Source organism: Myotis yumanensis, unplaced genomic scaffold, assembly GCF_028538775.1.
Source record: "Myotis yumanensis isolate MYYU_CA2020_CCGP unplaced genomic scaffold, mMyoYum1.0.hap1 SCAF_13, whole genome shotgun sequence".
NCBI lineage: Eukaryota > Metazoa > Chordata > Mammalia > Chiroptera > Vespertilionidae > Myotis > Myotis yumanensis.
Window position 1 is genome coordinate 9,476,952 of NW_027223764.1, and position 144,179 is coordinate 9,621,130.

Genomic DNA, 144,179 nt, shown 5'->3' on the forward strand with positions numbered 1-144,179 from the left:
ATTGCTCCGACTCAGGCGAAAATGTTGCCTTTGGCATCGTTTCTGTTTGCCATGGCTATCGCCGTTTGTTTACCTGGCTGTCCAATCATTGGAATTGCGCTGTAATAAGTGGGCCTTTTAGTCAATATCCCTGCTTAAGTCTAGAAGGTGGCTGATTTTTAAAGTTTAAACGCCACAAAGCAAAATCGCACGGTGCCTGGCACAATGCCTCGTCAATAGAAGCACTCGTAAACGGTGGCTACCACTGTGTAGTCTATAGATTTCATACTCGCCCAAAAAGCCTCATTGCATAATGCGTGTTCGTTGCACAGGAGAAAATGCGAGTAAGCAAGTTGAAAAAACACACCTATTCCACCACCCAGCGACGATCACTGTTAATACTGTGGTGTGTATTCTTCCGGTGTCTTTCTACCGATACAAAATCTTGAACAACTTTCTATGTTTTGTACACCCTATTTTATGTCCTAATGTGCTTAACCTATCTGCTATTGTTGGACATTAACTTTTAATTTGAATCATGCAACTGGATATGTGTGCTTACTCAGTTACTCAAAAGGCAAGAAGGTAAATTTGTAGGCTATGTGCAATTTCTTGGGTATGTGGAATTAAAGGCTTTTGATGTGTATTATTAAATACCCTCCAGGAAGATGGACCTGTCTCCTTTTTCTCATGCCCTTCCCATTATTCTTGTAAATGTCAATCGGGTAGACTAGTACTTTGTCTTGTTTTACACCTTGCCTTAAAAATTTTTTTTTCTAAAAACGTTTCGTTTCTGAGTACAACCCTCCCAACATTGCCAGAGCAGTGTGATACATGCGCATGCGCACCTATGCAGGGGAGCCTGCCTGCAGGGCTCAGTGCTGGGGGAGGGGCGGCCTCTGCCTCAGATGGACAGGTCCCATAGGATTGTAATGCAAGCCACATGGGTGAGTTTAAACGTTCTAGTAGCCACATTTGAAAAGAAGTGAAAAGAAACAGGTGAATTTAATTTTAATAATATTTACCCAGTTGATCCCTAGTATCTCAACATGTAAATAGATATAGGGTGTCCCCCCCAAAAAGTATACACACTGTAACAGCTGATGGCTTCGTCTTGGAAAGGAAATGTATTTTGATAAACATTGCCTTTGTAATTATTCAAAGTGTGTGTAATACATTTGTGGGACACCTTATAGAGGTATTTTATAGTCTTTAAAATTCTGCTGTCATTTACGTTTACTGCACATCTCAATTTAGATTCGCCACATGTTAAGTGCTCAGTAGCCACATGAGTCGAGTGGCCTATGCTGCTCTGGACAGAGCGGGTTTGAGACGGACAGCCCTTAAGTCCTGGTAAAAGTGGAAAAGCCACAGTTGACAGCCTTCTCCCTCACCTGTTACGATTGGTTATTAACATTTGTCTGCACAATGTTGCCTAATCAGATTTACCTTAGAGAAGTTAAATTTCAATTCTACATGTTTCTGACAGCTTGACATCTTTAATTGGTGGCAAATTAAATTTTTATTCCATGGTTAAGAAGTAACAGGTTAAACTATAAATAGTGGTGGAATACCAGTTGCTTCAAACTCCTTCGCATCCAAGAAGAATCCCTCTGTCCCAGGTGCCTGTGGGGAGGAGGGAAAGGCAGACACCAGCTCGAGTGGTGAGTGGGAGGAGACTAGCAAGGCTGGAGGCTTTTAATAGAGAGAGGAGATGGGCGGCTACTGTTGTCCCTTTTCACAACCCCTCTTTTGGAGGACTTGTGGAAATTTAAAAAAATAAAGTCACCACGAAGGACCATCATTCCAAAAGGCTTGTGTTGTAAGCCCCTTGCTTCCAAGTTCTTGCCTTCTTCATCTTCACGGTCCCAATGTCTGGTAACTCTACACAGTTAAGTGCCCTTTTAAAGTGTGAATTCAATCCTAGCCAGTTTGGCTCAGTGGATAGAGCGTCGGCCTGCAGACCAAAGGGTCCCGGGTTCCATTTTGGCCAAGGGCACGTATCTTGGTTGCAGGCTCCTCCCCAGGCAGGGCCCTGGTCAGGGCTCATTCAGGAGGCAACCAATTGATGTGTTTCTGTCTTTCCCTTTCTCTCCCACTCTCCCTAAAAATCAATGGAAAAAATATCCTCGGGTGAGGACTAACAAAACACACACACAGTGAATTCATTCATGAATTGCCCTGTACAGCACGTCTCAGTAGTATACCCACAAGGCGTGCAGATGACTCTGAATGTCATGCAGAGATCAGTAGTGACACCAGTGCAGTGGAATGGCCACTGCTTTGGAGGCAAGGAGGTCTGGGTTGCCTGCTGGCTTTGTGGCAGATAAAAGATGCTTACTCTTCGACTGCTCACTTCCCTGGCCTATAAAATCAAAGACCGATGAGTACAATGGTTCCCATCTAGGAAAGCCCAATTCAAATTGTTTGCATCCAGTCCTCCAAATGATGAAGGCAAGGGCATATATGAAAAGGCCCAAAGTGGGGTACAACACAGAGGCAAAAAATTGTGAATTTCCAGAACCCTCTTGCTGAGAAATGAAAGAACAGGAAATAATCTTAAATGGCAAAGAAACCATCCTGGAGGAAACAAAGGGCCTTATTCCAAAGTGCCCCACAAGGTAGCAAATTAAGCCAGAGCCAGAATTAGGTGGGGGGCGGGGAATTTGAAGGGGAATGCTTGGGGGTAGATGAGGGCACAGACCCAAGGAACAGAAACACCGCCATCTCAGAGTTGAAGCCCCTTAGGCTTGGGGTAGGTACCCATTGTTCCAAGGCTTAAAGCCCACATACCAACTCCTTTACAGTGAGAAGAATTATGCACAAGATCTTACTGGATATGCTTTTGGGAAATGGGATGCCTTCTGGCTGAATCAAGTACACATGGAAGGTCTACAAGGGAGGCAAAGGCTTGGGTGACATATGTTAGTCATTCAATCAACACCCCAAACCGCATAAGCACTCTACTTCAAACTGTGAATGCTCCCAAGTTTTGTATCTAGTTTTCATGCACAGGTGTGTGCCTCAGCAAAAGCACTCGTCGAATGTATTTCGAGAGGGATCCTGCTGCACCCTTGGAGGAGGCAGAGCGGGCCTCAGCCCGACTTACAGTAATACAACTCACAGTCCCTCTCGCTTCCTGGAAGTCTCACATCACAAGAGGTGGGCACCTCCTCCTCGAAAGGTTATCAGCTCAGGGTCTCAAGGTAAAATAAAAGGAAAGCAAGGAAAATGCATGAGGCTGGGCAGCTAAAGCCTTGGATGAAACCAATGTTAGTAGGTTATCAGAAAGCTAGTGGCTGGATTCAAGAACCTTCCTAGGGAAGTTAGACTACAGTGCCCCACCGGTAACTTGCACCATGTTCAGGGCAATGGAAAAAGTGTTTGTTCTTTGCGTGAGCCTCCCACAACGCCACCTGGGCAGATGGGCAGCCTGGAACGGAACCTCACCGATTCCAGCAAGCAAAGTCATCCTGCGGCTCTGAACTCATGTTTGGAACCACTGGCTACCCTCCAACTCCTTTTATCTGGAAAAACAAAACAAAAACCACCCTTAAAAAGCCTTTGTTTCTCAAGCAAGCACTGCTGGGGCCAGTCTGCCTGCAGAACTGCCTGCACATGAGCGGCCCAGGTGTCACTCTTTGGCTACTCCCAGAAGAGCTCCATTTGCCACGTCCAGGCAGTTGTGTTGGTGATGCGCGCACTAGTCACACGAATGGTTCGTGGTTCGTTGCCAACCTCAGGAGGACTCGGCCTCTCCTGGAATGTGGCAGCTTAGGGCCCTGCTGGTAAGGATCCTCACGTCACTGGTGTTCTGGAGTTCGCATTATGTAGCAAGAGAGCTCGATTACAGCCCTAGCCGGTTTGGCTCACTGGATAGAGCATCGGCCTGGGGACTGAAGGGTCCCAGGTTCGATTCCGGTCAAGGGCATGTACCTTGGTTGCGGGCACATGCCCAGTAGGGGGTGTGCAGGAGGCAGCTGATCGATGCTTCTCTCTCATCAATGTTTCTAACTCTCTATCCCTCTCCCTTCCTCTCTGTAAAAAATCAATAAAAAAATATATAAAAAATAAAAAGAGAGCTCGATTACAGAATATAAATCACCCTCATTCACAATGTTGAGCCTTTTACATTCCTGGCTGCCCCAGCAAAAGAATTCTACCAAAAGAAAAGGCATAGCGAATGGCTTTCCTCATCAACTCCTATTCATTGTTTAATCCTTAACAGAAATCTAAAACGAACCCGATTTGTCTCAATATTTACACGGCCTCTACCAGGGAGTGATCTATTTGTTTGGCTATACGGTCTCGGCTCTATTCTACTTCTCTATGACTGAACTAGGTATTATGAGGGATAGGCAGGTGTGATGGGCCATACTGGTCCTAATGAACAGTAAATACAGCACTACCGCCATGTCAGAGACACACAGCTGGGGCTCAGGAAATACTTGTTGAGTTAATGTTAACTCTGTACCCAAGAGGAAAGTCTTAAACCGACTCAGAAATAAGACCTGGGGGGGGGGGGGGGGCTGGTATGTTAATATGTGGGTTAAACTAGCAGACGTTTACTTGTGAGGCCAGCGCTATGGATTACACTAGTTCCTTTTGGGGAACAAGGCACACAGCTGAACCACCAAATGACAGTAAAACTGTTTGAATTGCAGTTTCCACGAGCATGTAATACCTTGGAACCGGATGAATTCTGACTTAGGGTTTATGTGGTCTTTGACTTGCTTCCCTAACTTTCCAGAATAAAAAGGCAAGTTTTGTGATTCTATGGTTTTCATTTGCACTTTCACTGTGGCTGGAATCGAACAGACTATGAACAAACTAAGCACGTAGTGCTCCTACTCTGTGTAAATAAGAAAAGGAAGTTAGCAAAATGCTGGCAATAAGAACACGAGGAATCTGGCAAAATGAAAAGATTTATTGGGCAAAGCAGCATACATTTTTATATAATGGAAGCACATCAGTATTTGAACAACTCTTTACATGAGGAAAAATTCCATTGAATCTAACAGATTAGCTGACACCCATTATCAGTAAAAACAACAATAAAAAAGTCTTGTAAGTTTCTCTTTGAGTTGGTGAAAACATCTCCTGAGGTTGTCATAGGCTGCTACTTACAATCACAAAAATCCTCAGACAGAAACTCAGGGCTGGCAGAAAAGTCAGCTGGCCATAATTCCACACGTGAGTTTAGGAGAATTTAGTATCATGTACTTCTAATTTAGCTTAAATTGCTACCTGCATTTGTGCTTCAGAAAATGGCAAATTCTAACTATAATAAAAATCTAAGTGGCTACATAATGGCTGGCGAGAGCAGAAAGAGAACCTTCCTTCCCCTGCTGGAGTGGTCCAGAGCCCAAGGACAGACTGTGCCCAAAGGCCAAAGGACAAGGGAGCCACGTCACGATGGAGAGCAGCTCATGACCTCAGCACGCACAAGAAAAGAGGAGCAGAGAATGGAGCAACAACAAACCAAAGAACATTTATTATGTGCAAGAGACAGATGATGACAGGGATATTTTATTATAAAATACTTCAAACATACATAAAAGTCCGAAAAATAATAAAGCATCGACCTAGGAACTAAGAAGTCACCAGTTTGAATAATAATAACGCCAACTAGACTTATCCAGTATTAGTATGGAGCCATGTTTTCTTCAGTACCTTATGTAATACAAAGTTATATGTATAGTAGGAAGCCCCCATGTATCCCTTCCTCATATTTCTGTGAATTTGGAAGATCTTCTGTGCCAGGCTTATATATTTGGAAGGAAGAACTTGGAAAAATAAAACTACTCTACCTAATAGAAGAGCAGTAAGCAAACAAAAGTGGAGGCATCAAAGGTCATTAAAGAAAACGTCAAAGAGAAAAGGTTCCGATAAACACACAAGATGCTGTCCTTTCTCTCCTAGTCTAGCCTTCACTGTTTCCTCTCTCATAAGTGTTTATTTCCAACAGACTGTTTCTGAAAGAGAAAAATCAACTATCATTATGCCGTATATGAAAACTCGGTCACCGTGGTTCTTAATTTCTATCTTAAGTACAAGCAAAACAAATATTCACTTTTAACTGAAATTAGATAATAAGTCAGAACTGCCAGTTAAAAAATTAGCCACTACCATAACAGTGTAATGTGTTAATTATAGCTGTTTGTACTCCCCCTTCACAAACATAAAATATAGCTGTTCACACTCTCCTTCAAATATAAAAATATTTTACATTAACTTGTATGCCAAAGTACGTATGTATCACTTTTGAGCAAAAAGTTAGTTTTATGTTCTCATCAACACATCACTCCTACAATTACTAACAAATTAAAACAAATTTCTCCAGAGATGATGAAACAAAACACATTTTCTCTATCTCTAGGAGGAATGACTTAAAGTACTAAATATCCAACTACATTTTCACTAGAATGAAGGAAATCTACTTAAGTAACCATGTATGTAATTTTTTCTAATAATATAACCGTAGTTTCATGCACTTCAGATTGATGGAACCTAAAAAGATATTGAAGCACAGCAGACAAGTAAGAAGCAGGGGGCAGTAGAGAGAAGTCAGCTTTGAGTCAGAAGACCTACTTTCCAGGCTGTGTGATTTTGGGCAGCCATTTAACCTCTCTGAGCCTCAGCCGCCTCACCTAGAAAATGGGGTCGTACTTTCTTTTCAAGGGTGCTGTGAAGATGAACTATGGGATTAGATGTAAAAGTTCCTTTTAAGTAAAGCACTGCCCAAATATATGGTATTACAGTACTCAAATGTAGATAGAATATGTATTTATTCCCACAGAAGAAAAGTCAATTCAACTACTATGCTTTAAATTAAGTGGTTGTTTTTTTTTAAGTAATGTCTTCAATCTATTCAGAAACAACAGAAAATACAGGTTTCATCTGAAGGTGTGTGTGTAAGCACTCTCCACAATCTTTAGAAAAAAGCCTATTACACAGATGAAGAGTAACAGAGCATGCAAGTTCATCAACTTGACTGGCACTAGCACTAAATTCCAGAAGTTCGTGTCTTTGCATGTCCTTAATCTATGAAATTAAAAGTATCAATAATGATTTTAAACCCAAGTACACAAAAAGCAGTCAGTATGACAACTCAATGCATGAGAAAGCACTGGAAGTTGTCATTGCAATCGTAAGTCAGCATTTGTTGAAAACAACCCAAAACTTGTAAAGGAAATAAATCATAAGAATCAAAACTGTTGATCTTGCATTAATGACATTTACCTTAGAACCTGGCTATACTTTCTTAGAAACAGAAACAAACAATAGTACAAAGAGTGTGTGAGCCCAGCAGTTAACTACTTGAGGACTGTCACGCCCACAGAGACCCACAAAGACCAAGCTGTTTGCAAAAGGTCTGATATAAACTACACTTCAACCAACAAGAGTGCACACATTAAAACAGCCAAAGATCCTTTGCTTTTGGCTGGAATTAACCTCTTTGAATTAAGTGATGAGCACAACTTCCAACTGGCTGTTTACTGATCACAAGTTATTTCTGAGGACCATCTTAGAACAGAGGATCCCAGATAGGAACAGGGAATAGCAGCAGGGGAACTATTGTTTAAAACTCACCAATTTTGTCTTTTAACCACTAGAATCACCACAGCCAAAAGAAAAGAGTATGTTTTGTTTTGAAATGCAATATACCATCAGTGCAGCCCATTTTCCGTTCTTGAACCCTTGGAACTTCCTCACAAAAAGTGCTAAACATCCTAGCCGGTGTAGCTCAGTGGTTGAGCATCGACCTAGGAACTAAGAAGTCACCGGTTTGATTCCTGGTGAAAGCATATGCCTGGGTGCAGGCTCAATCTCCTGTGAGGAGTGTGCAGGAGGCAGCAGATCAATGATGTTTCTCTCTCATCAATGTTTCTATCTCTCTATCTCTCTCCCTTCCTCTATCTCTAAAATTCAGTAAAAACGTATTTTTTTTGGTGTTTTTTTAAAGGCCAAACACAAGTGAGAGTTGATCTCACATCTAGACACAAAGCATTTCGGGCTACGCTTTACATCACAGCAATTATTACGAGTCCCTCCACATATCAACATGAGCACTCCCCCAAATCAAACAACAGTAGGAAAGTTTGCTGCAACCTGAACACGCACCCCAGGGCTCAGTGCCACTGGCAGTGTCAAAGGAAGATTACGCAATAAAACTTAGGAAAACAGCCAAAACAGTAAACCAGGCCTCTGATCATTAGCTCACAAAATACAGCACAGCCTCGCAGCGAGCTTTCACTCAGGCAGCTCTGCCCTCTGAGCAGGACTGCAGGTGTCCGACTGCCGGTGACAGAGGTGGCAAAAACAGCAAATTTTACTTACTTAACTTTCTAACAACTTTTTCATTTCAATAAATTTATTTTGATTGGTTGGATTGTTTAAGAGGAAGAGAAGAACCTGTTCATGTTTTTCAACCTATGGGTGAAAAAAATAGTAGCATTTAATTTCTCAAAGTGTTAAAAGGATAATGTCACTTAAAGAAAACTTTACCCACTTGTTTCTGTAATTCTGAGCAGCAGCAATTCATCCTGTTCGTCTTTTCTAAAAGCAAATGCAAAAAGTCATTAGGTCACATACATGCAATATAAATAACAAAAATCCTCTAGTCTGAACATATGCCCCTCCCCAGTCATGGGTTCCAACTACAAAAGACTTGATCAATTAACCTTTTGTTTGGGTTTCCATGCTATCTCTACTGTGTCCAGGGGTTTTACCAAACGAATGCCCACGTCTCCAAGGTTTTAGGTCTTCTGCCTCTCATATGGGATGTCTCTTTTTGGCTGAGGGCAGGCCTGCCAAATCATCATCTTATGAAATATCATAAGATCCAATCTAAAAAATGTGGGTGTTTTTCACTTTCACCAGGATCAAAAGTTAACTGGAAGTAACTTTGAATGCCCGACATTTCTAACGTTCTTGGCATCGGTTCCAGGGACAATGCTGCTGAGCCTGATCTAAGGACAGTCTGGACTGCACGGCCTGCTTCCATCCAGGGGGTCCGCGAGGCGGCGTCAGGACCTGGAGCCCTGCCACTGGGCTCACAGAGGAGGAGGAGGGGAATGTGACAGCGATTCTTCATTACACTTACATTTGTTATTACACTTGGAAAAAATACCTTTATTTAGAGCATTTTGCTTTTTAGATGTGATGTCTCTTGCCAGACCATACATCACCAGCTTATCAGTTAGACTGACAGCGCCGTTCTCAGAGCTTTTCTCAACTGACACGGTATGAACATTCTTAGTGATTCCTTTTACAGAAAGCGTTACATTCTGATTCAACATGAAGTTTTTTAGTAGCTCTATTACTAATTGAGAACAGCTTCCATTCAATTCCATTAGTCCTGGAAAAAAAATTACATATTAGAGTTAATCTTCAAGTCCCTTTAAAAAGGTAGTATTTAGATAAATTATCTAAGGATAATAAGGAAAAGCCTCACTGATTTTAGTTAGGTTTATGTATGCTTTGATGTACTACTGCTATTTGCTGCATTAAAAAAAATAAAACTTAGGTACTCGTTGATCCCTGTTGTGTGTCAAGCACTAATCTAGGTCTGGAGGGCCCAAACAGACAAATAGTTGCCTTCCTGGACATATATTCATGTGGGAGAAAAAACAGTAACAGTTTCCCAACTCTCTGAGTCAAAACCAAAGCAGACTCTGAGGCAATCAGTATGTTCTTATCTGCAGGTACCTCCAGGTAAAGAAATCGGGAGTAAGTAAAAGTCTACTGTAATACTTCAGCACACTTCATACAAATTCCAAGAGAAGAGTTGAAAATATGCAGATAATACTATACGCAGTGTCATCTGAATGTCTCTAAAGACAGAGGGTGACACAGCAGGAAGACCCCCCACAAGAGCGGTCAGGTGACCCACGTTCATCCTGGCCCTGCCACTTCCTAGTTTTGCAAACTGGGACAAAACAACCTTTAAACCTGGGCACTATGAAACCATCTGTGAAACAAAGATGGACCACTGAAAGAATGAAACTGTGAGAATGAAAGAATAAAAGATAGATTTCTTTGTAAACTCTGCTTGATATTTAGAAATCTTGGCAGTTACTTGAAATACCTATTTGATTCAGACTAGAGCTTTAGAACAAACAGGAAAAAGCAACAACCCAGAGGCACCCAAATTGGAAAGTGACTTATCTACCTTCGAACGAACATTTAATAATTTGGAAAGGAAGTTCCAGGTGGTTGGCGGAGATCGGCTGCACTCTGCAAAGGGGCAGAGTTTCCACGTTTCCATAGTCCGCATAGATCACTTTCACCTCGGCCTCCGACACCCCCAGAACAATAGCGCGGTACCAGAGATCATCACCTGAAAACATAATGGAATTTTTCAAACATGAGAGATAATTAAAATTCATCTTACATGTACCTTTTATCAGCTTCTGGAGAATGGAATACACCCAATTATTAGAGTAAAGTAAGGGATTCTGAAAACAAGGGATCCCGATGACTGAGGAGGAGATCTAGCCAACAAGGTGGGGTGGGGGAGAAATCAAAGAAACAAGGGTGGGTGGTGTTGAAACAACTCCCAGCATGATGGTGAAGGGAAAATTCCAGGATGATGGCTCAGGTCTGGAGGGCAAGCAGTCTAGAAAGGAGTGGTTCAGAAGTTTAAAGATGCCTCTAATACAATAAAAGTTGATAAAAGTACATTAAGTGTTCACTGAATTTACACTAATGCAGAGAACTGGAGGTAATTATGAAAGTATACAGAACACCAGTAACAACAAAAAGCACTACAAAATAGAAATCTAATTATAGTACACCACATGGCTAGCCTATGAATAGTGTTTATACAACACTACTAAAGTAATAAAGAATATTTAACCTAACCAAAAATTATCACTTACTGTTTCTCAAACTTAATTCATTCCAGAAGGCTATTTGAGAAGCGATTTGTTCGAAAACCGAATTGTTTTTTCCCCGTTAGAAATAATGTAAATTTAATAAATCTATTCCAGACCCCCAAATGATTCCGTTTTAACTTTTCTTATATACATGTCTAATGTAGTTTAATTGATAAATACCTATTGATCCACCATATAGACTCGCAGTGGTTCTCAACTTTCCTAATGCCACGACCCTTTAATACAGTTCCTCATGTTGTGGTGACCCCCAACCATAAAATTATTTTCGTTGCTACTTCATAACTGTAATTTTGCTACTGTTATGAATCGTCATGTAAATATCTGATATACAGGATGTATTTTCATTGTTCTCGACCCACAAGTTGAGAACCGCTGATATAGAGTATTATTATCTAGAGCTGGTTATCTAGAAGTACTGACAGATTTGTAAATCTCTACCTATACCCTTGCCTAAGTATAACTGTGGTTATGGAACAGAAAAGCTGAATAACCCCAATATTTGAATTAAACCCATGACCTTTAATTTTTCTACCTAATCAAGTGAAATGTGCATCTTAAGTAACAAGATCCAGATCATCTCATGTGAAAGAGAACAGAAAAGTATCTTCCCTAGAAGAATCTTACTTGTGTATTTGGCGCAGCACGCATCTCCCGCTCTCGGTCTATAGGATGACTGCCTCGTCTGAGCATTGCAATATACTAACAATTCAGTTGTCAATACATACAGTTTTTCCTGATCTTCTAAAATATATAAAAACAATCTTTTGTGAAAAAATTTTCAATACTATTATTAAATATAGTATACAAAACAATGTTAAATCTAATAACCCCAAAAAACCTCTGTGTGTATTAAAATATACATTTATTTTTTTTTATTTTTTTAAAATATATTTTTATTGATTTTTTACAGAGAGGAAGGGAGAGAGAGATAGAGAGTTAGAAACATCGATGAGAGAGAAACATCGACCAGCTGCCTCCTGCACACCCCCCACTGGGGACATGCCTGCAACCCAGGTACATGCCCTTGACCGGAATCGAACCTGGGACCCTTCAGTCCGCAGGCCGACGCTCTATCCACTGAGCCAAACCGGTTTCGGCATACATTTATTTTTAAAAAATAAATAAAACCCTATTGGTCATCTTGTGCTGAAGGGATGCAGTACTGGGAGGGGGCAAGAAGGAAGCCTGTGGAGACTAATGTCTTGCTTGGGGTTGCTATACTAGGGTGTTCACACTTATGAAAAATGATTAAGCTGTATTTTTACAATTGTTTGCTGTGCTTTGCAGTAAGTGTGTTATACAGGCACACCTGGTTCTATAGTGCTTCAGATATTTGTTTTTTACAAATTGAAGGTAAGACCCTCCACCAGCAAAGAGCTTACAACTTGCTAAAGGCTCAGATGACAGCACTTTTTTAGCAATGAAGTGTTTTTCAATTAAGAAATATACATTTTCTTTTTAGAAATAAAGCTATTGAATACTTAATAGACTACAGTAGAGTGTAAATATTTTTATATGCATTGGGAAGCAAAATTCATGCAATTTGCTTTAGGGCAATATTTGCTTAATTGCAGTGGTCTGGAGTTGAACTGCATCATTTCTGAGGTATGCTTCCAGTTAATAAAAGAAATACTTCCAATTTGTCATACTACTAGTATATGTTATCAGGATTGAATAATCCTAAACCCTTGCTTTCTAGTCTACAGATTAAGGATAATTATTTGTAAAATTAGAGATAAATTTAAGCAGTTATTGGTATTATCACAATTCTAGGTCTGACAATTTGAAACAAAGGTTGATTTTCTTCAGCCTTTAAATACCTGCAAATTATTTTGAATAGCCACCACCCAACTTGCACTAACTCACATTCTACACTACAAGGATACACTCAAACAACACTGACAAGAAGCCTTAATTGTAAACTTCCATGAAACAAAAAAGGAAAATTAAAAATACTTATACGCTACTCTTCTTCATGATTAGGTCCAGTTTAAACCGTTCTCTACGTTTCTAAAGATATACTAACACTATGATTATAAATAGAATACAAAGTACTCTTTGAATATAAAAAGTTTTGTTTCAAATTCTCTTAAATGGCCCTGGCCGGTGTGGTTCAATGGTTAGAGTGTCAGCCTGCTGACCAAAGGGTCACAGGTTTGATGACCTCAGTTGCAGGTTCAATCCTAGGCCCCAGTTGGGGCACAAGCAAGAGGCAACCAATCGATGTGTCTCTCTCACACAATGTTTCTGTTTCTCTCTCTTCCACTCTAAAAAAATCAATGGAAAAAATATCCTCGGGTGAGAATTAAAAAAAAAATTTCTCTTACACGCTGTTGAAGATTAACTTGGTAAATACAACTGAACACAATGCATTTAAACAAGAAGTTATACAGTAATCAAGACATTGTTTTGTTATAAAAAGCTGTAGATTATTAAGACTAGGTTGAACAGGTGCTGAATGCAGGGCATTCTATTTATGTCCACACTGGTGTTTTTATTCGTGAATCTGCCTGAAGTGTTAATAAGATCAATTCTTCCGTAAAACCTTGAGACAAAGTTTTTACCCTCCTCCTTCTCCCCATTCCCTAATGACTTCAGATAAGCACTTTAATTTTACAGTTAAAAAGGTTAGCATAAATGGGTCTCAAATTTTAATTTCTTACCCGGCATGTCATTTGGCAGAGCATAAAATAAGTTTGGGTTTATGATTTCTAATATGCTGGCTTGTAAAGTTTTATCAACTGGCAATTCTATTGTCCTCCACTGCTGAGCTAAAGAGACGGCTGAAAACATACCAAACAAAGGTCTCCATGAAACAGGTCCAATTCAGTATTCTTTCCTAGTAATGTGTTTATTCACTCAGTTTTTTTTCATCAACATTCCCAAATTCCCAAAATAATATCTGTATTTTTACAAAACAATCTATTCAATTTGAGGGATTTTGTGGGTGTTAGAAAAAAATTAAAAAATCCAATCTGTAATGAGAATCTTTGAACCACTGCACTCCTGTAGTATTGTGTTTCTGTAATACATTTCCATTTCTGTAGTAAATTTAGTATCATTCTTAAAATGTATTCAAACATTAAGGGATACACAAATGTATGATGCAAGTTTACCTGATAAGTAACTACATTAAAAATGAGTACAGTGTTTGTTGAATAAAACCATCATGTTTCAATAAATTAATATTAAATTAACTTCAACTAGAGGCCCAATGCATGAAATTGATGCAAGAGTAGGCCTTCCTTCCCCCGGCTGCCGGCACAGCTTCCCTCGTAGCCCCGGCTTCGTCTGGAAGGTCGTCTGGAAGGATGTCCAGAAGGACATCTGGTCTAATTAGCATATTATGCTTTTATTATTATAGATAGCCTATTATTAATCTATCTCCACAAAGCATATTTCTACAGAAAAATTGTATCCTTCAGAATAGAAAATTATTCACAGCCTTTGAAAACAAAGGATAACACAAATTTAAATAACAAACAAATGGCTTAAAAATGTTACCTTGATGCCCTGGGGTTTCAATCTGAAGATCATGCTTATTGACAGGTCTGTTTGTTGTAAAGTCTTTTTGTGGTGAACTGGCTTTTACAACCAGATGTTCCTCAATGAGAATATCACTAATTATTCTGGGATAACAAGTGGAGAGATCGGTGAGCTCAAGTCCCACTCCATCTTCAGAGATTTCAACCACTCGGGCTTGGAGTTTTATCCCTGCAACGCACATCTGAAATTTTGCTATGGCTTCCTTAGTCCAGTGTTTGTTTCTAGGCTGTATATCTGGCAAATATATGCAGAACAGCATTAAGAAGAATTCTGTGCCCATGCTGTATTTTTTTTCTTTATTAAAGTATTACATATGTGTCCTTATCCCCCATTGCACCCCCAGCCCCCCACTCACGCCCTCACCCCGCCTGGAGTCTGGGTCCATTGGTTAGGCTTACTAGTATATACCACGCTGTATTTTTGCTTCAGGTCAGCAATGTTGAATATCTTTTTCCAATACTCAATTCTGTATCTACACCCTGCATATCTGATTTACCAATAATGCATTTGCAAATTTACTGCTCAGGATATTTTCCTTACTTTCCTCCTAATGTGTCTTTACCTGGCATTTTCCCAATAGGCAGAAATAGAATTGTTATTTCTTAACTTTTTAAAAAATATTTTTTTGTTGATTTCAGAGAGGAAGGGAGAGGGGGAGAGAGAGAGAGAAAAACATCAATGATGAGAGAGAATCATTGATCGGCTGCCTCTGGCACACCCCACACTGGGGATCAAGCCCACAACCCAGGCATATGCCCTTGACCAGAATCGAACCTGGGACCCTTCAGTCCTCGGGCCGACTCTCTATCTATCCACTGAACCAAACCAGCTAGGGCTATTATTTCTTTTAGAAGCCATTTTTATGTTCTGTTACACACAATGATGAGTGACCAGTTATACTGGTAATAAAATTTTAAAAAGATGTCAACCACATAATTCACCTTTGTGAACAGTTTTTTAATATTTTAAAATATCATTTTAAACTACTGAGCCACAGATTTTTTTTCTTTGCTAATTTTGGCTTATACCCTATTCTTTCTTTTTCTTTTTTTAAAAAATATATTTTATTGATTTTTTTACAGAGAGGGAGGGAGAGAGATAGATAGTTAGAAACATTGATGGGAGAGAAACATCGACCAGCTGCCTCCTGCACATCTTCCACGGGGGATGTGCCCGCAACCCAGGTACATGCCCTTGACCGGAATCGAACCCGGGACCCTTCAGTCCGCAGGCCGACGCTCTATCCACTGAGCCAAACCGGATTTGGCAATTATACCCTATTCTTAACAGTGATTCTCAAACTTTAGTGTGCATCTGGATAACCTAGAAGGCTCGTTAAAACAGATTTAGGGGCCCCACCCAAGAGTTTGCAATTTAGTAGTAGGTCTTGAGTGGGGAATGAGAATCTGCATTTTTAAGTTCTCATGTTGCTGCATCTGGTTCGGGGCCACATATTAAGAAACACTGACATAAAACGTGGTAATTAAAAACAATAATCTGAAACATAGTACAAATTAAGTAGAAAGAAAACAAATAAGCAAAAGAACAAAAGAAAAGCATCTATGCTTCCAGACAGACCACTGTTACCATTTTGGTATCCAACCTTCCACAGTTTTCAGGGAAATACACACATGAACATATATACTCATATTTCTTTTTTAAATAAATTTTTTACAATAATAATAGCTATTATGGGGATTAACAGTGCCTAGGCACTGTTAAGTGCTTTTTATACTTTTATCTCTTTGAGGAAGGTACTGTTACTGTGCATGGGAGGAAATGAGAGCAGAGTTTAAACAGTTTGCTTGAGGTCTCACTGCTGGTAGGGAGCAGAGCTGGTCCTAGAGTCCCTCCTCCTAGTTATAATGCTATGCTGCATCTCCTTCTAACTGTTTTCTTCACTTAAATCATGAACAATTCTTCTATCAATGACACATTTAACCTCCTTTTAATGACTATGTAATAACAATCAGTAAAATAGGACCTCTGAGTGCCAGGCCCTGTTCTGAACATTCCTTTAATCCTCACAACAACCCCATGAACCAGACACTACCATTACCCACTGTATGGAGCATCATTTAACCCATCTTCTCTTATTATTTAGGTTGATTTGCTTTTATTAACAGCAGTGGAATGAGTTTCCTTGTAGGTGGACTTTGTAAAATTCCAGGATTAGTTCTTTGGGATAAATTATTGGAAGCAAAATATCTTCATGAGAAGACATCCATTTTCCTGCCCATCACAGTACAGAAAAGCAGCTGCTTCCCTACTCTGACATCGACAGACAGTCTGGCCAGTATCTTTAAAAATACATTTTGAAATTTTATATTATAAAGTAAGATCTTCTAACTTACACAAAATATTAAAATTATAGATATTAATACTTAGATGTTTATGCACTCTAAGTATTAGAAGACAGTAGAGAAAATTTCTTATTCTACATCATACCTACTAACCAACACTGTATCCCTTGAAATGGAAGTGTTAAAAATTCAGAAGGGATCATTTGGAGTTCATCTGCAGTAACTTCTCCAATGTTTCCATAATCCACAAAATGTACTTTAATGTTTCCATTTGGTACAATTTCCTTGACTAAAGCACGATACCAATTGCCATCACCTAGATTTAAGATAAAGTTTGTAACATGGAAGTTGTATCATGAAAAAGACATCATTTGTCTAGCAACTAATAAACCTGCTCTCTTCCACAGATGATGCCTTTAGCTTTCATTCACAGATTTCTACAAGAATACTCAAAATCAATTTTTAGAATACCTCCAAAATTTTTACAGCACCACACTTTTACATCTGATATAAGTTAAAGATTTCTTTTTTTTTAAAATATATTTTTATTGATTTTTTACAGAGAAGAAGGGAGAGGGATAGAGAGTTAGAAACATCGATGAGAGAGATCGATTAGCTGCCTCCTGCACGCCCCCCAGTGGGGATGTGCCCGCAACCAAGGTACATGCCCTTGACCGGAATCGAACCCGGGACCCTTCAGTCCACAGGCCGACGCTCTATCCACTGAGCCAAACCGGTTCGGCAAGTTAAAGATTTCATTCATCACCTATCCTTAAATTATCAGAATGTAAAGGTAAATGTAAGCATGTCTGTCAATCTGGAAGACTTAAAATACTCTCACTACTACTGACAGATTGTTTTAATTGTTACTTGGTAAAACAATATAAAAAGTGAATAGAAAAAGTCTTGCAATGAAATTAAGATATCTCATTAAATTTAACTTCAAAATAAGTAAGCACAGGGTGACCAGAAAAAAACAATAAATCTACAGTGGACAGGTTTTCCATTATCTAATTTATTTTAGTATTATCAGAAATTTTGGAAAGAAAAGCATTTAACCAAGTTTAAGTATGAAAGTATCATTTGGAAGTTCCTGGTCAAAGAGAGAAGAAGAAACATCTTAAGCATTCACTTAATGTCAAGTGTGAAAAATATTTGCTTAAACATCAGAAAGAAAATATACATCAAAAATAAGGGTTGATAAAACCCATATAATTTTATTAAAGAATGTCACCCCAATACAGTCAATAAAAATTTAAATTTAAAAAAAGGGGTTGAATGTCAAGAAACAAAAGGTTCTGGTAAAGTCAAGATTGCACCAACTGCAACTTACCTGAAAAAAAAGCACAACAAGGTTGCCCTACTTCTGCCTTAAAGTCATTAGACAACTTCTGCTGGCAAAGTTCTGCTAGTGATTTGTTCAAATCATTGAGTTTCTTTAAAGCTGAAAATACAATATACATGCAGCATTTAATATTTTTTAAAAAATGCAGAATATAGATTTTTCTTTAAAGCTAAAAAATGTTTTAATCATATAATCTCAGGTATATCCCCAAACAACTATTAAGTACACCAAATGCTTTTCCCTTTTCATTAAAAACTGGGCAAATTTGCCAATCAATGATTCTCTCTCATCACTGATGTTTCTCTCTCTCTCCCTCTCTTCCTCTCTGATATCAATAAAAATATATATAGGGTGTCCCAAAATTCACGCAAGATTTGAATTTTGCGTGAGCATTAACAACAAAAAAATAAAAACCTAATTTTACTTGGTTTATTGAATCAGATTCTAATATCTGTTGCCCTTTGATTTCAATCCCTTCAATTTGATAAGCATTACCAAGTACCAATTATGGCCCAGGAGCAGGGACTATGAAGACCACGGCTTTTCATATGTGCCAGCAAAGCCGTGGAGGCCATTTACCCGATGTGCTATTCTATACATAACCCTACACTGTATACTTTATGAATCAATAAAAAATTTACAATTTTTAATTATAAACCTGTGTTTTCTATCAAAATTACTTCCTGCGTGAATTTTGGGACACCCTATATATTAAAAAAATAAATAAAGAATAACTGGACAGATTTTAAGTCATTATTTAGTTAATCTTCCCGGTAAACCCCATGCCAATGATTTACTGAGCACAGTGACAAGACGAGGGCATTGTTATCAGTATACAGCAACAAGATGTTCGCTACAAAGGAAGCTCAGTGAGGGGTGCTCAGGAACTCTCTGTACCATCTTTTCAGCTTTTCTGTAAATCTCAATTATTCTACAATAGAAAGTGTATTAGAAAAAGAAGAGAGAAAACACTATGTAAACTGATATCCAAGATAGAATGAGAGAAGCAAACTGCAAAAATAATATACAGACAGTACTTTATCATTTATGCCTACATAAAAGGAATATGCTGTACTTCTGAAAAGGTATTCAGAAAATTGAGCCCTAGACAGTTTGGCTCAGTAAACAGGGCATCGGCCCGCAGACCAAAGGGTCCCGGGTTTGATTCCAGTCAAAGGCAGGTACCTTGGTTGCAGGCTCCTCCTGGCCCAGGCCCTGGTTGGAGCTCGTGCAGGAGGCAACCAATAGGTAGGTGTGCTTCTCTCATATCGATGTTTCTCTCAGTCTTTCCTTCTCTCTTCCATTCTCCCTAAAAATCAATGGAGAAATATCCTCGGGCCAGGATTAACAACAACAACAAAATAAAATTCAGAAGAGGAAATAGAAAACTTACTTTTCACTACATATTTTTAAAAAATGATTTTTAGAGAGAGAAAGGGAGAGAGGAGGGAGAGAGAAAACCCTTGATTAACAATGCACTTATTTATGCATTCACTGACTGGTTCAGTACTCTAACCGACTGAGCTACCTGCCAGGGCTCCACTAACACTCTTTTGTAACTTTTGGCGACTGCTGAACTAGAACACTTAAATTGACAACTGTCATATTCACTTTCAGCCTTCATTGACCCAAGCTGAAAATATACATACCTTTAAGACAGCGGTCACCAACCGGTGGTCCATGAGGTCCGAAAGGTTGGCAACCACTGCTCTAAGATATAGCTAGTAAGCTCATTCCTAGGAATATAATCAATGGAAACGCATGCACATGTGCACTAAATTTGAGAATATTCATAGCAACGTTATTTTATAGCTCAAATCTAGAAACATCCCAACATCCAACAGTATAAATAATAAACTGCAGTATATTCATACAGTAGAACACTATGCAGCAACAAAAAAGCAAGCCACAGTTACATGTAAAAATGATGGCCAGTTTTAAAAAACAATGTAAAGAAAACCAACACTAAAGAGTGCATATTGTATCATTCCATCTATATGAAGTTCAAAACCAGGAAAAAAAATCTATGCTAGTAGAAGGCAGGCTAGTATTTACTCTTGAAAGAGAGAAGTGGTTGTGATAGGAAGACATGAAGGAAACTTCTGGATTACTGGCAATAATTTATTACTTGGCCTAGATGTTGGTTATACAAGTGTTTTGACTTTGTGATAACTTATGTCACACTCTTATTTGTGCACTTATATATATGCTGTATTTCAATGAAACCAACAATTAAATTTAATTTTCAAAACTGAATTTAGGAGACATTTTGTGAAATCTAAACTGGTTTAAATATAAGGAGAGATATTGGAAATTGAAATAAAAGGCAACTATGTTTAACCATATCTTTCTTGGAGGTACAAATACCCACTTGGCCCTTCTTGGAAAGAGTACTTTTATCACTCAGTAAACTCATCTTGAGTTCTTATCTACACCAATGTATCTGTGAAAAAATATAAATGAGTCAACTTACCGTCCTCTTTAAGCACATGACAATAAAATTCTCCAGGACTATGTATCACACAGACCACAACATCTACTGTTTGGTCAACAGTAAGGGCAACCCATGTCCATGTCAATGGATTTAGTTTTGCTTCTACACCCAAGGGAGCTGTGAAAATAAATGAACATTTTAAAAAACCAAATGGTCTGAGAAATCTGCTTTGGAAGAACTGAATTTTCAATGATTCTCTTAGTGAATTCATAGGAAAGTTGACAGTATTACAATCAACCATTACTACCCTCAGTACATTTCACATTTCAAATTCATTCACATTTCTGACTGACCTTCAGCGGCCAGTGACCCATAAAACTTTCAACAAATATTCAGTTCCCAAACAACTCTTACATGTATTTAGACCAATGATTGATTTAAAAGACAACAAGTACTCAACATAATTCTTTAATATTTTACTGTATTGATTTTAGAGAGAGAAAGGAAGAGGGATAGAGTGCTAGAAACATCGATGAGAAACAACAATTGTCTGTCTGCCTCCCTGCACAACCCCTGGGGATCGAGCCTGCAACCCAGGCATGTGCCTTGACCAGGAATCCAACTGGTGACCTCTTAGTTCATGGTTACACACTCTGCCACTGAGCCACACCGGCTGGGCAACATAATTCTTTTTGAACATATGAAAACCTACATATTCACGAAACCATCTGAGCTCCAGCCTGAACATTGTCTGACTGACATTTTACTTACCATTGGCTTCTTTCATGAGCTTCTCTGTCACTATCCCCTTTTCCCGGGCAGCAAAGCCTGCATCTATGAGAACTTCAGTAACACTGATGTGAGGTGTCATGGATTTATCAATAAGCTCCACCAGGGAACTGTTCTCCAACTTGTCCACCACTTTCACCATGATCATTGTGTTCTGTACAGTCTTTTTCATCAGACAAATAGCTTCTGGAGTCCAAATTCCCAATGATGGCTTTACTCCTAACAAAGAATTTTTTTTAAAGGATGTTAAAGTATTTCTTACAGCAAGCACTTAGAAATTCAGCTTCAAATTTCCACAAAGGTGCACTTAAGTAATCTGTGACAAACACTGGAACCAAAAAGTTCCATCTGAGCAGAAAGATTTTCTAAACATACAAATGAAGGCAAAATTATAAAGAAAACGCCTGTAAAACCTTCTATAGTTCTATGTAAAAAAACAACACATAATTCCACTGATACGAAATGTCCAGAAAAGCAAATGTGTAAAGACAGAAAGCAGATTCCTGGTTGCCTGGGGAGCAAGGATTAACTATAAACGGGCACAAGAGATCTCATTTGGGTGATGGAAATGTTCTGAAGCAGGGGTACAGTGATAATTATACAACTTGGTAAATTTACTAAAAATCACTGAGTTGTATACCTAAAATAGTGAATTTTGTGGTATATGTAAATTATGTCTTAAGGTTGCTACGAAAATCATAAACAAAAGTATAGGCAATCCAGGAAAAAACACTGGTCCCTTACATCATATATGAAGCATTTACGGCAACCCCAACATAGTGCTTAGTTCATCTATATATATATAAAAGCCTAAGCGACTGAATGACCAGTTGACCGGTTGCTTTGATACGCACTGACCACCAGGGGGCAGATGCTCAGCTGACTGACCCATCCTGGTAGACCACCAGCCCGGCGGCAGACACCCCCTTCCTCAGTAGTCCTGCAGGTCCAATCTCCAGAGAACGGGCCAGGTACCAATGGACTGGCCCTGCCAGCACAATCCTGACAGTGCCACTGCTGGCCTCCTGGAAGTTGGCCTCGGGCACTGTGGCCACTTCCCCTCCCTAGATGCTCCGCAAGGAAGAAACGATATAAAAGCAGCCACCAGGTGGCTACCAACAACTGGTGGCAGCAGAACGGATCCGGATCCCAAGTCAGCAAGAGCATCCCACTGCCTGCCCAGAGGGCCCATCACGTTCCGGACCCTCCCCCACCCCCTCAGGATGGGTGCCAGACACAGAGCTCACGGTTGGCAAGCGCCACTGTGGTGGCACAAGTCTCTCCCAATGGGGACTGACTGGGCACAGCGGGGCTGGGATGAGCGGGAGCAGCAGGCAGGAGTGGCAGGCGGTGTTGGACTGCCAGTTTGGGCCCAATCCCCACAGGCCACCCCAAGGGACCCCACCCATGCACGAATTCATGCACCGGGCCTCTAGTAAAATATAAAAGCCATGTAACCTACAAAAAATAGTCTCACTGGTAATGAATTTAGCTCACCAAAATTGGCCAAGATGAACTAACACAGAAATACCTATTTGGTGCACCCAGATATGAAGGCATTGACTACCTCTGCATTTCGGACAGATGGGTACACTAGTTTAACGCCTTCTGGAGAACCACCACAAACAGGAAAGGAAGCACACCCACCAACACCTCCTAAGGACCTGTTAGCAATATACCTACACCTTGCAACCCATCTTAAGTAAATGATCTCAGACAGGTTGTAAAATATAGTTAAGTAGCATTCTTACAATTGGTTAGTAGTTAAATTAGGGTACATATACATGAAGGTGTAGAAGACAACGATTGACGTGAAAAGAAGCCCTCTGGGACAGGTTACATACATAGCAATTTCTGAGCACATATCTGTAATGTTCTTATTGCTTTTATAAGTGGGTTTCACTCTACTTTATGTAGTTAATAGACTTCTATGATATTAATAATGCAGGCTCCATAAATAGCAAAGAACACTCAATTTCATAACCACAGGTACATTAAGTTTTGTTTTATTACAGATAGTGTTTCCTAAGTGTTCTATTAAGGATTATTTTTCCACTAAATAAGTTATGCCTAAACATGTTCCTTTATCTTATCAGTAGTTTAATTTCAATTCTAATACTCCTACTTGAGGTTTTAATCATTTAAAAATATGGGGACCATAAAAATTTCATACCTGCCAGCACACACTTTATTGCTTGCATTGGCAATTCCAACAACTTCGGAGTTATGGGGCACAGTCTTTTCAAACTCAGGATTTCAAAGTTTCCGTAATCTACATATCCGACCAGCACAGAGTCTTCAGAGGCGTAAGCCAAGACAGAGGCACGGTACCACTGATCATCCTCTGAAAAAAGGAGACTCAGTCTCAAGTGATTTTCCAACGTAGATGCAAACAAAAACTTTTCCTCCCAAATTTAGAAATGGTCACTTGTAAATTTTAATATTGAGCTTTATTGAACAATGAGTACTTGCTATCTCTGCTTAACAGAAGCCTTCAACTACTCAGTATCACCTTTCTCCTTACCTTACTAGACTACTCATGCAGTTTGCTGTCAGGACTTATGTCCACCCATGCCTTGTCTCCCCAGCAGACAGTTAGCTCATTAGGACAAAGAACATGTTGGTCATGTGGATCCACAAGGTCTTGATCAATACATGGACCATTGGCTTAGGCATCAAGCAGGGCTAATTTTAGAATACCTGGCGGTATGAGTCAACCAGACTCCACTAACCGAGCAATCATTTTCCTAGAGGCCTGCTTGGACAGCCGCTCTGTGAGCTCACTGGCTCTCCCTTCACCCGAGAATAATGAAATGCAGTTATCAAAGACCAGACCTGTGCAGCTGGAGAGGCTGTGCTATGACAGCTCTGCACTCCCAGGCCCTCTTGCTTTTCCAAAGAAAACTGGAGAATTCATGACCCTGGGAGGTTCCACATTCGCATTCTGATGTAAACAGAATGATCTGCACCAGTCTCCCAAAACTGCAGGGCTGGTAAAACAATCAAAACCTCCTCTACTCCCCTCTCCGCACCCCCCCCCCCCGGCCCCCGCCACATTCCCGGCCCTCTTCCTTTACGCACTTTGATTTAGTTTAACTGGACATATTTGGTGTACTTTAATGCTCAAGTTTCAAATAGGGCCATCCAGTGCAAACTGAAAATTCTCTCTCACCTGCATTTTACTTAAGTAAAAAATTTAACCACACTCTCTTTCCTTACCCGAGAACTGAGCACAGCAGATGTCACCAATGGTTGGGTAAAAATCCGAGCGTGGAGACACTTGAACACAGTACTCGTTAAGGGACGCCTGCAGTTCAGCGAGCTTATCTGTAAACACAGATCACATCTTAAGCAAAAGAAATACAACTCTACACATTAGCTTCACTTTTGCCTGCTGAATCTCTTGAAGTTATCTTGACAGCCAAGCTGAGAAAGGCGACTTACGTCCACTTTGTAGTTTTTGACAAAAAAAGTCTTCTGGCGTCTGAATGTGGGAAACTACACCACAGAACTCATCCCCTACGTTCAAAGTTAACACTTTTGGGATTAAGTCTCTTCTGTCTACAACAATTTTGTTTTCAGCTGTCATTTTCCCAACATCTTCAGGCTCACCTGATCAGAAAACAGAAAAGTAAGTCTTTTTGGTTTCACTAATCAAAATTTTCAGTTTTTCGGGTCTAATCATGCTTTCCACACCTCTAGATCTTAATACGTGCTGCTCACAGACCCACCCCTCAAAGTACCCCCAATCCTCCAACAGCCCGATAATTTCCTGCCAAGTCTGGACCAGGTGCCTCTCCCAGGTGCTCCCACTGCACCTGCACTTCCACATTCACGCTGTTGTATAATCGCCAGTGTCTCCTCTGCACACCTCCACGATGCAGGAGTAAAGCCGGTGTTGCTCTGGGGGTTCCCGGTCCTTCCACTTGACCCCTCTGCAGCATCTGCTGTTACTGATAACTGCCTCCTAGAAACCATTACTCCCCTGCTGCTCTGGCAACATTTCCCCATGCTCTTCCCACCTTCCCAGCACAGCTCCTCAGTTACATTGTAGGCCCTTCCCTATTTTTCCTCACTCCACACTATCCCTGAGACATCACCAACCCTTCTGATTTCAACCATGACTACTATTAGACCAGGAAGTGTTTGGTTTTTCTCCTCTAGATGGCAAAGAACTACTGAAAGCTTTTCAGCAGTTATCACACCAAGATTTGTGTTTTAGGGATATCATACAGGCAGTAGTATAAGAATACAGACCAGAAACAAAAAGATAAAATAAAAAAGGTTTTGAAATCATCTCGAATGTTAAGAATTCCTGAACTAAAAAAAGTGGTAATAGAAAAAGGAAGAAAAAAACATACAAAGAACACTTAGGAAGAAAAATCAATAAAGACTCGGCTACCAATCGGAGCAAAAGATGGGAGGTGAAGGAGAAGGTAGACTTAAGGATGAGTTAAATTTGTTTATGTGACAAGATGCATCTAATCATGGCATCATTAATCTGGAGATCACCTCTGGATGAATGAGCAGGGACAAGGAAGTGTGTCTTCATCTACAGTACAGTCATGCACTTCTTACCGACACTTCAGTCAACTACAGACCACATATGTAACAGAGGTCCCGACAGAAGATTACAACAGGAAGTTGAAAATTCCTATCACCTAGCGATGTTGTAACATAGCGTAATGCATTATTCATGAGTTTATGGTGCTGCTACTAGAAACAAACCTTCTGAGTTGCCAGTAGAGCACATACTATTACAGTAGCAGGCTATACCACCTAGGTTTGTGTAAGTATACTGAATGATGTTTGCACAATGACCAAATCACCTAGTGACACATTTCTCAGAACATATCCCTGTTGTTATGTGGTATATGACTGAATTGGTAAAGGAAAAGTACAGGAAAAAGCACAATACAAGAAACACATAAGACTAGGTAATGAGAAAATAAAATGCTCATAGCAAAACTTCTTGTAGACTAGACAAAAACTACACACACGTAAACAAAAAGTAAAAAGGTAAAGAGAAACACCATCCTACTAGGACAGAATGGTTTAGCACTGTTTATTATTGCTGGAATACCCAAATAAGGAAGAAAAGCAAATTGAACTAAGGAAATGTTAGCTAAAATACCTCAACCCAAAGTGTTATGATATTTAGATGTTTGTAATCTCTGATAATTATCATGTCAAGGATTAATCTGAAAGACAGGGAAGAAAACTAGGCAGGGGACAATGAGATTAGAAATAATATATTACTAAATAAAAACTATCATCTTTCACGTATAAAGTTTATAGAAGGGCTAGCATTTCAATGAACCAGACACTGTGACATTTGTGCTTTTATGTTTAGTAGAAGTCACTATACTGTTCACTATTAATGTGTATACTCACTTTGAACTGCACTTTGCTTCTTAAAATTTTGTCCCTTAGGTATCAAGCCATATCCCATTTCTACAAGCACATCGTCTAAGAGTTTTCCTAAGTGATTAAGAAAACAGATGTACAGTGAGCTAAATATTAAGGCAAAGCATAAATAGAAAACATGACTAACAATTACATGATTTAGAGATTACAGCTATTAATACACATCAGCATATTTCTTACTAGTTCAGTTCCTTTGTGCAAAGTATGTTTTAGTAATGCTCAGCTTTAAAATTCCCTTCATCACTTGACAGAAAATTTAATGAAAATTTCACTTCAAAATTCTGATTAACATTTAGTACCACCTTACTGGCATGCTTAGAAAGACCACTGTTTATGGGGGGAAATGAATTTAAGACACAAGACTTCTTCTCAGACACAAAGTATGACTGAAACAAGGCTTAGCCAGCACTTCAAGTTCTCTGAAATAATATCCAAAAGCTGAAGTCATAATATGAAACATACATACCAATGAAACAAAACATAGATTTTATACTTAATTTCACAACAGGACTAACTGCATTTTCTACCAAGTCACCAACCGATACTGAGCCTCTAAAAGTAGAGGAGTAACAGGGTGGAAACTGAGGCAATTTTAAGCACATGGTAGGAAGTCACTTTTCAAACAGATATAAGCCAGAATGAAAGAACAGGATTCCAAAGTGTTTTTCATTTCCACAACCTGAACACTATGTACTTACAGTCTCAATACTAACAAAATACAATTCTGTGAAGGTTGTTCAAAGAAAAAGTAATGATGATAAAAATGAATGCATTTGTAAGAGAAATTTCTGAATTTCTCAATAAAGGAGAACTCAGAAGTAGATATTATCATGGTTATATTGAAAGGACAATATCGTCACCGCCCCAGACTGTCTACATCTACCCTTTAATCCACTCAGTTCTGTGGACTCATGCCATGTCTCTGACACACTGCCGACTGCAAGAGCAGAGCCAAGGACAGGTCTTCATTCACAGTCTGAATGCCCCCAGAGCAGAGCTTACTTGGCCTCACTTCATGTTTCTCTTTCTTCTCTGAGGATTAGGTGGAGACTAAACAACGTATTAAACACCTCATTTACAAAGAAAGATTCAGGTCTTACCTGAACTTGGTAGCATAACATCCACAGCAAAGGTAACCACGTCCTCTTTCAAGATGTTGACAATCTTTACCGAGCAGAACTGCTCCATTAACAGTGATTTAATAGTTTTGATACAATCATTGCTCCAATTCCCCTCTGCTGGGATAACATCAGCCACAAAGCACTTTATGGCCTGAAAGATTTTGTGCAAGTTACTAAAAAAAAAATCAGTATTTGAAAATGATTTTCTCTAGTTAAGTATGTGAAGGCTTAAAAAGATGTGCTTTCATGCATAAAATTTTTCAAAAATCTTTGAGTACAAACCACATAAACAATTTTATGTGTAATTATTTTTCTCTTTGGGTACCCTATTCACAGTGCTTTGACTTGTGGGACTTAAAGCTTGAGAGTTGAGTAAAGAATAATTATCCCTCAATTACATATCAATTCAAGTCACTTTCAAATAGTGTAATAAGTATAAAAATGATTATTGTTAAAGAGCAGATTGATAATGCCTAAAAATGCTAACAGTTTTTCACCCAAGGTAGTACTTAGCCAAGAAAACCAAAGAATGTTTACCTCGGTAGAAAAAGACGTGCCAACAGGCACTCATGGCAGAACAGAACAAGCAAATAGTGTATCTATTAAAACATTAAAAACAGCTCCTCTGGGCCACTATTAGGAATTTAGAAAGCAGAAGAGACTCACACAAGGAGGAAACAAGTCAATGTGTCTGTTTAGTTGCTGAATTCTGTTTAATGGAATTATTTCTTCATTTCCATAATCAATATATAAGACTTGTGCCTTCTTCTGTAGCATATCAACGTCTTGTATTATTACTCTATTCCAGGTCTGAAATGAAATAAAATGGTACTCTACTTCAAAAAAGCATTTCATGATCTTTTTTTTTTAATGTATTATTGACAGCATTACAGAAGTCCCCCATTTTCCTCTCCTTTGCTCCCTCCACCCAGCCCCTAAACCACCCAGGTCTTCTCCATATTATTGTCTGTGTCCATGGGCTATGCCTATAGGCATATACTAGAGGCCCAGTGCACGGAATTCGTGCACAGGTAGGGTCCCTATTCCTGGCCAGCGATCAGGGCCGATTGGGGCCTTCTGGCTGCCAGCCGGGGCCTTCCTTTGTTCCTCGCTGCCCCCTGGTGGTCAGTGCACATCATAGCGAGCGATTGATCTCCTGGTCTCCCAGTCGAACTCCAGAGGGGACACTTTGCATATTAGCCATATATATGTGTGTGTGTGTGTGTGTGTGTGTGTGTACACACACACATACATATACATATACATATATATAGATGTTCTTTGGTTAACCTCTTTCTGTCTCCTCCATTTCTCTTCTCTATAAGATCTGTCAGTCTGTTCCATGCATCTGGACCTATTTTGTTCATCATTTTATTCTGTTCATTAGATTCTACATATAAGCGAGATCATGTGATATTTTGTCTTTCCCTAGTTGGCTTATTTTGCTTGGCATAATAAATCTTCAGGTCCATCCATGCTGTCATAATAGAAGTTTCTTTTTTACAGCCATATAGCATTCCATGGTGTAAATGTGCCACAGCTTTTTTATCCACTCATCTACTAATGGGCACTTGGGCTACTTCCAGATCTTAGCTATCCTATATAATAAAAGCTTAATATGGAAATTGACTGAATGGCAAAACGACCAGTCGCTATGACGCACACTGACCACCACGGGGCAGACGCTCAATGCAGGAGCTGCCCCCAGCTCGCAGGCCCTGGCGGCGGGGCAGTGAGCAGGCGGCCCCAGGCCAGCCAAGGTAGTGCCTGCGGGAGCTCCCCGATCACCCTGCCAGTCACCCCGCAGATGGGCCCTGATCGCTGGCCAGGCCTAGGGACCCTACCTGTGCACAAATTAAGTGCACTGGGCCTCTAGTTGTAAATAATGCTGCTATGAACATAGGGGCGCATATATTCTTTCTGATTGGTGTTTTGGGGTTCTTAGGATATATTTCCAGAAGTGGGATTTCTGGGTCATATGGCAATTCCATATTTAATTTTTTGAGGAAACTCCATACAATTTTTCATAATGGCTGTACCAGTTTTCATTCCTACCAGCAGTGTACCAGGGTTCCCTTTTCTCCACATCCTCGCCAGCATTTGTTTGTTAATTTACTGATGTTAACCATTATGGCAGGTATGAGGTAACACCTTATTGTAGTTTTAATTTGCATTTCTCTGATGAATAGTGACATTGAGCATATTTCCATATGTCTACTGGCCATCTGTATGTCCTCTTTGGAAAAGTGTCTAGTAGCATTTCACAATCTTAGGTTGAAAAATTCTCAAACACTCTATAGAACATGTAAAGGAAAGGCCAACTGTTCTATTCCTGGGCACTCAATTAACAAGTTAACATAATTTTCTAGTAATCTTGTTCAAAATTGTTTAAGTAGGCCACTGTGCTATACACAAATATTGTCAAGCTATTCTCGCCCAGTCGACTCTATGACACCCTGGTGCCTCAGCTACACAAATAAACACAAGCTCTAAGGCTAGCAATGAGCCTGGAAGCAGCACTGAGGAGCCCATAAACAGAGCTGGAGAGGCCTTGCACATGGAGCAAGCAACCGAACAGAGCCTGGAAGACTGACGGAAGAAAGAAAAACAGAAGTCGGACCAGTCTCGCTTTTAAGCCACCTAAAGCATCATTAAAAGCTCTGGTGTCAAGTTGATACAACCAAAGTAAATTAAAACATCTTATTAAATAATTCATTTCAAGAGAGGTTACCTGGTCAACAGTGTACTTGGCAACACAAACTTCCCCTTTAACTGGAATATAATCCTCCTCATGCACTGTATTTGTGTATGTTTCCTTTAGGCTCGCAGAAAGTTGGTTCATGTATTCTAAAACTTCTGCAGAATATAACTGCACATAAAAGTCACTTGGATCTTTGAATTCAGTAACTGTACCCTTTCAAAGATAGGAAAGATGTAAAAATTCACTGCAACACAAGCAAATGTGCGTTTCTTAAAGCTTTTACTAAGATACAATAAGCATCAAAGATAGTTGTTGCAATCTATTAATTTCATCAGATTAAATTTTGTAGCTACCATGAATTCAAAATAGAAAACAGGGAAATAAAACCCATAGTTCTTTGGATTTCTGTCCACAAAGATTAAACAACAAATACCTTAATTTCCATGGTTTTCATGAGTTGTAGACTTCTCAAATCAGAAAACATTATTTTATCAGCAGAAATGGCTATTTCTTTAGTAACTCCAAATGGACAGTCACTCTGGTTTGAAAAAAACACATAAGAGGGTTACATACAAGCACATATTTCAATGATATTGTGGCTATTATTTGCTGGAATCAAGGTCAAAATAGCTGACGAGGCTAGAGAACGTCTGAGTGCAGGGAATGCAAAGAAGGGACTCCCCTCACTAGTCTAAATGGTTTGACACAGACACGGCCATCGCAAGCCCTTTTCGGAAAAAGGCTGGTCATAAACAATTTTCAGTGAGCCCCAACGGTCACCACACCAATCCCTAGGGTGTGCACATTTATTCAGCAGGAGGCTTCTGTTCTTAAACCAACACTAGTGAAATGCAGAAATGAGTCTACATCATACCTCATTTTTCACTTCCATGTTCTTTATTTCATAAGATGATTTATTGTCTTCAAGTTTGTGGAAACTGAAATAAAGCAATTAATTATAACACTTATAATACAGAGCTAATTAAGAGTAAGGACCACAATTATGTTAAATTCTCAATCAACAAAATCCAAAAAGAGCAAACAGCCTCTTCCAGACAGAATCACAGTACAGTAACAACCTCCTAAGCAATGGTCTGCCCAGTGCACAGGCGTGCTTCTTCCAGAAGCCACCTAGTGAGAGGAAGATAGCCACAATCTACAAACCTCAGTTTTCTGATCTGTGAAATGGAGAACATCCCTACATCAAACAGTTTTGAGGATGAAATGAGGTTATATATGTGAAACTGTTTTGTAAACTGGTAAATAGCACACAAGATTGGTGTATTTCAAAATTGCAATCCACGAAGCACTGTGAGAGTTCCACCTTATTAGAACTTAGTAAAGGCTACATAATTAAAAGAGCTTTCTAAGCTCTAGTCATTAAAAACAAACAACAAAATCACTTAAGGTTTTAAATCTTAATGTGTCCAACCTAATATATTCATGAAAACTCTTAAAGTTGTTCACTTCAGATTTGCACACTTTATATTACACCTCAATAAATAGGAATAAAGTAACAGCATCTATCATTGTGGGCTGCTTACCTGATTTGATCTTTATACTATCAGGAAAAAATGTTGAAATATTCTCTAATGAATAAAAACACACACTTACTTTTGCTGCACAGGTTTGCACACGATGCTGTGTGCTGACCAGTCTCTTCTCTGGCATGCTATGGAGCAATAGTATGTCTGCTTGCACTGTGAACACCTCTGCGACCCTACAGAAAACAGCCCATAACATTTCATTCCAAATACTTGTTGCCCAGAGCAAAACAATTTCAAAGACCAGACATATCAAACACCATTCTATTAATCACATCAAGATTATTTGAAGAGGCTTCTGATGTTTATAATTAGGTGTCAAGATTAAACTTTCCTGGCTCTCTCCAAATACAGAGGAAGGAGAGGACAGACTGGAGATATAACTGACTTCTCTAAAGTAGAGCCCAGAACGCATTATAAAAGAAACCAAAGGAGACTCTGGAGGATAGGAGACCAAGATGGCGGCGTAGGTAAACACCGGAGACCGCTGCCGCAAACAACCATTTCAAAAATACAACTAAAAGACTGAACGGACATCACCCAGAACCACAGGAAGGCTGGCTGAAGAGAGACTCTACAACTAGAAGGAAAGAGAACAGCAAATCGAGGCTCAGAGGCGGCGCAGTGTGGAAAATACAAAGGTACCGAGGTGCGCGCGCAAAGCGGGCTGGTGGCTGAGGGCGCGGTTGTCGTTTTCTGTCGGGAGTGAGTCTCAGACTCTGGGCTCCAGATCCGGGTGAGTCTCTAGGGACCCAGACTCAAACGGGAGAAGCGGGATTATCCGGCATCAGTTGGAACCTGAGGGCAGCTTTCTCTCCGAGGTTTGCAGCGGCTGCCGGGGTTCTGAGAAGCAGAGCCTCTGGGAACGGGACTGAGCGTGGCCATAACTGCTCCCTCCGCCCGCCCTGTTGATCCCGCCCCGCCCAAACTCTGCGCACAGCCATTTGCCGATCGCCTCAGGCAAAGGCTGGATTAGCGCCTCCCCAGAAGGCAGACGTTTTCCATACAGCTGATTCCTATAGCCAGTCGGCCTGGGGGTCAAATCCCTCTAGTGTTAACTACAACAATTAAGGCTTGGCTAGAACAAGACTGCGCACAGAGACCACAAGGGGGTGCACCAAGAAAGCATAAAAGATGCGGAGACAAAAAAACATGACAGAAATGGAGGATATGGAGCTAAGAATCGCAATTTTGAGGGCTTGCCATAAATTTGTGCAGAGCCTCACGAAAACTAATGAGACCCTCGATGCTACGATAAAGAAATTAGAAAGTAAGCATACACGGACTGAAATAAAGAATATTATACCCAATAGCAGACCAGAGGAGTACAATAATCAAACCAAAGATTCGACAAAAAACACCCAATTGGAAAAGCAAAATGAAAAAAGAATCCGAAAGTGTGAAGATAGTGTAAGGAGCCTCAGGGACAGCTTTAAGCGGTCTAATATCAGAGTCATTGGAGTGCCAGAAGATGAGAGACAGCAAGATATTGAAAACCTATTTCAAGAAATAATGGCAGAAAACTTCCCCCACCTGGTGAAAGAAATGGACTTACAGGTCCAAGAAGCGCAGAGAACCCCAAACAAGGAATCCAAAGAGGACCACACCAAGACACATCATCATTAAAATGCCAAGAGCAAAAGACAAAGAGAAAATCTTAAAAGCAGCAAGAGAAAGAGGCTCAATTACCTACAAGGGAATACCCATACGACTGTCAGCTGATTTCTCAACAGAAACTTTGCAGGCCAGAAGGGAATGGCAAGAAATATTCAAAGTGCTGAATACCAAGAACCTACAACCAAGATTACTTTATCCAGCAAAGCTATCATTCAGAATTGAAGGTCAGATAAAGAGCTTCACAGATAAGGAAAAGCTAAAGGAGTTCATCACCGCCAAACCAGTATTATATGAAATGCTGAAAGGTATCCTTTAAGAAGAGGAAGAAGAAGAAAAAGGTAAAGATACAAATTATGAACAACAAACATGCATCTATCAACAAATGAATCTAAGAATCAAGTGAATAAATAACCTGATGTACAGAATGAACTGGTGATTATAATAGAATCAGGGACATAGAAAGGGAATAGACTGACTATTCTTGGGGGAAAAAGGGGTGTGGGAGATGCGGGAAGTGACTGGACAAAAATCATGCACCTATGGATGAACACAGTGGGTGGGGAGTGAGGGTGGAGGGTGGGGTGGGAGCTGGAAGGAGGAGAGTTATGGGGGGAAAAAAGAGGAACAAATGTAATAATCTGAACAATAAAGATTTAATTTAAAAAAAAAAAAAAAAGAAACCAAAGGAAACAGAAAAACTGTGGCAATTAACGTAACTTGTGCAAGCAGACTGTGACATGGCTTACTCTGTGCCATTAAAAATATGGTGTTGTTCAGTGGTTAGAATGTCAGCCCGCACACTGACAGGTCTTTGTTTTGATTCCTGGTCAAGGGCAAGTACCTGAGCTGCAGGCTCAATCTCTGGGCCAGGTCAGGGCATGTGCAGGAGGCAACCAATTGATGTGTCTCTCTCACCTCTCTCTCCCTCTGCCTCCCTCCCTTCTACTCTCTCTAAATATCAATGGGAAACAAAAATATCCTCTGCTGAGAATTAACAACAACAAAAATACAAAACAGCCCTGGCTAGATAGCTTAGTTAGAGCAGTGGTCGGCAAACTCATTAGTCAACAGAGCCAAATATCAACAGTACAACGATTGAAATTTCTTTTGAGAGCCAAATTTTTTAAACTTAAACTATATAGGTTGGTACACTGTTACTAACTTAATTAGGGTACTCCTAAGGCTTAGGAAGAGCCACACTCAAGGGGCCAAAGAGCCGCATGTGGCTTTCGAGCCGTAGTTTGCCGACCACGGAGTTAGAGCATCATCCCAATACACCAAGGTTGCAGGTTCGATCGTTCGATCCCCAGTAGGGGTCTTACAAGAGGCAACTGATTTACTTCCTCCCTCCCTCCTGTCCTCCTTCTCTCTTCCCCTCTCTCTAAAATCGAAAAGCATGTCCTTGGGTGAGGATTAAAAAAGAAATCCTATCAGTATCCAGGAAGAAAAAAACATGTTACCAAAAAACAACAAAACCAAGCTGGCCTCAAATGCCTCTTCTCTAAAAGAAATAGAGGCTGACTGGCGAAGTTCAGTTGGTTGAGCATCCACCTATGAACCAGGAGGTCACAGTTCGATTCCCGGTCAGGGCACATGCCTGAATTGTAGGCTCAATCCTCAGTGTGGAGCATGCAGGAGGCAGCCAATCAATGATTCTCTTTCATCATTGCTGTTTCTATATCTCTCTCCCTCTCCCTCCTTCTCTGAAGTCAATAAATAAATAATAATAAAAAAAAATATATATATATATACATATATGAAAAACTGCCCAAGACCATTGATTATGAGGGAAATGCAAATTAAAACCCCAATGAGATATCACTACACACCCACAAGAAAGGCTAAAATTAAAAAGATTGAAAATCCCTAAAGTACACAAAGCTGTAAAGGAATCAGAACTTGTTACCAATAGAAATCTAAAATGAGACAGCTACTTTGGCTGTTTCCTGTAAAGTTAAACATATGCCTATCCTTTTGACTCAGCAATTCTCCTCCTAGGTATGTACCCAAGAGAAATGAAACATATGTCCACACAAAGACTTGTGCAAAAATATGCAGAGTGCAAAAACTGGACACAGCAAAATGTTTCAACAAAAGAACAGATAAACTGGTATAATCATACAATGAAATACTACTCAGCGACAAACAAAAAATAATTAATGTACATGCAACAACATGGATGAATCTCAAAAATATAATTCTAAATGCAAAAAGTTTTATACAAAAGAGCCCATACTGTATGGTTCCATTTATATGAAATTCTGTAGATTTCATTTATATGAAATTCTGGCAAAATTAATTTATTAAAAAAAATAAAACAGTGGCTGCTTCTAGGAAGTACAGTGCCTGGGAAGTGGCATGAGGAAACTTTCTGAGAAGAAGGAAATATTCTCTATCTAGATGGGGTGTGAGTTTGTGCGTTTCAATGCATGAAAGTTTTATCTAAAAAAAAAAAACTATAAAAAAACAAGAAGCAATAAGAGTGGGAAAGTATGGATAAACAAACGATTGTATGTTGATGGCTGGTGAAACTGAGAGATGGGTCTATGTTGCATATATATTATTCCATTTACATTTAATATATTTTAAATTTTCTGTAATCAAGATATTTTTCAAACATGTAAAGGAATAATCTAACACAACTGAGAGCAACATGCTTACCAAACAGGCCACAGCGATGACAAGTAGTTGATCGAAGAGGAGGTCCTAAGGATTTGAAGAGTGCTGGATTATTTATGGACAAGGAATTCTCAACCAACTTGTGTATATTTTTTGACTTTGCAGGAGACACATTATTGCTAGGCTTCTATTAAAAAAAAGAGAATAGCAGTATTAAAACTTGGTAATAACATTTAAAAACTACTAGCTTTGGAATTCCCTCTTCTGGGAAGATAAAGATTTACATTTCCCTACTCTTCCCACTAACTAAAACTAAAAACCCTGGACTTACATGTAAAACAAACATAAGCCTACTCTGAAAGACGGCAGCAGATAAGCTAGGAACCCTGCGACTCACAGAAGGAAGTGGCGATGGGTTCTCTGAGTTCTCTTTTTGCCTCATCTATCTATCCCAGACGGGGTGCTGGAGAAGCCAGCAATCCAGAAACATCAAAAGATGCAGACAATAAAAGCCTCAACCAAAAGCTTGCTCTCTCTAGGAAAGGGGCAGCCCGGCAAGATGAAAAGCTTTTATCAATAACTACTCTACTCTAGACAAACACTGCAGATAAAACTGTGGCCCCCACTTCCACCAGCAAGAGTGGGGAGCCCTAACCAGTTTGGCTCAGTGAATAGAGTGTCAGCCTGTGGACTGAAAGGTCCCAGGTTTGATTCCGGTCAAGGGCATGTACCTTGGTTGCGGGCACATCCCCAGTAGGAGGTGTGCAGGAGGCAGCTGATCAATGTTTCTCTCTCATTGATGTTTCTAACTCTCTATCCCTCTCCCTTCCTCTCTGTAAAAAATCAATTAAAATATATCTTAAAAAAAAAAGAGTAGAGTGGGGAGCTGAGACTTCCACTTTCACCAGGCTATAATGAGGTAGCAGCCCTCCCACCAGGGTGGCATCAAAGAAGGCCAACAAAGTAGGAAGCCAACACTTCATCCCTGCCAGGCTTCCCTGTGGAGACCACATGGGAGCCTGGACTTCCATCTGGCAGTAAGAAGTGTCACCCCAGCCCTAGCTGGTTTGGTTCAATGGACAGAGCATCGGCCTGCAGACTGAAGGATCCCAGGTTCGATTCTGGTCAAGGGCACATGCCCAGGTTTCAGGCTCGAACCTCAGTGTGGGGCGTGTAGGAGGCAGCCGGTCAATGATTCTCTCTCATCATTGATGTTTCTATCTCTCCCTCCTCTCCCTTCCTCTCTGAAATACATAAAAAGAAAAGGGGGAAAAAAACGAAGTGTCACCCAAACCCCTCACCTCCCAACTCCCCACCATTGGGGTGGTGTTAGAGGAGACTTAGTAGACAGTCAGGACCTTTTTGCCACCATTCAACAATAATGAATGTCTCCAAGTCTTCCCACCTCCAAATCTCCCTCTGGTTTGTCCATTCTCTGCCACCTTACCCCACCCTCACCCAGCAGCAAGGAAGAACACCCCCTTGGGGTCCACAGAGCCTGAGCGGGGAGCCTGAACAACTACTTCCACCTGGCAACACCCCCCTTCTCCTGATGGAGCAGTGTCAGAAGAAGTTGGCTAAAACAGAACATTTAAATAATATAGAGTTTCATAACATAGTACCCAAAATGTCTCAGTTTCAATAGAAGCAAACTGTCATACTAAAAAACAGGAAAATTAACAAGGAAAAATGAAAAGATATCAACTCAAGAGGACAGCTGTTAAGTTTATCTGACAAAGATTTTAAAGCAGCCACCAATACTTCAACAAGCAATTATGAACATGCTTGAAATGAAGGAAAAGAGAGTCTTAGAAAAGAAATAAGAACCAAATGAAAGTTTTCAAACTGGAAAGTACAATAACAAAAATTAAAAACACAATGGGTGGCTCAACAGCAGAAAGGAGGGGAGAGAGGAAAGAGACAGTGAACATGAAGATCAAACTACAGAACTTACCTAATCCGAACAAGAGAGAGAAAACAGAGTGAGCAGAAAATATAAATAAGCACAGCCTCAGGCATCTCTGGGACTACAACACGAGATATAACGTTCATGTATCTGAAGAGTCTCAGAAGCAAAGGAGGAAGAAGGCAGGGCTAAAGAAGTACTCAAGTAGATAGTGACCAAAATTTGTCAAAAGAGATAGGTCTACATATTTAAGAAGTTGAGCAAACTCAAAGAGAATAAACTCAAAGAACTGCACACCAAGACACACTTTAGTCAAATTTCTTAAAGCTAAAGACAACAAAAACGCTTAAAAGCAGAGAAAGAGAAGCAACATCTTATACAGAGGAGAAAAACAATTCAAAAGAGAACAGATTTTTCATGGAGGTAGAAGGAAGTGGCATGATATTTTTTAAGTGCTGAAAGAAAAGAACTGTTAACTAAGAAACTTATCCAAGAAAATTTTCTTTCAAAAAATGAAGAGGAAATCTCAAATAAAACTAAGAGAATTTGTCACCAGCAGACCTATCCTAAAGGAATGGTTAAATTACTGGCTACCTGGGTTAAGGAAGGGATAGGGACAGGAGGGAAGTGGGTATGGCCATAAAAAAAGCACATAAGGGCTCCTGTACTGATGGAAGTACTCTGTATTTTGAGTATCAAGGTCAATATCCTGGCTGTGATACTATACTACTGCTCTGCAGCCTGTTCCCACAGGGAGAAACTGGGTAAAGGCTACACAGGATTTCCATTGTTTCTTACAATTGTATGTCAATTTACAATTACCTAAAAAGAAAATGTTGCATTTTTTTAAAAAGTACTACATTAAAGAAAAGGAAGTTTGACCTTAAAAAATAGCTGAATATTGAGTAATTATTTATTAATGCAATACAAAAACACGTTTAGAATCTTTTACCCAAACAAAAACACCAAACAGGAAAACAATCCATAACTTACACTATTTGCTTCGTTGGGTGGTGAATTATTTCCAACATTTAATGGTGACACTGAGTTTCCTGGGGAGGAAAAACATAAAGCCTAATAAAAGCCAAATATTAATTTGTTCCTGAGAATATAAAATTAAGTAATGTTCAAATAATAATGCTATACCATAATAGTCTTAAAGCTACACTATAAATAAGCAACATCCTACTTCTCTGAAATTTCATACTTAATATGCAATAGAAGTTAGGGGGATAATTCCCACTTCAACACACAAAATACTGAAACATCTGTAGACAAGGATCAAGATTTATTAATAATTCATCCTGTTTCATTAAGGACACTCTTAAGAAATGTCATTTATGTCTCTTTTTTTTGCCTTAACTCCAAAGTGGGTGGTAATTAAAAACTCAGTGACTACTAGCCCAGGTTGGTGTCCTGCCTAATATCAAGCTAATAAAATGCCAATATTTTACCCACCTTTGTTTCTGAACATCAGTGTAAAGTCGGCACAACTAAAAAGGCAGGTAATGTTTAACATTATTAGAGAAATAGTTCTGACCTGTTGGGGAACCCCAGAGGCCCAAGGGCCACTGAGAATTACATCACCATAATGCTAGAAGGTCACATCTCAGGTTCAAGAAGCTAAATTCCACCAGGGTCCAACCTCCTTAAACAATCGGTTTTTAGAATGAGGACTAAAGGAATGATTCTTTAATAAAGTGAAATAATTTAATGTCTTAGATATATCTTTGTGAGCTCTTACATGCATAGTGTCAGCACAGTACTTTATGGGTGTAAAACAAGGTCAATCTTTAGAACTCCTATAAAAAGTCATAGGGTTTCCTTCCTTTCTACATTCCTAGTATGTACAGCTTTCTTTGGAGGAAAGACTCATCTGTATTCATTCTCTCCCCAGGAATCCTTTGTGTGATTAATCTAGCCAAAGATGGCTAGTTGATATCTTGTTTTCCCTTCTAAATTAATATTTAAATGCAAATACTGTATGGGAGCCATTTGGCTATTGTGTTAACAGACCACTGATGGGCCATTTTATATATATGGTATACATACACACACACACACACACACACACACACACACACACTTGTGAAACGTCAAAGAAACCATCAAAATAAGTAGTATTAAGCTTGTAATTTTCACTCACCCATTGGCAATGTCTTCCTCTCTCCTTTGGATCCAACCACATCTCCATTGATGCCAGTAGGGTTTGAAGATGCTGAATCGTCTTCCTGACTAGCCAAATACTGTTTGGTTTGCTCACAAAGCAAAAAATTGTTATTTTTATTTCTAGTCTCTGGGCTTTTCAACCTGAAATTTGGGTGATTAGGCTGTCCTCCAGGACTTCTTAAAGAACCATGTGATGGAAGCTTGCTTTCATTTTTCTCAAAATTAAACGGCTCTGTCATTTTATAAGTAGATGCCTCCAAATAATTTCTTGACATCCCATTAAGCGGTAACTTAACATTCACATAGGTCTAAGGGAAGAAAGTAGTTAAAAGGAAACTTTAATTCCAAAGCCTCGGATAATTTTTTATGTAACAGACAATTCTCACGAACAATTTCCAAAGCAGATGTCACCACGATATTAAAGCCTGGCTTGTTACAGGTACAAGAAAAGAATGGCTCCATCAGTGAAGACAAACTCCAAGAGGACGGAGGACTAACTCAAGACATGGGAAGAGTCCTCTCGGAGTTCCACACAGCCCTCACTTTAAAAAGCTTCAGAGGCCCGCACCCTTGAGCCTTGGGGGGGAGGGGGTTTTGCAGTCCATGAGTGTTGGGGGGCCAGGCGGCTCCCAGCGCCCAACAACAGGACAGGAACCCTGCAAGGGGTGCAAAGCCTCTGCTGGGCTGCCACACTCCCTCCCTTCCCCTCACCCTCCCCCCCCCCCGCCCCCCAGGGTAGGGCCTCAGGATCTGGGTCTGTCCAAGATCTGCTTCCAGGGCTGCGGCCATCACACTCCCTGTCTTGGTAGCTAGTCCCAATCCCCAACCCCTGGCCCTTCTGGTCCCCCAGTCTCCGCTATGCTGCCTGCCTCCTCCCACAGTCCTGCTGGAGCATCTGAGCTCGCTGCCCACAACAGATTATAAGGGCCAGAGGCTAGCCAAACAGACGTTTCAGGGAAGTATTCTTTTTTCAGCAATAACTGGACTTATCTATGGGTGGAATGTCTATATAGTTATAGCCAGATCTACTTTTTCGCCTTTGATGACACCTCTTCCAAGGTCCATTTATCCCCCGCAACCTCTCAAGACTCAGGCACGGAAGGCGGGAAAGGAAAGGAAAGGAAAGGAAAGGAAAGGAAAGAAAAAATTGAGAGGCATGCTAAAAATAACTGATTGAGGGTTTTCATGATTCAGCTTTACTACTGCACCTGCTTTTATACCGTGTGAAATAAGCTAAATTTTCTCACCCCAAACATGAGCTAAAAAACACCTATGCTCTTAGGGCACATCTGTGCACAGATTTTGTTGTCTATATTTCACTTCTCAGTTGGGCTTTTTTTATACATATTTTAGACCTCTTCATAATTTTTCTCTGAAATAGAAAACAGCAAATATAAAGTTTCTTTCAGCTCTATAAAAATAATAAATATATGCCTTATAAATGGTAATACAATAAGCTATCAAAGTTTTATATTCATTATTAGTTAAGCTGTTTTAATATTTTTAATTAAAACTCATAGTGCAAAAAAAATGCTGTTGGAAACAAACCCTACAACTTAATGGTGAAATACAATAGAGGCTATTGTTTAAATCAGGTCCCCACCTACCTTTCTAGCCTCTCAGAATCCCCCTACCCTCTCATACCTGATGCTATGCTATGTCCTTGAATATGCTGAACCTACTATCCAGAATACCCTTGCTCTCATCTGCCCAGCAAATGCTGTCCTTCCTACTCATCCTTCACAATTTTCCTGTTGACCCTATTTTTTTGCATTTTCCCCAAATCCTCTAGTTTGATAATCTCCAACTAAGCTTCCATAAATTTTAATTCCCATGTACTGCTTTTAAGCACTTATCTGTGTGCACCTGTCTCTGAATATAAGGTACACACATTGTTGCAAAGTGCAGCTGAGAAACCTCTATCCAGAAATTATGCTGGTTTGTTATTATTCTCTTAATCTTAAAAATACTCAGTGCCCTGCGCAGGGGACATAATAAAAGTGGACAAACAACTCTTTTTGAAATAGTGAACTACAGCTTTGTCTGAAGACACAGGCAAAATTTTTGCTCATCTTCCCCAAACTACCCAGGAAGACAAACAAACAAAAACCACAGAGAGGTGAAACTAGCATGAGTAAAACCTCAATGCTGTTTAACATTGTTGTGAACAGAAGATATAAAGAAAGAGCAGAAAAATCCTTCCTCTTGGTGCCCTAAAACTTTCATCTTCTTTCTTGCTTGAAATTAGATGTAGCTTATTCCAATAACAACCCAGAAAATAATAAAATAATAATAATAATAAAAAGAGATACATAGGCACACGCAGTGGTGGGGAACTCTGAGTGGACCAGATCCTGGGAGGATCCCTAATAGAAGGCCTGCAGACGGGCAGCTCCAGTGGGAGACCCTGCAGCTGCCGGGAGAATGTACCTGTAGTCATAAGCACATCTACATTGGAGGGTCAGACTGAGAACTACAATGTTGGATGCCATAAGAAAAGAGAGAAATATTGTGAAATTACAAAAGGAAAAGAACCTCCAGCGGAAACTGTGTGGGGATTCAAATGCTGGGTAACTCTAGACTCTGTATAAGGAATATAAAGAACATGCATTAAAATATCAGGGTAGCTACTAGAAGAATAAAAATAGAATGCATAACTTTAAAAATAGAGGGGAAAATTTTCAATCCAGTAGGAAAAAATATTCAAGCACGGTAAACAGAAACATCAAATGAAATGACAGAACCAAGCCCAAGTAATCTAAATATCAATGATTTAGTTTCAATTAACACAGCGGGGGGAAGGCCCAGGAAGAAAAACATCCAATTTGATGTTATGTATCAAAGGCACACATAAAACAAAATTATATGTTAAGGTTGAAAACAAAATTGCATGGTAAGGTTGAAAATAAAAGGACTAAAACATGGGCTACACAACCAAAATAAAGGTGGAATGCTAATATTAATAAAACAGAACTAAAGCATTCAAAGAAACCTTTGACTCACAATAATAAGGAGGAGCCCAGCCCAGCCAGCCCAGTGGTTGAGCATTGACCCATGAACCAAGAGGTCACCGTGGTGGAGCAGAAAACGCCAAGAATCTGGTATCCCTGGTGGTACCCTCCAGTGGTCACACCAGCTCTGCCTGTGTATGTATGCATACACTTACTATGGCAAGCTTGTTATTTGCAGCCCAGTAGATAAAGATACCAATAAAATAAATAAGCAAAAGGCATGAATAGAATGCATAGAGGATGAAGATTGACAAACAAAAAAGTTTCGAAAACATTCAATCTCATTTGTAACTTCAAAAAGTTATTTCAAAGTGAAATAACTATGTATTATTTTCTGTCTAGCATGAGTGCAATAAAAAAGAACACTCCTTACTGAAGGGAATATAAAATTAATATGCCCTTTCTGGAAAATAACTTGGCAATATATCTAAGGAGTCTTGAAAAATATGCCCCTTCTGGGAAACAATTTGGCAATATACCTAGAGTCTTAGGCCACTCACCTGGTAACTCTACTTTTAGAAATCATCCCATTAAAATAATCCTGAACATCAAAAAAAATCCTGCATGTACAAATGTTCATTTAAAATGGCCAAAAAATAGAAAAAAAAATGTTAACTGTGATGTTTCTACTAGATAAAACATTACATTACCATTTAAAACACTAGTTTTTAAAACACTGTAAAATGTCCATTAGAATGGCAAATGAAAAATCAGAAAAAAACCTGTGTATTCAATATAATTATAACTTCAAAGCAATGAATAAAACTCCACTTAAAAAGATGAATGAGCCTGGCCAGGGTGGCTCAATGGTTGAGCCTCAACCTATGAACCAGGAGGTCACTGTTTGATTCCTGGTCAGGGCACAAGCCTGGGTTGTGGGCTTGATCCCCAGTAGGGGGCATGCAGAAGGCAGCCGATCGGTCAATGATTCTCTCTCATCATTGATGTTTCTGTTTCTCTCTCCCTTCCTCTCTGGAATAAAAAATATATTTACAAAAAATTTAAAAAAATAAATGAATGAGATACATTAAATTTTAAATGACAGTTTGTTCTGGCCTGGGTTGATGAGGGAATCTTTTCACTGTCTTTTTTATATTCCAATTATATTTAAGGTTAAATTACTTTTGTAGAAAAAAACACTGTACAGATTAAAATATCAATGCATATTAATTGAACCTTTTTTCCTAACATGCAGTTACTTAATTCTAAACCAAGTAAAGGATCACAGTAACATTTAAACCACAAAATGAGAGTATAATCATCTTCTCAAGTAGGACCCTCAAAATGCAGCAATACAACGTGTCCTAACTGCCTTTATTTGGTGAGGCTGACAGTTAATCAGCATCTTACCACTTTGTATTACAGTTACCTATAAACCGTTAAGTCTGTCTTCTAGATTCAAGTAGCTTGTGTGCGGGAACCAAGCCTTATTTTTTTTTAAGTTACCAAACAAAAAACCCTCTGATTACTCACAGCACCTACCATGGTACTTGGTACAATGAGGTATTCAAAAGATATCTGTGTGGCACAACCATTTAAAATGCATCATTGCACTGTCTGCATGACAACTTGAATGGGGAAAATGAAATTCACTGTTTTAAACTACATCTGGCAGTCTTAAATGGAGAATTATATAATGCTATAAGGTTCACTGAATTTAATAGCAAAACTTCATTGTAGGGGAACTCACAGAGATGCAAGATGGCTCTAGCAGCAAAGGTGGCTGGGAAATGTTGGACTATCTGTTTAACCCTCGGTCTGTCTAATTCTCTACAGCCTCAGGCTTGGCTGACTACCCAGAAAACCTGGACTGTAATGCCCCCAGCAAGGAGATTAATGAATGTAGAGTCTGATAACTCCTTGACCTTATCTGTTAACTTAGGAATGCATTGTTCTTTCTGGTGATCTACGTGACTACCCACCCACTGTGCTTGTACTAGTCACCTCCTACAGAAAAGAGACCCTGTCCTGGGAGGGGTGTGGATTCTTTTCCCACGGCCACCACTGGCAACAGCTGCTTTGCCCGGGTATGTAAGTTTCTCCTAGTAAAGCTCTTTGGATTTGAGTAAGGCTATATGCCATGTTTTACATTCATTCTCCAAAGTCCAAAAATTAGTTCATATACTTGACTTTAGGAACAATAACGACAACAGAATCAGTGTTCGACCCACTGTGAAAAGTTCCAGCAGCAAATAAGGACTTAGGCTTAAAAGCTCCACTTGTTGTGGAAAATTTAGGTAGAAGGGCACCTCACTTGCCTCTCCCTATCCGGGAATTTTTGTTACAAAGCCCAAGTCACACAGACACCTAGACCTGTCCTAGAACTGGAAGCTTCTTACTGTGTCTTTCATTTTTGGACACACAATTGTATGGCATCCTTCTTTAAAAGATGGCTCGTACCCAGTGACTGGCTCCTCTTGCTGCCCTGGGACCACACCCTTTCTGTGTTAGCCATCATGTCCCCTTCCCTTCAGGTCCTTTACCTGCTGAATCATGAGGACTAAACCCAAGACTGTATGTAAACCATTCAGCACAGTGGGCGGGTGCTGACTTAGTACTTTAAAGACAGGTTATGATTTCTATCTAGGACTTGACTTTTACGCCACTCCCACATATACAGAATTTCCTCCACTCACATGGCACCAGTTTGCTCCTTTTAGGATGGAAATAATTTGAAGATTAAAGTATTCCTATTCCTTTATTCCTACAGGCGAGGGAGACCTGAGAAAGTGAAAACATGAAGTGACTTGTCCTCCCTCCCCCCTCACCTTACGCAGCTGAGATGTTTTAAACATCCAGGTCAGATCCCCAGGCCGTGCAATTTCGCACTCAGTGCCCTGGTGGCTCAATACGGGAACCGGAAGCATCTTCCTCACTGCAGAGGCCAACAGGGCAAGCCTGGGCGCAGCAGGCGCCGACTGCACACGGCAGCCATGCTATATACACGGCTGGCTAACCCAGGGCTGGTCTCACCACGCCTAAGCCAATGCTGAGCTGCAGCTTCCTCTCCTATAGGAGGTGCGGGTGTGTGTCTATTTTTTTTATTGTTTGCATCGTAGCTTTGAGTTCATCAAAGGCAACGAATCCACACACCAGTTTCTTTTAGAGCGAAGAGGAAAGGTCCCCCTAATGGAATGCAAGCAGACAGTCCTGTTTTGGAGCGTCATGCCTGGAAGCGCTATTTTTCCAAATCTGCTGCAGAGCCCTCGCTTGCCCAGGGGTTCAATTCCAAACATCTCTTGCTCCTCCCCTCGGTATGGATCCTACCCACACTAACACCTCCAACCCTCGACCTGCCCTTCGCCCAGCCGAGGCCCGAAAGCCTCCCCGACCCTTCCATCCTCTCTCCACGCCCCGGCCCCTTGTCGCTGCTCAACGCCCGACCTCAACGTCCAGGGCCCAACGTCCGGCCCCCAAGGACCCAAACCCCACGGCCCACACGCAGCCCCTCTCACTGCCCCCTGCGCCTGGGAACCCTGACCTGGAAAGAGGCAAAAGGGCCGCTGACCCCGACCCTTCTCTGAAGTCTGGCCGTGGTGGTGTCTGCCGGTGCCCGGAGCCCCGCGGCCCAGCCCAGCCGTGCTCCTGGCCCTCAGCTCACCTCCAATGCCCAGCGGGCCGCGCCTGCGCAGTCTGCGCCCACGTGCCCCCCACACGCTCCCTCCGCGGCCCGGAACCGGAAGCGGAAGTAGAAGCCGCGTTTGGGGCCTTGGTTGGGGCGGCTGTGCTCCAGGGGGTGCGAGAGCTGCGGCCTCAGAAAGTTCCTCTATAGCGACTGTTCTTGCTTTTTCTAGAAAGGCATCCTGGGAACATGGAGGGCAAATATGGAGCTCGGAGACCCAGATCTTGTCTCCGCCGAAGTCACGTGGGGGACATTAACCACTTGAAATCGTACAAGACTTTTCACATTAACCCCTGCTTCTGCCCCGTCTTGGAAACTAAACACACGTGGTCACTTCCCCCCCTTACTGGGAGAAGTCATTATATGCTGGTGTTGCCCAAATAATTTTTTATAAATATATTTGTATTGATTTCGGAGAGGAAGGCAGAGGGAGAGGGAGGAAGAGAGAGATACAAACATCAATGATGAGAGAGAACCATTGATCGGCTGCCTCCTGCACGCTCCACACTGGGGATCCGGTTGGCAACCCTGACCTCCAGGTCCATAGGTCCAGGCTCAACCCCTGAGCCATGCCAGCTGGGCCCAAATAAATTATTTTTAAAACTTTAAAACTATGGATCTTTCAAACAAGTCCAGAAGAAAAACGGTACCCCCATGCTATCCATCACCAGTTTCAACATTATAAATTCACAGCCAATTTTGTGGGTTTCTAACCGTTCCCACCCCCAACAGTCCTCTCAGTGTTTTGAAACAAATTACTTCTTTCTTCTTTTGAATTTATTTAAATTTGGGAACAGTTTTACATTTACAAAACAAATTGAGAAGATAGCACAGAGTTACTGCAAAAGCCACACCAGGTTTCCCATATTACTATGGTTACTTAAGTAGGATACATTGTTACAATTAAGAAACCAATATGGAACCGTTATTACTAAAGTCCATAGTTTATGTAAATTTCCTTTGTTTTTACCTGTTGCCCTTTTTCTGAGCAGGGTCCCATTCAAGGATACCACATGACATTTAGTTGTCATGGCTACTTCACTTAGGCTCTTGCTTATGACAGTTATTCAGACTTTCTCTGTTTGGATGACATTGACAGCTTCCAGGATTACTGGCCAGATACTTTGTAGAATGCCTTATTGTTGGAATTTGTCTGATATATTTCTCATAAGACTGGTGTTACGGGCTATTGGAAGGAAGACTGCAGAGGTAACATGTCATTTGTATTGCGTCCTATCAAGTGTGTGTCCTATGACTATGATTTATGACAATGATGTTTTCCACAAACACCTCACCAAGAGTTTGTCAGGTTTCTCTATTACACAGTTTCTCCTTTCCCCTCTTTTTCCATACTACACACTTTAGGAGGAAGTCAGTATGTGCAGTCTACACCTAAGGGAGAGGAGTTACATTTCCACTTCTCAAGGGCAGAGTACCTACAGAAATTAATTGGACATCTTTTGCACAGAGATTTGTCTCTTCTGTATTTATTAACATACTCAAATCACCTATCTCTCCATATGTTAGTATGACATTTACTTTGTACTTTGGATTATAATCTAACACTACGCTATTTCCTTGTTTAATTTGTTCCAACTTTCACTCCTGGGAGCTCTTTCAGTTGGCTCTTTCTCTCTTTTGACATACTCCCATCAATGTGGGTTGTTTTATTTTATTTTATTTTTTGAGCACTTTCTTACTTTCTGAGACAGAAAATATATGAAACATATGTATGTCCTCATACATATATATTTAAATATACTTAAAAGATTATGACTTTTATAAAACATCACCAAAATTCACCTCACCTTTAAAAATAATTTCTTAAATATCATGCTTAAATGTTACTTAAAATTTTTAGATAGTCTCAAATTATTTTTAATAGTTGGTATGTTAAAATCAGGCTCCAAACAAGATCCTATATTTGTGTTATGTATTTTAAGAAGAGATTTCTCTCTTAACCCTTTTATTTTCTTGCAAATTACCTCTCTCTATATATGTAACTACAGTTTTTCTCACATTGGATTTTGTTGATTGCATCACCTCTGACAAGAATACTTCACAGGTTGTATTGTGATCCTCTGTTGCAGTGATTTTCAACTTTTTCCATTTCATGGTATACATACCAATTACTAAAATTTGGCAGCATACCAAAAAAATATTTTTGCTGATCTAACAGAAAAGTAGGTATAATTTTGATTCATTCACTCTGGATGGCTATTGTATTGGCTGTTGTCATTTTTTTTTTAATTTGACAATCTAAAGGAAAAGAGGTCAGTGCCATGACTAAATAGTCAGGTATTGCATGTTTTAAAAATACTTGCAGCACACCCATTGAAAGATCACTGCTCTATTGCCTCACGTCAGAAGACACAGTATCTAGTTGTTCTCTTTGGGGGATATTAAAACAGGTCTAGACGGTCATCTCTGAATATAATTTCCCATGAAAAGTCACCTGGGCTCCAATTGGAGATCAAGGGCTGATTCTAAGTCTGGGGCAGGAAATCTACAAGAAAGCCTAGATTGTGTTGGTTGCGCCAGAAAACAAAAAAGAAAGCAAAGATGATAGGAGTTGAGTCAAAAAGACTCATGAGGCTATTTAAAGGTGCTTTTGCATTGTCAAAGATAGAACAATTTTAGCATTCAAAAGTAATAACAGCAATTGATTAAAACACATCTGGGTAGCTCAGTTTGTTGGAGCATCATCTGGATACACCAAGGTTTCGGTTTGGATCCTGGTCAGGGTAAATACAAGAATCAAACAATGAGTGCATAAGTAAGTGTGGAACAAGAAATATCTCTCTTTCTCTCTCTCTCTCTCTCTCTCTCTCATCAATCAATAAAAAAAAATGAGTATGCTGATTTTTTAAAGTCATTGGTCACTTCTGGAGGACCCCAAGGAATCTCACATTCTGAAAACAAAAGAATCCAGCATCCTACCTTCCCTATTACAAACGGAGTCTTAATCAAATAGTTGATGTGAGAACGTTCTTCTTTATAGATTTTCAGGTAATAAATGCAGAAGATAGACTATCATCATTTTGCAAATCCTGATGAAATAATGGATCCAGGTAATGATCAGCAGTGAGTCTAGAATCACTAGAAGAAAAGCTGATAGGAAACTTCATAGTCTGGAGAATAGGAATGTGCATTGGATTGATTATTGTTCTTGGCCTTTTCAGTGTACAGATTTTTTTTCATGACAAAAAAAAAGTGCCCCATGACTTCATAGGGATATTTCTAAATTCAAATTTAGAATTGTGGAGTTTTTATTTAATTTGATTCTATATTTGTATTTTGTTTCTCCAATACTGAAAATCTTGGTTTTTGGAAGACATAATTACTTACATGGTTTATACAAATACTAGAGGCCCAGTGCACGAATTTGTGCACGGGTGGGGTCCCTCAGCCTGGCTGGCGATCAAGGCCTATGGGGGGTGGGGGGCAGCCAGTAGAGGGGAGAGGCAGCGGGAGGTTGGCGTGGGAGCGCACTGACCACCAGGGGGCAGCTCCTGCGTTGAGTATCTGCCCCCTGGTGGTCAGTGTGCGTCATAGCGACTGGTCGACTGGTTGTTCTGGTTGTTTGGTCATAACGATCGCTTAGGCTTTTATACATATAGATATATTTCAGAAATAAAAATGTGAATGTTATTACAATATGAATACCATAAAAGGATTAAAGTTTCTTCAGTTTTTTTCCCCTTGGACTAATATATCTCACTAGGAATATTTGGCCAATTTATTGTTTTAAAGTCAAATCATTTCTTTACTGTCACAGACACTGCAACTACAAAAGTGTTTTAATGCAGTATCTTCCTTTAAATAGAGATAACATTTCCTGTTTAAAATGAAAAAGAGTTACAGAACTTTTTTTTCTTTATTTTTACCCCCTCCCTTTCCCAGCATTTAGTAACAAAGCTTAATAGAACAATAGCAACGTTTGATACTGCACTCAAGGGGTTCACCTCTTGGGCTAATCTATCTTAAAAAATAAGACAACTGTCACAAGGCAGTTTTATTTACTTACAGCAAGTAAGGAGACAAGGGATTCACATCCCAAACTCTGCTTCCCCACAGGGAGGCTTAGCCGTTGCTTGTATACAGCACTTCGGCAACTACATATTGACTTCTTTGAAGTTAGCTACCTTCATCCATCCAATTGAGCTCCTATCAGCTCATCCCACTGCCCAGACCTTGAGACCTTTGTCGTATCTTAACAGTTTTGCTTTACAAACACCTGCATTGACCACTGTCAGAATTAACTGTGTTCATTCATGAGTTGTCAGAAGCTCTAAACCACAATAACCTTACTTCACTGGACAGAAGAAGGCTTGCAAAATTTCCCACAGCCTGGAACTGTTCTCTTGACTTCTTCAGACCCAATTAGGCCACGGTATTCAATACTCCTACCTCCCATCCCAACCCCACCCCCCCAATACACGTTTTGTTGCTAATGATTGAGCAGCTCCTGCGTCTCCAAACCCACGGGACACTGCGGCCGGAGGAGGCACGCCCCGCGCTCCAGCAGCTCACGGTCGGGCGCTAGACACGAACGCACCAACAGTCTATTATCCAACAATGGCAGAAGGTGCCACGCTGCGGACTGGGGACGCGGTGTGAAGGACACCCCTAGATTGCCTTCCAGGGATGAATGGTGCGAAGGGCCGGTAGGCTACTCCTGCTGACTCCGCCCATGTCAGGTGCAAGGTTTGCGCATCTGAGCTGGGACGTCCTCATTTCGAAAGCTCTTTTATTGCTTTCCCCCCCTGACTAATAGAGGAAGGGCCAAGGGATGAGGAGGCTTGTCTCCAATGAGCGCGTCCCACAGGAAGAAGTCACGCGCTTGGGTCCGCAGGGGCGTCAGAGGTAGGACAGGACTAGCTGCCGCGAAGCCGGCTTCGCCGGGGCGTGGGGGCCGGGAGAGCCGGGCTGACTGCTCCGGGACTGGAGGCAGCGTTGCGCCGCGCCGGCCCCGCCCACTGCAGACGGGTTCCATTGGCCCAAGTCGAGGCGCGTCATACCAGACGCACCGCGATGATTGGCTCTTCCGGGGAGCCCCGCCCCCTCAGCTGTATTTGAGCCGGTTCCAGCATCGCCGCCATCTTTGTTGATGTGTCAGCTCCGCGGGGGTCTGGGGAAAAAAGCCGCGGCCGGGAGAGCGCGGTGTCGGCCCCGTCTTCCACCGCCGCCCCCCGCTATGGAGAAGTGGGGCCCCAGGGCGGGGCTCCCGCGGCCTCGCTAGGGGTGCAGACGGAGGCTCGGAGAAGTGGGGTGAGTGCCCGAGGGGCGCCGGGGGCGGACCGGGGAGTCTCTGTAGCTGCGCGGCGAGGCCGCCCCCTTCGCGCGCGGTCCTGCCAGCCCCGGGGTGGCTCCGGTCTGATCGGAGGAGGCAGGCGCTAGGGACGGAGTTCGGGGTCTCTTTTCCCTCCCTCCGTCCCTCGGTCCCGGGCTGCCCGGCGGGGGGGACGCGGCCGGAGGGGTGGACGCGGGTCGGGGGCGCCGGAGCGATGCCTGGGGAGCGACGGGATTTGGGCCGATGGCCCGGCCTCCCAACGCGAACTGCGGCTCAGCCCCACCTGCTTGCGATCTTTCATAGTCTCAGTCGCCTGTTTCTCTCTTCGTCTGTCCAAGTTGACTGTGTGTGTGTGTATGTGTGTGTGTGTGTGTGTGTGTTTTATGTTGACTGTTGTGGCTACTTTCTACCCTAAACACTGCCCCTATTGTGATTTTAACTAAGAGACGATTCTTTGGGATTGTGAATATGCGAGACCTGGTCTTTTGTTTTTATGTTGCCGTTCTTCCAAAGACATCAAGGCAGGTGCTGACCCTTGGCTGGTAAGGGTGCTGTTCTCAACCTTCTGGCCCTTTAAATACAGTTCCTCATGTTGTGACCCCAACCATAAAATCATTTTCGTTGGTACTTCATAACTGTAATGTTGCTACTGTTATGAATCGTAATGTCAATATCTGATATGCAGGATGGTCTCAGGCGACCCCTGTGAAAGGGTCCTTCGACCATTAGAGGGGTCGCGACCCACAGGTTGAGAACCGCTGGAACCTGTGCCATGGGAAGGCACCTTCTACGGGTCCTGTAGTGCGATCCTGGGGAACCTTGCAGGTGTGGGGGTTGCTCAGCTGTTAACAGTTTACTAAGTACAGCAAATATTCATATCTTTATTTTGTTTAGAGGAAAGAGACCTGCTTTTGGAGTCAAAACATTGGTCTTAGAAACTGCCTCTTTCTAATACCTGGGACCCTATGGCATATTTTTACTATTCTGTGACAGAATAGTAAAAATATGCCATAGGGTCCCAGGCATTTTGGTCGTTTTCTCGGTACCTGTGTCATGGTCCCTTGATGCCCAACTTTTTTATTTCTTCCAAAAGGATAGACTGGGAGTTTTTCTAAGGAAAAATGTGCAATAAATCATTGGAACAGTGTTTCAAGAGGTGTGCTGGTTTGTCATTCAGAAAAAAAAAAAAGATCTATTAAATGTTTAGGTATGCCAGTGGGTGTAGCCTTCCCAACTGCTAACGACACCTTGATATGTGCAGTGTTGATCTTGTGGGAAAGATTAAGGTTCTAAAGACGTTGATAGTGAAACTGAACTAGCTGCTTGTGTATCAAGTTTACTGCTCTCTCTGTACAGCTACTTTTCAATTCTTTATTCATCGTTACTCAAATAGAAAACAGGGATGATTGGCCTCGTTCTTTCCCCCCTTCCTTTATGGTCTTTTCATGTTATTTAAAATTCAGTCATGGTATTGAGTAATTCACAAATCTTGAAGATTTTAAAGAATTAAAACTCTTCTTTTACATTGTAACAGGCAAGCATGTATAATTACTGAGGAATCTACCTGGGAATGCCCTGCATGTGTTTATATTGCTTTTATTCCCCAGAAATGCATGGATTGTGTTGAGATTGATTTTATTTTTAGGACCGTGTCTAATTCAGAATACCTGCATGTAAACTTGAAGGTTTCTTTAAGCAGTGTCATGGGCACGTCAGAATCTTATTTATTGCTAACGCAAAAGGGGTGGTATAGCATAGTAACCACTCTATAACCTTTTATTCCTTTACCCATAAACTCAAGAGTTGCTTTCTGATGCGATACAATGACAGCACAGCTGATGATGATTGCTTAGTATATTTAATTTAAAAACATCTTACAGCTACATGCTGACGTGGTGGAGGGAAGGTAGAACAGTGCAGCAGTATTTTCATTCTTTAGGGGAGAAATGATAGGACAAAGCAGCCTTATTTACAGACTTAGAAAAATCATCTTTGCCTTTGAAGAATGGCTAGTAATCTGCACTAATTCATGGAACAGTTACATGTTAAAGAATCCTTCATCTGGCCTGTGTTTCTCAGTGGTTAGAGTGTTGGCCTGCACACATAAGGGTCACAGGTTTGATTCCTGGCAAGGTCAAGGGTGTGTACCTGAGTTGCAGGTTCAAGCCCCTGCTGGTCCAGGTTGGTGTGCAGTTGGGAGGCAACCAATCAATTGTGTCTCCCTCGCTCTCTTCCAGTCTCTCTAAAAATCAATGGAAGAAATATCCTCAGGTGAGGATTAACAAAACAAAAAAAGAATCCTTAAATTCTGTTATTTTTATTTGAATAAAGTTTAGATTTTTCTTTTATCTCTTACCTCTAGCTTTAAATAACTAAAATCGATTCTCACATTTTTCGTAAATAAGACACAGCTTATAGTATTGTGAATGTTATACTTAATATTCATTTCAGGGCAACAGTGGGAACATAGATAATTGAAATTTACAAATAACACTCTAATCTTATCATTATTTCAAATTTGTCCTTTAAACTTTATCTCTCAGTTACTGAGATTTTAAATAGTTGGGCTAAGAAGTAAACAAAAGGAAAAATATTGGGGTGAAAGAGCAATAGATATGAAGAGGAAATCAAACCCAGAAAAGGAAAGTGTTGATTGGATTGTGAATGAATTTGTCTGACATTAAAAGACATGGACTGATAGTCTACTATAGGGATGATTATGTAGAAAGTGCTAATGAATAATTTGATTTTTTGGTAAACTACATCATATCAAATTAACCAAGCCCAGGCCAAAGGTGGTTTCAAAATTTAAACAATCAGAACTCCATAATGTAAGGCACACTTATTACCTATCTTTTTTCTTTTTCTTTCTTTCTTTTTTTTTTTTTTTTTAGGTTATTAGCCTTTCTTTTTGAAAAGAACTGTGGTTAATTTTTTTCCTCCTTTTAGTTTTCAGATTTTTGGAGAAAATAATTAGCGGAAAATACTTAATGTTTTCTTTGACTTATTAAAATTCAGATTGTGAGTTCTATACAAGCAGCTTCAAAGTAAGATTTTTATATTAATAACTTTCTGCTTTAAAAGTTACTATTAGAAATATATAAAATTGCATCGATCTAAGATGCCAAGCTGATAATATGACCTATAACTTGATAATGTGATATATGATGTGTCCACTTACCTCTTTTTCCTGGAATCTTGATGGACCATAATTTCTTTCTCCAGGTGTTCTGTCGCGGGATTTGGTACTATGGTGTGAGGGATCCTGCTGCACTGATTGCCTTGAGTCTGTTTTTAACATCTATTTGTGATATAATGCATATATAAAAAAATGCACCCTGCCCTGAGTCTTGGGTGCAAAGGTTAACAAACCCCTACAGGGATAATTGACCTTGGCCTCATATGACATACATTTTAAACTGGTGGACTAAAGCCAGCTTTAAAAATCTAGTGATTATATTCCATGTAAAGGAAATCCAATATAATAAAGTTAAATTTTACCCAAAAGCTTAATTACAGTGTGACTACTTACAAAATATTTCTTCCTTTTGATCATACTAATCTGGAATTCTTTGTAGTAGCCAGCTCTTATTAAAAGTAGAATTTGATTTTCATAAATTCACCTTCGGTGAACTTCAGTGTCAAATATTTTCATGTGAAGCAAGGTTTTTATGTTTCTTATACAAGTTCTTTTCTGTCCTATTATTTTATTCTATTTTTAAAAACTTTATTCAGGAAAGTGTTTGTATTTTAAAGTGAATACTATTAAAAATCATTTACTTAGGGGTTGGGATCAGATTATGTTGGGCTACAGATGTCTTTTGATATAATTTTTTGCTTCTGACTTTAATTGTGATATCAGAACCTTGTTAGAGTTGGTCAGAAAGATAAGTTATTCATTTGATTCTGCTGCTTTCAAAGTTTATTCGGGGACTATGTAAAAACCTTTTTAATGTACTTGTCTGTAAAAGGATGGTAAATCATTACATTGAAGAACAGAATCCTCTCACAGGATTTACTTGCTTATCTTAATGGACAGTATTTGAAAAATATATAGCTGATATTATTTGAGACTCAAATGGTATAGTTTGTAATTTAAAAATTTGTAGTTGTAAATAATATGCTGAACTGAGTCAGATTTTTCCGTTGGACTTAACACATTGTGGACCAGTAGTTTTATTGCTAGCTTTACCCAGTGGCCAGATAAGTTTCTATTGAACGAGTACAAAAAACGTTTACATAAATGTTAAAGGCAGGCTTTAAAATTAAATACCCATTGCATTTTGAAGTTATTTATTACAGGTTCTTAAGCTAATATCTTTCTAAAGTATGATACTTTGTAAAACACTGTAATATGAAGCAAGAATTCTCGTGATCCATCCACAATGTGTTAAAAAAACACTCATGAAGCTAGATAGCATTGATAGATCTTCAAATTAAAATACTGTAAACACCCAAGAGTAAGAGATTTAACATAGCGCTTCTATATATTGCTCCACTATATCAGAATGTAATCTCCATAAGAGATTTTTATTTATTGCTATGCTCCTAAAATATAGAACAGTCCCTGCACATAATACACGCTGAATTCATATTTGTGAGTGAATTACCTTCTAGTTTGGAACGTATTTCTGACGATACTTTTGTATGAGGCCTTTTACCAAAATCTGTGGATTGGATTCATTTGTATTTGCAATTTATTGAATAAGCTTAAGTTTTTTGTTGTTTATACTGCTAATTTACCGGGAAAACAAACCTGTTAAAGACAGTGTTTTCATTTATGTGGCTCTTGTATGGGAATAATTTTGTAGAAATGTGAGTTCTTTCATGAAGAAATAAAATCCAAGGTGGATAATGGTTGGCTTGAGGCAAATAAAAAATGTTTCTTGACCAGTTGCCTACAGCTGATGAGCTCCAGTAAGAGCGAAACCAGTTCTCACTTCACTGAAAATTTAGAAGTGTGAATTGGTCCTGTAGTACTGTGTCAGAAACAAACAGCTCTGGGGAAAAAGGTGCTGAATTAAGAGGATTTTATGACTGTGCTAAATTGTAAATACTACAGTATTTTCCTCTAATGAGCTATAGTTGCTAAAAGTCAGATAACTGTTACTTTTTACATCAAAAAGCAAAAGATATTGTAACTTTAATTGTAATCACTATATCTAAATGAGTGTTAATTTAATTTATACAAGCACTTATTAAACCAATCTTGTAAACAAGTGTCTAGTTTTACATCCTCCCTCTTTAATCTACTTCTAGATTATTCCATCCTCAGTAGCTTTGATGGCAATATTTCCTCCCCCAACTCATGAAGAAACTTGGACAGCAAACAAATTGGTCTACATCAGCACTACCAACTGGAGGCCCACAAGAGGACTCAGCTGTTTTTTTTCCCCCTGGTTAATCATGGACATAATCAGACTCATCGTGGTCCCACTCCCCTCACCATTCTTGTATAGTTATTTAATCCTTGGTGATAGCGTTGTTACATGTATACACATGGATCTTCATTAACCCCTCCTTTTCCTTTTGCCTCCATTTAAGCATCAGGAAACTAAGTTTGAAAGCTAAGTGGTTATCAGATGCCATGTTATATGAAGACTTTTTCAAAGATCATGGGCATATTACTGAGCAACACTATAGAAAGTACTTGTCTTTTGAGGTTAAACTAAGCAGTCTGTAATTTACAGGAGGAGGATGGTAAAACAGTCTAAGCTGAGAAAATCATAAAATCAGGGACTTTTGTTTATTTGTTTACCTAGATAAATATCCAGCAGAATGAGACAAATTTTTGTTGTTCTGTGCTGTCTTGCACATTACAAGTCTCCTTACAATCTGGTTCCCATCCACTAAATGCTGTTCAGTTCCCCAGATTATTGTGTAAACCCAGGGGGTCCCACTCTCATTGAGAACAGTGGAATAGCATTTGTAGGAATGAGTGTAAATGCAGTAGAGAATACATTTGTTAGATTTATTTACCTACTTATTACTGTTGTTTGAGATTTAAGAAGTTTGATTCAGTTCAGAGGGAGGTTCCTCCTCCTTCAAGTGCAGGAATGTCACAAGGAAGGCTGTGACTCTGCTTGATGAGTATAAATGCAGTATGTTTTCATTTTCCTGAGAGAGAATTTTGTACTTGTGATGAGGGAACATTTGGAGGAAGATGTGGCGTTAGAATCAGTTCTTTAAATATAATTAGGCTCTGGAGAGAAGAAAGGAAAGGACATTCTGGATGGGAGCAGCCATGGGAAGGTTAGTGTGCAGTTGGAATTGTGAGTAGACCAGTCAGGGACTAGGCTTTTAGGAATGTGTTGAGAGATAAGATGGGAAAAGTTATACAACTGGTTTACTGGAGGAATCACAAGCCTGAAATATGAACATGAAAGGCTTTTGCGTGTTTTTTCCTCAAGGGGTCTCCAATCATACTGTGTAAAATGCCCCCATCTCCCTTCACTTCCCTCTGAAGTGCTGTTCCTTAATAATATGTTGTTTCGATGTCATAACTTTTCTGCCACTTTTGGTTACTAGAGAAAACTCATTCCAGAAATCAAGCCAGGTTTCAATAATTTTTTAAAAAATCACACCTTCTTCCTAAAGAAAGGTTCCCAGCGGCTTGAAGAGGAAGTGTAATCTGGCTCTAAAATATGTTCCCTTTCCTTTCTCTAACTAGCCCTTTTGGAGTAGAGAGAAGACCAGTCAGTGGGGGCAGAGTTTTCATTGCCCAAACCTTTAAAGAGGGAAGAGATAGCCCTGACCTTACTCTAATTCATCTGGTTGCATTTGATGGTGGGCTCTGTGGAGGTGATGTGTGTGGGTATTTTTAGGGGCGATGTTGTAGCTTCTTGACCCCTTCTGCCATTGAGGACTCAATTCATAGGGCCCTTCTGTCCCCGCCCCCCTTTTTTTTGCAGAACCAGTATTACAAACTTCCACCCCTTCTCTGGATTGAGTGACACTTGTCCTAGTGTTGTCTCAAATCGCTTGCCCTTTAATCAACCTTCTCCATTTGGAGTTGCAGGAAGGAAAACAGGAGGGACGAATGGAATGAGATTGAGAAACCAACAATTCAAGTGTTCCTTATGTGAAGTGGTCAGGCCTAGATTGGGTTGCATGTGGAAACAGTGACAGTAGAAAGGAGGGTATAATTGTAGGAGACATGAAATTGGTAAAAGAGTAAGAAGGCAAAGGAAAAGAAGGAGTCATGACTAAGAAAAATGATACTATTGACAAAAAAGATTAAGTGGGGGTACTCAGTCATTAGAGCTAATCATTGGACTTTAGCCATTTTGAGTATGAGGTTATGGTGGAACATTCAGTGGCACTGCCTATATTCAGGTGGAGGTTTCAATATAGATACAGAGATAGAGTGAAAATGAAGGTATAGATAATTTGTTGTCTGTAACTTAAGAACAGGACTGAAAATAATGTGGGCATCAACTATGAGTTGTTGGCTCAAGGCATGGAAGTGGGTGAATTGTGGGAGGGAAAATAAAGTTGAGGACTGAAACCCTGGAGAATATGAAAGCTGGATGAGGGGATAAGAGCCAGTATTTGCTTAGTGCGTGTGTGTTTTTTTTTTTTGACAAAGCATGACAGTAAAAATTCATGAAGTGCTCAAATGAGCAAGTTTCTTCTCACTTGCTCTATCTGTTCTGTAGAGTTTCAATGTCTTTAGAGACTTACTGTCTTTTAAATAGATTCTTCATTTGCTGTCCATTACATTTTGGTCAGCTCTGAGTTCTACTTCAGTTGATACAACATGGACTAGTTATGTTGCTCAGAACCACTTCCTTCCTTAGCTTTTAGATTGATTTTTAAAAAGTTCAAATTCAGCAGCAACACATTTACAAGTTAAGTGAGTTACTTTGGGGAAGGTAATGCCCCTGTTTGAGAATGATTTTACTTTGTCCTAGATTTTAAAATACAGCATACTCATGAGGTCTTATCAACTTACTGCACTTATTTGTATTGTCTAAACCAAGCTTTAATACTAGTGTGGGCTATGTCTTAGTTATAACATATATGCAGCAAGATAATGGTAATTTCTATCTGACTGTTTGGAAATACGTTTTAATTCAGAGTATTAAGACGAATGTCAATATTAGTTGATACCCCAAAGATCAGTCTATACTCCAAGGCAGGGTATTTGACAAACAAGCTGGTCTTCTCTTCCTTTCCTAGAATTATTCTTCCTGTTTTCTGCATTCCTAGAATAATGTTCCTCAAATGTCACTTCTGTGTCTTAATTCAACAAATATTTGAGAACCTACTGTATGCTAAAGCTCTATAGATTAATCAAGTATGTCCAAGTCGATCATGATTTATTGTCCTTAACAAAATTCACTCCTGTATATCATTCTGATGAGCATTGTACCTAGCTATCTTCTCTTACGCTTTTTCACCATCCTCTGACCACCACCTCCATCATAGACCAAAATGAACATGCACCTTTCTGTTACTCAATAATTGAATTTTTCTTTTTTGTTTTTTTATAAGTTCACCTTCCATCTGGAGTTATTTCTTTCCTAGTTGCTGTCAAAACTATGACTTGCCCACATTTTACCCAACTTTATCTGACTCCAGTAATTCATCTACCATGTATATGCTTTGTTGATATCTGACAAAATCATCAAGATTGAAGTTGAATTATTTTCCGGAAATAGCTAGAATAGTAACCCTCATATAACAAAAAAAAAAAAACAACAAAAAACACAAAACAAACAAAAAAAAGGGATTCTAACACTATTGAGTTAGTTTTATAAATATTGCTTTTATGACCTAGGCAGTGCCTCCACTCCAGTTACACTGAATATTGTTTCTTCTCTTTCTTTTTCTTATTAAAGCTGGGGAAAGTGAAACAGGGAAGGGCTTAGGACAGAAGAAACAGCAGGAGTGAGCCTCGGCGGGGCTGCTTTGGCTCACTGAGAAATAAAAGTCACTTGGTTTTCCTTCTGAGTGGAAGAAGTGAGCCAAAGTATCATCTCACTGGAAAGTCAGAGAAAAGGGGGCCTTGGAGACAGGCAGGTTCCGGGGCTTAGCTTGGGATGAGCTGCCTCTGCCCATTACTCTCCTGGTTGCAAGTCTCATGGGGTCCCTAGAACTTAGGAGATGCACACCTGTTGAATAAGAGGAGGAAGGGAAAGGCGTGGGTGTGCTCTCGGGAGGGAGAGCCAAATATGGTTTATTCTTGATGAACATGTTTGGAATTCACCATGGTACTTTCTGGATCCCAGCCTGGATGAAAAATGAATCCCTGCCAGGGATCCTTAGCATAATTTTTTCAACTCAGCTCTAGGTGTTTGGGCTATACTAACTGTTTTGTTATTGTTTAGTTTTCCTGCTAAGTAAGTTTTTGTCATTGTTCATGTGTCTTGTTTTATTATCTTGGTTTGTAATTTCTCTTCTGATGTTGTCATTGCTATCTTATTTTCCTAATATTTTCCTACAGATTATTGAGGTACTCATTTTCCTCTTGTGGAGCTGAAGGAATTTTAAACCATCTTTGGCATTAATCTCCCAGTTACTAGTCTTAGTCCATATCCAGCATCTTATGGGGGTAACTGAAGAGTGCCAAACTGCATCTGAAGTGGAGTTGTATGACTGAATAAAGAGTATGAAACTTTGTACTATCCTGTTGGTTGTGGCACACGTGGATTGGCTGTCCTACTCTTTTTTTCTCTCTCAAGGAATGGCTTTTAAAAGAGTTTTTAGTGGTAAAATTTGTGGTCTTAGTTATTCCACATCATGGAATATATGCAAATATATAGGGCGTCTTGGTTTTTAAAAACTTTGGTTTTTTAAACTTTGATGTTTTGGCTTTCTTAGATGTAAAAAGAAGATCAGGAACAGATTTGAAGAAATGCAGAGTGAGTTGGTGCCAGTCAGCATGTCAGAGACAGAGCACACAGCCTCCATTGCCTCTGATAAAAATATTGGGAAAACATCTGAACTAAAGGAAGACTCAAGCAACTCGTTTTCTGGTGATGAAAGCAGCAGCATAGAAAATGAGTCCCAACTATTGTCATTAAACTTTGATAAAACTTCATGTCAGCCTAATGAAAGCAGTAATCAAATTGAAGCACAGGAGAACTGTATGCCAGATCATGGTGGAGGTGAAGATTCTAAAACAGACTTATGCTCAGAAAATTCTGAACAAGTAGCTAATTTTCCTGGTGGAGATTTTACAAAACAAGTTTCGAAAACAAATGAAACCGAACAGACAGTAAGTCAAATATTGGCAGAATTAAGGTCCTCCACCTTTACAGAAGCAGCTAGTCAAAAGACGTACTCAGAAAGTCTCTATGATACAGACTGCACCAAGAAACTTATTTCAAAGATAAAGAATGTTTCAACATCAGAGGATTTGTTAGAAGAAATAGAATCTGAGCTCTTATCTACGGATTTTGCAGAACACCGAGTACCAAATGGAATGAATAAGGGAGAACATGCATTAATTATGTCTGAAAAGTGTGTGCAAGATAAGTATTTGCAGCAGGAACACACCATAAAGAAGTAAGTTTTTTATTTTTTTCAGGTTATTTTTTTCCACAGGAATTAAAGATGGCATTCTTTAAAGGAAGGTATCATCTTGTCCATTTTCAATTCCACAATAGAGCCACACACATTGTAGTTGATCCACAAATATGTATTTACTGAATAATTAAGCAAATGTTGTTGGTTATTCAATTTGTCTATTTTTTTAGAATGTGGTATTTTATTTGTATTATTTTAGAAATAATAGTTATGCATCAGTGTTTTTATATGGGGTAGTCAAAAATGTTTATAGTTGTAAAATAAATAACACAGTAATTAATAATAATATAAGAATAGGCTGTTTTGCATATTTACAACTGTAAACGTACTTTTTGCCCACCTCTAGCCTATATAATAAAAGCCTAATATGCTAAGTGTCTGTTCATCCGGTCAGCCATTTAACCAATCAAAGCATGTTATGCTAATGATATGCTAAGGCCACTCAACTGCTCTCTATGACGTGCACTGACCACCAGGGGGCAGATGCTCTGACCAGTAGGTTAGCTTGCTGCTGGGGTCTGGCTGATTGGGACTGAGTGAGATGGGTGGGACATACCTTGGAGCCCTCTCGTGGTCCCTCCCTGGCTGGGCAACCTCCTATGTCCCTCTGTGGCCCTGATCATGCACTGGTGGGGTCCCTCGGCTTGGCCTGCACCTTCTCACAATCTGGGACCCCCTTGGGGGATGTCAGAGAGACGGTTTTGGCCCGATCCCGCAGGCCAGGCCGAGGGACACCACTGGTGCATGAATTCGTGCAATGGGCCCCTAGTACTATTGATCTGTCAGATATTAGCATATATAAACAGATATGTATAAAGTCAGTATTTTGAATATGATTAAAATTTCTATTTTACATGTCTTAATATGTAAGTCTAAAGCAGCGGTTTTCTTTTTTTTTTTTTTTTTTTTAATTAAATCTTTATTGTTCAGATTATTACATTTGTTCCTCTTTTTTCCCCCCATAACTCCCCTCCTTCCAGCTCCCACCCCACCCTCCACCCTCACTCCCCACCCACTGTGTTCATCCATAGGTGCATGATTTTTGTCCAGTCACTTCCCGCATCTCCCACACCCCTTTTTCCCCCAAGAATAGTCAGTCTATTCCCTTTCTATGTCCCTGATTCTATTATAATCACCAGTTCATTCTGTACATCAGGTTATTTATTCACTTGATTCTTAGATTCATTTGTTGATAGATGCATGTTTGTTGTTCATAATTTGTATCTTTACCTTTTTCTTCTTCTTCCTCTTTAAAGCAGCGGTTTTCAACCTGTGGGTCACGACCCCTTTGGCGGTCGAAGGACCCTTTCACAGGGGTCGCCTAAGACCATCCTGCATATCAAATATTTACAATTCGATTCATAACAGTAGCAACATTACAGTTATGAAGTGGCAAGGAAAATAATTTTATGGTTGGGGTCACAACATGAGGAACTGTATTTAAAGGGCCAGAAGGTTGAGAACAACTGGTCTAAAGGAATATTTTATTAAAAGGTGTAAGTGTATTAAGGATCTAGAAATATTATAAAGACAACTAAAATTTTTCAGGTTTGAAAGAATGTAAAGCATAATGTCAAAACGAAGAGTAGTTCAAAATGAAATGAGAAGTCATAAAATTAAAAATTTTCTTAAAATCTTCATTGTAAATTTATTGGTTTAAAAAGACTAAAATGTAGAGAACAGAAGAATTGGTTGATTATCATTCAGTAAATAAGAACATGGTTATTTTTAGACTTCTTGTATTTGTGGAGTTACTTTATATTTTAACAAGTTTTAATTTCACTTTATCTTTTTCTAATAGTATTATATCACCCTGTATTTTTATTCTAGATTTACATATGTAAATGGGGCTTATGGTTAGGTACTCTTGTATAACCTTTCAGAAAATAAAATAAAACATGCTAGCCTTCAGTGAAATACAGACTGATTCTCTTTAAAAAAATGATACAGGAATGGGAGGTGTGTGTAGAGATAGGGGAGGAGGAAGTTTACATACCAGAGGAGGATGACAGAAGAAAATAGAGCATAATTCAAATATTGCAGGATATGTAATTGCCCTTTATCATAACTTGCTGGATTCCAGTCTTTACTGTTTTAGATTATCTTGCTCAGTGGATCAGTCTTCCCCAAACCAGCTTACCCTTCATTGGTTTATTCATTGACCTTTAATCTCCTCGCATCCAGACCCCTTCTTTTTTTTCTTTTGTCTGTTAATCCTCACCAGAGAATATTTTTCCCATTGCTTTTTCAGAGTGGAAAGGAAGGAGGGAGGGGGAAGGGGAGAGGAGAGAGAAACATCGATGTGAGGGAAACACTTTGACTGTTTGCCTCTCCATTAGGGGTCAGGGAGTGAACCTGCAACCCAGACAGGTGCTCTTTGATCCTTCAATGCGAGGGCTGACACTCCAACTACTGGGCAACACTGGCCAAGGCTTTTTTTCTATTTTTTCATTTTTATTTTCAATTGTGATAAAATAGACAACATAAAATTTACTATCTTAAACATTTTTATAAGTGTACAGTTGGCTAGTGTTAATTATATTCACACTAGAGGCCCTGTGCACAAATTCGTGCACGGGTGGGGTCCCTCGGTGTGGCCTGCGGGGATTGGGCCGAAACCAGCAGTCCATTGCTGCCTGCTGCTCCTGCTCATCCTGGCCCCGCTGCTCCTGCCCAGTCAGTCCTGATCAGGAGAGGCTCTTGCCACACAGCGGCACTCGCCAGCCATAAGCCCTGTGTCTGGTGCCTGTCCTGAGGGGTGCGGGGTGGAACACAATTGGCCCTCCAGGTGGGTGGTGGGCCTGGGATCCGCATCTGTCCGCTGATGTTTGCGCCAGTTGTTGGGAGCCACCTGGCAGACACTTTTAGTATATCATTTCTTCCTTGCAGTGCATCTAGCTTTTTATTCTTGCAAATCTGAAACTCTATATGAATTAAACAACTTTTTATTCCCCCCTGCTTCCAGTCCTTAGCAACCACCATTCTACAGTAGACCCTTGAATAGCACTAGTTTGAACTGTGTGGGTCCATTTTTACATGGATTTTAAAAAAATATGTATAGTACTGTGAATGTATTTTCCTATGATTTTCTAAACATTGTCTTTTTGCTAACTTTATTGTAAGCATACAGTATATAATACATATGACACAAAATATCTGTTAATTGACTGCTTATTGTCAGTAAGGCTTCTGGTCGACAGTAGGCTATTAGTAGTTAAGTTTTAGGGGGAATCAAAAGTTATACATGGATTTTCAACTGCCCTAGGGCCTGTGCCCCAAGCCCCCTGTTTTTCAAGGATCAACTGTACTTTGTTTCTAAGAGTTTGACTACTCTTGATGTTTCATATAAATGAAATCATATATAGTAATTTGCCATTAGTGACCAGCTTATTTCACTTAGAACCTGTCTTCAGGGTTTATCCATACTGTAGCATGTGTCAGAATTTTCTTCCTTTTTAAGGCTGAATATTTCCTTGTATGTGTATACCACATTTTGTTTATCCATTCATCTGTCAGTGGACATTTGGGGTTGCTTCTAGCTTTTGGCTATTGTGAATAATGCTGCTATGAATATGAGTGCACAAATCTGTTTTGAGACTACAAGGCCTTGTTAATACTACCCCAAAACTAATTGCTGCTAGTCCCACTCATATTCTTCCTGGAATGCTGCTATTTTGAATAAACTATATGACTTTGTACTTGAAACCATCAGTGTTGTTGCCATTCCTGCTTTTTAGGGTAACTTCCTCATTTCCCTGCTATCTCTACTTATTTGTTTAGACCTTCCCTTTGAGATTATCCCTGATGCCTCTTGCACTTTCCTTAGATCTGGACTCTTAATCACTTTCATGCCTGTCTTGTAAATTATAAGATGAACATTTAATAATAATAGCAGGAAACACAACATGCTGTTAATCATGCCTGGCACTTTACATATTTTAACTCATAGAATCCTTACAGCAACCCTGTTTGGTATGAACTGTTATATTTTCCAGATGAAGTGACTGAAGCACAAATAGATTAAGCATTTGTTCAAGGTCACATGCTAGTAAATAGCAAAGTTACAATCTGAGCCTAGTCTGATTTCAGAGGCTTTTTAATGTGCTATCTAAAATGAATTAGTTACAGGTTATTAATTTTCTATATTCCTAATTTTCTAGTTAAATTTAATTCCTCTCTTTTAGTCTCTCCTGTCTGGACAGTGGCAGCATGGTAGACGGGTAAGCACAGTTCTGGTCAGAGCCCCAGAGTTGGAAGATGCCCACTGCCATTTGCAAGCCCTTTTTCCAGCCAAATCAACCTCTGAGTCAAAGATTATCCTTCTGTATGAGGGGGGTGATACTTACCTGATGAGATTGTTTCGTGTATAGTAAGGCATTATAAAAGTGTCAGATATTATCATTTTAAATCTTGGTTAATCTTTTGTTACACAATGTTTTTAACTCAATTAAATGTTTCATGACTCAGGTTAGTTCTAAAACTGCCCTTCAGTTCCTTTGTCTTAAATTTTCATGAATGTTACATTTTTCTCTTTTCCAAATATGTGCATGATTTTCTTCCTCACTGTAGTTCTGTGGTCCTTAGAAAGGCCTACCCTGACCACCTTATCTAAAAATCACAGCTCAAGTTACTGTCTGTTCCTTTAGCTTTGTTAATAGTACTTAATCACTACCAGGGATTTTATTATACATCTATTTGTTGTTTATTTTAATATTCTCCCTTAGAATGTAAGCTCCCTGTGGGCAGGGATGGTTTGCTGATGGACTTTTAAAATGCAGAATAATATAGGTACATAGTAGGTACCCCAATAAGCATTTGTTGAGTGAAATGAGAGATCTTCAAAGTAGATGTAAAGACCTGGGCTAAAGAATTATAGCTGGGTTCAAATCTCAGTTCAACCACTTATTAGCTGTATGAACTGGAACACATTCTAGGCTTCAGGTTTTTTAAAAAATTCATTAAAAAGATAATTATTATTTCATAAACTTTAATTTCATAAACTTGAGTATTAAATGAAATGCAATTAAAGCTAAACTTAGTAAGTAGTAATTGTGCAATAAATTTTAAGTAATAGCTGTTGCTATTAATAATCCTAAAATATCAGCTGTTAACCTTCTTAGATATCTGACCTTATTGCAGGTAATTTTTAAGGTTTTATTTATACTTTTCTGGGGGATTCAAAATTAAACTTCTGCTTAAGCTTTTGCTATTTTACATTGACTACTCTTCTATAACTATTAAAATAGCATTAAAGTATTTTTAAAAACTAAAGCAACATTTCTCAACCTCAGCACTGTTGATATTTGGGGGTAGGTCATTCTTTGTTTGTAAGATGTTTAGCGTCCCAGGCCTCCACTCATCAGAAACCAGTAGCAATCGCCATCCCTGTTGTGGCAACCAGAAATGTCTCCAGACGAATACATGGAGGGGCAAAGTTACCCCTCTTTGAGGATTGCTGATCTGAATGGATTCAAGTGCTGAAGGGATGAAGTTCATAACTGTGATGCCCAAAGACATAAGCTTAAAAGAGTGTAGTGTGTTTTTTTCTGATTATATTCACTTGATTTGGAATATACAGATTTCTAGAAAAATGTTCATAGTCTGATTGGCCAGAGAATTTTTTTTTTTCCCCAAAGTGTAATATGTTATTACAAAAGGATTTCTTAGGAATATTGCTTTATTAGTCCTAAGTATCTACACCCTAATCTGCATACAGATTATATTCCATATCTCCTTTTTAAATTATGTCTTACTTACACTGACCTTTTCATATTTAGGTTAATTAAAGAAAATAAGAAGCATCAGGAGCTCATTTTAGATATATGTTCAGAAAAAGACAATTTAAGAGAAGAACTAAAAAAAAGAACAGAAACAGAGAAGCAGCATATGAACACAATTAAACAGGTAAAAAGACAAATCTTTAAAGACTACATTTCAATCCTATATAATAAAAGGCTAATATGCAAATCGAACAGCAGAACGTCCGGTTGCTATGATGCACACTAACAACCAGGGGGCAGATGCTCAATGCAGGAGCTGCCCCCTGGTGGTCAGTGTGCTCCCACAGGGGGAGCACCACTCAGCCTGAAGCCAGCAGTGCTGATGATGTCTGACTAATGATGGCCTAAGCTGTCAGTTGGACATCATCTGAGTGCTCCTGGACTGTGAGAGGGCACAAGCTGGACTGAGGGAACCCCCAAGTGCACAAATTTCATGCACCAGGCTTCTAATTTATAAAATAAGTACATTCCTGGAAATTTGTGTATAAATAAAAGTTTTGTCTTTTAAGTTAGAGGGTTGCTTGGTATGTAAAGCATTCTCTTATGAAATGGGAATCAATATTTTTATGTGATTTGTGATTGTATTCTATATTGGTAGAAATCTGAGAAGATGATTTGACTTGGCAGATAGACTGTTTTTACCAATTAAAGGAAAAACAATATATAAAAATTTACATATGGCATTAGAATATTTTTAAGCTTATAGTTTAATATTAACTATACTGTGAACTTTGGCTCTCCTACTTCAGATTTTATCTGGCTAGCTGGCTTCCCCAGCCTTATCCTTCTTCACCTCCCCTCTTCCTCCCTCCCCTCTCCCTCCCCTCCCCTTCCCCACCCCCCACTTCTTCCCTCCTTCCTTTCTTCATGGATCAGTAAAGTGAATATTTAAACTGGTAGTAAAATTGAGCTGCTCTTTATTTTTTTGAGCTGCTTTTTCTTCTATAGACAGGATTAGAAGCATTCTAGCCTTAAGAGTCTTTTGTGTCATCTTTCACAGAAAGTTATATAATGAGAATAACAGTAGATAATCCTATATAATAAAAGGCTAATATGCAAATTGTCCCCTCGACTGGGAGTTTGACCAGGAGTGTCGACCAGGGGGCGGGGCTGACCAGCCAACTGCCCTCAGCCCCGCCCCCTGGCTGGCCCCACCCCTGATTGCCCCCCACCCCGATTGGGGGTGGGGCTGGCCCACCAACTGCCACGGCCCCTCCCCCCGGCCGGCCTATCTGATATTTAGTGTAGCACTCTTACTTTCTTACATTTGCTGTTTGCATGATATATGCAAATAGCAACTTTTTTCATCCTTTTAGTTTGTCTATTTATATCTTTGGATCTAAAGCATCTCTTGTAGACAACATATTTGGGATCTTGTTTTTTTATTCCAATCTGACAGTCTCTGCCATTTGATATTATTATTTAATTTGCTGTCATTTAATATTATTAACAGTTGGATTTATATCTTCCAGTTTTAATTTTTTGTCTCATTTTTTTGTTCCCCTGTTTATCTATTAACTATTTTCTTTTGCATGTAATATTTACATTTCTTTTATGATATTTTCACTATACTTTTTAGTTATTTCCATAGTAATTACTCTAGAGCAAGCATGTCAAACTCAAAGGCTAACATGGGCCAAATAAGGTTTAAATTTATATGGGCTGCAAAAAAACAAAAGCTTCAATTTTCATAGGTTTATTTTGATAGAGACATGCAAAGGGCTAAAATAAATGAGTAATCATTAACATAAAATAATAGAACATTTTAATGAAAATTAATATTTTTTCTTGAACGTTAACTTACCAGACACTGAATAACTGCACAAATTAATAAGTGTAACACAAACCTATTTTTCTTGTCCTCAGAAAGCGAAATATTTTCTGTTGCACACATAAAAAAAGTCAGTTCAAGACTAATGACGTGGCAATTGGCTGCTAAAATATTCGCTGCTAGTATTAGAGGAGAGAAATGGTGAGCCTGTGCATAGGGCGCTTAAGGGAAATGAATGCAACACAATTATAGTAATCAGTCATTAGCAAACGTTATAGTTCGTTATTAATAACTAGAGGCCCAATGCATGAAATTCGTGCAAGGGGCTTGGCCCTTGTAGCCCTGGCTTTGTCTGGAAGGTCGTCCAGAAGGACATTTGGCTGTCCGGACTAATTAGTATATTATGCTTTTATTTTTATAGAATATGTATAACAGGATATTGTAAAAATTAAGTCACAAAATTTTTATTAAAATGGTTCTTACATACCGTTATATTGGCTGGGATGCAAAAATATTCGTTGTAGGCTGCGAGTTTGACATGCTTGCTCTAGAGCTTACCATCCATCTAATCAGAATCTGCTCCAGATTTATACTAACTTAATTCTAATGAGATACAGAAATATTGCTAACATTTACTTTTTGAAATATATTCGTTGCTTTCTTTGTGTTTATATTGTTTATATTTATTTGAGGTAGTGATGGTCTGTTTTGATACAGCTATAAAAATAATATGGAAATAATTTTCTTTACAGTTAGAATCAAAAATAGAGGAACTTAATAAAGAAGTTAAAGCTTCCAAAGATAAACTAATAGCTCAAGATACTGCAACTAAAAATGCAGTTCAGCAGTTACACAAAGAGATGGCCCATCGGATGGAACAGGTATTTTTCAAGTCATTATTATGATTAACTTTCTGGTGATTCTCTCTTGTTTATGAAAGTAAACTAATCCTGTTAGATGATTTTGGACATCAGTGGTGTTTTAGGAATGGATAATTTTTATCCCTATAAAAATTAACTTTTTAAAAAATGCTAAAGCAATATAAAAATAATGTGCTACTTACAACAAATAATTTAATAACTTAGGAAATGTGTAGAATGAAAACGAAAATCCTTCTTCATTTGTACTTCTCCCTCCCTGCGCCAATCCCTTTATATCCCAGTCCTTGGTCCATAGCTAATAATTGATATTTTGTTATGTATCTTATTACGTATGCCTGTAGAAGTTACACATATTCATACACTTTTTTTCCTACTTGATGGAGATTTTACTGTATATCTTATTTTTTTTATAACTGTTTTCTCCCTTGTTTAATATATCTAATAATTTTAGTTGCCTATTGAATCCTATTGATTATCTTGTTTGTTCATGCTTTATCTTCATTGAAGTCAGTGATAAACATCTTAAACTGGTCAAAGCCAAAGACTTTTACTGGCTCTTCTTCCTTTATCTGTGCCTATAAATGGGCTGACATAATACTCCCAACAGCTCTGCGAAGTGGGTGCTGCCATTCTTCAGGGTGGGACCTGGAAATGTGTATGTGTAATATTTTGAATATTTATTAGATGTGATTATCTGCTGTACCAGAACTTCAGGGAACATATTTTTCAGACACTTTTCATAAGAGCATAGAAGCTTTTCCTATAATATCTTGACACTATAGCCTCATCAACTTAGTTACAGTATCAGTTGGTGCTTACCATTATCTGCCATTGAAAACCCCTAAAGCTTAAGTAAATATGTGTTTCATCGTACTTACAAACTATGAATTACTTAAGTGAAGGGCTATCTGTAGAAGTTTTTGTATAAAATTTTAGAATTTGGAGTAGAAGCTTACACTAATAAGGAATTTGAAATGAGTATATAGATGTAACAATTCAATTGGGTATTTCTTATTAAATATGAAATACTTTAGAAAGCTTTTCATATATAGGAAATCAGATGATCATTCATTAGTATATTGGTACTTTTTTTTGGTGAGGGAGCTAAGTTTATAGATTTTAGAAAATTGTTAGCCATGCAGTAAGCACCCTGGCAGAAAACAGAAACTAGTGATTTGAGGAGAATTTAGTAAAAGGACTTTTACAAAGATATGGGCAAGATTTAGGTTGCCCAATGAGGGAAAATGAAGGGTCCTGGGGCTGCTGGTGGAGCCATTATTTCTCTTTGGGCTAAAGCAGGGGTGGGCAACCTTTTTTCTGCCAAGGGCCATTTGGATATTTATGACATCATTCACAGACCATACAAAATTATCAACTGAAAAATCAGCCTGCTAAATTTGATCAAACATTTAATTAACTCACCCCTAATGCCTCGGCAGGGCCAGACCGAAGGATTTTGCAGGCCTTATATGGCTTGAGAGCCGGACAATCCCCAACCCTGGGCTAAAGGAATAGGAGAGGGCACAGGTCGTGCAACTCAGAGACAGAGGTTCTATAGAGAGAGCACCTGACCAGAGCAGTCTCCTTTCCAACCTGTGGTGACTCTGGAGGAGCCAGATCTCCCTCTCTGCCTACCCTCCTGATCTCTGTCTAGTGCAGCCGTGGGCAAACTACGGCCCGCGGGCCGGATCCGGCCCGTTTGAAATGAATAAAACTGAAAAAAAAAAAAGACCGTACCCTTTTATGTAATGATGTTTACTTTGAATTTATATTAGTTCACACAAACACTCCATCCATGCTTTTGTTCCGGCCCTCCGGTCCAGTTGAAGAACCCATTGTGGCCCTCGAGTCAAAAAGTTTGCCCACCCCTGGTAGTGACTCCTGTTGGCTGAACCAACTGGAAGTCTGAGGCAAGGAAACTTGTTGCTGTGGTGTCTGAGGTCCTCTTGCTGGAGCTCAGGGTGGATGGGAAAGAGTGGGAAAGTGGATCCAGGCAAGTAAATAGAAAATAGCAGCCATATCAGCCAAAATAAAAGGAATAGGAAAGGGTAAAATAAATATTAGTGACATTAATTTGTTTATTGTTTATCTATAATTTTGAATTTTTCCTTTCCTTTTTAAAGTTTCACAACACAGGTCCTGGGAATGTTGTTCCAAAACCAAAAAATACATTGGTAATATTATAGAAAAATAATATTTTAAAATTTAGCTTTATTTGAAAATTTAATGCTAGATACTTTTTTTCAAAGGCCAATAAGAAATGTGAAGAGGCTCGCCAGGAAAAAGAAGCAATGATAATGAAGTATGTAAGAGGTGAGAAAGAAGCTTTAGACCTCCGAAAGGAAAAAGAGATACTTGAGAGGAAACTTAGAGATGCAAATAAAGAAACTGAGAAAAACACTAACAAAATTAAGTTGCTTTCTCAAGAGAAAGGACGTTTGCACCAACTGTATGAAACAAAGGTATAACTTGCACTATTGTACCTTATTTGAAATGTATTCTGTTTGCTTTTTCTTAATCAGATAATCATAACTTACCATGGTTAAACCACTATTAAACATCAAGTTGTTTAGTTTACCTTCTAAGTATATGAATGCTTTAGTAATTCCAGTTGTAATCTGTGTGCAGAAAATGTTACTGGAAAAAGATGAGAAATTAACATATGTTGTTTATTAGATAACTTTTTCTTGGTAAATATTTTAAACAACTTTTTCATTAAATCTATATGTTGAAGAAATTAGTTTGTGCCTCAAAGGAAGATTTTGGCAAGATATATACATAGTAGTGTCAAAGTGTGAATGGTTTAATAAGTATCATTTAACCAGAATCCTAATGTAACACTCATCATAGAATAGAATTTGCATTTTTATGGGTAAAAAAAAAATGTTCTTAGCCCTAACCAATTTTTCTCAGTGGTTAGAGCATTGGCCCATGGACTGAGGGTCTCGAGTTCAATTCTAGTCGAGGGCACGTACCTCAGTTGCAGGATCCCCAGCCCCAGTTGGGGTGTGTGGGGGAGGCAACCAATCAATGTTTCTCTCTGTCTCTACCCATCCCTTCCACTCTCTCTAAAAATCAATGGAAAAAATGTCCTTGGGTGAGGATTAACAAAACAAACAAACATTGTTCTTAGATGCTATCCGAAGAGATTTAATTACTGAGCTATTCAGAGTCCTTGCGTTAACTAGCAGCCTGATTGCATGGTCTCATTTCCAGTGGATTATCACTTCTTGATGATGAATGTTATTATTTTTTTAAATATATTTTTATTGATCTAAGAGAAGAAGGGAGAGGGAGAGAGAGAGAAAAACATCAGTGATGAGAGAGATTCATTGATCGCTGCTTTCTGCATGCCCACACTGGGGTTGATCCCGCAACCCAGGCATGTGCCCTGACCGGAATCGAACCGTGACCTCCTGGTTCATAGGTTGATGCTCAACCACTGAGCCATGCTGGCCAGGCTAATGTTATTTTTTATTAATTAACTTTTAGTTCAGGAAAGTTGTCATTGTCTCAGAAATTCTGACAAAACCAATTTAATTCTTATTTTACCTTAAAGCCAGGTGGTTGAGAAGAATAAAGGTATGCTTGTACTTGCAACATATTTAGTTGTTTAAGTTATATGTTAATTATGTCTGTAAACAGGATTTAGGATTTTACTGCTCTCTTATGATTTGCACTTTAAATCAGTTTTATGGCTTATAGGCCATAATAATGTGCTATCTTCTGAATTATTGTGTTGTTGTATTGATTATTTTGAGGTGGTATAAACATACACAAATAATTGGTTGATTGTAAAATGAAAAATATGACCTAGTGGTATTATTTTAGGAAGGTGAAACTACTAGACTCATCAGAGAAATAGACAAACTAAAGGAAGAGATCAACTCTCACATCATTAAAGTAAAATGGGCACAAAACAAATTAAAAGTGGAAATGGATTCGCACAAGGTGAGTACTGTGATGCAATGGAAAAATCATTAGAATCAGTTTTAAAAGCAAATGCAGTAATAGTTAATGAGGCATAAAGTTTAATTTAGTGACTCTTGTAGGATAGCCTGGGCCTGCATATTTGGTGATTGCGAACCTTAGATTTAGCCTTGAGTTCTCAGTCCCCATATCTAGTCCCTTAGCAAATCTTGCTGACTGCTCTCAAGTCTTGACCCATCGTTCCCAATGGAAGTTTCCCTGGCTACCCTCTCTAAATTTTCAACACCTGCCCCCAGACTTTCTCATGTCTTTATTTTTACTCCTTAGCACTTGTCACTATCTAATACAACATTTTCACTTATGTATTTTATTTATTATATACCTCCATCTAGAATATCAGCTTGTGAGAGTAGAGATTTTGTCTGGTTTTTTTAAGCACCACTGTTTCCCCAGAGCATAGTACAGTGCCTAGTACATGGTAGGTGCTCAATGAATACTGAATGAATGAATCAGCGAATGAAACGTAGTTAATACCTTAACAAACATACATTTAATGTGATTCTCACTTTTCTCTTATTCAGTTATTTATTTAATAAGTATTTATTTGGCATATAGAAATCTCTCAATTGCTATTTTTTGAGTGAATGAAGTGAGTACCTCCTGTGTGTCAGACTCTGTTTTAGTTACTGATCATAGAGAAAGAAGTTGGGGGAGGGGACACCAGATAAAGTTTCTCTCTCAGTGTCCTCTTGTTGGAATAATATTCTAACATTTAAAAAGTATATATATTAGAAAAAGTCTCCAAATATTTATATTTTAAAAGTGACACTGAATTTTAATACAAGTCAAATTATTATAAACAGCAACTAAAAGTATATAAGTAAATACAAAAACAAATGACATATAAGAAGCAGTATGTGAAGGATAGATGAAGTATAGGTGGTTCAAGAGATGAAAGGAAAGGTATTACAAGTGGAGGAACAATAAGAAAAAAAGGAAAAAACTATTGGTATTTGGGAAGACCACCCTAACTAGAACAGAAGGTTTATATATTATGTTTCCTTTATTAATTCAACAAACGTTACTTGCACCATTATTAAGGGGCAAGTTCTGAGCTAGGTGCTGCTTCCCAAAGGGGAAAACACATAAGCTGTGGTCCACTGTACCAGTTGTTACAATCCAGGGATGCCCTGGATTCTATCGATGGAAAGCACAATAGCAGCATTTGCCCCTTTCTGAAGGGAAGCTATGAGGAAGAGATGTTTTCATTTGAAATCAGCATGATAACCGAACCCCTGGGACTGGATGTGTACTCTGCAGAAGTATGGAGAAAGAGCTGAGGGCAGGGATAGATCTTGGGAAATTGCCACAGGAAACAGAAAGGCAGTTGAGGAGCTAGAGAAGGCAACAATGAAGGGGGACAAAACAGCATACTGTCTTGTAATGGAAACAGGAAGGATGTTCAACGAGTAGGGAGTGGTCAGAACTGGAGCAAAGTCAAGAAGAAAAAGAAACGAGAAAAAGGAAGTAATTGAATTTGACGAGAGGGTAGTCCCTACAAACCTTCAGAATTGTTGTTTCAGGAGAGTGGTTAGGAATAGAAACCAAACTGCAGCATGAATCTATAAGAAAGCAGTTTTTAATAGATACCACGGCCATAACCAAAGAATTGTCTTCTCTGTGTGCTCTTGTTGTCTTACCAGGTTAGTTAGTAAGTTCTAGTGATTTGCTGAGAACCTTATAAAATTTAACTTTATTTAATGACTTTAATTATTCGGCCCCTCAGTGGCAGTGCTGAGACAAAAACTTTCTCTGCCCTGGTCATTGTTCCTACCATTCATCACATCATTGTGCCCACATTTGTCACTGTCCTTTTATCAATGCAGGAAACCAAAGATAAACTCAAAGAGACAACAACAAAGTTGACCCAAGCAAAGGAAGAAGCAGATCAGATACGAAAAAATTGTCAGGATATGATAAAAACATACCAGGTATGCTTAACTTTTCAAATAGATTAGTAACATATTATGCCAATATTAATATTGTTTCATTAAAGGGTTTATCTGTAATATTTGAAGTGTGGGATATATTTGATAGGTCAATTAAATAAAGTACAGGTTTATTTCTGATGTCAAAGTACTTGTAGCTTATATAGAGATCTCATTAACTAAATAAAAACACTAGAAAACGTCAGAAGAATAAAGAGTACATGTTTGTAGATGTGTAAGTTCAAAAAAACCACTGTGTATTATGTTACATATCTTAGGTATGCAATTCTTGTTCTTGCAAAATTAACATATTTAAAGTCTTTCAGTGAAGTAATCATTTGTAGATATATATATACTATGTATTTCTTAATTAACACACTTAATTGCAAAAGCCTTCTTCACTTTTCAAAGTATCAAACTTTAAAAATTAAGTCATTCCTTTAAAATTTATTTCCCATTAGGAGTCAGAAGAAATTAAATCAAATGAGCTTGATGCCAAGCTCAGAGTCACAAAAGGAGAGCTTGAAAAACAAATGCAGGAAAAATCTGACCAGCTAGAGGTGAGTAGTTCTTTGTATACCCTAGATCCGTGGTCGGCAAACTGTGGCTTGTGAGCCACATGCGGCTCTTTGGCCCCTTGAGTGTGGCTCTTCCTAAGCCGTAAGAGTACCCTAATTAAGTTCATAACAATGTACCTACCTATATAGTTTAAGTTTAAAAAATTAGGCTCTCAAAAGAAATTTCAATCGTTGTACTGTTGATATTTGGCTCTGTTGACTAATGAGTTTGCCGACCACTGCCCTAGATTGTGTAATAAATTCAGGAGAGAAATAATGAGTACTCATTGTCATCTACTTTTAAAACCTTTGGGAGGAGCAAGATCTAGTTTAGTCCATAATGATCTGTGGTTTCTTTTAAACTTTCTAAAAGATGCATCATGCCAAAATCAAGGAACTGGAGGATCTGAAGAGGACATTTAAGGAGGGCATGGATGAGCTACGGACACTGAGAACAAAGGTAATTAGATCTTTGGTCGTGACTCGAGACGAAGGGTAAACATTTTTAATTTTGGACTCATTCTGATTTTTAAACTGTTGGGGAAAGGGTATTTAATTAGAAGTTTTCCAAATGAAAGAACTCATAGGAGTAGAATATCAATTCCCTAGCAATAAAATGGACTCTCTTACTGAACTGAAAATGTCTTCTACTTCAACCCCTTCCAAGTGTTCCCAACATTCCTGTTTTTTAACACATTTGCTGGATCTGTAACTTATCCTTGGGCCTCTGATCCAAAGGCAGTCTTATCAGCAAATTAATTGGAAAGATAATTGGATTTTAGAACCATGACTCTGAGAAAATAATAGAGTTTCTTTTTACTTCTCCTGGGTATATTTAATAGTCTTGTATACAGTTTTAATTTCTAACAATCTGTTAAGTTCTTTTCAGTGTTTATTGTCTTTATTGTAAGACTAATATCTCTTTTAATGTAATTGTGAAACAGTGCCATTGTATATCATTCATTTGTTTAGAAATAGGCTTTTAAGTAACCACTTTGAGTTTGCAAGCACAGTAATTTTCAAAGTGTTTTCCCTGTACACTTCTTTGTTCTCCACGCCAGTTCCTTGAGGTAGGTAGAAGAGGTATGTCCTCTTTTCAGGTGAAGAAATGGAGATTCAGCAAAAATAAAGTGATATACTGAAATTCCCATGGCTAAATCAGAGGAAGTCTGAGATGAAACCCAGGACTTTAACTTCCCATTATGTTTTCTTAACATTAACTAACACTGCTTCAGAATTCATATAGGTTGTTCATATATAACCACTACCTGAAATAGCTAATAAGGAACAAGAAAATATTGTTTGTAGTTAAACTTGATTATGATTTTGATAGGTGAAATGTCTAGAAGATGAACGATTAAGAACAGAAGATGAATTATCAAAATATAAGGAAATTATTAATCGCCAAAAAGCTGAAATTCAGAACTTCTTGGACAAAATGAAAATTGCAGATCAGATACAGGAGCAATATCAAAGGTATAAAATGAACAATTTCTGTTTGTGCTAATCAACAGGCTTTTTAATTCTACCCCAAGTTTCTATTTTTAAATGCAATTATTGCATCAAACAAGAATAATTTAAAAATTTTACTGGCTAAAAAATTTTAAGTTTTGGTCTTTCTTGAAATTTTTTGGATTATCTTTGAAGTTCCCATCATGGCTTCTAAAAAAATCAAAGTTTATATTTCCTGAACATTGTCAGTAGCACTTTATAAGACAGAATGTACTTTGGTTTCTTTATTCATTACTTAGCTTTCAAATTCTGTTACTTACACACAATAGTTACTTTTTCTCCTACAAGTTAGATATACATCTATATCTTTATCTTTGTATGCATGGAGCTTGAGGTCAGGATCTGAACTTATTCCTTGGCTTCTTATAAAACCCTTTAGCTAAACTACTCATGACATTACCTGGCAGAGCATGGATTCAGGTTGAATCCAAATACTTCTCATACCCAGGCTGCTGAGTGTTGCTAAAGAAATCTTCACCATCCTCCAGAGTGATACTGCTATAAACCCGTGGTTAGCAACCTCACCTGGGAATATTGATGCACCTCACATCCTATCCTGTGTCCTTAGAGCCTTCTCCCCCATCTTAGCATCTCTTCTAAACCTACGGCTTTCTTCATACTGCTCATCTTCCTTCTCGCTTTACTGTTTACTCTGACTGCACAGAAGAAATGGGAGCTATCAGTTGACAAGTTCAAAACCTCTTGCTATTCATCCCCTGAACTTGCCTGCATCTACAACCATTCTTCCTTCATTTCCTTCTGTTATGGAAGAAATGTTCCTGTTCCTCTCTGAATGGAATTGTTCTCTACTTCATCTGTGGGTCCCTGCGCTCCTGCCTTCTCAGGGTCTTCGTTGATTATTCTTTCTTTATCCTTTTCTCTTACCGCTCTCTTCTACTGACTTTGTTTTCTTTCTACATGTAAATATTATTATACCTTACAAACATCAAGCTCCAGTGACCTTTGCCTACCTTTCTCCTTTCCTTCACAGCCACACATCTTTATAGGGTCATCTCTACCTGTCCTTCATTTACTAGTACTTCTTTCTTCTTCTAACCTTCTCCACTCATCCAAACTTTTATCCCAACATTCCATTAAAAACTACTATGCCTCCTTAAATCTAGTAGACACTTCCTCAGACTAAACCTGACTTGAGTTTTCAGTATTAATACCACTAAACTCCTTCCTTCCTTCCTTCCTTCCTTCCTTCCTTCCTTCCTTCCTTCCTTCCTTCTCCCCTCCTTTTCTTTCTTTCTTTCTTTCTTTCTTTCTTTCTTTCTTTCATTCATTCATTCATTCATTCATTAGCAGTTCATTGATTTTTAGAGAGAGAGGAAGGGAGAAGAGAGAAACATTGAGGTGGGAGCGTAACATTGATCAATTGCCTCCTGCATGCCTCCTACTGGGGATCGAGCCCACAACCCAGGCATGTGCCCTGACCAGGAATCGAACCAGCAGCCTCTCAGTGCATGGGACAATGCCCAGCCAACCGAGCCACACCAGCCATGGCCCTTACCTTTCTTGTCATGCCTCTGTCTTCATTTTGTTGTATGTTCTAGTAATCCTCCCCACTTGTTGGCCACTCTTTTTCTCAGACTCCTCGTCAGCCTTCTCATTCTCTCAAAAAACTCTTTTTGTCCTTATTTTATCATTACCCTAGATGATCCTAACTATTCTTAAAGTATGCTGCAGGACTGGCACGTCATGTTCAGCACTTTTTGCTGAGTTCTAAACATGAAAGTATCAAAGACACCTCAGACTTGAATATGTCCAAAGCTTCATCTTTCCCACCCCAACTATGTTTCTGTGATGTCCCTGAGATGAGTGATGAGTAGCATCCACATGGGACACCTTGGCCCTCTGTCCTTCCCCTCACATATATCACCAGACACAAAGTATTATTAGTGATGTCTCTTTAATGCCTTTCAGTCGGTTTACTTTCATATTCCTGTTGCTACTACCACTGTCCAAGGCTTTCTCAGCTCTCATCTGGAAAACTGCCACGGTTTCTAAATTTTTTTTTCTTCCCTTTTAATCCATTTCCCACACTGCAGTTAGCTTCTTTTTAAAAAGGAAAGTTTCTCAAAATATTCCAATGATTGCCTCGTGAGTTCAGATGCCTTAACATGGCTTGGTGGGTCATTAGTGACCTGTTCCTTGCTTCTCCCTCTGTGCCTTCCCCTCTTTCACTCTTTTATTCCAGCAATAGTTGGTTAACAAATGTTGATTGATTATCTTTTATGTGCTAAGCCCTGTATTAAGTGCCAGGGATATAGTGCAGTCCTTATCCTCATCAATGTTGAACATCTCTTTGTTAGGACCCACAAGAATTCATTCACTTCTTCCCTGCCCAGCTTCCCTTCCTGGAACATAGTATTTGGTTCTCACATTCATTCCTATTCTTCCTTTACGTCAGGAATTAGCAAACTATGGCTGGCAAGCCAAACCTAGCCCAGCACTGTCTTTTATATTACATTTTGGAACATAGCTGAGCTCATTCCTTTATGTATAGTCTGTGGCTGCTTTGACATGATAGTGGCGGCTTCAAACATTTGCAATAAAGGCCAAATGCCCCAGAAGCTAAATTGTGTACTGTCTGGGCCTCTTACAAGAAAAGTTTACTAACCACTACTTTAAGAATTAATTCAAGCATTACTTGCACTAGGCTGGGTGACCCACTTGGTGCTTTCATCATCAAAAATGTTTATTTCACTTAGATAACTTTCCTACCTGACAAAAAACTTTGAAAGCAGCGGCCATGTCTGTCATGCTCCCTTGTATTCCTAGCTCTTAGTTCCTAGTATGTGCTAGTCATTCACAAATAAAAGTACCTTTATAAAGCATTTCCTTCCATGAAAATTCCCAAACCATTAATTTAATGTTTTAATTTTTTTTTAAATATAAACTTTGTTTTTTAGAGGTAAACAAGAAATTGAGAATTTGAAGGAAGAAGTGGAAAGTCTTAATTCTCTGATTAATGACCTACAAAAAGACATCGAAGGCAGTAGGAAAAGAGAATCTGAGCTACTGCTGTTTACAGAAAAGCTTACTAGTAAGAACGCACAACTTCAGTCTGAATGCAATTCTTTACAGTCCCAGTGTGACAAGCTTTCCTGTAGTGAAAGTCAGTTACAAAGCCAGTGTGAGCAAATGAAACAGACAAATACCAACTTGGTAAGTATAATTGTACATTCACCACTTAAAGCAACATAGCAAGAAGCACCAATTGGATTTCCCTACTAGCATAAACCGAGTGTAGTTGATCTAAGCTCTTTTTTATTGGCACTGACTTTCTTACAAATTTTTCAAATGCTGTAAAGAATGTTGCTTTTCCTTTCAACTTAGTTAGCTTATAATAAAAGTTTCCCTAAAATGGTTATGAAGTATTTCACTTTTGAAAACAAGGAAATCAGGGTTTTTGACATTTCTAACTAGAATTACTATCTCTTTTTATTTATTTATTTTAATCCTCACCCAAGGATATCTTTCCATTGATTTTTAGAGAGAATGGAAAGGAGAGAGAGAGAGAGAAACATCGATGTGGGAGAGCTATATTGATTGGTTGCCTACTGCATGCACCCAGACCAGGGCCGGGAGCCTGCAACCAAGGTACATGCCCTTGACCAAAACCAAACCTGGATCCTTCAGTCCGCAGGCCACTCTATCCACTGAGCCAAACCGACTAGGGCTGGAATTACTATATCTTTTTTAAAAGTACTTTACATTTTTACATTTTTGTACTTTAAAAATGGTTTAATATTTCTGAGTTATGAGAGTGCCTTCAAGTTACTTATAAAAATAATTTGAGATTTTAGTTAAAAAATACAGAGACCTGTACCACATGGTGTTTTTGCATGTGTAAACTGGTAGATGTAGTAATGTACCCCCCTGGTTTGCTATGTGAAGAATTTGAGGAGCTCAGTAAACAAAACCTAGAAAGGAGTGATGATAGAAGAATCTACTATCAAAGGCTTTGTATTTTTAATGTTTTAAACTGTGAGAAATAGTGGAAACATACAAGTCACCTATTAAAATTGGTGTTTTTGTTTTATTTTAATTTAATATTTAGGAAAGTAGATTGTTGAATGAGGAAGAACTGCGAAAAGAGGAAGTCCAGGCTCTGCAAGCTGAACTCACTTGTAAACAAACAGAAGTTAAAGCACTGAGTACCCAAGTTGAAGAATTAAAAGATGATTTAGTAACTCAGCGACGTAAGCATGCCTCTAGTGTCAAGGACCTTACCAAACAACTTCAGCAAGGTAGGAATTCCTCCGCACTTAGACCCGGAAGGTGTGTTGTTTCTTACAATCTTTAGGATTTACAGACAAAAGACTTTTCACATCAGGTTCTTCCACATGGATTAGAGCCTATGTTCTTTTTAATGTACTAATGTTCATAAACCAAATTGCTAAACTTCTTGCAGTTACATGAATAGCCTGTAGCATCTTCTATGCTAAAATATATTTGTTCATGGAACTTAAGGCAGTAGTGTCGAAATGTTTTTGATCACATACTCCTAGTAAAGATTACTTCAGCACTTGTTCTCTAATTCATATATATTTATAAATTTTAAACATGTATTATTATATTTGATATATATTAGAATGTTACCAATGCATATTAGACTACAAGAGAAATATAAATTTTAAAAGGTCAGATTAAATAGAAGTATTAATAGTAGTTCTAAAATTTTTCCCCTACACTTGTGTATGAATTGTTTTGTGCAGCATCTTTTGAACTTGCACCCCATATAGTAGACCTCTAACTTAGAGATCGGTGAGACCTAACCTTTCATTGTACAGGAATTTGAAACCCAGAAAGCTTATAGCTTAACCAAACACAGTGATTGATAGCCAGAGCTGGAATCCAGATTTCTTTCATTTTAAAATTCATACAATCATTGGGCGTGTGTGTCCTGTGCTTGGGTACAAAGATGAATAAGATATGCATTCTGACTTCCTATTCTCTATTATTTTCCTCTGCTTTATTGAGTCAAAACAGGATTACACATAGTAATAAAAGAGATTTAGCATTTACTTAATATAAATTTATTCAGATATTTGCCATGAGAAGTCAGTTTGTTTTTATAGATATAATTGAAGTGAAATTTGGGGGAAATTTCTGGTATCTTTCTACATCTTTCAGGACTCCAGCAGTTACGCTCAGCGTACCGAAGTGATGCCAGCCAGTCTCGGTTGTTATTGTAATGTTTCCATATATGTTGTATTTGACCCGTACATTTCTAGATGTCATTTTGTATAAATGACACCTATAGCCCTCTTGGCCTAAGTGATTTTAGCAATAAAAATCAGAGGTAATAGGGGCAAATGGTCATGATAAGTGTCACAAGTAACCCATTTCTTTCTTCTCTAGCACGAAGAAAATTAGATCAGGTCGAGAATGGAGGCTATGATAAAGAAGTCAGCAGCATGGGAAGTCGTTCTAGTTCATCAGGTAAAAAAACTAATGGTTTTAGTTATTTTGTGATTGATTATAAAAAGAAATAGCTTATTTTGTTTTAAAAGGTATTGAAACGTTTTTCTTTCATTTTGAATTTTAAAAAGTGATAGTTGTACATATTATAAGAAATATTTCCATTATCCAGGGTTTGCCATGTGGCTCTCCCCCCACCCCACCCCCAATTCTGGAATGTAAAGCTCTTTTTAGTTAAAAGTATAGTTGACATACAATATTATATTAGTTTCAGGTATATGTCACGTGGTTCTCTATCACTTATTCCCCTACCTCCTTTTTTCTTATCTGCTTTGTCTCTATTCTGTGTAACAACTTCCTCTTCCATTCTTAAATTCAAATTGTATCCATTCCTACGGAGAGATTTGCTGTAGTGTGGTCTCTCTTTTTACTTTTACTGAGAACTACTGAAGTGACCATTGTTATATATCAGATTTTTAAGTGTATATACACACATGTATTTTTAAAATATTAGCATTTCTCATGGTTGATATGCTTATGGTACAGCAGAAATGAATAGAGTCTATGAAATTATGATTGGTAACATTGTGAAAATGGTAATTAGCAAAATATCAATTTTGGAATGCCAGGAACCAGGCTCAATGCTTTAAGTATATCATTTACTCTGGAAAAGTCATGTGAGCTGTTACAATTCCCACTTTAAAATGTGTTTCCATGACTAACCCCATATCCTCAGTGACTGAGCTCTCAGATTCTAAAGCCCTTGCGTGCCACCAGCCTGCACTGCTCCAGGAGTTGCATATTAGGGGGGGGAAATGCCATCAAGGGTTACGATAGTGGGAAACGGTGTAGCAGAAGAAACGTGGATTTGAAATTACACATAGGTATTTAGGTCCCAGCTCTGCCATTTATTAGTGTATGAGTTGAATAAGATATATTACTTGTCTAATATCTATAGAATGGGGTAAAAAGCTTAACTTTGTAGGGAAAAGGGTTAAAAATTCTTTACAACTGATATTGATAGAAATAATAGCTAGCATTCACTTAGAGCTCACTATATGCGTTGTTCCAGCTTCACGTGTAGTATCTCATTTAAATGCGGATAATAGTCCTGTGAGGTGAATAATGCTGCTGTTCTCATTTTAAGATGAAGTGACTGAGGCACAGAGAGTTTAATTAACTTGTCCGAAGTCTCACAGCTAGAAAGTGGGATTTGAACCTAGGGAGGCCTGGCTCCTGAGCTGATCTGAGCTTAGCCCACGTGGCTGTATTCTACTCTCCTGTCTGTCTCTTTTTCTTGGTTTGATTTGGTTTTACTTCAGACTTGTTATTTCTGACTTTTTCTCAAGTTCCATGTTTCTTTGTTGATATTCCTTCTCCTATTCCTGAAAGATATAGTAGGTCTTTTTGTACTTCTATCATCAGTATATTCAGAAATAAGAACTCAAACCAGGTATGACTTGTGTTGGGTCCTGTGCCCAACTCTGTCAGAGTTAATATTTGAAAGTCATACTAGAAGAAACAATATGAGATTAGAGATGACTCTATACCAGGTACAATGTCTAAACTTTTTTTCTCTTCAGGGTCCATTAATGCTCGAAGCAGTGCAGAAGATCGATCTCCAGAAAATACCGGGTCATCGGTGGCTGTGGATAACTTCCCAGAAGTAGACAAGGCCATGTTGATTGAGAGGATAGTAAGGCTGCAGAAAGCACATGCCCGAAAGCATGAAAAGATAGAATTTATGGAGGATCACATCAAACAATTGGTGGAAGAAATTAGGAAAAAAACAAAGTATGTATTATTATGGTCACATATTCTGTGTTTAAAATACCATTATTCAAGTGGTTAACTTACTGTTTTTGAATTAATCACACCAAGATCCTGTCTTTCAAAAAATAATTCTTAATTATAGTCATTCACTTCCCAATCTTTTGTTAATCACTTGTTGTGTTCTAGGTTTAGAAATACAGAGATTAAGGAAAACACAGACCTTTCCTTTAAGGGGATAATAGATTTCAGTAGACATTAATGTTTTTTAAAGTTCTTAGTGTATTAACCCTCTCATGAAAAATCTGCAGTTGCCACAAATGAAGTCACTGAAGAATCTTCACTCCTGTTCCACCTCCTCTCACTTTCTGCAGCACTAATGTTGGCCTTTGAGTCCCCGTGATGTTCTTCAGCCTGTTCTCGCGTCTTTCTGTTTCCTTGAGGTCTTCTCATACAGGCCATGACTTGAAAGTCTGTGTTTGGGTTCATTTTTCTTTGGGTAATCTAAGGAATCATAAATTATGCCAGTGCTAGTTGTCTTGGCACCACCAGAAAGGATTCTGAATCCCAACACAAAGGTGACATCTGCTGTGGTCTCACACAATAGCTAGTTATTCCCGAAGTTCTGTCTAAGGTACTGTTGCCTTCCCAGCGTGAAGGATGTCAGTGACCATTTGTTTCCACTGAAGTCTTCTGTTGGTTATCAGCTTTTTGGTCCAGATAATTACTGTGTTGTTCATGATGGTGACCAATTGACATTAATTTTTTTGAGATAATTAAAATAACTTTGGTCTTAAAGTGCTCCACTTAGGTTTTTATTTTTCTGACCGATTCTAAGAGCTTTATAGTGTTGTGGATTATCTTTCCTGCTAGGTAGAACATAGTGGGGTAATTTATTGGGCAACTACTAAGTACGAGGCACGATGCCTGTTGACTTAATAGCTCATTGATTTCTCACATCTACTCGGAGAGAATGAGTTCTCTAATTTGGCAGATAGTCGCTGGGGCTCAGGTCAGATTACTAACTGTTCCAGATTCAGCACTCACTCCGTAAGTGACGGACCAAGAGCCACATCCCGTGCTGACACTCCAGGATGGTGCTGCGCCAGACCCTTCACAAATACCATGCTCATTTAAGGGCTTTGATAGTGCAGTCTTTACCCACAATTGGCTCATGTTTATTTTGAAATAATTTTGGACTTAGAGAAAAGTTTGCCCATAACTTTTAAAAGAAAAAGAGTAAAATACAGTTCTAAGCTTAACAGGAAAATTGAAAATATGAACTGAAATAGGAACAAAAAACTACTCAAATACTTTTATTCAAGTAATAAGGAAAGACATGGAAAAGCATTGTTTACATATCTTTAGGAAAGCATCTGAATAAGGAAAATTCCTTTCTTTCCTAATACAGTTCTGTTATTAACCTTGTAGGTATTTATGCTAGTCATCTTGATGCTTATGATTAGTTGACTCTTGCAAATTCTAGCGTTTTTCATTCTGCAGGTACATAACTGATAGTGTGGTTTTATTTTGCAGAATCATTCAGAGTTACATTTTACGGGAAGAGGCAGGCACCCTTTCTTCAGAAGCATCTGATTTTAACAAAGTCCACTTAAGTAGACGGGGTGGCATCATGGCGTCTCTATACACATCCCATCCAGCTGATAGTGGACTGACATTGGAACTCTCACTGGAGATCAACCGAAAATTACAGGCTGTTTTGGAAGATACATTACTAAAAAATATTACTTTGAAGGTATTTGTACTTCTCGTTCACTTACCCACCAGTAAACATGGCAAAATGGTGCCTGTTTCATAGTTTGACACAGTACATAGTGAACTATTTCTGTAATGCAAGATAGCATTTTACCCAGAGATAAAAAGAGCATGTTGTTCTTTTTCTGAAAAGTAGAATTTTTTAACAGAGCAACGAAAGAAAGAGTAAAAAGTCATCGTTTAGCTATATTTTTATTTTTTGATTATAGTTTACATTCAGCATTATTTTGTATTAGTTTCAGTGTACAGCATAGTGGTTAGACAATTATATACTTTATAAAGTGTTCCCCCAATATTTCCAACACCCACCTGGCACCATACATAGTATTGCAATATTATTGACTATATTCCCTATGATGTACTTTACATCCCCACGACTGTTTTAAAACTACCAATTTGTACTCTTAATCCCTTTGCCTTTTTCACCTAGTCCCCCCGAACCCCCCACTTCTCTGCAACCATCAGCCAGTCTGTTCTCTGTATCTATGAGTCTGCTTCAATTTTGTTTGTTGATTTGTTTTATCCTTGAGATTTCACACATAAGTGAAATCGTATGGTATTTGTCTTTCTCTGTCTGATTTACTTCTCTTAGCATAATACCCTCTAGGTCAGTGGTCGCCAACCTTTCGGACTTCATGGACCACCAGTGGTCCACTGAACACTGGTTGGCGACCGCTGCTCTAGGTCATCCCTGCTGTTCCAAATGGTAAGATTTCATTCCTTTTTTTTGGCTGAGTAATATCCCATTGTATTTATGTACCACAGCTTTTTTTATCCACTTGACTGTTGATGAGCCCGTTTAGCTATTGGATAGTTAGTAGTGGATTTTAAAAATTATTTTTTAACTTTGGTAATAATTTTATGTAATAAAATTTGCTGTAGCTTCAGTAAAAAAAAGTAAGTATGACTTTGTAATATGTAGGACTACTTTACTGAAAATAGCTGTGTCTAGTTTATTTCATATAACATATAAGACTAATCATCACTCTTCAAAATTTAGGCAAAGGTAGTTCAAGTGAAACACTTTTTACTTATTATACTTAGTAGTTCTGTTCTTATTTTGCTCTTTTTTTCAAATGGTTAAAGGAAAATCTACAAACACTTGGAACAGAAATAGAACGTCTTATTAAACACCAGCACGAGCTAGAACAGAGGACGAAGAAAACCTAACACGAAACTGCTGCTCAGGGAAGAGAGAACCACCACACGAGGAGCAGGGTCACTGCACGTATTGTCGGAGCCTCCCCAGCTGTGTCAGCCAGTAAAGAATGATTGTTTGACCTACAGAAAAGTACCTTTACCTTAGGAATGCATTGCAGTGTGTCCTGTAAGAGTGTAGATTTGATGGAATCTGTTTTCGTATGGTGACAGCCACCATAGAACCAAAACAACATAGTTTAATTTGCTAAGAATCATTGAAATGCTCAACATTACAAGGGCTTTTGGAAAACCCTTCTCCATTTTTTCCCCTTTAAAACACATCATGTCAAAAATGATCCAGCTTTTAAAAATTATGCATGAAAGGACCAGTAATATGCTATTTTCCTAACTTAAAAGAAAACTAAAAAATAAAAAATTTTGTCTTGACATTCCAATATTTCATTTGGTTGTGTTTTAGGGAGGGTACCAGTGATCCTTAAATCTTTTAATTTTAATGGAAGCTAATAGGAAAGCTAGCTTGTGGTAATTGGCCCATGATCAGGTATGTACCTTATCTGGGCTAGGTACATTTTTTTCAGATTCAAATTGTTTGAGTTCATAGTTGAGTTTTTTAAATCTTCAGTTACATAAAATATGATTTAAAATAACGTGCTCATTTAGAAAATTCCTGTGGACTTCGTTTATATTTTAAAATGTGAAATTGACTAGTTATTAAAACAGAGATGAATAGTGAATTCTTTGAAACTGAAATACTTGCGTTTTACTAATATCAAATGCAAAGATAAATGTTTATAATTTTTATGAAGATTCTGTTCCCAAGAGAATGCACTCATTCTGTACTGTTTGAGCTCCTATTCTTCACTATTGATATACTTACTTGTTATAGTGGAGTGATCCAACAATCCCCACATATAAGGCGTTTCAGTGTATTTATTTAAAACAAAAAATAATTACTTCTCTGTAACCAAAGGAATTTTAGAGCCAAATTTATGTATCCTATTGGATTTTTACAATATTTATTTGCAATGTGGCAACTTGAATATTGCCAGTTGTGGTGTCAGTATTTCTATGTCATTGAATTTTTCTTGCTTCTTATAATTTTTCATCTGTTATAATTCCTGTGTGCGGTTTATATTTTTGTCTTGCAGAAAATCTCATTTTTGTTTTGGATTTTTACATTCTTTTTTCTCCCCTTAAGTAAGCTTTGGGATGATAGATTAAAAGCCTTTCAAGAATTGTATGGTTCTCAAAGTTGGGCTCATGGTGGCAATATCCCTTTCATGGGTTTTAACATTTTTTTTAGTCATCATTGTTTAAAAAGATAATTTACTAAGGGTTAGATGATTCATTATATTGTTTTTTCTGTATATTAAGTTATGTATTGTCATCCCAAAACAAAATCTTTTTACTTCAAAATGGAAATACAAGTTTTAAAACATTTTATTTTTTAAATAGCTGTTAAAAAGTATTAGTCTTACAATAATGTGTCTTCTTCTTTTTACCAATAGTAATTTATCAGAATAAGAGGGTAAGTGCAATCAAATCGGAATTATTTTCCCATTTGCTTCTAGACATATAGTTGATACTCCCAAAGACTACTTAGAGTAGCCAAGGCAACGAAATTTTTACGGCTTCTTATGTGATATAGATTCAAACATTACAATATTTATTTTCTTCTGAGACACAAAATGTATTAATGGAGACCAAATAGTGATCCTGTGTCTATACACTCTTAAAAACATAAAAATTAAAAATATGTATACGTTTATTACATACAAAATTGGAACATTCCAATATTGACATTTGTGCCACCGTTCATTTGGAGAAGTTTAAATTGGAAACAATAATAGAAGAAAGCTATTGTAAACCATATTTTGACGTATTATTACTTTTCCCCCTAAAATATAAGAAACTATGGAAAACTTTTGAAGACAATATTTTCCTTTTGTTCTTTAGTTTTTACTGCATCCTTTTTATAGGGGGGTCAGGACTGAGCAAAATGTACAAAAATGTGCACATGTCAGGTCTCTATCTCTATTGACTCACACGTAGCTCCTGACTTAGAGGGCTTCTTCCCTTACTGTGTTAATATATGGACAGAAGAATGGGCTACCCAGACAAGGAAAATGGTCTCCATAAACCTCAGATCTGGGGGGGAGTTTTTTTGTATGTGCATTATGAATTGTACACATCAAAGGCTGTTTTGGTTAGTGCAGTTTTGGTTTCTTTGAGCAGGAAATGATTTTGTGTGTGTGTGTGTGTGTGTGTGTGTGTATGTATACACTTCACCAGGTTTCAATTTTAAAGTGAATATTTACTGTGACTCCCTTTTTTCCCCCATACCCCTCCAAACTTCTTCAGTCTGTTAAGTTTCAAGGATTGCAAATAATGTGTTTGAGCAGAATAACGAGTTTGAACTTTGATGGTTTCTTTTTAACTTTCTTCATCACCATTTAAATAGACATCTTGAAATTAAATTTTATCAGGCTACCATGTTATTTATTCATTTAATAAACATGGTTATTGAAAATCTGTTGCCTGGCGCCATACTAGGTACCGTGATGATACTGGTGAACAGGTCAGAGAAAGCAGTTCCCCTCCTCCCAGAGCTGTGGTCCTAGAATGCACCCAGCAGGAAACGGGCAGCTCTGAGCCCCTGCCACTCCTGCCAGTCACGTGGGAAGAGGGTCAGTCCTCCTGTGCAAGTAGGTGGCCCAGAAACCTCACTCTGGCACGCATCTTTGGGAAATGAATCCTTACTGAGGTACGTGGCAGCAGATGGCTGTTCCCTTGGTAGTTACATACATTTCCATACTTTTGTCACAGTTTGATGTTTAATTATTCCGTAAGAAGGAAAAAAAATCCAAAGACCATAAAGTGGCATTTGATTTTTGCCATTTTAGTAAATTATTAATGCCTACTTGATGCTTATAAAGATTATCTAATCCTGCAGTCATGTGTGTTTCCAAACTTTGTTTTGCACTGTATTATTTTCTAAAGATTTTTACATGTAAATTTAGACTAATATTTACCAGTAGGGGAAAATTAGAAACCATTAGTATTGTGAATGTTATATATACTACCATGGTGAAAATATTTTTATCAATCATGTTGTTATTTGGTGTGGTTAATTTGCCTTATGAATGTTGACTCCAGTAGCTTATTTTCAATAACTTTTTTATTTTAAAACAAAACAATTCTTTTTTGACACTAAGATTATTAATTTTTAACACCAGTTGGTGGCACTAAAAACCTAAAAGCTTTTCAAGGCTGAAGAAGAGAAAATAATTGAAAAATGTGTCCAAACATCAAGAATTTTCAGGATAATTAATGAAAAGTATAATTGTATATTAAAGTTGTATTTTTCTTCTGGAATGGAATCCTTTTTTAAAATGCAATATGGCTGTCCATTTAGATTACGATGATGAAACTTGCTTATCTTCCAAAGTTCATATAAATGTATATAGAGATAGGTAGATATAGCTATATATATATGTGTGTATTGTACAGATAATCTCTAATTTGATTACATTGTTCATTTTGTAAATATGTCTCTGTATAAAATTAAGCTTTTCAAGAGAATTCTATGTATATATTGTACTTATTAAATAGGTAATGCCTGTTTACCCACTTGTATTGTAGTGTCATCTTTAATTATTTGTTGACACACACCACTTACTAAAAAGACTGATTCTGCAGATTGGTGGCAAGGCTGATTCAGATTGCTTGAATTTATTTTTTAAACCAGACTAAAAATGTTTGCTCCCCATGTTTGTTTTCAGTCTATCAATTATTAGAAATCAATTGATTAGATTGAATGCTCAATTATATTTTAAATTTTTGTTTAAATTACTGATGGCAAAATTTGGCCTTTTACAAGAGGGAAACTTTGACATGCTTTTTTATCCACTGGCTCTGGGGCCTCCTGGAAGGTGCGTCAAGGTCAGCCACCACTGTGCCCTGCCTGCCTGGGGCCACCCAACATGAGCTACCAAGTGATCTGCAGATGCTCCTACTTGTGCTGGGCTTGGAGGTGCCCAGGAGAGGCCAAGCTGTGAACTAAGGCTGGCTGCTGCTAATGCTGGGTTAGGGACACTTAGCAAGAGGCACGGGGCATGCTGAGGCCAGGTGCTGCTTGTTTGAGAGGTTTTAGGAGTCTGAAGCATGAGCCAAGACAGACTGTATGGGAAAGCCACTGGAAATAGCTTGGGTGAGCCTGCAAGTTGGGTGGGGCGGGGTCTCAGGGAATCACCAGGGCTGGTTAATGGAGACTAATTTATGGCACCTGCCTGCTGGCTCTGTGCGTGCGTGCGTGGGAGAGGTGTCCCAGAAAAGGAATGCTGGCCTCCGGCAGCATTTCTGGGAAAAAGCTGCCCCTCTAGCTCTCGTCCTGGTGCCAGACACTTCCTCCCCATATAACCCTGATGTCTTTCGAACTGCTGCCTCAACGCTGGAGCCTTGAGCCAGAGAGTCCGAGTAAGTCTGTGTGGGCCCTGGGACTCCAGCAGCCTCCATCTCAGCCGCAATCTCTGCTGGAGCCCTGGGTTGGGGGACCTTGCTCCTTGGGGGAACCTCTGCAACAGAGATATCCCAGTTTTTATCCACCATTCGTGGGTGTGGGAGCAGCCCATTCCATGTGTTTGTCTCTCCTACCAGTCTGGATGTGGCTTCTTTATATCCTTAGTTGTAGGACCTGGTTCAGTTAGATGTCAGGTGTTCTGAATGATTACTGCTCTGTAGCTTAGTGGTAATTTTTGATGTGAGAAGTTCAGAGTATCGCATTTACCTACACCATCATCTTGACTTGAAGCCTGATTCTTATTTTTTTAAAAGAAGCATGCGTTTAAGAAGTGTTCTATTTCTGAGGAATTTTCAACACCCCTCCCCTTTTTTTTTTGATTGCCCAAACGCCTTGCTTTTTGCCAGTCAGACAAATGCCCCTAATTGCCCTCAAAAAAAGGAGAAAGGCTGTTACCTATAAGAGAGGAATCTCTATCGTTGCACAAAGTGTTTTGTTGAAAGTCTAGGATCCATTGAAATAAAGTACTTAGCTTGTGGATAGTCAATCTCTGGTAACATTAACTTGGGAAATATATTACATACTAGAATGGCTTTCCACGCCATCCAGTTCACTATGTAGTTTTTGTTTCATAGCTAATTAAAGGCCCAAGGGCAGGAAGTAGCGTGTATGATGTGAATTCAGCCTTCTTCCACTTTGCTTGTCCCAAGAAATATCAGTTAAACCTGCCATGCTACCTGTTGTTCCTTAGGCCCGTCCTTTATGAACGCTCACTAGCGAAGAATTCCCAAATGCCCACCCTGGTCTTGAGCTGCCTTTCTGCCCACCGCATGGAGAGACACTTTCATTGTACTGCTCCCACCGGAGGAGCCTCAAAGATCTCGCTTCTCCCAAAACACAGATCCCTAAGGAGTCCATGTCAAAGGAGGGTGCTGCCTTGGGCTCTGAACAAAGCTTGTTCCTGAATTTTGTGTTTTGTTGTGTTGCTTTGGGATTGTTGAGTGTGGAGGGATTGGCACTGTGTGTTTTAAGAATTTACCCCATGCTCTATTTACTTCAAAAGCCAAGTGGCATTTAGGAGCTACTCTGGTCAGAGGTCAGACACAGTGTACTGCACTGCTTTTGTGTTTTAAGAGTGCTTGTTTTCCCTTTGGAATGCTAAGGAACACAAATTTGAAAGGTAAACATATGAAGGCAGGGACCGGGAGAAAATACCAATTAGCTGCTTCCAGTGAGGCTCAGAGGACCCCGTGTGGCAGGGAACAGGCACCAAGCCTCATTCACAGCATCTTCCTGCTCAGGGCTTGCTGAGCTGGAATTTGAACCCAGTTTGGGGATACCTTCCTCTATCCTCTGCTGTCTCCCCAAAGTCAACGTCCTCATGCCTCCCTGATCGGATTAACGTCATCTTTGGGTTCTTTTTCTTTACACTAACTTTGATTAAGCAACACCAATAATCTGTTAAAGAGGATGTGTGTATGAGTATGTGTGATTTAACAAACTCTTAGTTGGAGTCTTGTTGCCATTCTTTTTGTTTCTTCGCTAGTCAGCGTCCATAAAGGACCTGCCTAAGAATGCCTCTTCCTGATTGTCTTAAAAAATGTTTTTAAATTGGTTTCAGAGAGGAAGGGAAAGGAAGAGATAGAAACTTCAATGGTAAGAGAGAATCATTGACTGGCTGCCTCCTGTACACGAGCTGATTTTTTTTTTTTTTTTTTTTTTTTAAGAAAGAGAAACATTACCTTAGCTGGTTTGGCTCAGTGGATAGGGCGTCAGCCTGCGGACTGAAAGGTCCCAGGTTCGATTCCAGTCAAGGGCACATGCCCCGGGTACAGGCTCGATCCCCAGGAGGGGGCGTCCAGGAAGCAGCCAATCAATGATTCTCTCTCATCATTGATGTTTCTATCTCTCTCTCCCTCTCCCTTCCTCTCTGAAATCAATAAAAATATATTTTAAAAAAAGAAAGAAAAAGAAACATTAATGTGTGAGAGAAATACCAATGGGTTGCCTCCCATACACGTCCTGACTGGGGATCAAACCTGCGACCTTTTGTTGTACCGGATGACGCTCCAACCAACTGAGCCACCCGGCCAGGGCTGGATTGAATATTTTTGTATGATTCAATTATACCTCCATTGTGAGTGATGCCTCTTTTAAAAATGTTTTAGTGACTGCCTAGGGTTTGCAAAATATCTTAAACATATGGAACGCTTCATGTATTTGTGAGTCATCGTGCTGGGGCCTCGCTAATCTTTTGCGATGGGCCCAAATTTACTACACCTGCCGCTGATAAAAACCAGGAAAGGGGCTGGAAGCTGAGCACTAGTGAGTCTAATGACAAAAAAAATTAACTGCTATGCCCAGCTGGTGTGGCTCAGTGGTTGATTGTTGACCTATGAACCAGGAGGTCACGGTCTGATTCCCTGTCAGGGCACATGCCAGGGTTGTGGGCTCGATCCCCAATAGAGGATGTGCAGGAGGCAGCCAATCAATGATTCTCTCTCATCATTGATGTTTCTATCTCTCCATTTCCTTTCCTCTCTGAAATCAATCAATATATTTTTTTTAAAGAAAAAGAAAAGAAAAATTAACTCAGGCGTATAAACACGATCACAATAAATGTTGGTACTGGGCACATTTTCCCTGGGTAGTTCAGATTAATCTGTGCAGCCCAAGACACAGTTTACTCTTCAGGTCATTGGAAAAGACCGCCATACTGGAATTATTCTAGTACAGAAAAATGTCAGGTACTGCTTGCCAGGGTGTCAGGGTCCCTGGGAAAGTTCTCTCGCTTTGCCTGTCAGGATGCAGGGATAGCCCCTGGCTTTGCAAGACAAAGATCCACCCTGGCCATGGACCACCCTTTGACACTGGGCCATGTTTTCGCTGAAAGGAAACAGTTTTGTCGTTGCATCCTAATTATGTGGCAGAAAACAGCTTTGTCTTGGGACTGCTTCGAATGATATGTCTAAATTCATCTTCTACTTGCAAATATATTTTTATATGTAAACAAATTTTGTTTCCTGTACTGAAAAGCTCCCTTGGCAGAAATTTTGCTAAAAACCTAATGATACAGAAACATGTTTTGCATGAACTACTTCGGTTGATTGATTTGCCCAGAGCCCATCAATAACTCGGCCACGTGGTGTGAGCGCTGGCTATGTGTTAGCTACTGCAATGGGAGAGAGTTCAGAATGACACTGCACCTGGCTCTTCTAGGCTTGAGAACAGTGCAAGGTACCAGGCCAAAGACTGCGTGCAAACAGCACGATGTAACTGCAGCCTTGGCTGTATCATTATAAAAGCATTCCAAACGGTGAAGGCGCAGCCGCAGCCATGGAGTTATTGTGGAACGCCTTGTCTCCAGCTGGTGTGTGTGTGTGTGTGTGTGTGTGTGTGTGTGTGTGTACGTGTGCGCGCGCGCGCAGGCTTTGTGGGTGGATCACATTATTATGAAGGAACAAGCTGTCACCTGCCGTAAGTTATCAGGTAAAGTGTTCACTGTACTGCGGCCTCAGGTCATCACCCAGCACACCAGCAGACCTGGAGTCAGGTCTCACAAAAATGTGTTTGAGTTAAAACGGTAAGTCCTGAAAGTCTTGAGGATGAGTCCTCCCTGACTAGGAACTCCTTGGAAGTTCTTTGGGACTTAAGTTTAGCCTCTAAATGCCACTAGGGGGCAGAGGAATGTTAAGAAACCAGCCATTCGTCACAGACTAATATGGGTGCACCTCCCTTGGCCTCATCACGGGGTGTCTGTCTGCAGGATTCTGAGACCATTCCTGTAATTTAGGGCTTTAGTCCTTGTCTTTCCGCATACTCAGCCCCCTTGGACCGGCAGCTCTAACAATCTAGCATTTCATGAGCGTGATTCTACTGGTGCCCAGATCCCTAAGCAAAAACTATCCAAAGCTTTCCGATCTTGAAAATTGTATTTTCAAGTCTCCTTGCACTGAACATTGGAAAGAAAGAGCAGGGTTCTTGCAGGTGCCTTGAGGGCACTTGTTGGAGAGAACGAGACCACTGCGCTGTGATGGCATCATCCTTACATCAGGCAGATCCACGTCTCAACCTCTCCACTCACTCTAAGGAGGGGCAAACAGCTCCACTGCTATCAACATCTTCAACTTCTTAATCTGAGAAATCGTCCTTTGTGGGTAGTCAACATAGTTTCTTTGTTCTTTTTAAAAATATATTTTTATTGATTTCAGAGAGTAAGGGAGAGGGAGAGAAACATTAATGATGAGAGAGAATCATTGATTGGCTGCCTCCTACACACCCCACACTGGGGATCGAGCCTGCAACTCAGGCATGTGCCCTGACCCGGAATCCAACTGTGACCTCCTGGTTCATAGGTCGACGCTCAACCACTGAGCCACACCAGCCAGGTACTGAACATAATTTCTAACACTCCAAAATCAGGGAGGCTAGTTCGAACTAAATTTGAGGGATTTACTCAATGCATCTTACTTTTCATTTTTTAGCAGGTAGGGTTCTGAGTCTGAGCTGGATGGTGGTCTTTCTATTTCTGAGCTCTGGCTCAGATATGTCAAGAGTTCAGGAGGAGGTTGATCAAGCAGCCCTGTAAGCAGAGAGGAAATGCCTTCCTGGAGAAAGAGCTGTTTTAATGTCATGTTACCATCCTGCAAAGCAGAAAGCCAGCGGGTTCTGCTTCAGGATTTAGAATGTTCTTGAATTCAGTATAATTCGCCTACAATAACCACACTTTCCCTCTGTCATTGATAGCCATGCAGTGAATTGTTCCAATCTGCAGAGAAAAATCAAGGTAGATCATTGAGGTCCTTGGTTTGAGAAGGGAGTGTTCCCCTTTTATTCCTGGCAAATGCTGACTGGAGATGGGACCAGGGCTAAAATGACAGCAGGGTGTGTGGCCTGAGAAGGATCTATGTAGAGACATAAAGAAGACCTTGGAGTCTGAAAGGACACCTGCTGGGTGTGACAAAGCTGGGTTTAGAGGTGGCAACTGAGAGTGCAGACCCCTTTCCTCCTCCCTGTGCCCTCAGCCACTGTGAGTGAACAGCCCCCTGTGTGTCCCAGGTCTGTTCAGTGTCTTCGTCTCCTCTGTGGGCATGTCATCTTGGGTGTTAGCTGAGATGTTGGCGAAGCATTTTCTATCCGCGCAGCCCCCCACAAACGGAGCTGGGAGGAGCTGTTTCTTGGCTCCAGGAAGAAAGTGGGAGAGAAAACCCAGCTTTCACATTAAGGGCAAATTAAATTCAGGGGCTTCCAAATTAAGTCAGTGCAGTCATTTCCTTCTTTAAAGAAACCCTACACGCACTCCTCTATCCCCAGCAAGTTGGGAGCGGGGTGTTGAGTTCCTCTTGCTTCCTATAAAGGGTTATTGGCAAGGCAGCCACCTATGAATCAAAGGAAGCCGAAAGCGAGCCTGCCCACGGTCAGGGGCGGCAGAGGCCGGGAGCCAAGGCTTCGGAGAACTAAAAGGCAGGGGAGGAGCCGCACCCTCATTTCTGAGCTCTGGCTCATCGCTTTGTCCAAGTGCCTAAGCAGGACTTTGAAAGGTGCCCTGGAAGCGGAGAGCAACTGGGACCAGCTCCCCTTGGGCACTGCCAGCCACTGAATTCTGCCCACATCTGCACCCGTGAGCCCTCTCACACCCCAGGTCATCACTCCCAGATTCCCCAGGGCTCGAACCCCTGCCCTGCCTCCATTTCACCTCCATCAGCGCCCCTGCGGCCCTGTCTCAGCCTGTGGGCCGGGGCCCCTCAGGAGAGGTTGGCCAGCTCCTTCCTGCCCAGGGAGCCTCGGCTCTTCTCTAGAAAGGAAATCTGCACCCGTTCCTCTCTCTCCTGTTTCCAGAGGGTTTCTGGTTGGATATTTGGAAAACTCTTCTCAAGGAGCCACTTCCAGTGGGTGTAGGATAATAGTGGCTTGGGCAGCTCGGTGCATTTCTGGGGCTTTGATAGCTCTGCCCGGCGTATCAGGAAGTGTGCAAACTCGTCATGTTGAGTGACAGATGTGGTTTTCCTCTTAAGGCAGTGGTTCTCAACCTTCTGGCCCTTTAAATACAGTTCCTCATGTTGTGACCCAACCATCAAATTATTTTCGTTGCTACTGTTATGAATTGTCATGTAAATATCTGATATGCAGGATGGTCTTAGGCGACCCCTGTGAAAGGGTTGTTCGACCGCCAAAGGGGTCGCGACTCACAGGTTGAGAACCGCTGTCTTAAGGGCTCCACAGCAAGGCTTCCTCCTGCAGGGAGGGCTGTTTAGAGGACGGACGATCACCCTTCCCCCGGGTCCCCATGCTTGGGATCAGCAGACTCAAACTTGCCTTTACTTCATGGGTCCCTAGGAGAGAGGGAAGGGCTGCATTACCCACAGCCCGGCACAGGTGACACTCACATGCCCCCAAGCCCCCAGGCACAGTCTGGGTGGGACACTGACTTCTCCACTTGAACTGGAGGTCACGGTGGTGAGGCTGGCCTCTGTGGGCACGATTGGAATGCTTGCCAGTTGTGTGTGTCTTGGTAAGGATCTTACGATCATCTCGGAAAACTACAATGATGATAGGAATGAAGGCACGAGGCATATGTTTAATGAATCCAGTTAATAGACAGCACTTAAATGAATGAACGGGAACGCAAATTCTCAGGACCGCTCCGGTCTTGGTCTTGGAGCTGGGCGGGGTGTGGAGTCCTCATCCAGGGCGGTCCTTAGCCAGAGCTCGCTGGGGAACCAGAATGTGACCTCCCAGCCGTGGCTGCGCATGGATTATGTCATTGTCACTTTCAGCAGTTACTATTTTGGCCAGGTAGTGCCTGACCGCTGCCTGCTGGGAAAGTCAGCCGCCCTCCCGCCCCCGCCCTGCTCCACACTGACAAATGCTTCCCTAGCCCTCTCGGCAGGGGGAGTGTTCTGCCCAGAATAGCATTGGCTCCTGGGCCACCAGTTCCAGGGCCGAGGCTTCAGGGCCCAGGCTGCTTGTTCCCTGGGCTGTGAGACATTCCCCAGAGGTCAGGCCCAGCTGGGACACCGCGAGCCTTCCCTCCCCGGGCGGGGAGTCGAAGGGGAAATGGGCTCATAATGCAAAACATTGCTCACGCCCAAGTTTCGGTTCCGTTTCAGGATGCAAAGCAGAAAACACTGCTCCAACCACTCAGCCCCCCGGGAGGGAGTCCAGCCTGGGAGGCATTCACAGTAAGAGTAAAGACGTGGCTGTCTCTGAGTGAGCAGCCCCTCTGAGTGTGTGTGTGTGGGGGGGGAGTGGGGGGGGGGCAGTGCACCTCATTATCCCCCAAAGGAAACAAATCTGTTTCAATCAGAATTAGGTCTCCCTGGAAAAGTCTAATTGTTCTCACAATCTTGGTCATTCCCTGTATGTTGCTCACATCAGAAATGTGAATATTGAAAAAATAAGGATGGAGAAGAAGGGATGTGTTAGCTTTTTTTCCAGTGGGGACAGGGGATCCTGACTTGATTTCCAGTGCTGCCTAGGATCCAAGGAATATTTTGCTGTAAATACTAAGTGAACCCCAAGGCCCCTGACATGAAAGGAACATTCTAATTTGTGTCTGTGCATATGATCTCTTGGGCAATTAAATAGTGATGAAGTGGTACATGGGTCAAAGACCCATGACAGAGGGACAGTCGAGAGGCAGGGGTCCCCCCGCTAAGTACTTTGTTTTACTTGATAAAGGACGTTCAAATTGGGGCCCGTGGACTACAGTTCTCTGCCCTTTTGAGCCTGTATTAGTTTGCTAGGGCTGCCATAAAACAATTCCACAGACCGGATGGCCTAAACGACAGAAATGTATTGACTCACAGTCCTGGAGGCTAGAAGTCAAAGGTCAAGGTGTTGGTGGTAGTCTCCTCCCCCCCCCCCCTCCTCCCCCGGGCCTCTCTCCTTGGCTTGCAGATGGCCACCTTCTTGCTGTGCCCGCACATGATCATCCCTGTGTGTGCACCTGACTGATCTCTCTCTCTCTCTCCCCCCTAATACCTTCTTCTTAAAAGAACACCAATCATATTAGATTAGGATCACCCTAATGCTCTCTCTTCAAATACAGTCACATTCTGAGGTCTTGGGGATTTAGGGCTTCAACACATTTGGGGACATAATTCAGCCCATCACACTTTCTGGTAAAACTGGAATAAAACTTGCCCTCCTTTCTGTTTTTAGACTCAAATGAGATAAAAAGTAAGAAAAGGGACTTTGGAGGGGGTCAAATGCTTACAAAGGCAAGTGGTCAGCCTACAGGGGTGGGTGGGGAGCTTAGGACAATGTGTCTTATGGGCCTGTGTGAAGGTCACATTTCTGCTATACACTCAAGGTTTGGAGGCCAAGTTCCCCATGAAAAGATGAATTTGCAAAGTTGCTACTGGATATCATGCCTTCTTAAGAATTTGAGTCCAGAGTGATATTGCAAATCGTTGGTTCATTTATTTACCTACCACCACTGATTCCACACCTACCCTGCTAGGTGCCGGGTTAGGGTGAGCCATTGTCTGCAGATGATGCAGAATGGCAAGCTGGCTCGATGAGTTCAATGGGAAATTTCATTAAAGCAGAAGAAGACTCTGACTTTGTTTGCTACACAGCTTAAGGGAGCTTCACCAAAAATATTCCTTGCCTTCAATAACTTCCCCCTGATTCTTCCTTCCTCAATCACAGAAGGCTGCTAAGGACTGCAGGTTTCAGATGAACTTGGAGGTCATTCTGGGTTTGGAACTGGGGCCACTCAGGCTGAAAAAAAAAATTCAGGTTCTTTCATTCTTAGAGACTGAATATCTGATAGAACAGCGATTTTCAACCTTTTTTTTTTTTTATCTCATGGCACACATAAACTAATTACTCAAATTATTTCGTAGTTAGTAAATTATCCGCTGGCATGGCTCAGTGGATGGATGTCATCCCATGTACTAGGAGGTCACAGTTCGAATCCCTGGTCAGGACGCATGCCTGGGTTATAGTCTTGATCTCCAGTAGGGGGAGTGCAGGAGGAGGCTGACCGATGTTTCTCATCCATGTTTCTCTGTCTCCCCTCTCTCCCTTTCCCTTCTTCTCTCTAAAAAAGAAAGAAAGAAAGAAAATCACTGTGATAGAGTGAGGCACACCTGGGATCTCTGAAGAACAAGGACCTGTTACACACACACACACACACACACACACACACACAGGCTAGAAAAGTGTGTACCTGTCCTTGCATAAAGAAAATACGCAGGAAAACCACAGGATCTCCAATCTGTGCTGAAAAGGGCCCTTATCTCACAGAGAGTAAAATGATACCATCATGTACCTTTGATCTCTCTTGAATTTGGAAACTTCAAAGCTGAACGAGGAGTGTAATACCCACATCTCCCATCTCAGCCATGGGAACCCCTTCTCTTTTGGGTTCTATGTCATACAAAGGGGTGTGGGCAAGATGGGAAAGATGGATACAACCTCCTTGGGTCTCCAAGAGCAAAGTGGTCCTGAGTTTAAGTCTCCTGCACAGAAGTGCCAAGAAGAAGTGAAAAGTCCACAGTCACTAAGCAAATACTGCAATCATTGCAACAGACATTTGCCTACAGTAAGTACTAAGACAGGAAGGAAACCAACAAGTGCACTAGGGAAGTACAGCTTGCTACACGCAACAAGCAAACTTGGATGGGAAGAAGCGGGACCTCAGGAATCTCACTTTTTACCTTGGACCAGAAGACTGCTTTGTGGCTTAGAAACTCCTTTCTGTTGGACTTCAATCTTGCTTTATTTCCAAAATGGGGCTGCAAATTGGAATGATGAAGCCAAAAATACCAAACAGCCTGAGATCGTTGGTTAACAACATCAGCAGCAACACAGGACAGAGCCTATCCCCTCCCCCACTCTTCACATTTCATTACAGGAGGAAAACCACAGGCCGAACCCAGCAAAGGCAGTTCAATCTAACTCGCAAGCCTCCTGTGCTTACTGGTGGTTTCTGAGTCTCGGAGGCTCTGAAGTAATGTAAGATCAGGCTATTTAATATGCATGATGAAAGGAGGAAACAAAAACATTTTCAGTCTCTTACTAAACAGCAGCCTTATTCTGTGACATCCGTTTGATATACTGTTTCCAGGCTCCAGGGAATCATTTCCATGTGACATTTATCAATGAACATTTCAAATAAAAGTAGTTAGCATGTGTCAATCGGGCTTCTTTTTTTTTCCTTTTAAAATATATTTTTTATTGATTTCAGAGAGGAAGGGAGAAGGAGAGAGAGATAGAAACATCAATGATGAGAGAGAATCATCGATTGGCTGCCTCCTGCACACCGCACACTGGAGGTTGAGCCTACAACCCAGGCACGTGCCCCAACCAAGAACTGAACTGTGATCTCCTGGTTCATAGGTCGATGCTCAACCACTGAGCCATGATGGCCGGGACTCAATCAGGCTTTTTTAATGGCAAATGACAGAGACTGTTCCCTTAAAGCAGAAAGGAACGTACAAAGTGTATGAGATGACATCTAGAATCCCAGGAGGGCTGGAGAGTGAAGCTAGGAGGCTCTGCAGCCAGCAACAGCCCCTGAAATCAGTTCTAGACCTGCGCCCGGCGATGTTCCACTGCCTTCTCTCCCAGCAAAGAGACTACACTTGCCCTGTGACCGCTCCTCACATTGGATGAACTTCTGGACCCTCCCCTCATTAGCTGGCTGTAGTGGCCATCGTCCCAGCCAACATGCCCCCAAATCCTAGCCAGGCTCCTCCGGTCCTCGGCTTGTTCTTCCTTCTCCAAAGATCCCTGTGTGAACCCCCCTCTACCTCTTTTGGGAAACTCAACTGTGTCCAATGGAAGGGGCTCAGGCTCCCCAACACTGTACCCACCTGCCTGTGCTCAGGTCAGTCTTCTGTCTGGAGTGGCACCTAGCGCTTCAGCTTGATGGTCAGTGATGTGTAAACAGGTGGTCCAGACCCCAAGGTAACTGAGTCCTCTAGGCTGCGTCTCCTTGTTCCCAATTCTGCCGTGGGCATGGCTGGCACCTCGGATTCTTTGACTCCTTGACCTGTTAGAGCAAGCTCATGCATATCTCCAAAGGAGGGAAGGTATTGGGGTGTGGGCAAGACGGGCAAGATAGATACAACCTCCTCGGGTATCCAAGAGCAAAGTGGTGGCACCTTGAACTATTCCTCAAGGGGAAATTATAGTGTAGACTCATATTAAGAAAGAAAATTCTCCCCTAGCTGGTTTCTCAGTGGTCAGAGCATCAGCCTGCAGACTAAAGGGTCTCGGGTTTGAGGGTTCAAGAGCATGTACCTCCATTGCAGACTCCAGTTGGGGCGCATGAAGGAGGCAGTCGATGTGTCTCTCTCACATCGATGTTTCTCTCTCTCCTCCTCCTCCTCATCCTCCCTTTCATTCTTTATAAAAAATCAATGGAAGAAAATATCCTCAGGTGAGGCTTATCAAAGAGAGAGAGAGAGAGAGAGAGAGAGAGAGAGAGAGAGAGAGAGAGAAGAGAAGAGAAGAGAAGAGAAAGGACAGGAGAGAGAGAGAGAGAGAGAGAGAGAGAGAGAGAAAGAAAGAAGGAAAGAAAGAAGGAAAGAAAAAAATTCTCACATATGCAAGGCTCTTTTCCTTCAGGAACAGTGAGCCTTATCTTCATGCAGAATGGTCACCTTGGAGTCCCACGATTAGTAAAAGGCCCACACTACCCTCTCTTGGCTATTCCCATTGACACCCCTGGAAAGGGCTCCTGCTGACCATTTATGGAAAGGGCTCTTCCACCCTTTCGCTATTCTCCATCACCCTCCTGGGGGTGGGGTGGGCAGGACAGGGCCTGGTGCCACTTCTTCCCATTACTGTGTAATGTGTCACCCTCCACGTGGTAGTGATGCAAGGCCATGTTTTGCACATCTAAGGTGATGGAGTAACCCGCTTGAGAATGAACTATGCCCCTTTTTTGCTCAGCTGTGAGCTCATCAGGAAAAAATGGGAGGCATTTGTTTCCCTTCTTCTGCCAAGGGAGGAGCCAGGCGCTGTGTCCTGGTTACCTGGACTTCTCCTGTCTCAGAGGAGCACTGATGCCTTTCTGTTTTGTTTTGTTTTTTTTTTATATTTTTTATTGATTTCAGAGAGGAAGGGAAAGAGAGATAGACACATCAATCATGAGAATCATTGATCGGCTGCCTCCTGCACACCCCCTGCTGGGGATCGAGCCCACAACCCAGGCCTGTGTCCTGACCAGGAATGAAACTGTGACCTCCTGGTTCATAGGTCAACACTCAACCACTGAGCCACCGTGGCCTGGTGGATGCCTTTCTTTTCAACAGTCTCTGCAGGAGTACAGGGCTCAATGCCCTGGAATGATGAGGGCTCTGTGGGCTAAAAGGGGGGTTGAAGAGGCTCTCGTCCAAGGCTGGCCAGATGGAAGGAGGCTCAACCCCCCAGTCCCCGGGCTGAAGCTCTAACCATTGTGAAACCCAGTCAGGGACCTTTATTCAATTTGCCCCACTGTGGACATGTTCTATCTCCACGGGTACATTATATTAACTAAACTCCAAACTTTACGTGGATGCTACCGGTCTTTTCACTCATGTCCTCTTTCTGTTCCAGGATTTCCTCCAGGGAGATCATGCCTTTAACCATCACCCAGTACCCTCTATGCTGTGACAGTTTCTCAGTCTTCCCTAGTTTTTCATGACCTTGACATTCTTAAAGAGTACCAGCCAGCTCTCCTGTAGAATGCCTCCCAAACTCAGTTGGTCAGATATGTTTTTCCTCAGGATTTAGGCTCGCGATAAGGAGTTTGGGGGAGAATACACAAGGTTTTATCACATCACATCACATCACATCACATCAGCGGGTCCATGATACCCACGTGACATCATGGCTCACGTCAGCCCTCCTCCCTGGGTGAAGGTGGTGCCTGCCACGTCTCACCACTGTGAAGGTACTATTTCCACTTCCCTCCTCAATTCTTCATAAGCCATCCGGCACTTTTTAAAATTTGCAATAGCAAAATAAAGAAGGGTACTGCTACTCGCAACCGAGTATCACAGAACGCTCCTTGCTTATTATATTTACATTTGCGCAAGGGTTTTCTTGAAGCCCTCGGCCAAAAGTAGCGACTCTCCTGGTAGGAATTTCAGGCTCTGTGACAGTTGGGTGTGGGCGTGCGGGCTTGGGTGAGAAATGCAAGCAGCGTTCTCAGTCCTACCCCTCGAGCAGAGCCTGGCTCCTCGGCCTAAATATAGGGCCCGGGCACGGGGCAGGGAGCCTGCGCACAAAAGCTGGGTACAGATTTGAAAACCTAACACGCCTACCCACGGACGAGGGACCAGCCTACCACTTCTTTTGTACTGCAGCGTGTGAGTTTAGAAGGGGTGGGAATTGTTTACTCGGGACAAATGAAGCCTCTTTGGCTGAGAGCGTAATTAAGGAGGAAGATGGCTTGCCTTCTGTTTCAAGTCCAAAGCGTCCCTAATGAGACAGTCATTCCCTTTCAAGAGCAAGACCTTCCCTGCGCCTTTTGCTGCATGAGGACGGGTATAAGCACAAGCAGCCAGCCTCCAGCTCAGTGTTCATGCTCACCGCCTGGATAGATGCTGCCTGCATCATCCGGTTGCATCTGTTTCAGCGCCAGGTGTTCCCGGAGGGATCTCTTCTTCTCCCGAGCACTTCTGATGACTGCGAGAGTTGTGGATTTTCAGGATGAATGCTGTAGAGCAGGGGTCCTCAAACTTTTCAAACAGGGGGCCAGTTCACTGTCCCTCAGACCGTTGGAGGGCCGGACTATAGTTAAAAAAAAACAACTATGAACAAATTCCTATGCACACTGCACATATCTTATTTTGAAGTAAAAAAACAAAATGGGAACAAATACAATATTTGTATTTGCCTGTGGCCCGAGGGCCGTAGTTTGAGGACCCCTGCTGTAGACAGAAAGTCCTTCCGTGGTTGGACTCAGCAGAAAGGCTATGAATCATTCAGAATATCTCAAATGACAGTCAAAGTAGCTATTGGCACACTGCAGATATTGTTTATTGGGCTTCTGATGCGTAGAGAAGCAAGGAATTTAGCGACAGATTTAGGGCCATAAAGCATGGCAATGTTTATTCACACGTTGTGCTGTTGAAATTAAAATGTAGTTCCTTAAGTCTTTGACTTGGGTCCCTAACAGCCATCATCTCATAATATCCCTCCCCCGTGGGTGTGTGGACGCAGTCCTGCAGGTCAGAGTGGAGCACAGAGGTGATGTGATGGACGTTTTTGGAAAGAGCCAGGAGAATGGGAAGGGGGTGGGCGTGTTCTGAGGGCCCCGCTAAGCACCCCGAGGCCCCCTCATTATCAAGGCTGACACTCACCTCCCACGCCCGCCTCCACCTGGCTCTATTTCAACCTTTTCTTTTATTCGACACCTTTTGCTAGAAGGAGGACTGCTGGGCCGAGGGTGAGGATAAAACTCTGCTTCTGTTCCTGAGACACTTCTGGTAGAGAGGGGGCGGTGGCAGGGGGAGGGTGACATGGGACAGACAGATGAAGAACGGAGCAATTGAACCAGTGGCCAGAGTTACCTGGCTGATGAGGCGGGGGTGGGTGGTGAGGGAAGGGAATTCTAGGCAGAAACAAAGGGAGGCTAATGAGCCCAGAGTCAGCTTGAGGAAACTGCAGGTAGCTAACCCAACCAACCTTCATGGAGATAATATTTCTCTTGAAGAAAAATGATATGATGACAAAATGATTAAAGTTCCTTTGGTAAAATAAGCATGCAGCAGAGCTCAGAACGTGTTGGGAAAGGATGATGCGGAGAGGAAAGAGCCTTAAATATTTCAGGAGATCAGAAAGCTACTTTAAAACATGATGCTCTGGGCATGAGAATTGTTCAATGGATAGAACCAGATGGATAACCTAAAAGAGACGGCAAACCTATTAAGTACTTAATGGGTCATAAAGGAACAATGAGGGAAGATCTGGATTATTCAAAAAGTGATGGAAACATTGGTTATTTGTAAACGGTTGAAGATAGAATCTCATCTGGTGTATTAAAACATATGACAACCCTAGCTGGTTTGGCTCAGTGGATAGAGCACCAGCCCTCGGACTGAAGGGTCAAAGGTTTGATTCCAGTCAAGGACATGTACCTCGGTGGCAGGTTTGATCCCTGGCCCCGCTTAGGGTGTGTGGGGGAGGCAACCAATGGATGTGTCTCACATCGATGTCTCTCTCTCTCTCTCTCTCTCTCTCTCTTCCTTCCACTCTTGGTGAGGATTAACAAAAAAACAACACACACACAGAGAAACATATTACATATGGATTAACACAGAAGTCAAACACAAAGCCTCCTAAAAGCAGAAGAAGATATCAGAATTGAGCCCTTTCTAAGTACCACATCAATAGAATAAATTATTAGGAAAAAGAATGAGCTTTTTCAATAAAAGAAAAGAAATGCTTATGTATCTGAAGAAACACTAAACAATAAAAAGGCAAGTGACAAACTGGCAAAAATATTGTAACACTATGATAAAGACTGAATAACCTTATTTTACAAGCAAACTTTATAAAACACTAAGGAAAGAGTTCCCTGAGAAAATAGACAAAGAGTTGAACAAAAGTGCAGACACCCAATAAATGTGAAAGAATATTCAACTTTAGAGATAAAGAGAGAACACACAATAAAATGAGAAGACAGCCTATTTCACCTATCAAAAGAGCAAAGTTTTTGTTTTGTTTTTTTGTGTGTGTGGTTTTTTTTTTTTAAAGGGACTTTGGCAGGATGTACCAGGAGCCTTGAAAATATGTTCATTACCTTTTGTCCATCTCTAGGAATCTGTTCGAAGGGTAGAATTTTGAAAATAACAATCCCATTATTTGTTAAAGCAAATGCTCCATAAAGGTAGGCTAACTGTGACCAAAACCCACAAAATTGTAACGGATACTTGACTCTTTCCTGTCATGTACAGTATCGAAGAGAGGAAGGGTTAGTTAGCAGTCAGATCCTTCAGTCACTAACCCTGTGACAACAGGCAAGTTACTTGACCCCTCTGGACCTCAGGTTTTTTCATCTTTAAAATGGCATTTTCCCATTGAATGAATTCCCTAAAGCATTAGAGGGCACATGTAATCCCTCAATAAATGGTGCAGTCATGGTTTCCAAGTCCTCCTCATTCTGCTCCAGCCCCTCAACGTGTATTTGCTAATGTGACTTGAATGAACAAGTAAACCACCATGCTGTCTAGGAATCTGGTGGAGAATAGGCACCCAGCAGAGGAGAGAAGGAAGTGATTTGGGGAATTCTGGAGGATCTTGGCTCTTATGGAACACAAGTAGGTGGGCCCCCGTAGAACAGACCGGTTCAAATGCTCCCCGGAGAGAAGGACATAGACCAGTGATGGCGAACCTTTTGAGCTCGGCGTGTCAGCATTTTGAAAAACCCCAACTTAACTCTGGTGCTGTGTCACATATAGAAATTTTTTGATATTTGCAACCATAGTAAAACAAAGACTTATATTTTTGATATTTATTTTATATATTTAAATGCCATTTGACAAAGAAAAATCAACCAAAAAAATGAGTTCGCGTGTCACCTCTGACAAGAGTGTCATAGGTTCGCCATCACTGACATAGACAGAGGCCCGCATCCCTGGGAACTAAGCATGGACAAGCCTAAACCACAACAAGAACAAGCAGTTGGCCACACAAGTCTTCAGGACACATCTATCTTGAAGGAAACCACCCCCACAAAAACGTTGCTATGCTTCAACCTGAAAATAAAAATTGTCCTGAAGTCCCACGATGCCCGTCTTACTGACACATCCTTTGTGCCAATGTAAGTGCCCACTGGTGCCTCTGTCAGGAGGAAACACAAGACTGGCGTGCAGACATGGTTAACAGGACAACTTCCGGGTGGGATGATGCCTAGCTCTTGCCCAGATTCCCACAAAAGAAGTGGGAACAGCCTGGGTTAGAGCTGGAAACTAAGGAAGACGGACGACCACGAGCCGGGAACCCGGAGGCATCTCTCTGTTTACAGCTCAGACCTGAGCAGATTAGAGGGAGGGATAATGCGGACTCAGGCAGACTCCCTGCCCCCAGACACCACGGCCAGTAAAACTTCAAAGCAGGACCCACACTATGTGCCAATCCCTAGGGTTTATAGTCTCATGATCCCTTCTGCCTCAGGCCCTCACACGGCTCCAGCCTGGTCCATATCAGCCTGGCCAGAAGCTCAAACCCTTCGATGCTTTTCACAAAGAATTCACTTAGACCAGCACGTGGGGAGTTTAGTTGTCTTACCTCGGGGCATTGGCAGCATCTGGAGACATTTTTGATGGTCCCTGTGGGAGGAGGGGTGCTAGTGGCATCTGTGAGTAAAGACCAGGGATGCTGTGTCCAACTGGCGTGGCTCAGTGATTGAGCGTCAACACACGAACCAGTCATGACGGTTTGATTCCAGTCAGGCACATGCCCAGGGTTGCAGACTTGATCCCCAGTAGGGGGCGTGCAGGAGGCAGCTTATCAATGATTCTCTCTCACTGTTGATGTTTCTCTCTCTCTCTCTCTCTCCTTCCTTCCCTCTCTCTCCCTCTTTCTGTCTCTCCCTCTACCTCCTTTTCTCTCCCAATCTCTTCCTCTCTGAAATCAATACAAATATATTAAAAAAAAAAAAAAAAAGACCGGGGATGGTGCAGTGCACAGGACTGCCCTCCACAGCAAAAAATTACCAAAAAATTACCCAGCCCCAAATGTCAATAGTGTTGACATTGAGAAACTCGGCCGTAACTGAAGAGGCGAATGAAGGTCATGAGGCTGGTGCCATGGTACCGTGCATGGGTTTCTGCCATCTCTATGACTTCGTTCTCCTCTGCCCCTCCCCCCCCCCCCCCCCCCCCCATCTCAGGATCAAAACAAATTCCTACCCCTGTCTCATGGTTCAACATTGAGCAATCGCCTTTAGTAATAGGGATATGTCTTTGGACTCGCATCCAGACCCAGTGCTGTCCCTAAGAGGAATTCTGGTAAATGACTTCCCCATCTATTGCACACACACGTAAAGGAACCGCCTCCCTGGGGAATGGAAGAGGCTTAGTTAGACCCTCACCAATAGCCACCTAATCCGAGGGTCAGGGCTGGAGAGGACGGTGCATGTGGGGCCAGGAAGGGAGAGAAACACTGAGATTTTGCCAGCTCTCTAGAATCTTTGGGGAGCAGTTCTTCCCAGTGCCAGCACATGGAGTGGACAGTGGTGCCAGGAAACCCGGGGCTGCTTGCAAAGCATGTGGCGCTGCCTGTCCCTTCTTACCTCCCCACCCCCCACCGCGCTCTCTGCAGAAGCAGCTGGGCCTCTGACCTAGCAAAGTGCAACTGGAGCAAATCGCTCTACTTGTGTGAAAAATTCAAACAGGTGGCCCCATCATTTTGACAAATCGCACCTCCGCTCCCGACAGCTCATCCATCTCTCTCTGCAGCCTGGGCTCAGGCAGAATGCAGGAGGCACAGAGGACCCACAGCTCTACAGAAGGGAACCCGTCGGAGGAACACAGCAAACATGTAGAATAAACGATGAGATAAACTCAGTGCAAAAAAAAAATGTCTGATTTGTGTTCTCAGTAAGACCCAGGGGGACACTGAGCCGGGGAAACGGTGAAAACAATCCTGAGGAGGCGCAGCCGGGATGAAGGATGTGATTGCCAAATCGCAAACCCCGACGGAGGCCCTTGGATAGCACAGAAATGGAAATCGGTGATAAGATGGAGACACTCTTCCAGAACCCAGAGGAAAAACAAAAAAGAGATTATGGGGCAAGTGGAATAACAGTAAATATCATTTCAAAAAGGGGATGGGGTACAGAAGAGGGGAAAGAGAAGCAAAAAGAGACTGGCTTGCTGAAGTTTGGGGGGAATGAGGATCTTTGTAGAAATTTCTCCTTCTCTCATCTTCCGTGATTCCATAACTAAAATTCATGAAAAGCACATTAATGTTTATCTTAGAATAAAGTTATTTATGGGGGTCTTGCCTTACCTACTTTAGCACTTTTTGATGAAGGACCAGTGCCTGATTCTTCTTTGTTTCACGCAGGATGCCAAGGAATTCCATATGACTTGTTTAATGAAAGAAGGGAGGGATTATTTTAACAAGGATAAATGCAACATTCTGCAAAATAATAATAATAATAATAATAAATAAATAAATAAATAAAATCTAACTGCATTTATAGGAAAAAGGGAAGATGTGCCCTGATGATAAAGCTCGATTTTAACAAGCTCACTGTGGATCAACAGTGTGATACGGCCTTCAGAAAGCTAGTGAGGTTGGAGGACGTATTAGTAGAGGTGTGGTACTTAGAACAAAGGAGGTGATTGGGCCACTCTGTTTGGCCTTCAGCAGACTAATTTCTGATGTTTAGTTTTTTTGGTGTTGTGTTCAGAGATTTTTGGCTGTGCATTGTGAGCAGAATGGAGTAAAGGGGATTATTTGGACTGGAATTGAGACTCGTGTGGAAAGGAAGGAGCCCAGAGAGGAGAGGAGAGGAGGCAGCACAATTGTCTTTAAGGATCTGAAAAGATGCTGCATGGAAGAGGGACTTGGCTTATTTTATGTCCTGGAGAATGGAAATGGTGCCAAACTCGATGGAGATTAGTGGAAGGGAGACTTTTGTCTCGGCTTAAGGGAGGGCTTCCTGACAAATAGAATCGTCTAACTTGGAAGAGGTGATTTAGAGACAGGTATTCATTTCCTCCTTTTTGGCAATTTTCTGGGGTCCAACTGGATGACTTCTAGATGCCTTCCACTCTCATTCCCTCTGACTGTAAGACGCTTATGAAGAAGGCTCATGAACCACCTACTGAACACAGCAGTACGTGATTGAATGCTGAACCATGAGGGATAGCCAGTGAGTACAAGAGGAGCCAGGAGAGGAGTGGGAGAGTCCTTGGGCTGGGCTCCTGGAGAAGTGTGGCAGGATGGCACCTGAGGGAGGGAAGGAAAGAGGGAGGGGCAGGATCTTTGGCTGAAGGTCCAGCCAAAGCACAGGGGGAGGTCTGTGCACAGCCGTGAGGCAGAGCTGGAAACTCAGGCTGAGAAATGATGCTCTGCAGAAATGTGGGGTCACATTGTGCTTTGAAAGCTTATCAGAGGAATTCAGGCAAAAAATAAAATAAAATACAAAAATACCAATACAGCCCTGCCGCGATCTGAAGCGCTCGTTCTTCTTTCTGTCAATCACTCGCTGAGGAGCCCTGAGTAGGTCACCTTTGCTCGCCCTCCACTTCATCACTTCGCAAATAAGGAGACTGGATGGAATGGCGGAGATTCCTGGCCTGTGCGAGGCGCTGGCGCTGGGAGACGCACCGCTGGCTGCCACTGCAGATTCATGAGCACACGGAGCACGCAAGAGGAGTATTTTAGGGAGATTGATTTAATATGCAGGGTAGATGGAAGTCGGAAGAGGGTGAAGGTGGGAAGAACAGCTGAGAGGCAGTTCCAGGAACTGTTTCTCAAAATAATGTCATTCAACTTTAATACTGTTTACTCCGAGTTTTATGCCAAAGTGTCAGAAAGCACCAAGTTTGGTCTCCCTGTCGGACAACTTTGTTTCTGGGTCAAATGAATTTCCCATCTCCTTGAGTAATTAAAAGGAAAAAAAAATTCAATGCTGATACGATCCCTCTAAACATTGCTGCATCCAGTGACTTAAGTTTGACGAAGATTTCTTTTTCGTAGCCTTTTGTGCGAGCAGTTTGAGGGATGGCTCGCTTCGCAGAGTGTTTCTGTTACGAATACTCAGCACCATCCACACAAGCTCTGAGATGGAGGAATTTTCTCGCATGTCATTTTTTTCTCGGCTGCTGGGAGGACAGGGCCTGATCCAAATGCTGCTGGCACTGAAGTTAAGAATAGTGATCTCTTACCCCTGTGCTTGTCAGCAGGCATTTCATTTTGTGATCGAGTTTCATCATGAATTCTGAGAGACTTATTACAATGACTGTTCACTCTGGTTCTTCAAATCGAATGCTTTCCGAGGAGAGCTGAGTGCCCGGGGCTGCTGGTGAGAGGAGGTGACTCCTCCCTTGGTGACTGGTTTGCGGTCGGTCGGCCAGACTGAAAGGGAAGGAAAGTCCTGGCCACCTTAGTGACTGCAGCTGGCGGGGGCCATGGGTGAGATGGAAGGGAGCGAGGACTCTGATCGCAGAAACTGGATGCTTCAATGAGCTCCAAACATGAATTAGAGACCCAATCTGTGGTAGGCCAGTGGCTGGCATGTCTTCAGAGAGGGGCCTGACTCATGATGTTCCATGGTGGGTACTGCCCAGTGACTCATCGGGGAGGCGTGAGAAGCTGAAATCCACAGATCTCGGCTCGCAGAGGTGTGACCACACTGAGTCCACAGACCCAGTGAACGCAAGGTGGCCTGAATGGACAGGGGAAGGAGGGGCTGGGTGAGCCCCTGGGGACATCTCTTTGCCGATTCATTCCGAATGGGTGTCAGCCACTCCAGAGCCCCACCTCTGCCTGCCTTTCCTTTCTGCCTTTGTTTCTTTCCTGGCCCATTGCCTGAGCAGGACACAGACTTGAGGGAAGGAAAATATAAAGCAGATTTGAGGATGAGGAGTCATTCTGATCGTGTCCATTTCTTACTTGCATTAAGCCCAGACTTTATGGGTGACATCAATGTGAATTGTGGGTCCATACACCCTTGATCACTTCAGCTCCAAGCACCCTCTTTTCTTCTCGTTGCCAAAGTGTGGGTCTGTGTGAACCAGTGCTGGTCAGTGGGGTGTTTCTGTTTTGTGTTTGCTATTCTAGTTCTCTACAATGAAATAACCATAGAGGTTAGGATAAAGTCTTTAAAAATTTACACAACATTGACCCTGGCCAAGTAGCTCTGTTGGTTAGAGCATCATCCTGATACATGAAGGTTGTGGGTTTGATACTCATCAGAGTTGAGGTTTTTCTCTCTCCCTTCCTCTCTCTAAAATAAATCAATTAAAAAAACTTACATAATAACTTGGTTGTTATGACACAAAGCACATTTTTATTGTGTTTTACTGATGCATTGGCCTTCAGTGTGTTGGAAACTTAGAAATGGCCCTTTACCACAAACAGGTTGAGAAGCACTGCATGGCGCTCCCCTCCCCCGCATTTCATCAGTGAAATGCCACTCCCCTCAACCCCCCCACCCTCCACCCCCCGGCCTGTTAGGTGCAGGTGTCAGCTCTGGGGAAACACACCCCCAACCAGCGGACAGTCGGACCTTTGTGTGGCCAGCTAATGATTTGAGGGTGATGTTCTGGTCTTTCCTGGAACCAAGGCAGATTCCAGAAAGAAAGCTGCCCTATGTCAGTCCTCTTTGGTGTCTACCTAAGTCTCTGGCAGTGCTGAGACAAAGACAGAGCATACATGCCTGTTGAAGTAAGTTACTGCGTGGTATTAGTGGTAAGAAAAGTGAGATACAATGTTCATTGCAGTGGTCGGCTGCTGCGAGTCGGTGGTCTCTTGCCTTTCTGTGTCCTTCTGAAGATAAACTTCTGGGGTCACAAACATGGCCTGGAAAATGGCTCAACCTCTGAACTTAAATAACCCAACTCTCAAGATGACCTTTCATTTTATTTTATTATTTTATGTTATTTTATTTTATTTTATTTTATAAACCTTATATAAGGAGTATTTAAAGGAGGCCAAATTCTTTTTTTTTCTCAAGGAAGTTGAATTCTTGTAGGTAAATTATGGGGTCTTGTTTACCTGTGAATTATCCTTAAAATGTTTCTTGTTGGGTGATTGAAGGCAAGTGTTCTCAAATAAATGTATACCCGTGGTGCCAACAAATGGCGTGTGGCCAATTTCCTTGTGCTGCTGCAGAGCAGTGGCACCCAGCAGTCTTGGTGGGAATCAAGGCCCAGGAAAGCTCAGAGGGCCTTCATGTTCTATTTCACAGCAGAAGAACAGAGAGGCAGCGAGAGCAAGCAACTTGCCTTTCTGGTCATAAATTGTAAGCATTTTCAAGGATTTACGATGCAAGCACAACTTACTTTGGGCCACCGTTTGATAATACAAACTCTCACCACTAAAAGGAACTCGATCGCAAAGGAAAACCTCAATGACTTGACATTTATTCAGGTCAGAGGAAGGCCAAGTACATATGTTCGTCAGGGTGTGCGTCTTAACCTGAGGGAGAGCTTATCATGGGAAGTAAGCCGAGGGCAGGAATCTATGACCCGCAGGGCGTTCTGGCGATTAAAAAAACAAAAAAAGGTTCAAGGTCAACCGGAAATGGTGTTTTATGTCCAGTTTTATTTAGTGGGAATGTAATATACCAGGAAGAGCCCCCATAATCTTCAGGGTGGCCCTTGTGTGAATCTCTCTGACAACCCCCTAGTGCAGAGTTTCTTAGCCATGGCACTACTGACATTTTGGGATGGATAACTCTTTTTTAATTTATGAAAATAATTTTTAAAAATTGTTTTTAAATTACCTGCGTTGTTGACATGACATCCTGGGGAAGGTAAAATTGTAGGGACAGAAAATAGATCTGTGGTTACCGGAAGCTGGAGGTGAGGAAGGGGGGTTGCCTACCAAGGGTTCAGGGGAATTTTTGGGGGGTGATGAAACTCTTTGATCTCTTGATTGTGGTTGTGGTTACACAGCTGTATGTTTGTCAAAACTCACAGGACTGTCTGCTACAAAGGGTGTGTTTTCATGTTTGTAGTACATACATATTACTGTGTGTATTAATTTTAAAACATGAAAAAAATATAAGCCAATGTTATCAGTATTAGGTAAGTTAAAAACAAAACAAAAACCCACAGTTCTCAATCCTTCGAAGATAAATACCTCACACTGTTCTTAGTAAACTGGCTAGAAGACAAACATTAAATTTTGTTTCCATAGCGAAGGCCCACGCTGTGATTTAACACTTCCCGGTACACCCAATAGTCTGGGCTTTATATACATATAAAAGGGAGGCAGTCCTTGCCCTGCAGCTAAAACAAACCTTCAGCTTCAAGCTCCGCCTCTGACAGGTCAGGTTGGGCTCCTTCCTGTTTAAGTCTTTGTACACACACACACACACACACACACACACACACACACACGCCCTCCTCTCTCTCAATCTCAATCCTGTCATTTCCCACCTCTTTGCTAAGGTCATTTTTAAAATACCTGAGGCTACCCTCTTCTCTCCCTTTCCTGAACTCATGCAGAATTTATTGCATGTGTGGTTGAGCAGACACTTTCCGTATCATTCCCCTTAATCCTATTTATCTTTTAATTTCATGCAAATATATGCGTGTCTTGTAGTCACACACTATTAGAGATACCTCTGAGGTAGAAACTGCATCTTACATTTCTTTGTATGCGTCCTGCAAAGAGCAGGTGCTTAATAGGTGTTTCATGATGATGATGATGATGATGATGATGATCATGATGGTATCAAGGCACTGGGCAGTCTGGTCTTTTTATGGTGTAAGACTATACTGTTGTCTGCATTGAGTGTTTAAAAAGACCATATTTGGGTGGAAGAAGAGTGGAAAGTGCATCTAGAGTGATGGAAGGAGAATATCCATCATTCCTCTCAATCACCTCAGTGTGAGAAAGTTATGCAGACAACAAATCAAGAATTTTAATTGTAAGCTTACTTATCTTGAGATAAGAGAGTGTGTTTCAGGCCCCACTAAGTCATCCTTAGGGCTGGGATTACAGCTCCCGAGAGGGAATATTTTAGCCTCTATCCCCGACTGAGCAGCCAAGAATAATGATTTTAGGTGTGACACTACGAACTTCTCCCAGAAAGCTGTCTTCAAGGTCAAGGGGACCATCTGGGACTGAAATGAGGGATCCACTGACAGGTGGGAAGGGCCAAGTGAGGCGGAGCTCACTGGGGACTGCTGGCATCTGGTTTCCTTCTTTGAATCTCTTCCCCTTATCCTTACTGTTCTCCATTTTATTTTATTTATTAATTTAATGTTTATTTTATTTAATACATTTTTATTTATTTCAGAGAGGAAGGGAGAGGGAGAAAGAGAAACATCAATGATGAGAGAGAATCATTGATCTGCTGCCTCTTGCACGCCCCCTACTGGGGATCGAACCTGCAACCTGCGCATGTGCCCCAACAGGGTGTTGAACCCTGACCTCCTGATTCGTAGGTTGACACTCAACCACTGAGCCACACCAGCTGAGCATCTCCATTTTATTTTTAAAAGATGAAATGCAGAGAAGACATTAGAAAAAAAAATTGCCATGAGAAGTTATAATAAAAGATAACCTGCAAAAAATTTTTCAATGTAGTAAAAAATGGAAGTCCTCCAAGGGTCAAGAGAAGTCTCTCTGTCAAACTGAAAAGCCTAGAAAGATACCAACAAGTGACCTAAAAGCAAAACATCAAGAGGGATTCTTTTTTGGAGAAACTTACAGAGGGTCAGGTGAAGGCCCAGTCAAGACCGAGCAGAGGGCTTGGTCCCAGGGGCCTCTGACTCTCCCTGCCCTTTGGTTTCATCTGAGTCTGGGAACACCCAGAGATGTTGCATTCAGGTGCTTTCCCTGCAAGCCAAACAGATAAGCAAAGTCCTCCCTCTCTCCCATCTGCTCTGAGCCAGGGTAGATCCAGTCCACATAACACCACTCAAACACATGTGTCCAGCGGGCAGCGTGTGTTGTCTTTTCTGACTTCCACTCAACCCCCAGGGCCTTGGTCAGAAGTTATGGGGCAAAACAAAAAGTAGATGATAGGAGGGATTGCAGAATGTTACCGAGGAGGCCAGTTTAAAATTCAACACCCATGAACATTTATTTTACTTCTGTTCCCTCTGATAGAATTCCATAGAGACCACGTGTATGAAAACATGGGGACCTTCTTTCCTTAAAGTGGATGACGTGCTGAAGATGTGTTCTTGAAGCCAGATGGGGTAAGTCTGTCTGAAATCCACCTCTTACAAAATTTAAAAACGACAAAATGGTGTGTTGGAATTCAAGCTCACAGATCCCACATGTAGTAGTTGCTAACAGATAACGCCGGAAGGACTGTGGCTTCAAAGCACATGTTTTGGAAATTATGTAAATAAGTATATTTATACCATGGATTATAAAAACCTTTTAAAAACAAACTTGAGGGTTTACATCACAGACCTTCAGACTCCAAAAACGTTGTTATGCTCTATTATTATGTCAACTTCCACTCACCAGCATGAGGTCTTTAAAAAAATATTGCCTTGCAATGAAATAATGAGAGAAAACCACACGCATACACTAAAAATGAGCCCTTCCTACATACTATTATTCTGCATAATTTAAGAAATGGAAAAAGTATATCTCTCAGCGTAGGGGAATTACAGACTATGAAGAAATAAGGATAAAAAATTGAATCAAGCCCTGCCTGGCTGGTGTGGCTCAATGGTTGTGCGTCGACCCCTGCACCAAGCAGTCGCTGTTTGATTACGTCATGGCACATGCCTAGGTTGTGGCCTCAATCCCCAATCGATGTTTCTATCTCTCCCTCTCCCTTCCTCTTTATCTAAAAGTCAATTGAAGTTTTTAAAAAATTAAAGCAAGCTCTAACCTAAATAAACTGAAACTATAAAAAGAGAAGAACATAAGTATTTACTTTTTTCAACTGCAATGAACTTTGTGGGGCAAGAGGCAGAATAATTTAATTGTTGGGGGACAATGTGCTTTCATTTTTAGAGCTCTTTCAGTTGAATAAAATAGCTCCATGAAGTAAAAACAAAAGTAGCTAGGCTGATTAGGGCTCATTGCAATTTTTAAAAATTGATGTGTTTTTTAATGTAATAGGTCACAGGTATTCATGATACCCTTGAAGGTGCAGTGGAGTGCTTTTAATGTCTTTCTTTTGACCATAATCATCATCACTTTAATCTTTCATTATCTAATAGAAACATTTTCTCCTATGGAAATCATCCTTTTATTATTATTATTATTATTATTATTATTATTTAATAGTTCTCTAAACTAGTGGTCACGGAGACTCTGTGTGAGGTACAATACCAGATTGCAAAACATATTGGCTGGAAAATAGCAAATTGTTGATTAATACCTACAATCTGATGCCTGTAACATTTTGGAAGTGGCAGACGCTGTCCTTTGATGTATCTCTGTGCTAATATAGGATGCAGGTATAAAATTGGGAAGGATTTGCTAAACTCATAATAGAGGTTGCCTCTGGAGAGGGAGAGGGGACAATGGTCTTGGACAGGAAACCTAGGAACTTCAACTTCATCTTTAAAAGATCTTGAACTATGGCCAAAGGTTGACATGAACCAATTCTTGTAGGGGGTGGTGTATAGATATCCATTTCTTTTTCTTTTTTAACTTTTCTATTCTTTTAAATTTCTGTTTGAGAAAATGTAAAATTTGAAGAGAAATGAAAATCCCGTTGAGCTCAATGGATGTGCCAAGCATGAGTGAAGCAGCTGTTATTTTGGAGGGAAACAAACAGGACCTTTGTTAAGGTCCTTCTGTTGAATTCTTGGATGCGAACGAGTCAACAGCAACCTGCTGGTGCTGCTGTCGGGGCCTTCTGGGTGCCACCCCCTGGACCAGATGTCCCCTTTTCTTACGGTTGTACGCTCTCCTCTCTGGAATACCTCCTCCCCATGTTTTCTGCCTAATCATAGTTAAAACCATTTTACTGCACTGCCACCTCAGATCGGGGAATACAGACTAAAACCAGGGAGGTCTGACAAGTAAGGTTCTACCCTATTGGGCCAATTCACCTTGATTCAGTTGAACTTGCTAATCAGGCCTGTTTTCTGATACTAGATCTCTCTCTCCTGGTCCTGTGTGCAGTCTCTCAGGACTCTCTCAGGTCTCCTGCTCATTGCACAGGTGAACGCTTCCTTCTGGATGAGATCTTAGCCCAAGCAGTGACCACACACGCTGGTCTCCTGCTCAGAGCAATCTCTTGACTTTAGCTCCCCCCAGTTCTGAGCACAGGTCTGCTAGGACAAACTCTGTCGGCGGCTGCTCCTGATCTTTCAACCTCTTGTCTTGTTGTGCCTCAACTAGTTCATGTATTTCTTCTGTTTTGGTTGGTTTTCCAGGCCTGCGATTTGAAACTACTCGTTCTATTTCGGGGGCAGCTGGCAGAGGGATTTTTCAAATCTTCATATATTTCAGGGGAGATTTATAATAAAACAACAAACATGCTGGAATTTTCAAAAGTATAGACTTTTCTAGAGAGAAAAAGAAAAATAGAAAAACAGAGAAATTGATACCTGAGGCTGTTGGGTGACTAAAAAAAAATCAGTTTTAATCTCTTTTTAAAAGTTATTTTCCCCCCTGCTTTTTTCTTGAGTTTGTCCAAATGTTCTAGTCGTGTGGGATGATTGACAGAGTGTAGAGGCTTGTAGGCGATGGAACCCAACTGGCCTGATTCAAACTCTCCTCGCTGAGCCTCTGGGTCTCAGTCCCCTCGAAGGGAAGATGAAAAGAATAACACTGACATTTTTCTTTAAATATAATTTTTTAAAAAAGTTTCTGCTCCCCACAAACTACCAAACCAAGACCCCAGAATCCACCCACCTTCCTAGCAAGAATAATCACCAATCTGATGATGTTCAGAGGGACATGAGAAATATCTGACTCTGGGACCTCGGCTCAGCTGCTCTGGGAAACTTGGTGTTTGGGCTGGATGGCTGCTAAGGTCCTTTCAACGCTGGGATTCCATGGTTGTCTGAATATAAATTGTTTTCTAGAAAGAAAGTAACGTGTCAAGTTAAATTTGCACCCATGTATACAGAGTCACCAGACTCGACAGAAGTTCCAGTGAGTTTACTGACTTGTTTAAGGAAAAAAAAAAACCACACAAAACCAGGTCTTGCAGCAACAGGGGTTGGACTGCTTCATGGAAAAACTTATCTTGAGCCCGACACGCAGAAAAAGGAATGCAGGAGGCCTCTGTGTCCGGTCCTCTGCCGGCGGCATTTGTCTTCTCTTCTTCAAAGTCTGATGTTGGCTGCAAAGGTCACGAAGGTCTTTCTCTGAGGAGATCTCGGGGATCCTTTCTGCGGCATCAGGGCTCCCTGCAGATGCATTTCAGGGGGAGGCGGCTGTCATTAGTTGGATTCCTAACGGGAGATCCTGAGAACTGCATCATCCTAGAGAATGCATTATTGAAATTACATCTAAGGGGCAAGTAGGTAATGAGGCAACAATTCTTATTGGCAACAAGAGCTGTCTGTGGCCACAATGACTGCATTTCTTATTAGATAGTTCAAAGATGTTCAAATGAGGTTAAAAAAAAAAAAAAAAAAAAAAGGAACAATTAAATGCCAGAGAGAAAATCCTGACTGATGTTAGAGTGATGTCATAGTCATAGTTTCCCATAGACAGTCGTGGACTTTACATTGATTTTTCACCAACAAGATAGGAGCCTGCTTGATACTGTAGGTGTGTATTTGAAACATGACTATACAACAGAGTTTGAACACTTGAATCACATTCTGCACATTTGAACACTTGATTGCATATAATATATTTCCATTTAATTCTTTTGAGTGCAATCAGACTGTAGCTTTTTTGGAAATGTTTTTGTGCTTTAGTATTCAGCCCAGGCATATAGGTAGGCTTTAATAGACACTTAACAATGAGCTTTTCCGAAATGCTTTATATTCATTTCTGGGTGACTGTCACTTAGTCCCCCTGGGGGGACTCTGCTCCCCTCCTCCAGATGGTTGTTGATGGCAGGGAGTCCAGTGTACCAGGTGCACTATTTAAAGGTCTTCGGCTCAACTGAATTCAATAGCCACTGTGCCCTAGAGTTCTATGGGCATAGAGGTTTGAATTTCCCTAAATCGAGGGAAGTCATGGAAAATCACTGTGGGAGCTAAGACCATGGGAATGAGTGACAGGAGTTACAGAGGGTACAGCTCAGAAAGAAAAGCACATGTCCATCGTGCATGAGGGGGGGAAAAAAGTCATGGCCTGAAAAGAAAATTGGGTGAAAACAGAAAAAGCAACTAAGGTTAAAAATGTGATCATCAACTGACATATGCAGACGGATCCTTGGATCTTGCACATTTGGACATCTTGGGTCTCCAAAGTTGCCCAGGACATCATGGCCCCGTGTTGACCAGGGAGAATAGGGCCCTTGGTTACACTGAAACCTTTACTCCCCACCCCCAGCGGGATGTGGAAAGTTAACCTCTTGACCAAAAACTCAAGCTGCCACCACCCACCTGACAAAGGGTGGTGAGAATCAGAGAGCCCAGCAGGGGTGGGGTGGGGTGGGGGGGCTCCCACTTCCGTGACCATAAAAGGGCATCTGTGTCCTAGGAAGGGGACAGTCTGGACTATTCCATGTGAGTGGATAAGAGGGGGGCTCTGAGGGAGAGTATTAGGGTGCCTAAAGCCATTTTCCAGTTCTGTATGCAGGGGCAGGTTATTTGACCTCGCCAAGCCTCAGTTTCCTCATCAGTGAAAGGTGATAATACAGTGTTGGTCTCAGGGTTCTCTTAATCAAGTGACCTACTCCATACGAGCATGGAGGATGGTGCTGAGTAAAACAAGAAACACAAGGAAAAACTAGCTATCTTCAAAGCATCCCCCTGGGCCATGTGGCATTCCTGAGATATTATCCTATTTTTTTCAATTCCTGCTCTAGGACAGGGAGAGAGAGAGAGAGAGAGAGAGAGAGAGAGAGAAAGAAAGAAAGAAAGAATAGCTATAGTTATTACCATGAACAGGTTGTCCATAGGGGTGCCGTTCCCTGTGGGTCAGCACTGCTTCTGTTAAGGCCACTTCCTTGTGATTCGCCACCGACTCCGCCCCTGTCTTCCTCAGCTGAAGGTGTGGTAATGAGTTTGGAAGCAATGAACATCTCCTGCTGTCACTTGCTTTTCCTATTGTTTATGGTTTTCTCTTGTATAATGACTATATGTCTGGGGCTCTTATTCTTTTTTTTTCTTAATTAAAAAATATTTTTACTGATTTCAGAGAGGAAGGGAGAGGGAGCCAGAGAAACATCAATGTTGAGAGAGAACTATTGATCGGCTGCCTCCTGCATGCCCCACACTGTGGATTGAGCCTGCAACCTGGGCATGTACCCTGACTGGGAATTGAACCCTGACCTCCTGGTTCATAGGTCGGCGCTCAACTACTGAGCCACACCAGCCAGGCTGGGACTCCTATTCTTAACAAACATTTAGGACCTGACAGATGACAGCTCTTTGGGTTATAATTGTTCATTAAAAATCAGATTCTCAACAGGTAGCTGTGAGAAACAGAAGGAAGACTGACCTGTTAGGAAGGTCACCTGATAAGAGTGATGATTTTGACACAGCTGGAAAATGGCCTACGAGAGAGGAACAGAAAATGCCCGGTCAACACCCCAGTGTTCTCAATCACGGGAACTAAGAGCAGTAAGTTACGCAACAGACAGGGCAGTGGCAGCGCCAAGAATCTGCTTCAATCTCCTGCCCCCTGTTCTGAGACTGAGCGACCTTCTTGTAAGTGGGTGAATTCACCCTGCTATTTCTGGCAGCCGTTCTGGTTCTCAGGCTCTTTATCCTAACAGTGCCACTTCTAAAGTAAGAAATATGTTGTCTGCCTGATACCCAGTCCTCAGCACCAAGCACATTCTTTCAATGGCATAGGGGAAATTCCTGCATAAATTGGACCACAAACTAAAACTATATGAAGAGGACTTCATCTTTGCCTAGCTTTTCTTGGGCAACTCACCTGGTTTGTGCTAATGTACCATCTTTTCTTAGAATGAGGAAGGATACACACACACACACACACACAAACACAATATACATAATACACACACATCACACATATGCATGCATACGAATGTATATATACATTGGTTTTTTTGAGAGAGAAACATTGATATGAGAGAGAAACATGGATCGGTTGCCTCCCACATGAGCCCAGACAGGGGATCAAACCTACAACCTATTGGTGTACAGGACAACACTCCAACTAACTGAGCCACACTGGCCGGGGCCATATGCATGTATATATTTAATAATACTGCAACCTATACTCTACTTACCTGTTATGATACAATGTAGAAATTGGCTATAAGGAAGAAATGTTTATCCCTGAAGATATAGAAAATACTGTCATTTGAAAGAAGCCTAAGGAAATTATTTGTCCCCTTCCTACTGTTATTTTCTTACTTGTTTTGTTGTATTTTTTTAGCGGTGTCAGAACATTTTCACTTTTAACTTCTCCTTAGAGGTGGGCCAACAATTCCCACATCTCTGTGTCTAGCCCTACCCTGAGCCACAAATCTATTTTCTTAGCTGCTTGGTAGACATCTGTCCCGGTGTGTCCCCATCAAACTCGAGAGCCTCAGACCTCAAATCTAACTCTGTGTACTTGAACTTCCCCCCAACAAAACCTGCTCCTAGTCTTGTCTTCCTTTCTGCAACTTATGGGCTTCTCCCATCGTCTTGATTCACCCAACTGGTCCCCACTTCTCCAAGTCTTCTTCCATTCTTCCATCAGCTCATCCTCCCTGTTCTGGGGGAGTGTGTGTGCTAGAGCTCAACTCCGACTCGTTTGTTCTTTTACTTACAACCTTCAAGGACTCTCTCTGCCCTTCAGAATGAACTCCAGAATTCTCGGTAGGATGTATGAACTCCTTCCCGATCTAGCTTTTGCTGTTTATCGGGAATCCTGTCCCACTGGGCTCGCCTTGGCAGCCTTCTGCTCCAGCCATGCAAATGTTCTTGCCATCTTTGAAGTCCAGCCTATTCTTGCCTTCATGCCTTTGGAAAGTTTTCTCCTTGGCTTGGAATGCCCTTTTCACTCTGACAAAAACTACTCATTGACCAAGTTCCAGCTCACTGGGTACCTTGCGGGTGATGCTTTCCCTGACTGTCCAGCCTGTTTTAGAATCTGTTCCCTCTTTGGGGATCTCATGGTAAACCCTGCATAATTCAATTAGAGACTTATATTGGCTGCCTCCTCCACCAGACTATGAGCTCCCTGGGGGCCAGGATTGGCAGCTGTGTGTTTCCATTACTTAAGGTCGTGCTTAGCGTCTTGTTGGAGTAAAATGTTTTCTGGATAGAAAAACATAAATTAATCAATTAACTTTGATCTCTTTAAAAACTCCTTAGAAAGTTGCTGGGTTTGCCTTTCGAGGAGTGCCTAAACTTTCAGAAACTCATCCATGGTTAAAAGTAGGGTAGTGACAGTTAACCACTGCTAGAAAAAAATCTTAGCTATTATACCCTAATCAACCAGCAGCCTTTATAATTTTAACATTTGTGGTTAAGAGATAAAAAATTATTCCCCCACACTTACTTGGGGCAGGGGGCATTAGAACCCATGCTAGACCCCTAGTTCAGGGGCCTTTTTTCCCTGATGCCTCCTTTGGAAGCAACCAGAACAGGATGTATTCTCAATACTCTCATGTCATGAATTTAACCTGACATATGGATGTGGTAGCTCTACAGGTCAAACTGCTAGTTTATATAAATAAATACTGAAACAAAAACTGTTGTACTTGACCCCTAGGCAGTAAATCAGGTTGGAAGGGAGTAGCTAAAAATGTCAACGGCTCTGCCCATGGTGGTGGCGTCATAGGAAAGGAGAAGCCAGTAAGAAAGAGATTTTATGCTTGATCAGGTTCGGAGCATCATGCTAAACTTTGGGCTGCCTTTTAAACCCCAGACCAGTCTGAACCCTGGGATTCCATGTTCTTCCTCTGAGCAAGCCGGGTTCCGGATCCCATAGCACCCGGAGAGCTGCACCACCAGGTCGTCCCAGAAGACAAGGGATAAGTGAAGACAAAACAAAACAATTTCATCTTTGTCCAACCTTGAGAAAAAAATTGAATTCGAATCTGAGAGTATGAATGTATTCATTAAAAAAATGTAGCTGAGCCCAGCTGGTGTGGCTCAGTGGTTGAGCATTGGCCAATGAACCAGGAGTTTATGGTTCGATTCCCAGTCAGGGCACATGCCTGGGTTGTGGGCTCAATCCCTAGTGGGGGGCCTGCAGGAGGCATCTGATCAATGGTTCTCTCTCATTGCTGATGTTTCTCTCTCTCTCTCTCTCTCTTTCTCTCTCTCTCTCTCTCTCTCTCTTTCTCTCTCCCTCCCTCCTTCTCTCCCCCTCTCCCCTTCTTCTCTGAAATCAAAACATTTTTTAAAAGGTAGCTGAATATGTATTGAGTGCTAAGCCTGTCATTCCCATTTTACAGATGAGGCAGTGAGGCTTAAAGGGGTCCATAATTGGCCTAGAACCCTAGCACCCAGATCTGAAGGCATCGTAACCACTCTACTCTGCTGCTTCGTTCACGGTGGTAAAAACAAAACCAAACCCTTGGGACTTTTTGTTGTGGCTGAATTAATGAGCCTACGCCAGAAAAAGAGGAACCTGGGCTCATTGTGGGAGGTGGGCAGGGTTTTCTGGAAGGAAAGGTGGAGGAGCTGGTTCCAGCTCCGGCTGAGCTCCCAGGGCACGTATTTAGTGGGCACTCTGGTGAGGCTTTGGGAGAAAAGACAGGATTTACGGGGCCCAGGCCCTGGGCTGTGTGCTTGACATACAGCCATAGCACCTCTGAGAACAATGACCCGTACATCAAACATGACAGAACTCTTTGGACCTGGAACTGAGACAACCCGTGTCAACATGACTTAGTTGTTTGTTCCAGGAACCTTTCCCTTGGGAAGGATGAGACTATAAACCAATACATAACTGCACAGTTTGCATCAGAAAATTCCTGCAGATCAATTTACCTGAGGCAACAGGCAAACAGCTTGCTGGCTAAACAACAGTTTACTTGTCAACACTTGCTTCAAGACCCTTGCCCTACTGGGCCCACCGATCCTACACTGTTAGGCTATACACCCTGCCCCATCTCAGTGAGCTCCACCTTGAGAGATCTGCCATAAATCACTTGTGACCAGATCTTAAAACCCTATAAATAAATATCCATGTTGACTTCCCCTTCTAAGACACTGCTAAGCAAGTTCTAATAAATATGGCTTTGCTGTGTCAAGTGGTCTGGTGACCTTTTGGGGAGCACGGTACTAGGTACTTACAGTCCCACTTTATTGATGTGGAAACTGAGGTTGAGAAGCCGAGCAACTGCCCTTCAGTAACACAGACCATAAATCTGGCAGAACCGCATTCAGATCTGGATGTTTGCTCTCCAAAAAGCAGGTTACCATGGTAGCCTTAGCTCCCTTAGCTGTAAAATGAGGGAATCACATTGGCTCCTGAAGACTAAGATTCTTTCTTGCTTGCTTATAGCTTCGATAAAAATAAACTTAACTATTTTTGAAGCCAGAATAAATTTTCTTCCCTTTTCTTCCTCTTGCTGAAATATTTCCCCGATTTTTGTTTTATATGCTTTTGTCTCTCTAAATAAATTGCAAGCCTAGTAGGAAAAGAAACACCCTATCATATATTTTTGATTGTGGCAAAAGTCATAAAATTAACCATTTTAAAATGCGCAGTTCACTGGCATTTAGTACATGCAAAAAGGTAGTGCGCCCATCACTACTCTCCAGTTCCCGAACAATGTCATCGCCCTAAAAGGAAACCCCAAAGCCGTTAAGCATTCTTCATGACCCCTCCTCCCATCCCTTGGCAACCAATAGTCTATATTCCATCTCGGTGGGTTTATCTATTCTGGGTCTTTCACATAAATGAAATCATGTTATATGTAGCATTATGTCTGTTTTTCCCCCGTTGGCGTCATGGTTTCAAGGCCCCTTCAGATTTCGTGGTTTGTGATGTTCACGTTCTATCTTTGACAGCGAACAAGCCAGACACACGAATGATGACGAGGAGAGCTTTCCTCCTACCAGGAGAGGAGAAGTGGTCCTCAGGGGTGACAATGGGAAGGGAAACTTTCCATATCCCGTGGCCACTTGACCTAAGGAGAACTCTCCATCACTTTCCCCAGGCCCTGGGCTGAGCCTGATAGCGAGTGTGGGCAGGAAGGCGAGGCGCCAGTCGTCCGGCTTTGTGGAGCCTTAGCTGGCCTACCTGGCCCTTTCCTTGCGTAACACGGTGAGATATCAGCTGGGATCCAGCTTGCCCTCGGGACAGTTCACGTTTAATTTCACCTGACTAAATGGAGAGAGGCCTCGGGGCAGTTTTTCTGTCCGTGCCTATGGAGAACCATCACTCTCTTAATTCCTCACGCAAACAGAAAGCAGGCTTTTCAAGGTGATCGTGGGGTGGGTACAGGCACTCCTCCGGCGGGCGTGTCCAGGCGGTGGGGGTGGGGGGTGAGTCTCTGAGCTACTTAGATGGAGAAGGACGCTCTCCGTGAACCGTTCAGCTAAGTGCACAGAAGGAAGTATCTACTGCAACACACCTAGAATCCTCTCCCATCAGACTCCTGAAAATGTCCAAGAGAAGACAGGGTGCCTAATATTGGCCAATCTCACCCACTGTTTTGATGTCAGAGACGGGCATCAATCTTCCCTCCGGTGACAGCGCCACACTTAGTAAATTTACTCCATCGTTTCCTTTCCCAGTTTATGTCAAATTGGAAATTGATGCTTGATATGTTGACTAGCAGTACATTTTATGTCTTCTCCTCAGAGGATTTCTCTCTCTCTCCCCCCCGCCCCAGCCCCCCATTATGTATGATAGGGGATGTAAATATTTTTAAAATGGCATTATGTTTCCTCTTCCCAACCTTTAAGATAAAGACAAAGGGGCACGCTGAGTTCAGAGATGTTTATCATATAAATATTGCACAGAAAGTTCCAGGTTGAGATAAATGTCACAGAAGCCTCTGAAATGTATGCCTGCAGTCTATTTATGTGGCCACTTGAATACAGAAGTTCTCGGGGTACTAAGATTGCTGTGAAATGATAAAACGTTAGCTTTTTTTTGTTTGTTTTAATATGGCCAGCTTCTAAGGCAGGAAGGCTGAACCAGCGGTCACTATCCCCTTAAAAATGACTGTGACACTTCTCAGGTATGCATCTTTCTGGAGTGAAGAATATGTTTCTTTTCTGTCTTTTTCTTATTTCCTTTTGTAATCTTAAGGGAGAGCTTTTATTATTTTTTAAAAAATATATTTTTATTGATTTCAGGGAGGAAGGGAGAGGGAGAGAGAGATAGAAACATCAGTGATGAGAGAGAATCATTGATCGGCTGTCTCCTGCTCACTTTCTACTGGGGTTCAACCCGGGCATGTGCCCTGACTGGGAATCGAACCCTGACCTCCTGGTTCATAGGTCGACACACAACCACAGGCCGGGTGGTAAGGCAGAGATTTTCAACCTTTTTCATCTCATGGCTCGCATAAACTAATTACTAAAATTCTGTGGCATACCAAAAAATATATTTTTTGCCAATCTGACAAAAAAAAGGTATAATTTTGATTCATTTATACTGAGTGGCTATTGTTGTGTTGGCTGTTGTCATTTTCTTTTTTTATTTGACAATCTAAGGGGAAAGAGGTCAGTGCCCCTGATCAAATAGGTGTTTTAAAAATTCTTGTGGCACACGGGTTGAAAATCACCGTCTTAAGGGGCTGGCGACTGAAGGACAAGCAGATTCTTTGCTCTAAGAGGTGACTGGCCAGTAGTGACTTTAAGGGTCTATTTCAATTCTGAGAGTCTCTGAAATCAACCATCTTCTATAATAATCAAAGTATAATATGCTAATTAGACCGGATGTCCTTCCAGATGACCTTCCGGATGAAGCCAGGGCTGCAAGGAAAGCCTGGGTCCTGGGTGCCAGAGGGAAGCTGGTGCTGGCAGTCGGGGGAAGGAAAGCCTACTCTTGCACGAATTTTATGCATCGGGCCTCTAGTGTATTATAACCAAGGATATTTTCTTAGCTGATATATCGCCTCTGACAAGCAGAAGATTGGCTAGTTACTGGCTCTTGTTGATGGTTTCCCAAAAAATTGCCCACCAATTACTTTCATGTCTTTGGCCCATTCTTAATGTCAGCTCACAGCGTGTGGCTTAGCTATTTCAAAATCTCCCTGTAATTGCCACTGATTTAAACAGCATTTATTCCCTACTTTACAAGCATTTATTGTAGAATAGAACTTGTCAATTAATGGAGTTACCAGATTTGGTAGGTTTAAGTGTGTTTCGTGGAAACAGCTGATGACAGTCTACAGGGGAACATTCCGTCACACAGGTCCACAGTTCTCATTCTCAATGCCCAAATCCAGAGAGCTCTGAAGATAGAGTTTTTCCATAACTCCTTTGAGAGTAAACTTGACCTGACATGAACTCATTTGGCAGCAAAACCTGACCTGAACTGGTGCGAGGCTATTTATAGTCTTTTTCTTTATCTATTTAGTATGAATAATCATATATTTCACTGCAGAGGCATTAATGTCTGCTTATGGAATGCTGACCTGAACCCTGCTGAGGGTATTACTAATATAGAGTATGTGCACCCTATTGCCTTCCTAACACCCCCAAAATTCTGAATTCCAAAATTCAGCTGGTCCCACAGAGCCTCTGATATATACTAGTATACATAATATATAATATTCACTTTTATATTTTCAATATGTGGGTTTGTAGGTTTGTGTGTATGTGTCTGTGTCTGTGTGGTCACTCTTAAAATACTTTTCTCATATCTCCAAACTAGACTGAGATACAGTAAGATCTCTGATAAATGTACTTCATTGTTTTTTATTATTATTTAATCCTCACCCAAGGATATTTTTCCATTGATTTTTTTTAGGAGAGTGGAAGAGAGAGGGAAAGACAGAGAGAAACATATTGATTGGTTGCCTCCTGCATGTGCCCTGACCAAGGCCTGGGCCTGGGAGGAGCCTACAACCGAGGTACATGCCCTTGATCAGAATTGAACCCAGGACACTTTTGTCCACAGTCCAATGCTCTATCCACTGAGCCAAACCCTAGGGCTGTGATAAATGTACTTTAAAAAGTACTTGTTCAGCCATAGCTGGTTTGGCTCAGTGGATAGAGTGTCAGCCTGCGGACTGAGGGGTCAGGGTTCGATTCCAGTCAAGGGCACATGCCTGAGGTGCAGGCTCAATCCCTAATGGGGGGCGTGCAGGAGGCAGCTGATCCTGATTCTCTCTCATCATTGATTTTCTGTTTTTCTCTCCCTCTCCCTTCCTCTCTGAAATCAATAAAAAAATATTTAAAAAATAACTAAATAAAAAGTACTTGTTCACTCTGTCTCTACCAATGCTTTCAGAGTGCAAGTGGAGGAAACATAGGCAAGAGTAGCTACCGGATGTTGAGGACTGTGCCTGTCTTGTTCTATATTCTATAAGGCCCAGTGCACTGCATGTAAAATAAATGAATGAAGTCAGACATTGCTTTGCCATACAGTAAAATGTCAATGTCTCATCACATTTGTTGAAAACAAAAGGTCTAAGAGCCTAATCTTTGTTTTTTGCCACAAGTTTCAAACTTTGCTTTACAATTATAATGTATGTTGTGAACTCACCCCTGGTACCATCACAACATCATCATTTTTCTCCCCTAGACAAACACGATTCAACTCCTAGACGCCCATCCAGAATTTCAGCCTAGGGTGACCTAAGAACTCGGCATTTTCAGAGGCATACTTAGCTCAGATGTTTCTATGATATGGATCGGGAACATGCACTTCGAGTTCAAGTTTCATCTGATATACGAATCAGAGAAAGAAAGTTGGAATGGCTGGCCGGTCATATATTTCATGTGTTTAAAGAAAAGGACTCTATATTAAGTGAAATAGAAATGATGCTATTTCTGTTAGCAAGATTCACAGAATCAGCCCTGACCGGTTTGGTTCAGTGGATAGAGCGTCGGCCTGCGGACTGAGGGGTCCCGGGTTCGATTCCGGTCAAGGGCATGTACCTTGGTTGTGGGCACATCCCCAGTGGGAGGTGTGCAGGAGGCAACTGATGGATGTTTCTCTCTCATCGATGTTTCTAACTCTCTATCCCTTTCCCTTCCTCTCTGTAAAAAAGCAATAAAATATATTTCTAAAAAAAAAGATTCACAGAATCAAATACCTGGGTTCCCATAATGTAGAAACAGAACCAGGAGCTTTTCCATGGGGAACACGCTTTAATTTCAGTGTTGTTGGGAAGGCACCACAATTCTCTCCCCACTTGCCCTCTCCATTAATTCAGAAATAATGGATGAGCACAGAGATGTTCTGTCCTCCTAAAGAGGTAGCCAGATCAGCAAGATTTCACTGTGACCTGCTTAAGTGTCTTTGAATTCTGTCAAGAAAGAATGCACCTGTTGGGGGAGGGGGCAGTGGCTCTTGGTGATAGAAAAAGGAGAGACTGCTCTGGCTGGTTTGGGTCAGTTGATAGAGCGTCAGCCTGTGGCCTGCGGATAGAAGAGTCCCAGGTTCAATTAGGGTCAAGGGCACGTGCCCAGGTCACAGGCTCAATCCCCAGTGGGGGGCATGCAGGAAGCAGCCAATCGATGATTCTCTCTCATCATTGATGTTTCTAGCTCTCTCTTCCTCTCTAAAATCAATAAAAATATATTTTTTTAAAAAAAGAAAGAGCCCTGACAGGTTTGGCTCAGTGGATAGAGCATCGGCCTGCAGACTGAAGGGTCCCAGGTTTGATTCCAGTCAGGGGCATGTACCTTGGTTGCGGGCACATCCCCAGTGTGGGGTATGCAGGAGGCAGCTGATCGATGTTTTTCTCTCATCGATGTTTCTAGCTCTCTATCCCTCTCCCTTCCTCTCTGTAAAAAATCAATAAAATATATATATTTTTTTTAAAAAGTAAGGAAAAGGAGAGACAGGGAGACAAATGTTGGCAGTGCCCACCCAAGCCCTGCCTAGGGAAGAAAGGAGAATAGGTCTGAGGACAGCAGAATTCCAGCTCATGGTAGAAATGGGTGCATAGGTAAATCTCGACCTGATGCCCTTAATGTAAAGTTTTGCATCCAGTTTCCCTTGTTCTGACCCCATGCTCACTAAACAACCTTTTGATTAGAATGATCATCACTGGCCGTAGAGAGAGAATTTCTGATCTGTGACAGCTCTGCTATAAATTATTACGTTGGCTTTCTGATGTTGTGAATCAGTCTCAGGAGCTGACCCAGGAAGATGCATTCTTACCACATAGGTTTTTGGGTGTTTCAGGCCCAAGGCCTGTCTGGGCCTCCCCCACCCCGACCCCCCGCATGGAGGTTCCCTCTTGTCAGCCTCTGCCTTGCTCCCCACTTCCCAGTCTGAAGCCTCAACACTGAGTTTCTTGCAGACAATAATTCTGATAAATTAAGCAAAATATAATGTTGTTTAAAGTGAACTCTGCAATACTGAGTACATACCTACATTGAAAGAGACTACCAGCTCAAGTCCTAACACTTTGTCAAAAGGTGAGCATCCATATAACTGCCCTTGAAACAGCCGAGCCACCATGAACTCTGCTTCTTATGTTAAGGAGGGAGAGAATGACTGTGAATCTGTTTCCGGTGGAGAAGACCTGGGTGAGAAATGCAGACTTCGAAAGGGCTGTGGTGTCTGTTTGCTCCCAAAAGACTTTTTATGGAGATCTTGTCATTTCTCACAGTACAGAACCACAGAAATAAAATTTAAAACGAAAGTCTGCATGTTAACGAAATGGAATCGATTCCCCTAGCTTTGTTAACTGCTGGGGTCCAGGGGAAAACTTGGGGCGAGAAAAGGGGCTTTTTCCCTTGTAGAGTCCCTTAAGAAAAATGGCTATAGATTTCGGAGTTAGAAAAGAGAGAATTTCATTTGGGACAGAATGCAATAAATGATAAATAAATCAGGTGTTTTACATGTTGACAGCTGAACCCAGAGCTAAGGATATGTGGTTGTTATTTAATGATTTTAGTGAAATGCCTATTTTAAAAGAATAATGATGTACATTTTCGTACAGGATATGTCACCTTCATTCTCATTTAATTTATATTGCACACACATCATTCCAGCAATCTACGTGCCATTTCTAGATATTAACTCATTAGGAATATTTGGGAAACGATCCTTTTGTTCCTTTTACATTAGCAGAGGTTGCCCCATATGCACTGCAATTTGAGATTTAGGCACCTTTCTTTTTTTTTTCCTTAATCCTTACCCGAAGATATTTTTTCTATTGATTTTTAGAGAGAGTGAAAGGGAGGTGCGGAGGAGAGAGAGATAGAGAGAAACATCGATGTGAGAGAGACACATCAACTGGTTGCCTCCTGCATGCGCCTGGACTGGGCCGGGAATGGAACCTGCAACCCGGGTACAAGCCCTTCACCAGGAATCGAGCCCATGACCCTTCAGTGTGCGGCCTGATGCTCCAACCCTGAGCAAGCCAGCCAGGGCAAGAAACTATTCTTTATGTCTGGTAGTAAAACTCTGGAATTCAAGGAAAATGGAGGACCACATCCCCTCTTCTTGCAGTGATCTGCTCTAGTTTGGCCTGTCATCACCCTGTGCTCTGTTGCCAAAGCCACATGACTTGGTTTTCTGACTCTAGAATGCAGTTAATGACTATTCAGAGGGCATACCTTGTACCAGGCAATGTGTTGGGCATTGGAGAGTCAAAGGTAAAAGAAGATAAAGCCTTTGTCCTAAAGGAACTTCTGGACTGGTGGGGAACAGACAAGAAGCGTGAATAAGAGATGGACCTAAGAGTCAGGCAGCCTTGGTCAAGACTGCTCACCTGTTGCCTTGAACAAATTACCTGAGCTTCTCTGCTGTCCCTCCGTAGGGGGCATGGCCTTAGGGCTTTTACCAGGCCCTCAGCCTTGTGAGCTCAGAAACCTGCTTGGTGAGGACGCATTTCTCTGGGTCAGCTCCTGAGGTTGAGCTACACAAACCAGGAAGCCCATTTAATAATGAGCTCCTATCTATTGTAGGAGATTACGTAAATCTTAGTTTTTTGATTTGTAAAATGCGATTACTGAATTTACTTAACTCAGGATTATTGTGAAGATTAAGATGTTACGTCCACCCACCATGCTTTCTGATGCCAGGTTGATCTTTCTAAAACACCATTTGTATCATGACACTCCTGCTCCTAAATCTCCATGCTTTTAGAAAGGTTAGAGTTCAACACTTTAGCATGAACCTTCAGATCTGTCCCCAAACTACTTTTCCAATTTCATCTTCTAATTACTCTATCAAAAATGAACTGTCTGTAATGGGCTATTTATTGTCTAAAAATTCATCTCTATGCTTTTGTTCATGCAGTTTTCTCCCTCTCAAAGCTTCTCATGACGCCGCCTTTCATGCCATTTTATCCAAAATCCACAATGCCATCAAGCTTCAGATTATGCCACTCCACCGTCCACTCCATCCTCCAAACTCTAGAGCTGAGATGTCCACACAGTACCCATACGGCTAGTGGCTACTGATCACTTGAAATGTAGCCAGTCCCAATTGAGATGGGCTCTACGTGTAAGATCTAGACCAGATTTCAAAGATTTACTATATGAAAAAAAAAAAGAAAGTGAAGAATCTCTTAAGTAATGTTTTATATCAATTACATGGTGAAAGGATAACACTGATTTCACCTGTTTCTATTTTAACTTTAAAAAAATGTGACTACTAGAAAATGTCAGATGAAATACATAGCTCTGTATTGTACTTCTATCGGATAGCACTGGCCTGGGGCCCTTGCTTTTGGCCCCTGTACTTGCAAGGGTGCTTTCTGCAGTACTTTAAGGACTTACTAATCTTCATGCTACCCTTGGCCACTCTGTACAATATTTTTTCAGATCTTCAGAGTTTTGTGGCTCCGGAGATATTGAAAAAAATTAGCAGCACAGTTCCAGGAAGGATGACATGTTGATGCCACCAGGCCAGGAGCCACACTTACCTCTGGACTGTGCTCTAGTTTCCCCGGAGGAGGAATTCCTGTAACTGGGATGATTGCCATTTGAACAAGAGAAAGAATGAAAGGATCTGAAGTTGTTTATAAGAGTAAATGCAATCAGTGCCTACAAAGCTGAGGAGGGGAGGGGGTCACTGTTTTTCATATGTATCATTAGAAGGGTTTTTATACAGAGCAACCTGTCAATAATCAGTTTTCAAATTCCACTGGGGTCAATTGTGAGTCTGTAAACATTAATAAACAGAAACCTCATTTAAAATGGAGTCAGGAGGCTAGAAGAGAACTCTCAACACGTACCACTGACCCCAACAGGCAGAGATGCACCTTGCACCTCTCATGGGGAGTGACACTGCTTAACTATCTCAGCAAGGGGAAGGATTGCTCCTTGGCCAGGAATAGTTCGGCCAATGGGAGACTGCCGTAACTCAGCCAATGAAAAGTCACTATACTTCCAACTTACAGTTTCCTCCGATGGACTCTTTGTTTGCAACATCTCTTCCCAAGTCCATAGAAGAGCAACAATCCTCTCCATTGTGTCTTTGGACTTCAGTGGGGTTTAGACCACATGTCCCCAACTGCAATTCGTTGTTGTTCCTCAATAAACCCATTTTTCTGGAGAAATATCTGGCCATTTGTTTCACCCCAACAAGTCAAAACAACAAGAGGAACTGGGGTTAGCAGTGAAGGAAACATTTGCTGATAGGATGAGCTAGTCAATGGCGGACAAGGTCTTTAAATCTCATATTGAATCTCGTCAGTCTCTGTGGCCTGCATTGATCTAGGTCAGCGATTTTCAACCGCTGTGCCAAAAGAGGCCTGCCTTTGTGCCACAAGAATTTTTAAACCATGCAATTCCTGACTATTTAGTTAGGGGCACTGACTCCTTTTCCCTAAATTGTCAAATAAAAAAAAAATGGCAACAGCCAACACAACAATAGCCGTTTGGTGTGAATGAAGCAAAATAATACTTTTTATTTTTTTTGCAAAATTGGCAAAAAACGTATTTTTTGGTGTGCTGCAGAATTTTAGTAATTAGCTTATGTGTGCCATGAGATGATAAAGGTTGAAAATCGCTGATCTAGGTATATAGCCTTGCTTGAGGATAGGGGTATTGTTTACTAGACGTATCAAGAGCCTTGCCAGGCTAAAGATTCTGGAGTTTTTCTGAGTGACTCAGTCTTACTCAGGAATGCCTATTTTAAGAAAAAAACAAACAAACAAACAAAACCCACATTATTTCAGAATTGATCACAGAATCATTTAAGCACAAGGAACACTAAAATATAAACTTTAATGGCTTTATAAAAATCCCTGGAGTGTAGAAAATGTCATTGGAACATCTATTAACGTTCACCGTTTAAAAGCATTTTTAAAATAAGGACCTCATCATTGCAGGTGAGTTCCAGTAGTTAACATAACAGATACTTTACGTCAGGAAAGTTCCTGCAGATTTGTCACTGTTTATTAAGTTGGGAACAAAGAAACCCAATACCCTGCAAGCTACAAAAGAGAGGTAAGCAAAAAATACCAGCTCCCACCGCCCTCAGCACTTTTCATCTCTGAAATGCTATTCTAAGAAAAAGAGAACAAGCTAGATAGTTGCTTTTAGCATTCATAATCAATGCAAAATTGTAGAGTTGTGTAACTTTCTAAATTGACTTACTTCAAAGTGGCTGTGGGTCAAGAATCATTAAACAAGCACTTTTGCTTAGCACATAGCAAACAGGTCTTTTAATCCGATGTTGGGGAAGAAGGTTATTTTATTTATTCAGCTGTGGTTTCTGTGGAATTTTAAATGGACTGAAAGAGGACTGTTTGTTTGGATGCATGGAGTATTATATATATTTTGCTATTTTGGGTTGTTCTTTTAAAAAACAACAACAGGGATTTTGGTGGGTGGAGTTGCTAGGAAAGGGGCAAAAAGGTAAGGAGGAAGTACCCCAAATGATAGACTTTGCAAAGCAATAAACTCCTTCATTCAGAGCATCTCAAAGGGATTTGCAAAGGCTACTGGTCCAGCGTTGTGGGAAGTGAATCTGAAAAGCAGGGAAACCAACTGATTTTCCCAAGGTCATTGGACACAGTGGCAAACACATTTAGAGCTGAGCTGTCTGTCTTTGGGCCATCTGCTTGCACGAGTTTTCTGCTCTCCTAGAGTTTTACCCATAATTCCCACAAATCAGCCTAATAATGACTAGGAAAATGAATTTACATGTAATTAAAGGTGGAACTGCTAATCTTATCTTTGCAACCAGGATACTGAAAGACTGACAAGGTCATGCAGTTAAGAACTGAAAAATGAAGAGAAACAAAAATAAAGCCTGTTTAGGTAGCCCCGCACCCCAAGTATTAAATTCGATGTGAAAAACCTTTTATAGGAAAAGTACAAACAAGAGTTAAAAAATTTTTTTCTACTCATAATTATGAGCAATATTGAAAATTTCAGGAAGAAATCCAAACGTAAGACATTTAAAATGCATGCTAGGTAAATTTCGTGTGATAAATAGGAAGGAAGCAGCGAGATCTTGCTAATTAACAGCTCTGAGCAAGGGAATGTGGAGAGAGGGAAGAAGGAATTGTAAGCTCTGGGAGTTGTTGAAAATCAGAGCTTTAGGAAACCGCTCATGAGAAATTAATGCTGCTATGAAGACAACAAACGTTTTTCTGGGTGTTTTCTAGTTCACTCAAGAACTGAAGAAGTGCTCAAGGACAGAGCATGGTGGGTCCAAGTCAAGAACCGGTTTCAGGCCCCACAGTGTGGCTCTGTGATTGAGCATCGACCTCTGAACCAGGAGGTCACGGTTCATTCCTGGTCGGGGCACATGCCAGGGTTACAGGCTCCATCCCCAGTGTGGGGAATGCAGGAGGCAGCCAATCAATGATTCTCTCTCTGAAATCAGTCAAATAAAATATATAAATAAATATATCACACAAAAGAACTGGTTTCAGATACAGAAGGTACAAATATGTTCAGAGAGACCTTTGCCCAACATTCAAGTGGAGGCCAAGGCTTAATGGATGTAGAGCAGGGGTCCTCAAACTTTTTAAACAGGGGGCCAGTTCCCTGTCCCTCAGACCGTTGGAGGGCCGGACTATGGTTTAGAAAAAAACTGTGAACAAATTCCTATGCACACTGCACATATCTTATTTTGAAGTAAAAAAACAAAATGGGAACAAATACGATATTTGTATTTGCATGTGGTCCGCGGGCCGTAGTTTGAGGACCCCTGATGTAGACAGTTACCTCCAATGCTTTCTTGGGTGATGCTGAGATTACTGCAAAGATCTTACAAGCTTCTCTTTGGGGGCTGCTGTTTTCCCAGTCTGTTATTAAAGCAACTGGACTTGGGAATCTAGTCACTCTCCATCAAGTGACCAAATCTTACTGATTCAGAAACTCTCTCCTCCCCTCCCCCCCCCAAAAGGGGGGTAAAAAAGACTATTGATGAGGAAAATTAAACTACAGAGTATTTATTTATGGTATTACTACCTCTTTGATGACATGATAAGGGCTAGTTAGTAGAGACTTTTTAAATGAGAACAGGGTAAAATAGGGAATTTCAGGAGAGGGCTATTTCTCAGAAAGTAGTTCCAGGGAGTGTGCTTAAAAATCATCGCAATGTAGCAATGCAAATTGGGACATACTGAATCACAAATTAGGGGATGCTCGAGCAATATTCTGGATGGAAGTTTAATGTGGAGGGTGTGTGTGAAGGGGAAGAAAGAGAGATTAATTTAATTCCATTTGCTGATGTGACTGGAGCACAACTATTTTTAGGTATAATCCAAACAGTGCATATCTTCTCCATTTTGATTAGTAGCAAATTGGCAGGGAGTCAAAAGAATTAGTATTTCTCAGCACATTATGCCAGAAACGTACAAATAAAACGAAATGATCTGCGCCAATGTGTTTAATTTGAATTTCTGCTAAGGTTTTTATTTATTTTTCCCTTCCAAAAAATGAATGGGTTCAGCTTTGTTAAAAAACAACATATTTTTTAAGCCTTTCTCAAGTGGCAGCAAAAGTGAATAGAATACTTTTCCTTTAGACCCTCGGTTAGAAGCTCTTGCTAAAAAAACTGAAATGTTAATATCATCCTGAGACTTCGGGTGCAGAATTTCCGCCTGGCAATATTACATGTTGCCAGAGGAAGTCGGCACATTCAACAAAATGCAAAATTAAAATAAGCTAGGAAAATGTGCTTGACAGGGAAAGCTTTCACAATAGCCACTTAGAAGTTATTAATAATTCCAGTTCCAAAGAAAGCTTGGACTGAAAAAATAAACTCTATTTGCAAAGTTCTATGCAGGCAAGTTCACCAAGGGATGAAGCTGTCTATGTTACCAATTATACATGTCTACCCTGGAGGGAGAATTTACAGATGCCGGACTCACCTTGTTACACATTAGAGAGCTTTATAGGGTGCAAAGGAAACATCATTTCCAAGGCAGCCATTCAATGAACCTTGATCATGTTGAAGTTCACTGTTTTAATTTTAGTGTTAATACCTTCGTCACTTTGTTACATGCAAACCCAGGGGCTCAGGTGGATTTTCTGCCTATTCATTGCCCTCCACCTGTCACTTCTGCTGCGCATTATTTCACCAGATTAAATAGGATTGGCACTTTCTTCCTCCCACTGCTTTAGCGATTGGGATGGGCAGCCCAGCTCCCCACGTTCCTACTATAAACCAACGTCTGTCTTCTTAAAAAACAGCAAAAAGTAGTTTTCCTGGGTGGCTGGAAATCACTGGCACAGTATGCTTTTGAATCCTCTCAATTCCTTAGTGAGAGAACTCGGGAATCGCACAAAAAAATCTTTTTCTATTTTCTACAAATAAATGTAAACTGGTCCCCAGGTTATCGTGGTTTCTTGTCATTTACGAAAGAGCTCAGAGCTGTCTACTAGATAAAGTTATATATATATTTGTTTGTTGTTTAAAGTTTAAGGGGCTTTTCATCATTTTAAGACCTGAGGTCTGATGTATGTTTTGGGCTGGGAAAACGTCTTTTTATTTCAATGTAAGGACAATCTACGCAAAGTAAGTAGATAATAAGGAAATGGAGAAAGTGAAGCATTCACCTGGTACTTCAGTATTCTTCAGATGAAACTCTAGACATTTAATCTATTAATTGTGCGGTATAGTTTAAAATAAAGAGCAACAAAACCCCTAACAAAAGGCATCTTACATACTCGTGGTGGGGGAAGGGAGGGTAGATATGACCGCATTTAGTACCTGGGGGAAAGAGTGAGATTTCATGCTGAAATTGATTCTGCATCCTCCAAAATAAGTTTCTTTAAGTATTTATCTTTGTCTTCTTAAAGAAGTTTTGCCCTTCTCCACCCCCGCCCCCCTTTATTTTTTGCTGGAGGAAGGAGTTAAACATATAGCAGCTTGGATTGAAATGGCTACTGTTCATGCAGCCTTCTGCTGCTCTCTAATCACTCACACCGCGGACCCTTCTCAGAAGGCTGTCTCCTGGTCTTTAGACTATCCCCCCTGCAGAAAGGGACAATCAGAATCCACTTTCCTTAGCGGAGAACAGTTAAAGCTCAGGACGAGCCCTAAAGTTCTACTCTTCACTTTGCTTTCTTTACTGCACGGTCCTGAAATGAAGCGCTGGTTTAAAAAAATACAAAGCATACATCCTCAAACCAACTTATTCTGGAGAATGTCGCATTCATCCCAGGGTACAGATTTCACTGTACTTTCCTTAGGAACTGATTTCATGAAAACGATCCCCTCCCCTGGCTGTCATCGTTTTGCTAGGAAGTTTTAAAACTTCCCATTTGCTTCTACCTGGGACCGGCCCACCCAGAACTCGTGGTCTCTTTAATCACACGAGAGAGAACCATATTTACTTCAAAGCTCTTGTATACATTTTTGCTTGACCACCAGAACATGTTTCATTCTGAACAGCCACTGGAGAAATGTGCGCACACCGACCATCTGCGGGCTGTGGGATTTTCTCATGGGAAACAAGAAGTCATGGAGGCCACTTACCGGATTCCAAGCAGGCAGCTTGTTCAGTGAGTTAGTCTTCTTTCCTGTGCCGTTTGGTGCCAAGTTGCAGCTGAGTTAACCTGGCTCCATCACTTTAGAAGACGCACAATCCCAAATGTTACTTCTTAAGTCAGGTGCAGCCATGGGCTCTTGAAAATACTACAAGTAGTCTAGCGTACCTTCAAGCAGCTGTGGAAATTGAGGGTGAGTCTGCAGTCTGGGTAGGTGCGTGCCTTATTTGGTTTAGAGGCATTTCGCTATGTTACCGAGTCATGAAAAGCTATGAAAAGAGCTCCCTGGAAAAACCTATATGTTGCACAAAACAAACTGTCTTTTCCCTGGTCACGGACCCCTCACAGACACACGGCACATAACCATCATTGTGCTCCATTGGTATTTATTGCACATGGACCAATTCCTCACTCAGTAGTTAGTTGCACCAGCGTATAAATACTTGGTAAAACACACAGAGGAAATAGAGTTTATACAGAAAGTGCTCAATTTTACCAGCAGATTCACGTGGGCACTTGGACATAAAAAAATAAT

The 144,179-nt window shown here is 40.9% G+C and overlaps 3 protein-coding genes and 1 long non-coding RNA gene across 4 annotated transcripts in view; 1 reads left to right on the plus strand and 3 right to left on the minus strand.

Moving 5' to 3' along the window:
• Nucleotides 1-8,319: 8,319 nt before the first annotated feature.
• Nucleotides 8,320-52,136, minus strand: TDRD1 (tudor domain containing 1). The gene is made up of 24 exons (XM_070433237.1): nt 52,056-52,136; nt 47,014-47,157; nt 40,379-40,709; nt 39,226-39,284; nt 36,369-36,513; nt 32,161-32,266; nt 31,421-31,484; nt 30,980-31,084; nt 30,577-30,759; nt 27,825-27,996; nt 26,692-26,778; nt 24,742-24,909; nt 24,517-24,624; nt 23,471-23,641; nt 21,280-21,516; nt 20,548-20,685; nt 18,063-18,173; nt 16,875-17,045; nt 14,385-14,660; nt 13,544-13,663; nt 11,505-11,621; nt 10,154-10,321; nt 8,492-8,538; nt 8,320-8,412 (listed from the first exon to the last, which is right to left on the minus strand). The coding sequence occupies exons 1-24, from the start codon at nt 52,134-52,136 to the stop codon at nt 8,320-8,322; spliced, it is 3,402 nt and encodes a 1,133-aa protein (XP_070289338.1).
• Nucleotides 52,137-52,140: 4 nt separating this feature from the next.
• CCDC186 (coiled-coil domain containing 186) lies at nt 52,141-93,033 on the plus strand. Its single transcript, XM_070432221.1, has 16 exons — nt 52,141-52,305; nt 62,153-62,839; nt 68,638-68,764; nt 71,164-71,292; nt 73,542-73,754; nt 75,124-75,243; nt 77,109-77,213; nt 77,672-77,770; nt 78,141-78,227; nt 79,101-79,243; nt 82,198-82,453; nt 83,349-83,538; nt 84,653-84,733; nt 86,296-86,506; nt 88,019-88,238; nt 89,345-93,033. Exons 2-16 carry the CDS (start codon nt 62,187-62,189, stop codon nt 89,426-89,428), a joined length of 2,718 nt encoding a protein of 905 aa, XP_070288322.1. The 5' UTR covers nt 52,141-52,305; nt 62,153-62,186; the 3' UTR covers nt 89,429-93,033.
• A 29,612-nt stretch (nt 93,034-122,645) lies between these two features.
• On the minus strand, nt 122,646-125,120 carry LOC139021718 (uncharacterized). The gene is made up of 2 exons (XR_011473539.1): nt 124,565-125,120; nt 122,646-122,986 (listed from the first exon to the last, which is right to left on the minus strand). It is a non-coding gene; the product is annotated as an uncharacterized lncRNA (long non-coding RNA).
• Nucleotides 125,121-142,984: 17,864 nt separating this feature from the next.
• ADRB1 (adrenoceptor beta 1) overlaps nt 142,985-144,179 on the minus strand; it is a 4,013-nt gene continuing 2,818 nt past the window's right edge. Inside the window, exon 1 of the mRNA XM_070432222.1 lies at nt 142,985-144,179. This exon is cut by the window's right edge and continues 2,818 nt beyond it. The gene's annotated coding sequence lies outside the window, so the exon portion shown is untranslated.

Coding starts and splice junctions, on each gene's coding strand:
- TDRD1 (XM_070433237.1), bottom strand. CDS start 52,136: ATGGCGGCGATGCTGGAACCGGCTCAAATACAGCTGAGGGGGCGGGGC. Junction 27,997..30,576: donor CCAAGTACACTGTTGACCAG/GTAACCTCTCTT, acceptor AAAATCTTTCAG/GCCATAAAGTGCTTTGTGGC. Junction 24,625..24,741: donor TCAAAAACTACAAAGTGGAC/GTAAGTCGCCTT, acceptor CTGTGTTTACAG/ATAAGCTCGCTGAACTGCAG.
- CCDC186 (XM_070432221.1), top strand. CDS start 62,187: ATGCAGAGTGAGTTGGTGCCAGTCAGCATGTCAGAGACAGAGCACACA. Junction 77,214..77,671: donor ATATGATAAAAACATACCAG/GTATGCTTAACT, acceptor ATTTCCCATTAG/GAGTCAGAAGAAATTAAATC. Junction 88,239..89,344: donor TAAAAAATATTACTTTGAAG/GTATTTGTACTT, acceptor AAATGGTTAAAG/GAAAATCTACAAACACTTGG.